The following is a 144,179-nucleotide window of genomic DNA, read 5'->3' on the forward strand; positions in this document are numbered from 1 at the left end:
TGGGCATATTAGAGGAAACATATGTATCTTCTTCTTCTGTGCTTGGCTGATCTCACTTAACATAATGTTCTCCAGGGCTTTCCATCTTCTTGCAAATGATATAATTTTGTTCTTCTTTATGGCTGAATAGAATTCCATTGTGTGTATTTCCCACAGTTTTGCTATCCATTCATCTGTTGATGGTGATCTGGGTTGGTTCCATATTTTGGCTATTACAAATTGTGCTGCTATGAACATAGGTATGCATATGTTGCTGTAGTTCTCTGAATTCAACCCCTTTGGAAAGATACCCAGGAGTGGTATAGCTGGATCATATGGTGGATCTATTCCCACCTTTCTTAGGAATCTCCACACAGATCTCCATAGTGGTTGAACTAGTTTGCATTCCCACCAAAGTGTAAAAGAGTTCCTCTTTCCCTACATCCTCGCCAGCATTTGTTATTGTTTGATTTCTTTATGCTTGCTACTCTGACTGGGGTTAGATGGAATCTCAGTGTAGTTTTGATTTGCATCTCCCTCATGGCCAGTGATGAATAACATCTTTTCATGTATCTATTAGCCCTTTGTATCTCTTCTTTTGTGAAGTGTCTATTTAGTTCATTTGCCCATTTCTTGATTGGGTTTTTTGTTTTGCTAATGTAGAGTCTTTTGAGCTCTTTGTATACTCTGGATATTAGCCCCCTATCAGAATCGTGGCTGGTAAAGATCCTTTCCCATTCTGTAGGCTTCCTCTTTAGGTTATTGATAGTTTCCTTTGATGAGAAGAAACTTTTTAGTTTGATGTTATCCCACTTGTTTATTCTTGCTTTAATTTCCTGAGCTTTGGGGGTTTTGTTGAGAAAGTTACTGCCTGTGTCAATATGTTGTAGTGTTGAACCTATGCTCTCCTCTACTAACTTCATAGTCTCAGGTCTAATTTCTAAGTCTTTGATCCATCTTGAGTTGATTCCTGTGTTTGGTGAGATATAGGGGTTTAGATTCATCTTTTTACAAATGGTTAGCCAGTTCTCCCAGCACCACTTGTTGAAAAGGCTGTCTTTTCTCCAGCGTATGTGTTTGGCCCCTTTGTCAAAGATTAATTGACTAAAGATGTGTGGGTTTGTTTCTGTATCTTCTATTCTAATCCACTGGTCAGTATATCTGTTTTTGTGCCAGTACCATGCTGTTTTTACTACTATTGCTCTATAGTATAGTTTGAAGTCTGGGATTGTAATGCCTCCTGCGTGTTTCTTGTTATTGAGAATTGCTTTGGCTATTCTAGGTCTTTTCTTTCTCCATATGAAGTTCATAATTGATTTTTCTAGGTCTCTGAAGAACGTCACTGGTATTTTAATGGGAATTGCATTGAACCTATAGATCAGTTTTGGCAGGATGGCCATTTTGATGATATTTATTCTGCCTATCCATGAGCACGGGAGATCTTTCCATCTTCCAAGGTCTTCTTCAATTTCTTTCTTTAATGTTTTATAGTTTTTGTTGTAGAGGTCTTTTACATCTTGGGTTAGGTTTATTCCTAGGTATTTTATTGGTTTTGAGGTTATAGTGAATGGAATTGTTGTTTTTGTTTCTTTCATTGTGGATTCGTTGTTGGCATAAAGAAAAGCCACTGATTTCTTTAGGTTGATTTTGTAACCTGAGACTTTGCTGAATTTGTCAATCAGGTCCAGAAGTCTTTTGGTTGAGTTCTTTGGGTCTTCCAGATAAAGAATCATGTCATCTGCGAATAAGGATAATTTTAATTCCTCTCTTCCTATGTGAATTCCTTTGATTTCCTTCTCTTGTCTGATTGCTGCAACAAGAGTCTCAAGGACTATATTGAAAAGGAGTGGTGATAGTGGGCATCCTTGTCTTGTTCCTGACTGTAGCGGAAATTCTTGCAGTTTTTCCCCATTCAATATAATGTTGGCTTTGGGTTTGCAGTATATTGCCTTGATGATGTTAAAGTACTTTCCTTCTATCTCAATTTTTTTCAGTGTTTTTAACATAAATGGGTGTTGGATTTTGTCGAATGCTTTTTCAGCATCTATTGCTATGATGATGTGGTTTTTGTTCTTGGTTCTATTTATGTGGTGAATAACATGTATTAATTTGCGTATGTTGAACCAGCCTTGTTTTTCTGGGATGAAACCGACTTGGTCATGGTGTATTATTCTCTTGATATAGTTTTGAATGCGTATAGCTAGTATTTTGTTTAGAATTTTTGCATCTATGTTCATTAAGGATATTGGTCTGTAGTTTTCCTTTCTTGAGGTATCTTTATTTGGTTTGGGGATTAATGTGATACTGGCCTCATAGAAAGAATTTGGAAGAGTTCCATCTCTTTCAATTTCCCGGAACATGTTATGAAGTATTGGTATTAGTTGTTCACTGAAGGTTTTGTAGAATTCAGCTGGGAACCCATCTGGGCCTGGGCTTTTCTTTGGTGGAAGAATTTTTATTGCCATTTCTATTTCTTTGGTTGCTATTGGTTGGTTTAGGCTTGCTATGTCCTCTTGGTTGAGTGTAGGAAGGTTAACTGTGCTTAGAAATCTGTCAATTTCTTCCAGGTTTTCAAATCTCTTGGAGTATAAATTTTTAAAGTAGTTTCTGATAATATTTTGAATTTCTTCCCTATCTGTGGTGATATCTCCTTTGTCATTTCTAATTTTGATAATTTGAGTTGATTCTCTTTTTCTTTTGGTTAGGTTGGCCAGGGGTTTATCAATTCTATTAATCTTTTCAAAGAACCAACTTTTTGTTTTATTGATTCTTTGAATTGTTTTTTTGTTCTCTATTTCATTTATTTCTGCTCTAATTTTGATGATTTCTTGTCTTCTGCTGGCTTTGGGAATAGACTGTTGCAGAATTTCTAGATACTTGAGTTGTGTCATTAGGTTCTTTACTTGGTGGTTCTCCGTCCTTTTTATGTGGGCACTCAATGCAATAAACTTTCCTCTTAGTACTGCCTTCATGGTGTCCCATAGGTTTTGGTAGGTTGTGTCTCTGTTTTCGTTTGTTTCCATAAATTTCTTTATTTCTTCCCTAATTTCTGCTCTTACCCATTCGTCATTCAATAGTGTATCATTCATTCTTCATGAATTTGAATACTTTCTTTCGAGTTTCCTGTTGTTGATTTCTACTTTTATTCCATTGTGATCTGAAAAGATGCATGGAATTATATTACATTTTTTGAATTTACTGGTATTTTCTTTGTGTCCCAGGATGTGATCTCTTTTGGAGAAGGTTCCATGGGCTGCTGAGAAGAAAGTGTATTCTGTAGTTCCTGGTTGAAATACTCTGAAAACATCTATTAGGTCCATTTGGTTTATGGTTTCCTTTAGTTCTAAAGCATCTTTACTCATCTTTTGCCTTGAAGATCGATCCAGTGGTGTGAGAGGCATATTAAAGTCTCCCAGAATTATTGTATTTGGGTCTACTTGGGATCTTATGTCCAGAGGATTTGTTTTACAAATGTGGTTGCACCCATATTTGGGGCATAAATATTTACTATCATTATATCTTCTTGGTGTATTGTTCCTTTTAATAAAAGGAAGTGCCCTGATTTGTCTCTTTTGATGTGTTTTAGTTTAAAGTCTGTTTTGTTGGATATCAGGGTTGCTACCCCTGCTCTTTTTTGGTCACTGGTGGCATGGTATATCTTTTTCCATCCTTTCACGTTCAGCCTGTGAATGTCTTTGGCTGTGAGGTGAGTTTCTTCCAGATAGCATATATTTGGATTATGTTTCCTAATCCACATTGCCAGTCTATGTCTTTTGATTGGTGAGTTAAGTCCTTTGACATTAAGAGATATTATTGAAATATGATTTTTGTTTTCTGTCATTTTGTGTTCTGTCTACTCTTGGGTGGTGTGATCTTTCTTCTTTACTTAAATGGCCCACTTATTAACTTCCTCTCTTCTCTGATTCTGAAGTTTGCTTCTTTTTTCTTCCTTATGATTTATTTCTTTAAGAATTTTCTCTAGTGTTGTCTTTGAATTCATGAATTTTTTGAGATTCTGTTTATCCTGGAAGACTTTGACTTCCCCATTGATCTTGAATAATAGTTTTGCTGGATAGATGAGCCTTGGCTGGAAGTTATTTTCTTCCAGGGTCTGAATCACGTCGTACCAGTCTCTCCTAGCATTCCTGACCTGGGTTGTATAGTCCGGGGTGATTCTTATTGTTTTGCCTCTATATGTCACCCGTCCTTTTGTTCTCACTGCTTTTAAGATTCCTTCCTTAGCCTCTATGTTGGTCAATTTGGTTATTATGTGGCGTGGAGTGGTTTTTCTTTGGTCCTGTCTCAGTGGAGTTCTGTATGCCTCCTGGACTTGAAGATTCAAGTCTCTTTCCATATTTGGAAAATTCTCTGAGATTATTTCCTTGAAGATATTAAAGATGCCCTTGGTCTGTACCTCTATCCCTTCCTCAATGCCTATTATCCATAAATTAGGGCGCTTCATATTATCCCATAATTGTTGGATGTTTAGGTTTTGTTGCTGTAAAGACTTCTGTATATCGCTGACTGTGTTTTCGGTTTGGGATGTACTGTCTTCTAATATTGATATTCTGTTTTCCATTTCATCTAATCTTCCAGAATTTCTTTCTATTGCTGTCTTCATTTCACTTATTGCCTCTTTCATTTCATTCCAGACCTCTTTCTGATTCTTTTTTAGTGTTTCTAATTCACCTCTAACCTCCTCTATACTTGTTTTAAATCCTTTATCATATTGAACATCAAAATTCTGAACTCCCCTTCTTGCATTTCTAGTAGGTCAGTATTCGTGATTTCTGCTGTCTCTTCATAATTCCTGGTTCTCATATTTATAGCGTTCTTGTCCTGTTTTTCTGATTTCTACCCATCGTTCGTGAGTATTATGCTTAGTCAAATCTTAATATTAGGAGTTTAGGGGTATCGGCTAGTCAGCAGAGCCTTTCCAGTATTGAGGGTGGGTGATGTGTGAGGAGCTGGGGTGATTGGTAAAGGAGTTGGATTAGGTAGAGGATATGTTTAGGTTGAGAAAGACTTTAAGTATGATAAGGTAATATCTTGCTAGGAATGAGAGAGAGCTAACTACTAGGACTCTTGTCGTTAGTAGAGTAATTATGGATATAAGAAATACTTTGAGTATTAAACCAGGAGGTATATTATGGGGAAAAGTTTTGGGGGAGAAAAGTATGTAGGTTAGTGTGGGAAGGTTTGTAAATAGGGGTGATGGAAGGAGCAGACAGACATAAAAAAAATCCACACAAGATACCAAGACTATCATGTAATCCAAGAAAAAGGAAGGAAAACCAATCAAAGGAGGAGAATGAAAAAAAAGGAAGGAAAGAGGAAGAAAGAGGAAAAAAGAACAAGAATAAAATAAAAGTAACTAGCAGCTGTGTGAAATAAAAAAATAAGGCAAACTATTATATATATATATATATATATATATATATATATATAACAAATATATAACAAGTTAAAGTAAAAGAAGTGTGGGTTAAAAGAAAAAAAATAAAACAGCAATAACCATACCAAAACAAAAGCACTATAAAAACAAAATAAAACAAAACATCCATATTAAAAGTAAAACAAACAGTCCTCCTTATTTACGCATATGGGGTCAGGTCCATATAATATGTGCGTATCTGATTGCTTTGGTAGCTTTCAGAATACCATCCAATGTCTCTTAGTTTTCTTTGTACTCTATTTTTATCTTCTTAGGTCACTCTGGGTGTTTGGACACCTTTCTCTCCTTTAGCTGCTTTAGGTTTATGTGTCCAGATGTCTGGTTTCACTTTTATTTGATTCTGTACAATTCACAGGTTCTGCGAAATTCTAACCTGTGGTTAGCACCTCTGCACTCACCACCCTAGACTCCAGCCTGTGCTTCCCTACAGCAGGGGTGGAGAATGACCAAAGTATAATTAGAACCTCCCCCTGAGGTCCTGTGCAGATATTGTGGCCCGATGGATTTTCCTGTGTCTCTGGAAATTCCAGCTGGGCTAGCCGGTGTGGTCCCAAGATGTACCCTGGGCAAATGGATGCTGCTTTCTGGATGCCTACACTTACTGCCAGAGCTCTGCCTATTCTGAGAGTGCAGGCTGGGTGCGCTGCTATTACTGGACCCAGGTGTGAGTGGATGCAGCTATCTATTGCTGCTGGTATGCTCTTCCAAGGTGTATTGAGCTGTGTTCTCGCTTAGAACTAAGCATCTGGCTACCAGGAGGGTGGGAACACCCAGCAGTGGGCCAGGGGTGCAGGATAGGTGCTCAAAGATCCAGTGCACTGTGTCCAGCAATGGTCTCTGCCTCCCGCGGGACGTAGAAGGTGACTTGGTTCAGGATTCCATGGGAGTCTCTATGCAGTTGTGATCCAGTCGCTGGTGAGCACACAGAATTCTGATGTGGGTTGTGCTCACTGTTTAAGATGAGGTCCTAAGTCCGTTTTCAGTCCCGGATTATCTTGCCACGGTAATATCGTGCAGGCAGCTCCGTGGGCAGCCGCGAAAGCAGCCCGCCGATTGGTGTTTCGATTGTATCTGCAGCAGGTCCGGTGTCAGATCTTTGTTCTTCTTCTTCAAGTTCAGGGTTCCGCCGAGGTACCTGGATGTGTTTTGGTTCCTGGTATGTATTTATTTTGTTGATTAAGACACTGCTTTCTAAGTATTTGAACTTTATTTGCTTCAGCTACTGAGAAGTGCTATGTCCCTCAGTCGCCATTTTGAAAAAAAAAAACTATTTATTTATTTTTTTTAATGTGGAAACAGAGTCTCTTAAGCCAGTGCGGCTGGCTTCGAACCTGTGCGATCCTCCTTGTCTCCGCCTCCCAAGAGCAGGGATTACAAGCGTGCACCACCGCGCCCGGTTTTGATAGCATATACTTTTGCCTAGCATCAATCACTGTTGTCAGAGAGCACTAATAAACTGCACGAAACTTTCACCCACTAGCTAGGAAGCAATGCCTACACTCCAAACAAGGCTTGCTTTGCCCCATACCCAGTCTCATCAAGTACAACCTAAGCTAACATAGGAGAAACCTAAACCCTAAAGTCTAAAAATAAAGAGGAAAGCCACCTAAGGGATTCTGTTGTGTAGCCAGGATCTGGAATTATAATCTCCAATTCACAAATAATGAAATTTAACTCGGAGAATTACAGAAGTTGCCAAGGGTTATATGGTTAGACAAGAAGGAATCCGAGTTATATGGACCTTCAAACCCTTTTAAAAGAGCGAGGCTGTGCTCTTCAAGGACAGGAATTAACTACAAAACCTCACTTTTCTTTTTTTTTTTTTTTTCTATTTTTGCAGTACCGGGAGGATGGAACCCAGGGGCACTGTACCTCCGAGCTACGTCCCCAGCTCTATTTTTTAGTCTTTTTATCTTTGTTTTTTTTTTTTTTTGGTTCTTTTTTTTTTTTTTTGGTGGTACTGGGGTTCCTGGAAGCCCTTCTACCTCCGGGATACACTCCCACGGGCTACACTCCCAGACCTATTTTTTAACATTTTTATGTGGAAACAGAGTCTCTTAATCCAGCGAGGTTGGCTCCGAACCAGCGCGATCCTCCTGTCTCCGCCTCCCAAGCGCGGGGATTACAAGCTTCCGCCACCACACCCGGCCTAGTCTTTTTATCTTTGATTACAAGGTCTCACTGAGTTGCGAAGGGCCTCGCTAAGTAGCTGAGGCTGTCCCTGAACTGCGATCTTCCAGTTTCCGCCTTCCAAATGCTGGGATTACAAGTGTGTGCCACCACACCCAGCCCAAACCTCACTTTCTTAATGCTTTTTTCTTTTCTATTTGTTTTTACCTTCTTTTTAAATGGGGGAGGATTCGATACCTCAAAGGCCCTATGTATTCATTTGGTTTTGGGAAGAGATGGTGGTTGTATGTTTGACTCCAAGATACATTGCTTGGGAACCTGAGAATTTCTGGTCAAACTCAGAGAACTGTGATATCGCGCTCTCTCTCTCTCTCTCTCTCTCTCTCTCTCATTAGTGCTACTCTGGTCTTTACTACCTATTCCTCCTTTCACATTTCTCAACATATTTGCTCTTCTAGGACTTTTCTGGGTGGTATTTATTGTACAACCGACCATGTGATATTGACAAGACACCTTTGACGATTGTGAACTGTAAGACCATGACTAAAGTTAGAGAAATCCAAGGGCCCAGCATAAAGGAGACACTGACAATGACCAGGAGGTGGCTGAGGGCAGCAGGTCAGAGTTGGAGTTGGAATGCCCCAGGTGAATACCTCATCTCTACCCTGTCTGGTGGGTGTCACTAAATATGGTACTTGTCTCACGGGATTGTGAGAATTAAATGAGTTAGCAAAAGGGAAATACATCACACAATGGCAGTCAACAGACAGTAGCCGATGCTGACAGCAGTAGTAGTGATAGCAGCAGCAGGCTGATCTGAACCTGCGAGGACTAGAGAAGAAACCAAATACCATCAATAGAAATGTGGCTCAGGACGAAGACTATGGGCAGCCTGAGGCAGCACAGGCTGGAGGAGGCCTCTTGTTGGAAATAGAGTGAAAGGCAAGGACTTGCTAAAGGAGCTAAAACAAGCCAGACAGCCCATTCACTCAACTCTTCCATGTGCCATTATTGGCTACTTATTCAGTGGGTTCTATCACACAGAGATGTGTAATGTGACTCCAAAATCCAAGCTTCTGATTGCTTGGCAAGCACTCAACTTCGGTTAACACATTCATACCGAACATCTCTCCTGCTCCTAAGCAGTACAAGCACAGAGGTGCTCCAGCCCCCCGAAAAAACAAATTACACTAGATAAGAGGAAGACACATGCATGGCAGCCACTAGAAAACTCAGAGAAACAAACATCTGGGAAGAGAAAGACATTTTTTTGTGTGTATGGTACTGGGAATGGAACCCAAGGGCATTCTACCTCCAAGCTACACCCCAGCCCTATTTTTTTTTCTATATTTTATTTATTATTATTATTATTTTGGTGGTACTGGGGTTCCTGGAAACCCTTCTACCTCTGGGATACACTCCCAGACACCTATTTTTTATATTTTTATTTAAAAACAGGGTCTCTTAAGCCAGAGTGTCTGGCTTTGAACCTGCGCAATCCTTCCGTCTCTGCCTCCCAAGCGCGGGGATTACAAGCATGCGCCACCGCACCTGGCTGAGAGACAGTTTTTTAAGGGAGTTTATTCCACCCCAATATTCCTAAACATACTTGCTCTGTCAAATATTATACTTTCCCCAGATTTTTTTTTTTTTTTTTTTTGCGGGTCAGGGGATGGAAGCCAGGAGCATTCGACCTCTGAGCTACACGCCCTGCCCTATTTTTTATTCTTTATTTTGAGACAGGGTCTCACTAAGTTGTGGAGGGCCTCACTAAGTAGCTGAGGCTGTCCCCGAACCGCCATCCTCCAGTCTCAGCATTCTGAATGCTGGGATTACAAGCGTGCGCCACCACGCCCGGCTCTTTACCCAGTTTTCAAAGCTGCCTCTACAATGGGACAAGTGTGGAATGGGGCTAAACTCACCTGATAGTTATATCTGGAACTTTCTTAACTTTGTGACATTTGTTAAAGGAATTCACTGAGAAGCTTTGATTGAAATTGTTTCCAGGTTTTTTTAGTTTATATGTCATTAAATCTCTAATTTTTAAGTGATCAAAAAATAATTTTATTATAAAGACACAGATCATGTATGACCTCACACCTTTTCTTCTAAAATCAGGTTGTTCTCTCATATTTACCCTTTTGGATATTATGACAGGAACTAAAAGTTTAAATTGCTAAATGGAACACTTAAAAAGGAACAGTGCATTCACCTAATGTTGAGGTTTTGCTTGACTGAATAAACTAATTTAGGAATTGAGGCTAAAAGTTGTAAAATTAGATTCATAATTTTACACCATGCATCATAATATGTTTAATTCTTGCTACTGAAAATTCATAATATGTAGGCTTATTTTTCCAATTTGATCCAGTGCCTTCTGTAATAAGTCACACATAAGACCTTCCTCCAGAGCAACTTTTCTCCTCTGTGTTAGATGCATCACCCAGAACATCCTCACTTCAAATTAACTGATATACGGAGACAAAGATAAAATTGGTGCATGGTTAAAACTGCCACTCTTTAACAAATTTAAGAGCTAACTTTTTATAAAAAAAAATTAAAGTTTTTTTTTCAATTTTCAATGGAATTCTTTTGTTGTTTTTGTTGTTCGTGTGGTACTGGGGATGGAACCCAGGAACATTCTACCTCCAAGCAAAACCTCCAGCCCTATTTTATTCTTTTATTTTGAAACAGGTTCTAACTAAGTTGCAGAGGGCCTCACTAAGTTGCTGAGGCTGGCCATGAACCTGCAATCCTCCTGTCTCAGCCTCCCAAGTACTGGGATTACAAGCGTGTGCCACCACGCCTGACTTTCAATGGGATTCTGAATAAATAGTAAAATAAACATTTGTGTTGCCAAACAAGAAGTAATTCCCATTCAAAAACAGTAATGACAACAATCTAAAATTCTGAGTTCATGACTGAGTCACAAGAGATGACAAATATACAGGCTATCATTCCATAGCAATCTGCTTTTAGCAAGGATTGCACATATAGATTTGTGAGAATATTGTTATCCCAAGAGTCTAGATTTATAGTAAGAAATTATAAAAGATATTTGTACTACCAAATCACAGTATTATTTTTGTATGTGTGTGATACTGGGGATTGACTCCAGGGGAAGTTCTTCCTCTGAGCTATACCCCAAGATCTATTTTTTATTTTAACAGGAGCCAGGCGTGGTGGCGCACGCTTGTAATCCCAGCATTTGGGATGCTGAGACCGGAGGATCGCGGTTTGCAGACAGCCTTAGTGAGGCACTTTGCAACTCAGTAAGACCCTGTTTCAAAATAAAGAATAAAAAATAGGGCAGAGGATAGAGCTCAGAGGTCAAATGCCCCTATGTTCCATCCCCATGCCCGCAAAAAAACCCAAAAAACCAGTGGTCCCTCTAAGTTACCAGAAGCTGGCCACTGGCCTTGAGCCTATGATACTCCTGTCTCAGCCTTCCAAGTACTGGGATTACAGGCTTACCGGCATGCACTACCATTCCCAGCCACAGTATTAATTATTATTCAAGGAAAAAAAAAAGTCATATGAGGCAAAACAGTATGTAAAGAACTTTAAAGACAGAGCTACAATAGCCAAATAATTTCACTTTTAAAATGCTTTTTTGCCTTATGATTATGCAATTTGGAAACAGATACATCCATTTTCCTATACCTAAATAACTTTCCCAACATCAGATTATTACCTTTATGGTAACTAAATATTTTTATCTTCAAGGACCAACAATTTTTGTTTTTCTACTTGAGGGATGGCACATAAAAAAAAATCTGGCCGGGCGTGGTGTTGCACGCTTGTAATCCCCGCGCTAAGGAGGCAGAGACAGGAGGATCGCGCAGCTTCGAAGCCAGCCGCGCGCGCTGGCTTAGGAGACCCTGTTTCCAAATAAAAATGTAAAAATAGGTCTGGGAGTGTAGCCCGGAGGTAGAAGGGCTTCCAGGAATCCCAGTACCACAAAAAATAAATAAATAAATAAATAAAAATAAAAATCTGTATGCTAGAAAATCTGGCCAAATTTTCAAAATAAAAATCAACGTAAGATATTCTACAAAAAGCTATGGGTTTTTTTGAGATATTAATACAAATTATAGTTCTATATTAATTCTGGAAGTTATACTGAACAAGAGGTTAAAAAAATCACCTTTTAGCCAATTGGCTAAATGATCGTTTACCCGTTTCCCCTGATGTGTTATGAAATGTTCCACACAGGGGGCATGTGTCATTATGACCCACTAACAGTTTCACAGCTCAGAATTTGACTTCATTTGTTAAGTATCAGCTGCCCTATCACTTGTATAGAGCTGGAAAGTTGTTATGGCTCATAATGTAAAACTCACAAAAGTATACAGATGTTGTTCATATTCTCAAAGAAGTGTGTTATAATGATGATGTCACGGAAAAAGGCTGGAATCTATTACATGTCCCAGACAATCGAGCCCTTCAATCTCTCCAGTCAGTGACGGTATACAGGTTTTACCATAAATGTTATAGTAGCTTTACAATAAGGCAATAAGTTCATTTAAAAAGAAATCACCGAAGGCAGGTAATTAGGTCCTCTCCAGAGTTCTGCCTTTAGTAAGCCTCCTAACTACTGAAACTGCCCCCAAAGTACAATCAGCTTCATTCCACTATTTGAGGCTTTACTGTGACCAGAGCTTTGCAAAAACTGCATATAAATCACCAGGCCATAGTGATTTGTAGTTTTGCAAATCAAAATTATGCTGAGATTTCATATTACTCCAGAAGACTGGACAAGGTCATCTCAACAAATAAAACCATTTTCTTTATCTATATTTATCCACAGAGTATGCATAATAAATTGAATCCTGATCTCCAGAAAAATGCAAGGCAATCATGTCTCACTAACTTTAAGAGGTTACACCTATGTATTAAAAACCTGCTACCACTTTTCATGGCATTGAATACTAAATGGTTTCATCATGGGTCAGATGCCAAAGTAGAAGAGGCTGGTCTCCTCATTTTAGATCCTTTTATAACAAAACATACAAATCACTGTCCAAGTGATAATTTTAAAATGACTTTTAAAATACAAACATATTAAGTATTTTCTACTGTATCAATTTTCAGCATTTTAATGGTCTTAGATTCCAATTAAAAAAATTTTGAAAATCCAACATGTAAGTTACTGAAATATTTTAGATTATAAACAGAATAGTCAGTATACTAAAAAAGGCCCATGATTCATGACCAAATCTGCCACTAACTAGTTGTTTAATTTTGAGAAAATTATGTGTGATATTCCATTTTAATTTCCTTAACTTCACAGTGAAAGGCATGAACAACAATACTATACAGAGTCCTGTTTTACAATTAGGGATATGTAAATAAAAACCACACTAAGATTTCATCTTACCCCAGAAAAAATAGCAGTCATCGAGAATACAAATAATAAATGCCGACAAGAATGTGAGAAAAAAAAAGAATACTTATGCGCTGTTGGTGAGATTGTAAATTAGTACAAACACTATGGTCAGTGTGGTGGTTCCTCAAAGACTAGGAATAGAACTTCCATATGACCCAGCTATACCACTCCTCGGTATTTATTCACAAGAATCTGATTGAGAGTCATGCATCATATGTTTATAGCAGCACAATTCACAAGAGTGAAACTATTGAATTAGTCTAGGTGCCCATCAACAGGTGAATGGACAAAGAAAATGAGGTATATACACACAGTGGAGTTTTACTCAGCCATTAAGAAGAAATTATTTCATTTGCAGGAAAAATGGATGGAACAGAAGAACATCATTCTAAGTGAGATCCAGCAGACTCAGAAAAACAAGAGTTGCATGCTTCTTTCCTATGTGGAATCTAGAGAGAATAAAGGAAAGGAAGGAATGAAAATAAGAATTTCCCCAGGAGAGGTTAGGCTGGTGTCGGGGCCAGCAAGACCAGAATTGGGGCCTCCCATGAGGCAAGGCCGCTGCTTGAGCCAGCGAGGTCTGGATCAGTCCACCGGGTAGCCAGGCCACTACTGGGGCCGTCAAGAATGGGATTGGTACTTGCAACGCGGCATGCACAGTGAAATATCGCAGAAAATATAAATCAGATGCTTCCCCTAATCAACAGGAAGAGGTTGAGCTATAGAAAGGGCCCTATAGTGAAGCAACTAATGTGACCAATCAGAGGGTATGGAATAGCGGGGAGGAAGGAGCCTCTTTAAACATTTGATACATTTGTACATAAACAAATGTATCAAAGTTAATCACCAAACAAGCATAGGATCAAGGGAGGGGTAGGGAATGGGATGGGGGCTGGATGAGGGCAAATTGGATGATGTGTGCTTGTATATCCTCTCAAGTCTTGTACTCCAATGTGATTGATATATGACTACAATGCACCAATTAAAAATAAATAAATAAAAATGTTAATACCCAATTATGATGTACGACTACAATGCACCAATAAAATTTTTTTAAATGTTAAAAAAAAAAAGAATTACCCCAGGAGAGTTAGTGAGGGGATGGGGGTGGGGGAGAAAGGGGAGCTTGGTGAAGGAAACAGTCCAAGTAATGCTATGTGCATATGAATGTATCACTAGGAATCTCAGTACTGTGTGCAATTACAATGCATTAATTAAAAAAATAAAGCCCCAATCTCTCACAATAATAATTCTCAAGATACAGTGATCTTGTATAGGAGGACCAGAAGTCAGAATGGTCCAGCTCAGACTCACTTGTCCAATGCGGGGCACCGATCTAAGCATGGCACACATATTAACTCAGTTGGCCTTCAACCGCATGCAGTATTAGCACTCTCATTTAGAACCCGACACGCAGAGGAATAAATATGTTAAGTTCACTTACCCAATGTCACAAAGTACAGAGTAAAAGAGCCTGACTCCAAGACTCACTTGTTGAACACTTCACTAGATTTTATGTACAGGTTAAGTGTTTTTTTTTTATATCTAAAGTGCTTCAGACTAGAAGTATGTCCAATTTAGAAAGTTTTCTGATTCTGAATCTGCATAGACTTTACCCAGCAATGATGCTCAAAAGGTTTAATATTTGGGGGCTGGGCTGTAGATCAATGATAGACTGACTACCTAGCATATGCAAGGTCCTAGGCTTGATCCGTAGCACCACAAGCCAACAAAAATCTTTTGGACTTTGAATTTTCAGATTGGGCATAATCAACCTCTCCTGGGATATTCTTAGAATGAAGAGAGGTCTAATTGCTTTAATTTTCTAGTTAAAGGGAAAGGTCAAAAGTTAATGATGGAAGGTTGATGGCTAAGGATACTGCAGGGATCATTGCCATGAACAGTAGTTCTGCAGCATAGTCTAGATGTACATACATAGTACAGTGTATAGACATACAGATGTAGAGAATATTTTGGATGGTCCATAGGTACCAAAGTAGTTTTATTCTGTCCAAAAAAAAAAATGCAAACATATTCGCAATGCTGCAAACTAGATCACATCTATCTATGTAAATATATCCTTTGCCTAAAACCCAAAGGTAATATTTCTTAATATCTGCTTTTATTTGGAATTGTACCATAAGGCTAAAATTCAGACCAGTAGTGGAATGGCCTACTGATAGTGACAGTTACATCTGATGTCAGCTACAAGGTGATATTTCAACATGGTATCTCTTACCCATGTTTAACTGTAGTTTGAATATGAGAGGTTTCAACCATGATTATTTATAGCCTAAGGCAAACCCTTCTTATCAGCATGAGAAACTACTTTGTTTAATTTACTGCCTATTGAGTCTTGTTTATTTGGTTGACTAATAACAAGCAAACAAAGAACAGTTTAATCTAGCAGCATGAAACATATAAATATCCAGAAGTTCTAAAGTTTGCTTTATCTTGACAAAAAAGGGTGATATGTTCATAAAACCTTCTAACTGCTCCCAGTCACTTAGGATCAAGAATCATATAATCTTATGGAGAGAAAATACATTCCATGTTGCTTACTTCTTCATCAAAGGTGAAGTAAGAGATATTTTCCTCCATTTTAATAGACGACAGAGTTCTAAAATTTCTGTGAATTCAAAGCGTCTTTCATTGTATCTTCATGCAGCTGTGAAAATAAAGTTATTCTGACTCCATTTAAATTCTTCCTTGCCACAACATAAATACACATGCCAAAATACACAAGATTAAAAGAAGTCCATTTATCAGCGCCAGCACTATACACAAAGCAATCCTAGCGTTCCCACTTCTTCCTTCTTCCAAAGCAGTAACAATATGCAGGTAAACCTCAAATGAGATTCACTCTTCTGTTTTCTAGTCTTTGTCCTGTGCCAAAGAACTATGTAACCAGAGAAGCCCTTTTACAGTAAATAGCCACAATACAAGGTAAGTGTGGAAACAGATTCTAAATCTTTGAAAACATTTGGACACAGCTGGCAGGACACCTGTTGGAAATGGATGAGTGATGCTTGAGACAGAAAAAGCAATAAAAGGGAGTGCTCACATGACTTTTACTACATATGTTTCTGTATCAAAACCTTTATAAAAAGACTGATGAAAAAGCAAAAAATGAGAATTAGATTTGCATTTTACTTTTCTTCTTAAAACCACAGAGCCAGCCCATTGAAGGTAAGCCCAGAAAAGAGAATCATTTACCAATTCAAGAATCCCACTGATTTGTGAAAATGTCCTGTAAAAATGCTTAATTTCTTTCACTTATTTATGTTGCCCATACCGCCTGTTAATATTGCGTCCTAATTTTTCTCTATAAAGAAAATATTAACATTATCTTTAGCTACTACATGTTTATTCATGCAAAGTAAGTAACCAGCACTTTTATCACTTATAAGAGACCCAGGGTATAAGCTTTATACCTATAATACAGAAAGTAGGTGGAAAAAGAACCTAGTAGATTTTCATAGGATTTTCTCCAAATATGAAAAAAAAAATGTAAATTCATCATTAAGATTTTCAACATCGATAAATAGACTTCCGGGAAGATGGCGACCGAGAAGAGCGGGGCTTAAGAGCCCCGCTAACAACCAATCTCCATTACCACAAAATTAGTGCCTTTCATAGCCAGAAAACACCATCACCAGAGAAACAAAAAAAATCACCAGGCTCCAGAGAGAAAGCGGACTGAGAACAGAGCTCAGAGCCACAGAGGAGATACACCGGCCTCACGCCCAAGGACGCGGCAGCAATGCCATACTGCCGGCAGCAGTGGCGAGTTCATCAGACAGCTACAGCGAGCCAAGGTGAGCCGCTATGGAACAGCCAAGCGGGATTTTTCAACGCAGGGAGCATCTAAAGCTCCCAGTGGCTGAGCTCAGCACACGCTGCAGGGACTCAGAGTAGAACTCAAAACCAAGAAGAAATAAGCCAGCCTCACGGCCGAGAGCGTGGCAGCGGCACCATATTGCCACCGGCGGCAGCAGCAGCGAATTCACTGAGTCCAGTAAAGCTACATCTGCGAACTCAAGAACAGTGAGTCAAATTGAGGGCCCCAGAGGAGAAATCCCAGTACTGTACTCCCTGGGACTTGACCCAGTGGGGGAGTGGCGGTGGCAGAGATATCACACCATAGGAGAACATGCAACCTGGCACCCCCCATTTTCTAAAGCAGCCTCTATCAACTCCCTGGGTCGGAGACTCTGTGATACAACCCAGTAAAGGAGTAGTGGGGTCAGAGATACTACAGACTCAAGATCCAGAGCACCTTAAGCGAAGTCATAGTGACCCAAGGGAAGAACCCAGAGAAGGCACAAACTTCCGAAATCATGGGAAAGAGGAATAACACTGGAGCAATGAATGCCCACAACCCCACAACATCAGAACCCAATAAAACAGAAAATCAGAGATTTCTAGAAGATCAAATCAGGAAAATAACTGTAGAAATAATAGAGGTGCTTCGAAAAGAACTCAGAGAGAGCCAAAAAGAGATAAAGGATGCAATTAATGAAGTAAAGGCCTCAATTCAAAGCACAAACAACAGATTAGAACACATGGAGAACAGAATCTCGCTCTTAGAAGATGATCATTCCAAAAATGAACGCATAGTTTCTAATCTAGAAAAAAATATCCAACAGCAGGAATCTGACATTGAAGAAATATGGGCCCATTTTAAGAGAGCTAACCTAAGAATAATTGGAATAGAGGAGGGAAAAGAAAGTGAAACCAAAGGGATCAACAATCTCTTCAAGGACGTAATAGCAGAAAATTTTCCAAACATAGAGCAAGAGGTTGATACACAGGTCCAGGAAACTTATAGAACTCCCTTTAGACAGGATCGGAGAAGAGGATCCCCACGCCACATAATTGTCAAAATGACCAATGTGGAAGCCAAGAAGAGAATCTTAAAGGCAACAAAAACAAAGGACAAAGTGACATTCAGAGGCAAACCAATTAGAATCACTCCAGACTTCCCAAACCAAGTCATGAGAGCCAGAAGGGCTTGGAGTAACATATTCCAAACTCTGAAAGAAAACAACTTCCAGCCAAAAATTTCCTACCCAGCAAAACTTTCTATCAAATTAGATGGAGAAATAAGAAGCTTCCATGACAAACAGAAACTGAAGGAATTTATATCTTCAAAACCAGCACTAGAGAAAATACTCAAAGAGATTAACTACAAAGAAGAAATAGGTAACACACACCAGAACCAGAGAAACAAGATTTTCCATCCAATAGACAACTAAGATTGGTTATCTGTGGAGATTCATTATTTATGTTAGTCTTTTACCTATCTCTAAAATTGTATTGTTTGCCTTTATTGTTGTTAATTTTTAGGATTTCTAGTTGGAATATTAATATACCTTCAGATATAGCATTTGGAAATATTTTATCCAATTCTATTAGTAACTTTTAACTCTGTTTACATTGTCTTTGGATATACAATATTTTTTTTTATTTTTTAGGGAGTTTGTATACTCTTCTGTTGCCTGTGCCATTGAAATCATATCCAAGAAATCACTGCCAGTTTCAATGTTGTGAGGTTTTATGACTCAGATTTTCTTCTAAAAGTTTAGAGTCTTGAGATTTATATTTAGGTCTTTTATCTATTTTGGGTTAATACTTGTATATGGGATTAGGTAAGGGTCCAATTTTATTCTTTTCCATGTAATTATTATTTTTCAACAATATTTAGTTAAAAGATTATTATTTCCACCACCAAATGTTCATGGAAACCTTGTCAAAAATAACTTGACACTATAGGGAAGAGTTTAGCTCTAGGCTTGTATTTAACTCCAATGGTTTATATATCTGCCTTTAGAACAGTACTACACTGTTTCAATTATTGTAGCTTTATATGGTTTGAAATCAGAAAATATATATCTTCTAGCTTTGTTCTCTTTCAAGATCATTTTGGGTATCTAGAATCCATATTCCATATTAGGATAGATTTTTTTCTGAAAAATAAATATATAAATATATGATAGTTTCACCTAAAAAATAGAAAAAAATATTCTCTGGTAAGAAAGAAAGCAAAAAGAAATATTGAAATATTATCTTTTAGTCATCAAAAGCTTGGTATCAGACAAATGAAACTGTTATGTGAGATTATCATTTTTAATTTTGGATAAATTGCTATAATACTAGATGTCAACCACTAAGCCAAACATAGGAAGGAGGAATGGGGAGAGAATGGGGTGGGGATCGGGTGGGGGCTGACTGGGTGATGTGTGCATGTTTGTCTACAAAAGTTTGTATCCCACTATGATGTATGAATACAGTGCACCAATAAAAAATAAAATTAAAAAAAAAAAGATTCTCAACATCCTGAAGTATTTGACTTTCTCACTCTGAAAACTAATTTCTAGCCACTTGATATGCATGTACTTTATCCTTATAATTTACTCACTACCATATACTTCAAAATCCAGAGCAACTTTTCTGCAGGGGGTTAAAAAGACCAGACACAGAGAAATCAGTTAAAAGTCTGAGCCAAACCCCAGCCATTCAAGGATGAGAGCCTTGAAGAGGATTGTGAAAGTGAGAATGAGCTTCAGGAATGAATTCTGGAGACTAAAAGAGAAAAATAATGGAGGTTCGTAATCTATTCAATTCACCATAAAGATGAGGAGCAAATTCAGTGCAGTTAAAATGGCTTTAGAGCATAGCTAAGAATAATAAACACTTAATTGAATAATGATCTACATCTTAATTAGCAACCTAGTTGTCTCATGAATGCAGCCTTTATGTACTGTAGAACCCAGTGAACACTACTTCACATGTTCAACAATCATGACAAAGACACACACACACACACACACACACACACACACACCTCTTCAATTACTTAAAGTTCTCAGATTATAGAAATTTTTAACCCCAAGGACCAGGACATATTTAAAATCTCATACACAATATTGGAAAAGCCTCAAATTTGTAAAAAGTCAGATGAGAAACCAACCAGACCTAGTGTCCAATTGCCTTCTGCCAACCAATTCTTGTTATTTCACACATATTTGATATTTATAATATAATAAAAATTAATAATCACCCCCAAAGGCATCACTGATGCTAATATAGTTTCTAGATGGAAAAAAAGAAAAAATGGAGAGAGTATCAAATTAACTTGTGACACTTTTTTTTTTTTTGCGGGTCTGGGGATGGAACCCAGGGGCATTCAACCTCCGAGCTATACCCCCTGCCCTATTTTTTAATCTTTATTTTGAAACCGGGTCTCACTGAGTTGCAGAGGGCCTCACTAAGTAGCTGAGGCTGCTGTCCGCACACCCCGATCCTTCAGTCTCAGCCTCCCAAATGCTGGGATTACAAGCATGCACCACCATGCCAGGCTTAACTTGTGACACTTTTTAATAAAAAAAAAAAAGTCAAGTTAATGTACTAACCATAGTGACTGACAAGAACACTGTTAAAGTTCACCAGGTAACTTCATGAGTGTTGGATTCCTTTGATTGTGGAAAAGATGTCCTAGAATGGCTTTGGGTGTAAAACATGTCACACTAAAACAGGAAATTTCCCCTTGTTAGTATCTAGAGAAAATTTTAATCAAATCACAAAAATCAGAAAATGTAATCAATCAGTAAAAACAAATGAGGGGTTTTGCTACATATTACTAAGTTGTGGTAGTAATATGCCATCTCTACTTGATTGTTTCTATAAAGGGTTTAGCAGAAAATGAGAAAACTGTAGGGAAACCTCAAAGGTGAGTTAGTTATCAGAGCCAGGGGTGGTGCATACCTGTAACCCCAGAACTTGGGAGGCTGAGACAGGAGGATTCAAGGCCACTACACTGTAGCTTGGTGAGATTCTGTTTCAAAATAAAAAAATTAAAAGGGCTGGGGTAAAACTCATTGGTAGAAGGCCCCTGAGTTCCAGTCCTAGTATCTCTCTCTCTCTCTCTCTCTCTCTCTCTCTCTCTCTCTCTCTCTCTCACACACACACACACACACACACACACACACACACACACACACACAGAATTAGTTATCATTTTGCTTTAGGCCTATATTTAATTCATAAAGTTTATTTCACGAACTAATAACAGATAAGCCCACTAAAATTTACAAATACACACATACAAGAGACTTCTCAAACTGAAGTCTTTAAAACTTCACGACAAATTATGGACATCACACACTACCATATTGTGAAGAACTATTAATTCTATAAACACTATAAATATTAGTGTTGAGAGTTTAGTTATTACCCCATCTCTAACTAATAGTGCTAGATACTCCTTGATAATAAAAACTGTAAAATTAATTCTAGAACAAAGAAGAAGTGGGAGGAATAACTTAAATTTGTAGTTATATCTCTTTAAATCACATACAGCATTTCTTAAGATTATATTAATTTAAGCATCTAGTTCCATCATCAGTCTCTATAACTTTGCTCAAAGTTGGTAATTTCAGTTTAATATGCCAGAGCCCTAAAACATGTTTTATTTTTCACATAGCAGAAGAAACACGGTGACTCCAAGTCCAGATTATGGAATCAGATTGGGATTTTAGGCAAAGCTCCCAGTCCTTTCTTTGTCCTTAATAGGGTAATTGTAGAAATAGAGTATTATGAAAATTATAACCAGTTTTTAAAGAGAATTTGGTATATATTAAAAGCAAACTACTATTGTTATAGTTGTCTTCTGTGTCTTAGAATCCAAGGCATCATGAAACTACTATTTCCCTATTTATGAAAAGCTATCACTTCAATATGTTTCAGTAACAAATTTCAAGAACCAAATAGGACTTCAAAAAAAAAATCTAAGCAATAGCTGGGCGTGGTGGCGCACACTTGTAATCCCAACATTTAGGAAGCTGAGACTGAAGCATCGTGGTTCGTGGACAGCCTCAGCTACTTAGTGAGGCCCTTTGAAACTCAGTGAGACCCTGTCTCAAAATAAAGGACAAAAAATAGGGCTGGGGGTATAGCTTGAAGGTATAATGTCCCTGGGTTCCATCCTAAGTACCACCCGCTCCCCCAAAACAGAAAAAACGATCTAAATGATTCTAGACCAACCTGAATATAAGTACAAGCTCTTCCTCCTGGTCCTTCAACCACTACTAATAAAAACCCTTGAGGTTGTACACAAAACACATACAAGAAAACAATAAAAAGTAGAAAGAAGTTGACCAGATAGAGAGCTCAGGACCCAATCGGAACAACATGGCTATGAATTCCCGAAATTTTCTCTGTCTCATGTATCCATGACTGAACCAACCCAATGCTCCAAGAGAACTAATATGCAAGTGAGAATGTTATAGTTGAATATTGCGGCTATAGATTTCAGCCTTTGAAGATTTACTTACTCACGTGGTCAGTTTGCAATCCTTCTGCATACCCCACTGCTCCTCTCTTTCAATTCCCCAGGGAGATGGCTCTGTTTCCAACCTACAGTCACGCGCCATTCAGTTTAAACTGTCTTCACTGTTCTCCTGAAACCCAGTAAGCCTGGCTTTTTGTTTATATGCTTTCATTTCACAAGGATGAACAATAGCATCTCTGATCTCAATAAATATTGTTCTCAAATACTGCTTGGAACCCAAAGAGTAGTACTGTGTCACCTAAGATTCTTCTACTTGCCAATCATTCCACTTTCTACTTGGCATTTGCACTTAGTACTTAACCATCATCATAGCACTTAGTATTTAATCATAGGATTAATCTATTTTTAGTACTTAGTACTTAATCATAGGATTAATCTCTCTTTATACTAAGTGTCTACCTCCACCGGATTCATTCACTATTCTATTTTCCTGATTTATCCCCTTATAAATTAACATAATCAACATTTGTTTATACATTAAAATTACATAAAATATCAAAGGCTTATTAAACATAAGATAAGCAAAACATACATTAACTAAGACACAACTTTGCTCATTTCTTAGCCTTTGGTGTCACCTCCAGGATCATCTCCCACTGTGTCCCATATGAACTGTTTTCTGGTCCAGAGAGTCAATCTGATAATATGATCTTAACATTTGCCCTTCCATGATCCACAGTGCGTATAGGTATATATGTGTATAAATGTACATATAATCTTTTAAAATGCAAATAAATCACTTATATACTATGCCCTGTGTGGTCCCTAAACATTTCTTGTGTTTAAGTCCTGTATGCTAAATGAAATCACCAGATTACTGAGGGCAGAAACTAACTGATATTTTTATAATTTCCCTTCTGCACTCTAAGTTGCATGGTGCTAAACACGCAGAACAGATTGTTTATTCATTCAGGGCATGCAATGAACTCCCTGCCAGTTAACATGCTGAGGGCTGAAGGTGGAGAGAAAGATGGAAGGCATTGTCTGTCCAGAAGAGTGAGAAGGAGAGGGATGTGAAAACAAATATTCTAAGATATTTATGGAGAATCCAAACAGAGCAGTATCCCAGGCATTACAGGAGGACAGAGGAAAAGCCTAACTGTGCCAGGGAAGATATTTCAAGAATAGATTTAAACAGAATTAAAATGATAAATAAAAATTTGCCAAGTAAAGAAGAGAAAAGGTAGAAATGACATTCAAGAAAGTGGGAAGAGCGCATGCAAAACAACAGCAGGCAGACGTACTGAGGAACTATACAAGAATAAATAGGCTCTAAATGTAGGTAGAGAAAAGCCAGTTCCAAGCAATATGGTGAGAAGGGCAGCCAAGGATCTGATGAAGCAGAAGGGCTCCAAGTCCACAGGACACATTCCCCCAGCCCTGAAGGCACCTGGGGCCACTTTCTTGAGGGTGAAAGGATCAGATGTCCATTCTGCCAGTGTATGGTAGGCAGTTTGGAAAGAAAAAAATGGATAGACACTAAGAAATGACTTTAAGTTTCCAAAGAGAAATAAGAAGCTGAGCAAAGGGAAGCAGGGAGTAGAGTTATGGTCATTTGAGGGATAAATGTGCAGCTGGGCATGGTGGCACACATTTGTAATCCCAGTACTTGGGAGGTTGAAACAGGAAGATCGCAGGTTTGAGTTCAAAGCCAAGCTCAGCAACTTAGTGAGACCCTGTTTTATAAATAAATAAATAAAATGGTGAGGGATGTAGCTTAGAGGCAGAATGCCCCTGAGTTCAATCCCCAGTACCATAACAATAAAAAATAAAACATAGGTGTGATTGACTTTGATATGTTTATGAATATACATCATGTACATTATGGAATTTCCCTCTTATCTCCTTCCATCCCCCTCAGTTAGGTCACTTTATTTGCTCATCTATAATTTTCCTTCATCATCTAGAGTTCCTCCTATAACTCTTTTTCTCCCTAGCTTCCGCATATTAGGGAGATGGTCCAATTTCTTACATTTTGCAACTAACTACATGTCAAAGTCAATCACTAAGCAAAACATGAGAAAGAGGGAAGGGAGAAGGAATGAGGTGGGAATTGGGGAAGGGCTAAATGAGTGGTGTGTACATGTACACCTCTACCATCTCGTACTCCATTAAGATGTATGACTACAATGCACCAATAAAAACATTTAATAAAAAACATAGGTGTGGATGAAAACAACAGCATGAGAGAAAGTCAAGGAAAGGAGCAATATTTAACAGAAATCTTCAGTAAAAGTCAAATCCACCCTTAGCTCAGGAACAAATTCCCCTATCTTTAAAACTGGATTTCTCAATGTATAAACAAGAAGAAACAGGTCAAGATTCATGTTTTAAGGCCTAAACTAGAAACGTTTATCTACCTACAGATCTTGGAATGTCTCTCAAACAGCAAAAGCTCAGCGATAACAGAATTCCACCTCTCCTGCCCCCTCATTGCTCCAAAGAACCTGTCAAACTGATATGGCGGCAAACACTCCCATTCATCAAGCTTTCTTATTAAAACAGATAACAAAAAATTCATCTGAAATCAGATGGAATAAGCAAGTCTATAGTCACTCATTCCGTTGTCCTCTTATGCCTTTTGACTTCCTCCCGGCATTAGGAAGCCATCAGCCCCCAGAATCCAAACTACTGCTGTAATACCCTAACTTATCTGACCTGGTTAGCTATATGGCAAATTGTCTCAGTGAAGGGAGAAAAGTCATAAAAGGATTGTGTGTGCCACCATTAGTTATTTTATTTCTATGAGGCAAACCATCATGACAAATCTTACTTCATTTAGAATATCAACCAGATTAAGCATGCCATTGATATTTGTAGCATAAAATATAAAAATGTTATAATACAGGCAGCCTTTTCTTATCTGATTACTTAGACAAGTGTACTCAGGTACATTCACACTCTTGACCACTTTGAAACCTGTAAGATAAAAGAGAGAATAAATCCCTGCAAGTAAAAAAAAATCTAACGTGAGGTTGACATCACATTTTCATAACAACTTAAAATATATATAAAATTGAAATCTTTCAGCCAGGTGAGGTTGTGTACACCCATAATCCCAGTACTTTGGATACTGAGACAGGAGGATCACAGGTTTGAAGCCAGCCTCAACAATTCAGTGAGACCCTCAGCAATTTAGCAAAGATCCTTTATTTATTTATAAAATAAATAAATAAGGCTTAGAGGTATGGCTCAGAGACAGAAGGACCCTGGGGTCAGTCATAAGTACAAAAAAAAAATCTTTCACTCAGTTAAACAGGTGGTAATATTATAATTTTAGAAAGGTAAAGTAAAACTTCCTGAGATCATACTCTCATATTTCCATATTTACCTATTTTGTTCATCCCGCTAACATTCTGTGAGCATCTCTGTGCTGGAGGCATCATGCCTGTACTGAGAAGCATATGAAATCTTGAATACTCCTCCAGGAAAAGTCACTGCCGATAACTGAATGAAATCAGCATACACCCAAAGGCTACCACTCTGTGCCTAGTTCCTAGCTCTGTGTCGCCTCCCTGAAGCCGTCCCCTAAGTGCTTTGGCTAGTATAGCAACACACACACACACACACACACACACACACACACACACACCCCACTCTATCCTTTGACTCCTTTTCATTTCTTCACCACAGTCATGTCATAAATTCTGTAATTACTTCCTGAGCTTACTTTGTATGGTTTCTGTTGTTGTGCAAGCAGCAGAGCTGGGACAGGCCAGGCTCATGAGCCCCTTTGTCAGCAGCGCCTAGGAGAGTGCACGGTGTGAGCTAACTCTGTATATGGTGGTCTGATGAATGTGTCCACATCCATGAGCAACCACAATATTAAAATTTATTCTAAGTTAAAATCCTGATAGGAAAGAGTTTATCTGGTACCTCTGTGAGTACACAGATCCAGAGAGATCCAGATCCCATAGATCGACAGGCCAATATGAGTACATTTATCCAATTCAGCTTCAACCCAGTGCCATGAATCCAGTGACAGTAATATGTTAACTGGCCCTGAATTATATTTAAGCTATCTCTAAAATTGAGAAGTGAGAAAAGGAAAATAAAAAGAAACAAAACTAATCATCTTGCCGAAAGAAGCATGAATACCATGGTGAGGAATTCACAGCATAAATGCTTTTCAAAATGCCATTGAAGCTTCAGGTTCATATTTTTTTCTAAGCATTGCTGGATCTATTATGAGAACATGCTATGATAGAAGAGATGTTACAGAAACCGCGGTCCTCTACAGAATTGTGCTCCTCTGGAGGTCAGCAGTATATTCATATTTGGATCAAATTAATGTGAGGGTTGTATTTAGTAATACTATAAAATCTAAAAGAAAACTGAAAACAAAAAAAGCACACAGAATCTTACAGTATCAAACTTGCAAAAACATGCAATGGAATTAGGTTCCACTTTCAAAACCTCTTTTTGTAAGGAACCCAGTATTTATCGCATGCTGGTGTATAGAGCACACAAAAGTCGCCTTTTCTCTCCTCTGGATCCCAGGCCCTCAATTCCCAATGTACAGCCATTGTATGTAATTCCCAGGTCAGGGTTCAGTAGACAAATTAATTAGTCTATTAAGTCTCAGTCGTATCCTGGCACTGATGTTTAGGTTAGCACCTTCAGCAACAAGTTTCTAATGCTTAACTATGCAGCCGTTTGTTCCTGAGAGAAATTAGGAATGAGGGGAAAAAAGAAAACATGGCTGGGAAAAGTTCCCACTGACCTAAAGGCAGAAACATGCACGTGAGTCAGAGGTAGACTGGCATATTCACGAAAGGGAGAAAAACTCCAGTTGATTAGCTCATGCTATTTTAAGTGATTAGGAGAAAAATAAATGGCTTCATATCTAAAGGAAATTTAAATAGCATTTAACACTCTACAAAATCAACCTAAAAAAGATGATAATTTGCTATGACTTAGCACTAAAGAGAAACCGGTGATTTCATATGACGAACGTGGGGGCCTATCACAGGAACACGAAACACTTGACTAAATATTTGTGGGTCCTACAAATTATTGAAATGAACCAAATTGCACATTTGGAAAAAAAAAAGACACGCATGTGCACAGGCATGCATACACATAGGCACACATGTGGAAAGGCAGAAAGAGACAGAGAGGAGAGAGGGAAGAAGAGAGGGGACAATTAGTTATCTTTTACCTAATAGCCATTAGCTACAACAGAGTATATCTGAAAGAGCCAAGTAACATACATTGTTCAAAATTCAATAAAAGCAGCCTGTTGCTATCATATAACACAAAACACCCATGCACTGCATTGGAATTTTATATTTTCTTCCTTTTTTTTCTTTTCTTTTCTTAAAGGAAGTCATGGTAAGTGAAATGTTTCTCCAGCATCATTGACCCAGAAGTATGCAAAGGATTAAGCTCTAGAAGCTGTTTTACACATACAATTTGGGTGTTGAGAGGGCCTCAGGGATCTCTGAGAACAGAAATGAGATATAACAGATTAAAGAATAATCTGTTACGCTGGACGTGATGGCTCACGCTTGTAATCCCCGCGCTTGGGAAGCGGAGACAGGAGGATCGCGCAGGTTCGAAGCCAGCTTCCCTGGCTTAAGAGACCCTGTTTCCAAATTAAAAAAAAAATAATAATAATCTGTTACAATGGTGTTACAATGGCACCATTTTTCACAAGTATCTGTCATATATCGGGCAATCACACAATGCTGGAACACTGATATGTCTATTATAGAATGAGGTTAAAAATAAAATCATTTAAAATTCACCCAAGGATGCCAGGTTATTGAAATCAGTTGTAGTAACAACATCTAACATTTTCTCCAATAATTGCTTATGTTCATCTAATTTTTCCCCAAACTGAGTACCATTAAATTGTAAATTATGAAAATGTAATTACATTTACTGAAAAATTTTCTTCAGAAAATAGTCAGAAATACTAAAACAGAAACAAATGGAAGTATGAAAAGATAATAATATAACATTAATTATAACAGCAAAAGCCTGACATGAGGTACATACCCAGCAATAAAGAACAAGTTCAATAAATTCTAAGACAAAATATTAAATGCCAAGCTCTGAAGAATATGTAATGGGATATAAAATCCCACATTATAAAAGGCATGCAATGAAAAATTATCAAATGAGTGAAATAAAAATGCAGCTTATGAAACTGCATATATATTTTGGTTCCAAATTAGTACATATAAACATTATACGTTTTTGTATATAATCTGTGCTCATACACACAAAATAGAAATACTGCAAGTGTTCACAGAGGTTATCTTTGGATAAGAGAATGAAACACAATGGTTACTATGAATGCATATTGCCTTCAGAGTTGGCAATGAAGGTTTCTAGTCACTACTCTACTTTGAACCAAATGAGGCTGTCATTATTGATTATGCTTCTTGTACAATCATTGACAGAAAAAGAGACGACCTTCACACCAACAACTTAATAAAACCCCTAAACCTAACCAAGTCCAGCCCATCTGGACTCTCCAGTACTACCCTTCCCCCAGATAGAATTAATCCCTTTCCTTAAGCTACTGATTCTTTTACTAGTATGTATATTGACAATACCTACTAATGTGTGAGTTATGCTGTAAAAAAAAAACAATATTTCTTTACCTGTGGCTCTGGAATTTTCTCTCTAAGGCCAAAAAAGGGTGTGTGTGTGTGTGTGTGTGTGTGTGTGTGTGCGTGTGAGAGAGAGAGAGAGAGAGAGAGAGAGAGAGAGAGAGAGAGAGAGAGAAATTCACTTATTTATGACAAACTGCCCTAAACCTGTTTCGCATATGGCCATGGATATTTTTACAAGCCCTGCTGAAGAGAATCCCATCCTTCAAAATGACAGTTATGGTTTCTCTAAAAAATGTTATTTTGAAAAGTATGTTATTTTTTTAAAATAGCACTTTAAATCAACATTTCTAACTTTTTAAAGCGCTTCAAGAGGTGCAATTACTCCTTGGGTCAAGAATCATTTTATCTGATTTTTAAATTCTAATTATTTCTGTTCCAGCCTATCTCTTAGAGACACTTTAGTGTCTCATCATCTATGCCACCTTTAAGTATCTCCACCTGGAGTTTTCCTTCCATCTTCAAGAAATCAAAGCCAGCAACACTCCTTTGTGTTCTATTTGTGTGTTTCCTATGCCAGTGCCTGGATTTTGCATTTAGGATAAGCTTATTTGGGGCAGGAGAGAAAACTAAGGGACCAAAAGAATGGAGAGAAAGTTAGGGCAATGGTCAGCACTTTTACACATTTATTTTTCATCTGAAACAGACTTCGGCCAAAATCTATAAAATTCTTGACCTATAAAATTCTGACCTTGGCTTCCTGGCATGAAAGCCCATAGTATGTGAGATGATCACCATGACACTGGCAAGATGGCCCACCTTCCCCCGGACTCTTAAAAAGCATTAAATTTCTGCTTCTCACCATTCCCCAAATCGCTACCTCATATTCCCTCCTCTTAGGGCCCTAGTTCGCAGATTCTATTAGCAGACAATGGAAGCATCATGTGAGGACTGAAAGTATTTGATGGGAAACAGATGAGATCGTAGACTCTGCCTGCCTAAGACGCAGATGCCTCCAGCATCCCTCCACTGTCCTTGAGGCTGCCACTGCAGGTGACATGCGCAAAGAGGCCTGAGTGGAAGAAAATACCGCACATTTTCTATTTTCATGGGTTTTCTCGACTGTCAACAAGGCAATTTCCTTGAGTATCCTCACTGAGTAGACTAATGATTTTCAAAATATTTTCCCCTAAAACGATTAAAAGAACAACAATTCTAGTTGGTCACAGATAAAAGCAGCTGATATGAGCCAAAAGTGGGAGACGATGCCAGATGCCAGGGCTGCAGAGCTCCACCAGCAGCCTGCCCGCCTCCTCCTTACCTTCCCCGCAAAGCTCCTGAGACTACCCAGAATGATACAGCCCTGAGGGTCGTGACTTGAAACCCAGTTTAAGAGATCCTACCTCACCAGTCACAGAGTTAAAATTCACTGTGTAGATTATTTTCAATAAGATCAAGCCCATAACACATATTCACTTGTAAATTTAAGAATTAGAAGGAGTCACTGTTTTTAATACTATTTTGCATTATTTTTAATGGTAGTTTTTAATTGTGAATGAACCTGGGGATTCTACCTCTGAGGTACATCCCAGCCCTAATTTACTGTTTCTCCTGCTATTTCTCCTGTTTCTCTCTCTCTCCCTCTCTCTCTTCTTTTTTTTTTCTTCTTTTTTTTCACAGTACTGAAGATGGAACCCATGGGCATTCTACCTCTGAGCTATACCCCCTGCCCTATTTTATATTCTTTACTTTGAAACAAGGTCTCACTAAATTGCAGAAAGCCTCACTAAGTAGCTGAGGCTGTCTGCAAACCACAATCCTCCTGTCTCAGCCTCCCAAGTACTAGTCTTACAAGCGTATGCCACCATGGCCAGCTTACTGTTTCTTTTGAAACAAGGTCTCACTAAGTTGTTGAGACTGGTTTCAAATCTGCAATCCTCTTGTCTCAGCCTCCCTAAGTACTAGGGTTACAGGCATGTGCCACTATACTCGGCTTATTTTGCACTATTTTTATGAGGAAAATTGTGTTACAATAGCATTTAAAATCTTGGGGTTCAGATAGTCCCAAGTTATTAGAAATGCATTATGTCCTCTTAAATTTTTTTTAGATAGAGGTTGAAAAAAACCCATTTTCTTGTAATTCACTACCAGTGAGTAAAGAGAAAGAGTGGAATCATTCAAAACTGTGTTAGACATCAGAAAATGTTATTTTCTTTTCAGAAAGGAGTGGAAAAAAAAAGCAATGGTCCTCATCCCTTTTAGCCAACCAAATAGATGTCCAGAAACTTAATACATCCGCCTCACTTTTTTTTTGAGCCCTCATAAAACTGACAAATCAAAAGATGGGATAAAGTTTTAAAGAGTCAATAAAATATTCTTTAAAAAACTGTGAATATCTTGATTGTCACAATAAAGACTCATTTTAAAGAACCATGGTTGGATGCCATGACAATTTATATGCCCTTGTAATGTACATATTCAAGACATAGTCCTTTGAGATACTAGCTTTTAATCACCACCTACTTGCAGACCTGAGTTTTAACAGCTAACACAATACTATAATACAATTCTTTAATTATGGCATTTTTTGAAGATTTAAAGAAGTTTATTAAAAGATAGAAATACGGAGGATAGGTACAGCTCCATACCAGCCTGGCATGGAGGGGTGACTCGAATGAATACACCCTAATCATGGCATTTTAAAGTTATTTGCACTTGTAAACTTTCTCACTAGGCAATGATTTCCTTGGAAGCAGGATGTATGCTTACTGAGCTTAGTTTTGCTACTCATTAATTCATTGACCATTCCATATATACAAGCCCTCTGCTAAATATTTACAAGTAATAAGTATAAATGGCAAATAAAGTCACAGCCCCATCCATAAGAGTGTCACAGAGAATAAGAAAACAAATGATTGCAACACAGTTCAACGCAGTGGACCACAGCACAGAGAAGTGACAGAGAGCACCCACGGGAGAGCTGGGAAGAGAGAGAATCGGTGCTACTCTGGAAGGTTCCATGAGGTTCAGAGTTAATCATGAAACGTGATGAAATATACAATCAAAAGATTCAAGTAATCTGGGCCTGCTGGTGCATGCCTGTAATCCCAGTAATAGGGAGGCTGAGACAGGAGAATCACAGGTTCAAAGCCAGCCTCAGTAACTTAGGGAGGCTTTCAGCAACTTAGTGAGACTCTGTTTTCAAATTAAACGAATAATAATAAAAATAGTTCTGGGGTTGTAGGTAGAATGCCCCTGAGTTCAATCACCAGAACAAAAAAATAAGAAAGAATCAAATAGTGTGATATATTGATATATTCAAGAGTATGATATGCTATCCTGATGGATTGATAGATTTTGCATTTTTGAGCATAACATCTAGACATTTTAATAGGTTTTCTTTCTTCTTTTTTATTGGTGTATTGTAATCATACATCTTAATGGGTACAAGATGGTAGAGGCATACAGGACACATCATTCATTTAGCCATTCCCCAATTCCCACCCCATTTCCTCTCCCCCTCCTTCTCCTGTTTGGCTGAGTGATTGACTTTGATAGGATTGTGAATGTACATCATGGACATTAGAGAATTTCTCTCTTTTCTCCTCTTGTCCCCCCAGTTAGGTCACCTTATTTGCTCCTCTATAGTTTCTCCTTCTTCATCTAGAGTTCCTCCTATGACCCATTTTCTCCCCAGCTTCTGGATATTAGAAAAAGCATCCAGTTGTGGTTTTTGCATTTGATTCTGAAAAATCGTTCAAGAATGAGTTTTGGAAAAATCAATTTCACTATAAAATAGAGAATAGAATAAAAAGAGCAAAAGTGCCTGAAGGAGACCAGTTAGGAGGTAGTCTAAATCAGCTTTATGGAGAATAGAGCATGGTGGACTTCTTGAGACACAAGCAGGAATAAGAATGGACAAGTCCTAGAAATGGAGCTATGGAGACAGCTCACAGTCAAGGTCTCATGGACAGTTCAGGTTTCTGGTTTTGGCAACAGAGAGGATGATGATACAGTTTTAGTCATTAGGAAACATAGGAGGAGAAGAAAACCAGAGCAGGGGATGAGTTTAGTTTGGGATATATCAAGCTTGAAGCTCCCATTTTTTTCAAAGTTGAGAGATATCCAAAAATCTTAGGATCTGGAATGAAAGAGTGACCAGTTCTGGAATACAAAGTATGAGAGCCATCAGCATTTAATACCGCTTATTGAAGTCATGGAAGTGGGGAGTGAGCCGGGAAAGGGCCCAGAGAAGAGAGCCTCGGCCTGAACTGTTGAGAGCACCAACTAGGAAGCAGAGAAAAACACAAGGGTGAAGACGACACTGCAGCACAGTGGTCAGCAGTGGGCCAGGAGAGTGCAGAGAACAGAGTTGTGAGAAAGAAGTTCCTAAGTGTCAAATGATGGTGAGGAATAGCAAAAGGACTAAAAAGACACTTCACAAAAGAAGAGATACAAATGGCCAATAGATACATGAAAAAATGTTCAACATCATTAGCAATCAGGGAGATGCAAATCAAAACTACACTGAGATTCCATCTAACCCCAGAGTGGCAAGCATAAAGAAGTCAAATAACTAGATGAAAAAGGAAATCCTATAGAGGAACAAACAAGATAACCTAAATGAGGGGATAGGAGAAAGGAAGAAGGAAATTCTTTAAAACAAACAATGTCCTTAAACATATCGAAGTCAACCACTAAGCCAAGTATGGGAAGGAGGGATGGGGAGGGAATTGGGTGAGAATTGGGTAGGGGCTAAATGGGTGATGTGTACATGTATGTTCACACAAGTTTTTTACCCCAATATGATGTATGAATATAATGCACCAATAAAAAAAGAAGTCAAATAACAAGGCAAGGATGTGGGGAAATAGGGAAATAGAAACTCTTTTACACTGTTGGTGGGAGTGCACACTAGTTCAGCCACTATGGAGATCAGTGTGGAGATTCCTTAGAAAACTGGGAATAGATCCACCATATAATCTGGCTATACCACACCTAGGTATCTTTCCAAAGGGACTGAAATCAGAGAACTACAGTAACATATGCATACCCATGCTCAGAGCAGCACAATTTATAATAGCCAAAGTGTGGAACCAATCCAGGTGTCCATCAACAGATGAATGGATTGCAAAATTATGGGAAATACACACAATTGAATTCTATTCAGAAATAAAGAACAAAATTATGTGATTTATGAGAAGACGGAAAGACCTGGAAAACATTATGTTAAGCAATATTAGCCAAGCACAGAAAGAGAAAGGTCATATGTTTTCTCTAATATGCTCAAGCTAGGGAGTATTAGGAATACCAGAGGGACTCCAGATAATGGAGGGGAAACCTCAGCAAAGCCAGGGAGAAAGGATAGAGGAGGAATAAGGCTGAGGTTTACTAATGGTAAAGCTACGTGCGACTATGTGATGAGAATATAACATTGTTAACCTGGACATTCAGTATGAGGAGGGAGGGAAAAGGAAAAGCAGGAACGGGAAACAAGTACTGGGTAAATATATGCCATTGTCAACATGATCCACGTTGTGATGACAGACTATAGTGCACCAATAAAAATAAATAAAAAGGACTAAAAAGAAGCCAACAGATATTTCAACCAGAAAAGGAATTCATGACCTTTGCAAAAAATTTCAGTGAAGAGGTGATAACAGAAGTGATACAAAAGTCAACGAGAACAGTATACTATGAGGACATAAAGTGGTTCTTGCAGGTCCCTGGCACACATTAAATGTCTAGCGGATTCCAACTTACTTTCTTCACTGCCAGTCACCTGGGTCCATGGTTTTAAGAGAGGCCGCAGTCCTCCAAAGTAACACCAAACATGTAATAATGGCTTTGACTACAATTGAAGCCTTCGCAGAAAGTAAAAGAGCTCTGGGACAGATAGTGGATTAAAGCATGCAGGAATCTTTTCAACTACTATCTTAGCCAAGGTTCCTGAACCATTGTCTGAAAAGATGGAATTGTTGGAGTCACTGGCTTTGGTTTTAAGCATATGTGTTATGAAAACTATTCAGAGGGTTGTCTCCCAAATCATTTTGTTTTTTATAAAATCTTATGAGAAAAATAAAATCAATTTAACTTCTACCTAAAATATTTGAAAATTGTATCTTGAGTATAAAATTTATACAATGCAAATAAAACACAAAAATAGATTACATCATAGATTTTGTATGATATAAATGATTAGTTATCAAAATTTATTGTTCAATTACTATTAAATATTCATTGCAGTATAAAATGTAATTGTTATGAGTTTATTTTAAACTCCTTATACTTCTGTCATGCATTTCAATAAGATACAGCTAGGGACTTATAAGAATTAAAGAATTTATGTCCTCATTTGTAGAGAACACTGATAGATAATTGTGTATAAAAAGATAAAAACAGGTAAAATAGGTCAAAACCCAAAAAGAAAGACAGGACCGTGATTTATACATCTTCCTAAACAGGCTAAGAAGCAGTTGTCCCAAACATCTGTTTATTTACACTTGTATCTATCCAAACAAGAATATTTTGAATAGTTTCATCTTGTCTAAACCAGGACTCTAGGGAAAAACTCACATCTTTCACTGCATTTTCGTGATTGCACAAATCTGTGTTGTCTCAAAAGAGGCAAATCAGAAATTAGAATGAGGGTACATGTATGTCACTGTCAACATGTTTTACATTATGATGTGAGAATATAATGCACCAATAAAAGCACATTATTAATGAAAAGAAATTAGGATAAGATCTCAACTCTCTTTAAATTATTTTTAGTTTATCAAGATTAAACTGTCATGCACAGTAACACAGGTTTCATAGCACTCTAAGAAATCTACAAAGAACTTCACATATTCATTAGAAAGATTTGCTGATATTGATATTACATTCACACACTTAGTCATCAGATGAGACATTCACCCACTAGAGCTATGAGTAAAAAGAGACTTTTAAAGTCAATTTTATCAAATTCTTTTATTTTCTCTCAAAAATAGCTCCTTCGTCTGATATCCCAGTTTCTGTTTAAATTCCAGAGAAAACCTCAAAACTTGGGAGTTGTCCTTAACTCCAGTCTCCCTCATCTTCTATATCTACTTAGCTGCCAAAATCAGTGAATTCCACATCCTTACTGTTCCAGGATTTGTCTCGTTCTTTCCATCACCTTTGCCATGATGCAGTTGGGCTCTTTATTATCTATCAGTACAAATTCTAAGTGCATTCCAGGTCTTCCCAAGCAGAGTACCAGCTGCTCTCCATAAAGCTTACTACCAGATTACTGCTTTTCTCCCTGCCTGGCAAACTAAGGAAACACTCTTGGCCTGGCATTTAAGACCCATTACATGGCAATTTTCTTCATGCACAACTATTTCAAGATTGCTGTTCTGGAACTTCATTTCTCTACTATTTCCCAGTTCCTGACCTCCATAACTTAACTCACATGACCTCATGTCCTTTCCCTCCAGCTTTTCTCACCCAAAGGCTGATTCTTCAATAATAATTTCAAACATGGAATCCTTCAGAATCTGATTCCTTTAGAATGATTTTATTTTTCCCCTTCCATCTCTGACCCTGTCCTTCTCTTAACCATCAGAGAATGCCTGTGCTTTGCATAGTCCCTATGTTATTATCTTGAATGTTATTAATTTGGGGTTTTGCTTCATGCATGTGTAGCCCATTGGCTCTATGAGGAAAGAAAATATTCCATCCACTATTTCTCAGTTAGGAAAGCTTAATGACTAAATCATAGTAAAACTGTCAGTATTTGCTGAGTTTAATTGAAAATGTTAATACATTAGTGCAGGTTTAGAGTCAGGTTAATTCATCAGTTACCCACAAGAAATAAACAAATTGGTTTGTCCACCAGAGATTTTATTGTCCTTTCCTTGAACCTGTGATGTGTAGTTGTATCCAGATTATCTGAGTTCACCAGTTACTATGAGTGAAATTTAAAATTTTTGGAAGAATAAGCCAGGTATGGTGGTGCACACTTGTTATCCCAATACTTGGGAGGCTGAGATAGGAGGATCACAGCCTTAGCAAGTAGTGAGACTCTCACTAACCTAGGGAGACCCTGTTTCAAAACAAAAATAAAATAGGGGTGGAGGTGTGGCCTGGAGGTAGAATGCCCCAGGATTCAACCCCCAGTACCACATACACACAAAAAAAAATTTTGGAAGAATAAATAACATACAAATAACTTTCAAAACAAAGGAAATCTATTTTGCGAAAGAAATTTATTTTTAAAGTAACTCCTACTATTCTACCAAAGACATATCTTTGATAAAGGTAAAAATCTCCTTTAATTAAGTTTCAAAGTAAAATCATATGGTCTAAATTGCACTTAAAATCAACACATAAGTTAATCTGAGGTCATCTGTTTTCTAAGTGTTATCTATGAGATTTTCACCTATGAACAAGATTAAGTTACTATTTTTAACTATTTTTTAAACTGCAGAAACCAAAAGTGACCATTTACAATTCACACATACAGAGACACTACATAAATCAATATAACACTATAAGATTCAATGAAAATTGTGACAGCTTTGAAAAATGCAACCTAATATAGCCAAATAACTCACAAAACTCAGCATGTATTGCTGACTTTGGACATGATCACCAAAGTTAACAAGGTGTTCTTGATAGAAACAAAATAAGACAGGTCCCTGGAGCATCCATTCAAAATGGCAGATGCATCTGAACTCCAGGGCAAACTCCTCTAGGCTAATATTGTGGTTGGCTTTAAATAAAGTTTGTAAAACATAACATCTTTAATTTAAGTAATACTTCAGATTATAGAAAAACACTTTGCAAAGCACTGGATATCAAACATAACTGAAAAACCATATGAATCTAATATGATTGTGTAGTATTTCTTTATGCATAAAACTGATTATTCTGTAAAAATTGTATAACCTGTAAAACATCCATGTAAAAGAAAAACCACCAAGTATCCTGCAATACAATCTAAAGAAACACACAATTTTTCACAAATAATATTTCCCATCCATTCATCATTGAGTCACACATATTCAAACTACTATTCTCAGAATGAGAGAGAAAAGAAATTTGTGTCTTGAAAGTAATTTTTGCTATCTAAAACTGGATTCCTAATACATTCACTGAATTCTTATAAAGTCCTGATTGCTGCCAATCTCCATCTGGCACAAACCAATAAAACTCATTTTCCACCAAAACCCCAGCACCATCACCACACATTTTGCTTTGAAAAGCAACCTGATACTTTGCCTTATCATTTTACTGTCTTTACTTTGCCTTATCTTTTGACTGATTTACTATCAAAAGGAGAACCCCCAAGCTCTATTTCTAATTAAGGTAATAATCACTATTGGATCTTTTATTGGATTATCAAATCTTCACTATCTTCACCAAGTTTTCTAATACTGAAAAAAGTATAATACAAAAAAGTTATTAATAATATTTTACTCTAATTTAAGAGCAGAGTAAGTTTTTTCTAGAAATATAAGGACGAGAAGTCACTACACAGGAAATAATTAAGCTGATTGGATGGTTCCAGTAATTTTGAAGCTCCAACTTTACCTTGCTTATCCCAGAAAAAAGTGAAGAAAAGCAACTTTGGTTGCCAAGCAGAAGTAATACAGATTTGTCAAGTAAATGTTTTTAATGCCTAAGGGCAGAGAGGGAAAGAAAATTTTTTCTCAGAAAGACCAGGGATTCTTCCAAAAATGAAAGTGAGCACTGTGGTCCCCAAAACAATATATGTTAGTCAAGATATAACATCCTTAAATTGAACGCCCTAATAATTGAAAGCAACCCAGTGCCAAAAGCTGTGCCTCTGGAGTAGTTTACTCACCTGTTATTTAGTTCCAAACTGTAGGTTTTCCTAAGGTCAGCTCCAAGCATGAGCCGGACCTTTCAGAAGATCACAAAGATACCCAGAACCCAAATTATCTTTGAGCTGAAAGATCATCTAATCTACTGCCCTTTGAACAGTGCCTAGGGGTAGGGACAAATCCAGCAGAGAAAGTTTAAGAACCATCCCTCCTCCTACTATTTCAGCTCCTATAGGAGCACATCTGATTCTACCTTCTCAATGAAAATAGCTGCTGAAAGTGGCTTCATTTCAACAATGAGCTCTATGGCTAAAAGAATAGTCTACACTCATTATTATTCAATCCAAGAAAGTGAAGTTCAAGAAGCTTCAAACGTTTATCCCGTGGAAATGCAAGGACGAACCCAGGCATGTGGAATCCACTGATAACTACTATGCACCTGCTGTTAGTAGTTGCCTAGTGTGGCCTCTGTACCTTAGACACCAATTACCGAGTGAGTCCAAATCTGAATAGTACCGTGAATGTTAATACTTCCTTTCTCAAACAAAAAATTTCAGAATATAGAAGCCTGTTACATTCATATCCCAACTTTCTGTGTAGGACACGTACCAAATTCTCTTAAAACTATTTGCTCATCTGCAAGTAGGAATACCATTATGCTACCTCTAAAGGATTAACAGAGATAAAAATGTATAAAGTAGCAGGGAGTGGTGGCACACACCTGAAATTCAATTAACTGGGAGGCTGAGACCCGAGAACCAAAAGCTTCAAGGCCAGCTTTAGCAACTTAGGGAGAACCTGTTTCATAACAAAAAATAAGGGCTGAGAGGGTATATCTCAGAGGTAGAATGAAACCTGGGCCAAAAAATGTTATGGTGTTACTTAATAAATGTATAAAGTTACTGTGTACATGCATACATAATAATGTACACAATAATGAGAAAATATATGCTAATTGACCATGTTAATTGAAAATAACTCAGAAAACTACTATGCAGTGTATTACTGAGGCTACAGTTTTTTCTCATCATATACATAAAAAAGGCATAGAAGCCGCTCATGGTGGCACATCATTGTAATCCCAGCACTCGCGAGGCTGAGACAGGAGAATTATGGTTCTCAGACAGCATCAGCTACTTAGACCCTTTGCAACTCAGTGAGACCCTGTTTCAAAATAAAGAATAAAAAATTAGGGCTGAGGGTGTCACTTGGAGGTAGAATGCCCCTGGCTTCCATCTCCAGTACCACACACTCATAAAAAAGCATAGAAAACTATTCAATAGAATAATTATAAGCAAATCATAAATAATAACCATAAAGAAAGAAACTATAATTATGAGGAAATTACAAGAATTATAATTATGAAGAAATTGTAAGGATTATGAAGCAAAATAAGTTATATAAAGATTAATTATACACAAGGGTAAGTTGCATGGCAATAGCATTTCAGACTCCAAGCAGACTCACTTTGATGTGAGTTCCATTGGGGTATTTGGACCCACTAACAGCATGGCATAGAAGTTGTGTTAAGATCTATTCAACTGGTCCTTCACAGACCAAAATAGGGAGGAAAATACAGTCAAGAGAAGAAATGTTGACAATAGTGAAAATGTTTACAATGTTTAACCATCATTTGTGGCTTGAATAATTATATTCAAAGTTTACAGAATTATATATTATATTATATTATATTATATTATATTATATTATATTATATTATATTCAAGTTCACAGAATTTGTAAAGGATAGCTTAAAACTTATCCTTAATGGGCATGATGTCACTAGCTAGTAATCCCAGTATTTGAGATGCTGAGACAGGAAGATCACAGGTTCAAAGCCTCAACAACTTAGGGAATCTCAGCAATTTCATGAGACCCAGTTCCCAAATAAAAAATTAAAAAAATAGGATTGGGAATGCAGCTTGAAGGTAGAATGCCCCTGGGTTTAATACCCAGCACACACACACACACACACACACACACACACACACACACACACACATCTTTAGTAGAGAGTATTAAGGTTGATTTTTCACGTTCAGACTGGTAAAGTGATTCTTCTTCAAAATAAAGACATATTAGGAAGCCATCCAGAGAAAGTCTGTCTTTCAGGAGTAATTTTCCATACAGTAAATAATAGCATGCTGTCTAAAAGTATATATGATGGGTAATTACAATTGAGGTGAAAATTTCTTGACATTATAGTGATAAAAAAATTACCATCAAGTTTTCCTCTCTGCCTTAGATTTTGCAATCTTGTAACTTTGCAAGAACAAAAATAGTTCTATTAATAAAATATTAACAGACTATTGAAATTACTTTCTGTAGTCTGCAATACTGAACTAATTTTATACTTAATATACATCATTTTTCATTTGTGGTTTGCTTGCTACATTACATATTGCTCTTGTATTAATAGTGTAACAGAATTGCATATAGGCATATCACACACACATCCCAAAAGAAATATTATACACACATATAATAAACATATCAACAAAATGTGAATTATAAATACATATCATAAAGAATTATTAATCCAATTTTACTAGAATTATTAAAATCTTTCTAAAATTAGAACATTTAGGTTACTAAAAACTCTTACTTTTCTACTTTAAAAACTTCCTGAAAAATAAAGTCAAAATTTATGAAAATATTACTGTGTCATTCAGTGTGTAGGTTATCAGCATGCAAGGACAGGTGACACTCACTTTCCTACCAAATATAACATTACTATCCCAGGTCAACTCAAGTGTGGCTGATTCTGGTCACATTTCAACATGAACCAAGTCAACAGCACTCTCTAAAGTCATACCATACCTCAAAAATGCCCAGCTTCAGTCTCTAGAGGAGACAGGTTCAACATGCAGAGTCCTTGGGGCAGAGAAGAAGCAATATCAAGCCTGATGAAGGAGTAGAACTCTTTTAAGGTTCAGAAAGTTACTCTGTTAGTGTAGATATATGCAATTTAATGGTTACTGAGGGTAAAAACCTACTTCCTTAACCTTTTCAGAGAAAAAATACCTAACAGAGCACAACTTTGAACACATTTTCCCAGGACTAAATGTTCACAGATAATCACGATGACTTATCTCTTCAAAAGAATACAGAAAAATACTTACCCAGTTGATGCACCCCCCCCAACTTGGAAAACAATAATTTACCAGTGCCAAACCTTAAAGACAGCACTCAAATTAACTATAAAGCTATTTGTGATTTGAACTTCTCTCCCAAAGCTAATTAAGTAAGTATTCTCTGACATAGGGGTCACTATTTAAAATCAGTTAGCATTTGGCATGTTTTGTGGCTCTGCTTATGCTCTGTGGCAACAGCATCGTGGTTCACCAGGATCTTTTTATTTATTTACTTATTTTAGTGTTCGCTCTTGGTGTGCTTGACAATCCTCATGCCCATAGTCCCCTAACTTGGGGCTCTCCAGTCAGAGATGCAAGTCCCACACTGAGCCCATAAAACAATTAGTGGGAGGCCTTGGCAAATGCATTCAAAGACCTTCATAAAAAAAATAAAAAACAGTATAACTGGCTGTGTGAAATTTGACATGTGGGGAGCCCCCATAAAACTCTTTAATGGAAACTGGGGGCTTCTTTTGGAAAAGGTTGAGCAACTGGGCACAGGTTGTATAATTAATATACTTAGTTAACAAGAGACAATAAGCATTTCAATTAAAAAATCAGAAAGCAGCAAAAAAAAAAAAACCCTTAAAATGGCAATACTGTATGTTTGTAAAAGAAGCTAAATTAATTTCTTTTTATAGAGAGGTTTTCCTTGTGTACTGGCATAGGTAGTTTTGTTTATTGTTTGCATTTAGAAGCATTTTTCAGAATGTCATAAAGTAGTATAGAAAACAAAATCCCTTTTCTTCTTTTTTCAGTACCTATCATATATGGGTTTTTGTGGGGTTTTTTGTTTTTTTGTTTTTTGTTTTTTTGTTTTGTTGTTGTTTGGGGAGGTACTGGGGATTGAACCCAGGGACACTCTACCTCTGCGTTACACCTTCGGCCTTTTTTATTTTTATTTTGAAACAGAGTCTTGCTAGAGAGTCTCACTACATTGCTGAAGTTATCCTCAAACCTGAGGTCCTCCTGTCTCAGCCTTTCATGTGCCACCACACTTACAGGCATGTGCCACCACACTTGGTTTATATCTATTTTAAATCTCATATAAAATAGTATCTGAAAAATCTTCTAGAAATTACAAACCCAGGCAGGGAAAATTTGCAAGAACGCACTTTTTCCTTTAAAGGTACCATATTCCAACACAGCCCAACAGTTAAAAGGGAAAACTGTTATTACCTGTAAATGAGTAAAAGACTAAGAAAAATGACAGTACTATTTTACTTTTATTCACACAGCTTTTTCCAGAGTAGAAAAATGACCCAGACAATCTCCTAATATCACAATCCTAACCATTGCTTGGGGATGACAGTTTTAGAAAAATAAAATAACTTGTGTTTTTTGGTAGCCTTTTCCCATATCAAGAAGTAAGACACCTGCATCATAGAACTTACCCATAACATTGACAGTGCTCAGCCAATGATAAAAAGGAAAGCTCTGATTTGTAGGAAGAAAAAAAGGCCTGCTCCTTTTGGCAATGGGAGACTATGAGAAGAAAAGATAGAGAACCAAGAGGTCAAATTTAAGTGTCCTCATAAAATCCTAGCATCCAGCCTGAACCTTTGTGGAGGAGACAACAGAGTATATCTCAAATTACTAGTTTGGGTTTTCTTTTTGTTTTTAATTTACCAGAGTAGCATAGAAACTATTAAGTTGTAATCTCAAGTAGCATAGGTAAGTATTGGTTTATAAAACAATAGTTTTGTCAGGTCTATGTACAAGAACATTCATACTGGATAATTATTTAAAATTTATTTCTCACTATAGTTCACAGTCAATTTTAAAGCAATACTCAATCCGGTGTGGTGGCACATGCTTCTAATCCCAGTACTTGTAATGTTGAGACAGGAGGATTGCAGGTTCACAGGCAGCCTCAGCAACTTAATGAGATTCTCTGCAATTTAATGGGACTCTGTTTCAAAATAAAAAATAAGGCTGAGGGTATAGCTTAGAGGTAAAATGCCCCTGAGTCCAATCTCCAGTACCAATAAAAACTTAAAACAATAGCTGAGAATGCTGGTAGGTACCAAAGGCCTAAGAGCAAGAAGGGTGGATATATTATTTGATGTCTTCAAAACTAAAGATAAAGGCCAGGCGTGGTGGCATATGCTTGTAATCCCAGCACTTGGGAGGCTGAGACCTGAGGATCACGGTTCAGTTACTTACTGAGGCCCTCCATAACTTAGTGAGACCCTGTTTCAAAATAAAGAATAAAAAATAGGGCAGGGGTATAGCTCAGAAATTGAATGCCCCGGGTTCCATCTCCAGACCCCCCCACCCAAAAAAAGAAAAAAAAAACCTAAAGATAAACAGTTTGGATTGTGGCCTTCAGTGTGAGATACCTTTAGAATAACCTAGAAGACCAGAATGAACCAGTCACCCTTCCTCAACTGACAAAAATAAGCTCATATCAAACCAGACTCCCAGTGGCAAAGAACCCACAGTAACTGAAAAAACACTGATTGGACCCATTGCCACAGGTGAAGTCTCAGAGGATGGTTAGAGAATTATGAAAAGGGCTAAAAGAGATTAAAAGATTGAGTATTTATACCAAGATAATTTGCTAACCAATATGGATTAATCCCAAAAAAGCTGAAATACTGTTAACTGGGAGTTATCTTTTTAATAACTAGGAAGTCAGCAGAATGAGCTCAGAAGGAAGTTTAAATCCATTCAAGATAGTTTTATTTCTTTATAATAATAATTAATAAAACTACCCTCTTGCTATATTTTTCATTTAAAATGAAGTTATGCATAAGAATGAAAATTTTATTTCATAATTCTGATATATATATATATATATATGCAACTTTAATAAAATTTCTTTAAGAATTAAGTCTAAGGAAAGATTAGAAAATAAGAACTTTCAATCCAGAATAATTTAATTGAAAAAACCTTTTAGTTATTGTTATTTGTGGAGTGACTGCTTAGATGATCAAATGCTATTATGTACCGTGATGGCTTCGATCTGGAACCTCCCCACAAAAGCTCATGTGTTGGAAGCATGTCCCAAAGGCAGCAGGGTTCAGAGGCAAAGCATAGCTGGAAGAGGTGGCCTTAAGGACTATATCTCCCTGGCCACTCTCTCTCTGTTTCTCTGCTTCCAGCAGTGATAAATTGAGGAGCTGCTTCTGATGTGCCACGTTTACACCATAATGTTTTTCCCTTGGAGTCTGCCAACTATGGACTAAACCTCTGAAACCATGAGCTAAAATAACCTCTTCCTGCTGGGCGTGGTGGCGCACACTTGTAATCCCCAGCTTGGGAGGCAGAGACAGGAGGATCGTGCAGATTCGAAGCCAGCCGCGCTGGTTTAAGAGACCCTGTTTCCAAATAAAAAAGTATAAAAATAGGTCTGGGAGTGTAGCCCGGAGATAGAAGGGTTTCCATGGAACCCCAGTACCACCAAAATATAAATAAATAAAAAATAACCTTTTCCTCTTCTAAGTTGATTTTGTCAGGTATTTTGTTCACAGCAATGTAAACGCTGACCAATACATGCACGTGCTAGAATTTTTATTAAAAATCATACCTAAAAATTGGTATTTTACATTGTATCATTCATTTAAGCTCATATCTTCATTATATTAATTAAACATCCTGATTTCAAAAGCAGTTTTTAAGAAAAAATAAAAGCAGTTTTATTAACATTTGTGAAATTGAATAGTTATATTCCAGTTATTTTTTAAGTTTAGAATTATGTTTTACAACTTGTCTAAAACCAGAAAGGTCAACTTATGTGTGTTTTTATGTAACAACCAAAGGAGAGTTGAGAGTAAGTTAACAGAGAGTGAGCCAAAATGGTTTTGATAGCTATCTATTTCCCTGCAGGTATTAAAACTTCAATGATTTTTCAGAACAAGATTCAAATAACTCGTGTTCTTTCCAGGTTATGGTTTTAGTTAATTATAAAAAGAAAGAAAGAATGTAAGGGCAGCTAGAAACAGTCAATGGTAATGAAAGATGAGAAATCAAATACTATTTTAAAGATTTCAAAGCATAGACAGGTGATTAATTTTCAATAATGACTTCTAAGCTACAAATATCAAATTCAAGGCACTTTACTCTTGGTAACTGCCAAGGTTTTGGAGGTCACATACATTTTAAAAATAATGGTATAAATCTTCTTTAATCATTTTCAAATGACCTTATATAGCAAACCTTCCAAATCTAAATGATAGAAACCTTTCGAAGGAATATTTTGTGACAATTAGTCTTATTATATTTCATAACAATTGAGTTTCATATAATGTGTTAGGATTACTTAAATATATGCACATTATGAAATACATTTGAGCACCTTAAAATTCTAATGGTAGATGATAGTGATTGGCAGCTCTTTTAGTCAAAATGAGATTATATATATATATTTTAACTTGAATCAGTCTGTGTGGTTCTACAGTCCCTTAATCTCCATGAGTACATTTTTTACTTTATTTTGGTCACTCATTCACATAATCAATCCTGAATATTATCATCACCCCTAAATGATTCATCTTTTGAAGGAAACAAAATTTACCTGATGTCTTAAAGAAACTATCACCTTCTCTCCTCCCAGCATACATCTTCCACTGTATCTACTGAGCCCACTCTTTAACTTCACTTGAACCTCAAAGTTCACTGACTCCACAACCTTCTCACAGTCCATAATTTGTATTCTCTCTGCAGGCCTACCCACTACTGAGCACTAGAGTTTCTCTGCTCATCACTAGGCCCTCTGACCAACTCAATTTATGCCCTCTAAGTAAGCATGTCCTGACTCAGAGCCTCAATGACCAAGTGTTCATGTCTGACCCACACGTCCCGTCTGAGTTGTAGGCCTGTACATTCTTAACCAGCGTGACAAAACTACAACTATTTGATTTATTTATTTTGTTTTGCTTTGGTAGAGGAGAAGATCGTGCTAGTCTTTTCTTTTGTTCATACCTGTCAATAAGCTTCCTTTATATTTTAAAATACAGTTCAGCTGTTGCCTCCTCTAAGTAAACGCCTCCCCACCCTCTTCCCTAGATCAAGTTAATTTCTTTATCTTGCCCTTTATATACTAGACTTTAACTTAATGGTTTACATGTCAATTTCCTCTTCCAGATTTACTAAGCAAAGGTTCAGGTCCCATTCATCTCTCTAACCTCAAAGTTTAGCACTAAACCAGTAATATATGTACTCTAAACTCCAATGAAGAAACATGTCTATTCTGAATACACTAGTATATAGAAAATATCAAAGAAATGGATCAATGAGGTAAAATCCAGATACAGTATATATAGTTAACATAAGTACTGAGAATGAGTCAATTTGGTAAGTACTGTTTCTATTAATAAAAATGTTAAGGAATGTGCTCATTTTAATATCAGTTTAATTTCATAGTATACTAGCAATAAGCAATTATATCTAAAAATGCATGTTTATAAATTATACTGAGTATCAAAACTTACATATATAAATTCCTTAGCTTGGTTGGATCATGCTTTTTGCCATTGGTGTCTAATAGCAGGAAAGGATGCAAAAGACTTCAATTTGCTTCCATAAATATATCTGGCATCACAAAGTAAGCACACAACACTATCACCTGATATACTTTACAGTATTTTTTTTTCTTGAAGAAAAAAAAAATGCTACAGAGAATAATATACAATGAGGCATACTTAAGCACAATAACTTATAATGAAGCCAGGAGGGTCTCCGAGGTAAAATGAGATTATGTTCCCTACTCAGTGTTCCTCTGTTTTGATCAATCTACCTAACTATTACTGTGAAACACACAATCTAAAAATAATCCAGAAGCATGCCTAGAATACTAGTCCTTGGGAGGCTGAACAGGAGGCTTACAAGTTTAAGAGCCTCCTCAGCAACTAGGCAAGACCTTGAGCAACCTAGGAAGACCTTGTTTCAAAACAAAACAAACAAACAAAAAAATAAGCTGAGGGTATAGTTTGGAAGTAGCATTTCTCTGGATTCAATCCCTAATACAAAAAAAAAAAAAAAAAATCCCAGAATCTTTAGTGTGAAGATGTTACCAAAAGCTGCAGTGCAAGACCTAGGAGCAGATTTTAAAACAGCTTCACCAACAAGTTGCAATGCATTTGAAAGGCTCCTAAAAATTACAAGAAAACTTTAAGGATAACCTCTTGTAAGAGTGTTAGTGAACAAAAAGACACTTGGGGACTTAACTCAGAAATTCTTTGTTTGAGCCAAAAAAAAAAAGAAACTTGAAGAGAAATATGAAAATTAATTAACATTCCAAGGATCCCAGGTAACCACAGGCACCTGGAGCCTCAAAAGGCCCCACAATCTGCAGCCACTCAGCCGTGCAGAGATTTCTGAGGGGGTTGATCCAGAAATGACCTCGGAGATGTGCAAAGGCCATTTGCTTTACCACTGCCCACCCCTTACAACTCCCCAGCAGTGATGATAGTGAGGGACACATATGGAGACAATTTTCAGAAAAGCATCTTCATAAGCCTGAAAAACAAAGACTAGTTTTGATACCAGTTACCAACTAACATGCCACTTTTTGCTGGGCATTGTTCTATGCACTTTATATGAAATCTTTTAATCTTTACGACAGTTCCATGAGATGAGCTGGCATCATTATCTTTCCCATTTTATACATGAGAAAGCGAAGGCACAGAGCAGTAAGTAATCTGCCCCAGGCCATCCACCCACAGGTAGCAGAGTTTGGAAGCTGTTTTTCCAGATTCTACACTGGGCACTACAGTGACCTTGAACACTGAGCATTTTGCATAGAGAGGTAGTGGGTGAGTGTTCTCCAAAGTTCATGTCCCCCCAGAACACTGGAAATAGGGTCTTTCACAGATAAAATTAGTTAAGAGGAGGTCACTCCATAAAGGATAAGCCTTAAATCCAATGATATGGTCTGAGTTACACATAGAGAAGGCTGACTGAAGATGTAGCTACAAAGCTACAAAGAAAACCAGGACTGGTAAGGAGCCCCCAGAAGCCAGAAAAAGATAAGATGGGCATCTCTCTCTCCTAGGGTCCTTGGAGGGAGCACGGCCCTGCTGCCATCTTCCTTTCACACTTCACAACTGTGAGAAACTTCGTTTTTGTTATGGTAATTTCTTATTGCAGCCCTAGGACACTAAGGGTACAGATAGTAAAATCAAGCTGAGTGGGGTGGAACACATTTCTAATCCCAGTATTTAGAAGGCTAGGACAGGAGGATTGTAGGTTCAAGCACAGCCTCAGAAAATTAGCAAGACCCTCAGCCTAGTGAAACTGTTTCAAAACAACAACAACAAAAATTTTTCAAAAGGGGACTGGGAGTGTATCTCAGAGGTAGAATGCCCCTAGGTTAAATCCTCAGTTCCATACACAAAATCAGATGGTAAAATTGTAAGGAATAGATAAGAACTATAAAAATGAATGATTTAATAAAATAAAAATATCAGTTGTTCAATTTTTTTAAAAAAAGATACCTGATAAGAATATATTAATGAAGCATCATTAGATTTGATAAAAAGTCCTGTCTTCAGCTACAGATATCTATCAGTCTATTCTTTACTCATGACTAAGCTTTTTAAATGAATTACTACCTATAATAAAAGTATTGAAGCAGAAGAAAAAATGATAGGAGCATCAGCATGCAGATGATACAGAGGCCCTTCAAAGTGGTGATATTATTACAGATAGAGGTGTAGGAAAAGAGGACAGGTTGATCTGAAAAAAAGAAAAAACCTTAAGGAAGCTCTATCATTAAGAAGGTTGAACATAAAAGGCCACCAAAAGAGACTGGAGCATTGAGACTGAAGGGTAATAAAAAAGAAGGTATCACAGAGACTATGAAAAAATAAGGTATTAAGAAAGACAGACTTGAGTTGGGCATGGAGGCACGTTTGTCATCTCAGTGCTCGGGAGGCTGAGATAGGATGGCAGGTTTTTGGACAGACTCATCAAGTACTGATATTGTCCTCAACCCAGTGAGATTCTGTTTCAAAATAAAATAAAATAGAACTTATGGTGTAGCGACAGAGATAGAATGCTCCTGAGTTTGATCCCTAGTAATACACACACACACACACACACACACACACACACACACACCCCACAAAATAGATTCAAATTATGCTTGTTGAATGACTTAATAAGGAACCAAAAAAGTCAACTTCAAGTGTAGTATGAAATATCAGATATATACACTAGGTAATGTAGGTAATGTTTTTACTGTTTATACTTCTAATTCAGTGTAGAAAGTATACTTCTTATGAAAAATGTCTTCTTGCTTCCTGTTGAAGAGTTACAGGTGAGTTTCCCCATATTTATTTAGAATAGACCCTCTGCAAGACCTTTTAACTTTTAAAGACTGCAGACACATGCATTCTGATTAATTCTACTAATGGATGGAAAATTAGTACATAAGGCGCTGAAGACATGAGTTTTCCAGGCTAGCATGCAAGTCACCATCTTTTCCCTGAATTAATCCCGAGGCTAAAACAAGACATGCAAGGAGCCCACCATAAGTGTGAGAGCAGTTATAAACGATGAGACACAGACAAGAGCAACGCGACATAGATTCTAGAGTATTCCAGAGTTGGCCTCCAGTACTATCTAGAGGTTCTGGTTAGGATATTACTGATACATATGGCATTGCCTGATTGACATCTTAAAAGACAGTTATTTAGGCAAAGCAGAAATGGAGAGGAGAGGAACTTGGGAGAGAAAAGACTAAGTGTCTGCACAGGCCAGTACCTTGTTAGTGGCCTGAATGCTGAGTCTTCAGTGTTCCTGATATACAACCAGCACCCAAATAAATATTTCCTGAGTGAATGAATTAATGACAGATGAATAATTTAATGTTCTGTTAACATAGCAATATTCTCTTTCACCAGTTATAGGCAATGCCATCCTATGTCAGAATGCTTCTTCTCATTTGAAACAGGGATAACTGCCAAATGACATATCTCCAGGGCTCCTGGTATGCTCAGGTAGTTTAGTGATTGCCTTTTCATCAGGGGAGTCTTTCAAAACATACTGAGAGGCTGTTCTAAAATGTCCTTATCCAGCTTCACCTCTGGATGTACCCAGGCTAATGCACAGCCATGGGCATTCTGAAAAAAAAAAAAAAAAAACAACTCCCAAATGAATGACTTCCACACACCCCAAAGCTGCCCATCTGAAGAGGAGGTGTGCAGTGTAAACAGTATGCTGAGAGATACTGGGAAGTGAAGGCTGTGGGACAATCTGAAATATCTGCCTGGAGAGGTGGAATGAGCCTGACGGAGACCCCAAGATAAGAATTGCTCTGCAAACACACAGGCTGCCCAAATGACCATAGGCACGGGGTATTCATGCTACAGACAAAAATGAAGCTAACCCATAAATGAAGATAAAGAATATATGACTGCCCTCGTGTGTTTCCTGCAACATTAACACATCAGGCCAAGCAAATATAAAACAAAAGGAAGTGTCTTTGTCAGATGAATAGTCAGGAATACAACTAGGACTTTATATAAAGTTTCTGCTTTAGGGCCTTTGCCTCTGAAAAGTGAATATTTTCTATAATTTTTATCCATGTAAGACATAAATGAATTTCTGATCTGAAATGTACCAATATTTGGACTGGGCTTTATGACATAAAAGAAATAATAAATAGCAAACGAAAAAAGTTTTCATTTTAATTTGGTCACCAAAAGCATCTTGTTGGGTTTACAAATCATTTGGGTTTTCAAATCAACTAGACTAGACTCTAAACTGATTGATTTATCGAAACATCTACCGAAGAAAATCTCAACCTAAGAGTTATTTAACTTTTGCAGCCAGGAAAAAGTAGAGTCACTAGAGATACTATGGATTACACCCAAACACATTTCAGCGAAGAAAAATCCTGGATGAACAAAAACTAGGTTTCCTTGACAGGAACAAAACTTCACTGTGAAATGCTTCTAAAAATCACAAAAACCACTTTGTTCATCCTGTTATCCATTAACTATTTTTTTGTAGTTTGATTTTTCTCAAAGTAAAATAGATTTATATTTTTAAAAAGGAAGGATGAACTGGGGAAATATGATGCCACTACTTAAATTATAAAACATGACTTCCAGGAAGATGGCGACCAAGGAAAGCAGCACATATCAGTCCTACTGACATTTGATCTCTTTGCCCTGAAAACAGCATATTGACAAATGAGAGTGACCAGTGTAAATTTGAACAGAGCATCTAGACTTGAAAGACAGGTGAAAACAAAGCAAGAAGGCAGAAGAGAAAGCAGAAAAGTACCCATCTGCCTCTGGCTGTGGCCTTGGGGGTCACAGCAGCACCATCTTACCTCACTACACCAAGACTGCTGGCATTGCACACCCAGAGACCCCAGAATAAAATCCCAATGACTTGAAACAAAGTAAGCAGCTGTAGCTTATCAGAATTATAAGCAGTCAGCTCCACCTTTGCAGACCCAGACAACAATCTGCAGCACTGGTAGCTGAGCTCACCACATCCTCCAGAGATCCAGAGCAGCACTCAACAAAACTGTAAATGAACCTGCCATCCCCTCAGGAGACCACGCAGCATGGCCAGAGGGACTCCCACAGCAAGTGATAGGCTCTCAGGGTCTGAGACTTGGTGGTTTGCCCTGGTGAAGGTGAGAGTGGGCCTGCTATGGATACAGCAAAGGCACAAATTAGCAGATAGCCCTTAAGGCTGATCAGGCAAAAAGGCCTACAGTCCCCAGGGTTCAGAGCCCTAGGAGGGCATTGGGAAATTGCCACATCCCACCCAATTGTGGTGATCAGGGAGAAGTCTGACCAATCTAACCCGATCTGTGAAGAATGCAGAATACTGCATATACACTGGGTCTGGTCCCAGAGACACCCACCACCTACATAAGTGGGAAGATATGCAGGCTCAGAGTCAGTGGAAAACATGGAAACCTGTACTTAATACTAGATTCAGCTGCAGTGATACCAGCTGCCTATGTACACTGAGAAATTCTCAGAGACAGATCCTTTTTGAGAGCTCAGAGACACAGAAAAGCAGCCAGAAGGGTGCTGGTGCAGTGGCTGCAGAGAAGACACCAGACCAGGGTCCCAATCATTGGAGGAGACCAAAATGTGGGGCTATAAACTGACATTACAGAGCAAATGAGAGTGCTTAGAATATACTTGAGAACCCATTATAGAATGTGAACTTTAAACAGCTCAAATAATCCACATATACCCAGGAGGACTGCAGGGGCTGGTATGGAAGATCCTCAGAAGAATGTGAAGAAACCTACTATATGATCCAGCAATATCACTCACATTTTGGTATCTATCCAAAAGAATGCAAACCAAACTACCAAACTAATGCATGTGTATCTATGTTCACAGCTGCACAATTCACAATTGCCAAACTATGGAACCAACCAATATGTTCATCAACAGATGAATGGACAAAACTATAGTATATAGTATATGGAATTTTACTCAGCTATAAAAAAGAATAAAATTATGTTAATTACAAGAAAATGGATGGAACTAGAAAACATTATGCTAAGTAAGATTAGTCAGTCATAAAAAGTAAGAAATCAGATGTTCTCTCTAATATGTGGAAGCCAGGGAGAAAATAGGTCAAAGGAGGAATTCTGGATGAGGAAGGAGGAAACCATAGATTATAGCAGATATGTTGACCTAAGTGAGGGGGATTGGTTGGGGGAAGAGGGAAATTTCCTAATGTACATGATGTACATTCTTAAACTGAATATCAAAGTCAATCACTAAGCCAAACATGAGAGGCTATTCAGAGGGGGAGCATGGTGGGAATTGGGGAAGGGCTAAATGAGTGATATGTGCATGTATGCCTCTACCATCTTGTAGATGTATTACCCCATTAAGATGTATGACTACAATGCACCAATAAAAAAATTTCAGAGAGAGGGAGGGACATCCTTTTCAGGGAGCTCTGAGCATTCAGCCTGCCAAGCCATGCAAAAAAACAATGTGAAACACGATCACAATGAGTATATTCTAGGTACAATAAATAATAGAGTTAATTATCCGGGCATGGTGGCGCATGCTTGTAATCCCCGCGCTTGGGAGGCAAAGACAACAGGATCACACAGGTTCAAAGCAAGCTTCGCTGGTAGAAGGGTTCCACCAAAATAATAATAATAATAATAATAATAATAATAATAATAACAATAATGGAGTTAATTAAAAAAGAGAATTTTTTTTTCAGAGACAAAGACAGAGATTTATTTAGGAAAGTATGGGATACATGTCCAAGGAAGAATGCAAGCGATCTCAAAAGGGAGAGAGCAACTTTGGGGTCCATAGTTCTTGTATAGGAGATCCTGTGAGGGGGTGAGTAGGGACACACACCAGAAATGGAGGTCTATATTTTCCCCAGAATTCTCCGGTTCCAAGCACTGATGGCTTGGGTGGCACCTCAGTTTGACCTTCCTGATGGATCCTTTGTTTACTAAGCATCTCAGGAGTCTCAGGTGTGAAGAGGAACCATTGTGATTAAGGGTATAGGCCTATTGAGGCTTCTGCCCAGGATAGAATAGACCTTGTAGGATGGAGTTAAAGATGACGAAGTTTCTAGATTTAAAAATACATGTTCCCGCCGGGCGTGGTGGCGCACGCTTGTAATCCCCGTGCTTGGGAGGCGGAGACAGGAGGATCGCGCAGGTTCGAAGCCAGCCGCGCTGGCGTAAGAGACCCTGTTTCAAAAAAATATAAAATAGGTCTGGGAGTGTAGCCCGGAGGTAGAAGGGCTTCCAGGAACCCCAGTACCACCAAAAAAAAAAAAAAAAAAATACATGTTCCCTCTTTTCCCCCTGTTTGTCTCCTTTCTACCTAACTGTAATTGCAGTACCAATGAAAATTAGATGGATGGTTTGTTGACCGGATAACCAGGCTTATGAACACCAACTCAGCAGTTCTGACTGCAGGCTTGGCATGATGGACACACAAAAAAATTTCAGGCTATAAGAAAAAGACCTCTTACTGATCCTCATATTGCTGGGCCAGTGTCCTTCAGGGATGTTAGCTTTTGGCTTGACTCCAAAATATCCAACTTAATAACTTAGGCCAGTTTCTGTCTATCTCCTTCAGGTCAGTTAGGATGAAACTTCTGGTCCCTGAGTAAATGGAACCTTCACCCCTTGTCAGCATTGAAGAATCTATAGAATATGGACCTTCATCCTTCATCAATCCTTAAGATTAAGGAATGAGGTAGGATAGGAAAATGTGAAGGAAGGGTATGTAAATTTAAGAGCTGATTGATGAAAGGTCTAATTTTTTTAAAGTTCAGTCAACAGAAAATAGAGTTAATTTTTATTGATTAAGCTATAAAACAATATTTACAGTTATCACAAATTTCTAAACTACAAGATGATTATAAGAACTATAATTTTCAAATGCTTAACCCATTACTCTGTTAGTAGTCAGTTGTCTTCTCTATGAAAGCAGTACTGAGTGGAAATAAAGTCTAAACAAAATTACAATAGACAACTGTCCAAAGCAGGCCAATGGAAAATGAAACATAATTTGATACATAATGAGTAAAGAATTGAAAACATCATTTAGGTTTACTCATTCCATTAGATCAGGTGAGAAAATCAAGACTCTTTTAACAATCACAATCATCTTAAACTAAAGGAAAAACTTTACCATCTTTTAACAATGTGTGTAAAGGAATTCCCAAATAGAACATAACTTAAATGAAGAAATCTATTTTAAAATAATTCATTCAAAATAGCTCTCATGGTATCTTCCCCAAATATGAATTACTTAAAGATTCCAAAACTTTTAAAGCTCAGAGTTACTTTTTAAATAAAGTACTGAAAATTTAGGGTGAACTGTTTCACATAAAACACTGCTTTTATTTTCTCGTAGCATTTACACACAAAATTCTGAGAGATGATGAAGAAAAACAAGAGGAATAAAGGAATGAAATCATCCAAAGTATCATTTAATAACCATTTACTGTGTTGTAGAAAAAAGCAAGCCAATGCTAAAAAGTAAATTCAAACCAACCTCTTAAGCTTTGATACTTAAGCTTTTCAAGATCGAACCCATTTTAAAGCCTCAGAGAAACTGCCTTGTTACCAGAGAAAATGATGCTCTGCCTTATCACCACATCATTCATTACAAAACAAGCAAAAGAGTACTTCATAGCTGGTCAAAGTTTTATAGTCTTTGATTTCTTATTAGTAATTTACACATCACTTAAACTGGCTGAACTAAAATCAGAAAAGCTAGTTCCTACAAAGACAATACAGTAAATAATACCGAACAATAACTTGGGGAAAGAAAAAGAAATTTGAGCTAATTTGATATTCAGAATCACTGTTTGCTGCCATACAACTTCATAAAATATTAGATTAAAATTAATATTAAATTTTAATGAAAAGCTGGGTGTGGTGGCGCATGCCTGTAATCCCTGCGCTTGGGAGGCAGAGACAAGAGGATCACGCAGGTTTGAAGCCAGCCACGCGCGCTGGCTTAGGACACCCTGTATCCAAATAAAAAATATATATAAAATCGGTCTGGGAGTGTAGCCCGGAGGTAGAAGGGCTTCCAGAAACCGCAGTACCACTAAAAAAAAAAAAAAAAAAAAAAAAAAAAAAAATTTAATTAAGGATTAAGTGCCTGGAAGGTACTAAATCTTCAAAGTCACTATTTTAGACACAGATTATTAGTAGTTGTAGTAGTAGTAAGTCATATGTAATCTAACATTCTTATGTATTAGAGGGATGTTTATTTATTTATTTAGGTACTAGAGATTGCAAGGGGTGTCCTACATCCAATCTACACCCCAAGTTCTATTTTATTTTTATTTTGAAATAAGGTTTAGCTAAGTTGTAGAAATCTTACCATCCTTCTTTCTCAGCCTCTAAGTACTTGGATTACAAGTGTGTGATACTACACCGGGCATTTTTAGTACAAACCATTAATGTCAGATTGCTTCCTAATAGCAAGTTTGTCATAATTATTTAAAGTATAAAAACTACATAAATGTAAATATTTCTGGTTTGGCATACACAAATTAAAAAGTTTAATTTTTTAATACAAATATTCCACAAGATATAAATGGCAGGCTACTGTCAATTAAAATTTAGATCTTTGAAAGATTTACTAGTACAAATTACTTTCTTATAAGATTATATGCCAGTAGAGTTTTACACTGCTCAGTTAGGAAAAAATAATAATTCAGGGCTTTTGGCACGAGCATCCAAAGCCCTGCAGCAGAGATGGCGCTGCTGTAGCTGCTTCTTGGGTCTTGTGTACTGAGTAGGGCACAGCGGGAAGAAGCCTGAGGGGTCTAGTTTGCGATCTTGGCTTACCAAGCATTGGAGTATTGTAGAGAAAAATGCCTATTGGATCCACAGAGAGGCCAACTTTTGTCGAAATTTTTAAGACATGATCCAGCACAGCAGATTTAGGACCAGTAAGCCTTAATTGGTTTGAAGAACTTTCTTCAGAAGCTCCACCCTATAATTTTGAACCTACAAAAGAATCTGAATATAAAAATCCACAGTTATAAACCAAACCTATTTAAAACACCACAAAGGAAATCCTCTTATCATCAATTGGCTCAACTCCTAAAATATTCAAAGAACAAGGCCAAACTCTTCCACTTTACCAATCTCCTTTAAGAATTGGGAAAGGATATTGCCAGTAGGGCACATAAAAGCCATCTCAGAGTGAAGGATAAAGTGAACCAAATAAATGATGTTACCAGGAAAAAAATAATTTAAGATGTGCCTGGAATCAAATATTTTAAATAGAATTCAGCTACGAATTGTGTAAAGCTAATGTGTTTTGTAGGGAAATGTTTGTCCTAAGTTTTTAAAAACTCCCTTTGAAGCAGTTTATATGGTTATCAAATATAGTAATAAAAGAGAACAGCATCAAGAACAAAAGCCAACAGGAACTCAGAAGCCATCAGACTCTCTGGAGATACAGGTATATACAAATTCATTCCACTGTGTCTATCTGGGCACTCAATTCAACTCTGATCCAACTGAAAACCAAGGTGTACATGAGGGAAGAAGGGATGGGGGTGAACAGAGTCCTTATCTTTCAGGTAGGGTACAAGGTCATCCAGAGAAAGAAACTTTGCCCCAGTATATAAGTTCCAGAGGCAAAATACGGAACAAATTAGCAGAGTAGCACCTACATTGTCTTTTGCCATAACTTTAATTTGCAGGTAAGATGTCATAGTCATGCTACATGCATAAACTAACAGGCTGTGAGAAAGCATGCAGAGATAGAGATTCATTCTTTATTTATTCTTTTACTTGGCAAACATTTGCAAATAGTACTACATACCAGGAATTTACTGCTCTGCACACTAATAAAAAAAAGAGATCAAACTTCCCACCCTCTGGGAGCTTCTATTCTACTACTATACATGGAAAATAGTAATTAAAATTTAGCAATTTAAAGAAATTGCATTGAATATAGGAAAAACAAAGAATCAAAGCATTTCAGGTTACCAATGTTGGGATATCAGATTTTTTTTTTTTTTTTTTTTGCCAATGTGATAGGTATAAAGTGGAACTCTGTTGTTGTTTATTTACTGTTTTTTTTAGGTTATAGACAAACTTTAGAAATAAAATTGAGTTGGCAACTTCAAGGAAATAAAGAGTTGAAGAAACTTCTCAGCCATGTTTTGTGTCGAAATCTCTAGGTAACTGCTCCCCCTGTGCTCACCTGCAGCAGTAATAACCACCTCAGTCCTCCCACGGCCTCACACAAAAACCTAATACTGTACAAGGCACTCTTTCCCCAATAATGAGATAAGTTTAGGGATAGTCTGCTATATCTTACATTATATTGCAGATTATAAACAAAAATATTCACAAAATAATTATTATCCTATGTATGTGGAATTCTAATATTTTCTATTTTATTTCTCCCTATTGAAGTTGTTAAATGAGACCAATTAAATTGATGTTATGGGCGCTGGGCGTGGTGGCGCACACTTGTAATCCCCATGCTTGGGAGGCAGAGACAGGAGGATCGCACAAGTTCGAAGACGGCCGCTGGCTTAAGAGACCCTGTTTCCAAATAAAAACATGTAAAAATAGGTCTGGGAGTGTAGCCCGGAGGTAGAAGGGTTTCCAGGAACCCCAGTACCACCCAAAAAAAAAAAAATGATTTTATGGTTCCTCTAATGGATAGCAACACTCAGTTTGGAAAGCATTGGCAGTCTTCTGTGATTAATGTGCTTAGGAAGATAAGAACACTAATTTGTTTCTCAACCTGTGAGCTGAGGGCCCCTATTCAGACTACAGGGTTTTGGCCACAAGGTATATCGCGATTGTCCTCTGCCCAAGAGGTTCCAGGCTCTCAGTTTATTTTTCATATAGATATGCAACAGTATAAAAATTATGGGAGGCTGGCACTCTAGGTATATCTTTAAGGGTTATTTTAGTTATTTGAAGAGGGTTTTTTTTAAGTTCTTTTGTTTGATAAACTACCTCTCAGATTTCAGGTATGTGTGGGCCAGGAGGATATTTTGAATATACCTAGAAGTATACCTTGTTTTGTTAAGTCATTTGAATTCCCAAGATTTGCCATAGCAAGTTATTTCCATCCCCTAAGAAGTAATCAAATAACTTATTATTTGATATTCCTACTAGTGAAATAATAGACAGCTTCTCTGGTGTCCCAACTCTTGTCTCAAATAATATAGATATTTGTATTTTGGAAAAAAAAATAATCAGGCTTAGTTCATTGAATTTATTGTAAATTGCTTTTGCAATTTCAATTTTTTGAAACCTATATTCTTGTTTTTAACATGCTTCCATTGAATTCAGTTGCACTGAAAATATATGACATCATATTTGTATATATATATATGAAAAGTTAAATTATACCTCTACAATTTTGTATTTATAAATATAGTAATTAACATTCTGAATAACATGTAAAATGTTCTTAAAACTTATTACTTCTCTGCTAACTGATTTTTACTGGCTATTTTATCCTTTCTTTCCATTTTACTGGATGCAATATAAAAATACACCATCCAGCCAACTGACGTCTTGAGTTCAACCTATACACAAAGCCAGTACTGAAGTAGATTGGGGACCTAGAGCGTTACACTGTGGTGTCTTTCTAAAAGTGTGCATGCACTCAGTATGGAATGTTATGATTGGATAAGTTACAGGTTTCTAAATTTAAAAAAACTGTTTTCATTCCAATCTTGTTTATGCAAAGGTTCTGAAGATTAGAGCTGGCAGGTTATTTCTAACCCTTGCCTTTTCTCCCACCTTCCCTGAGCGCCCATCTCGCTGGGAGTCCAGAAGTGACAACCTGCTATTGCTGGAACTGTACAGTAGCAATTTGAATGGCAAACTCTGTGACTGGTATAGATTGTCAGAAATATATACCTGAAACTACAACCATACCATGCGTGGTGAGCAGGCATACTCAGTTGACATCAAGAGTATTTATAGAAAGAAAACGTGCTCCATTTAACTCTGATATGGATATTCCCATTTCAAAAGGAAGAGTTTTACTATCTTGCTTAACTTTGAGAGTGACTATAGTAAATTTTCTCAACTTTCCATGATTTGACTTAGAAAATTTTATATTTCTAATAAAAAGTTTTTAAACATTGATTGTAAACTCAAATTCTGTGAATGTGTATGTGAGTGTGTGTGTGTATGTGTGTGTGTGTGTGTGTGTGTGTGTGCATGCTAAATATAAGTATGCCATATTTAACAGGTGTTTACATAATACTTGTAAGGGCTAATATGACTGGAGTTTTTACATCCTCATGTTCCTATTCCTACATCGTATTCAATTGCATCAGGCCTCAGTAATATGAGTTATTTTGCTCTCAAGTATACATAGGATTTAAAGAAAAATTCAAAGTACTTTACTCATATTAGTAAATATACATTCTGTCTCTTATCGTGGCCTGAAGGGTGGTCCCCAAAGGTTCTGATTCCTGGAATCTGTAATTGGAAACTTATATGGAAGAAGTATCTGTGCAGGTGTAATTAGACTACAGATTTTGTGACAGGAAGCATTTTGAATTATCCAGGTACTCCCTAAAAGGCATCCCAAGTATCCTTATGAGATGAAGACACAAGTGAATACAAAGAGGGCAGGAGGAGGTAAGGACCAGAGAGGCAAAGACTGGAGTGACGGAGCCACAAGCCAAGCAACACCAGCAACTACTATGAACTGGATAAGGGAAAGGATACATTCTGTCTTAGAATAAACTCTCTCTTAGAGCACTAAAGGAGGCACATCCCTGCTGGCACCTGGATTTCAACTCAGGGATACTGATTTCAAAGTTCTGTTCTCCCAAAATGTGAGAGAACCATTTTTATAGTATTAATCTAATAAATGTGTGGCAATTTGTTATAGCAGGCTCAGAAAACTCATACACTATAATTGTTATAATCTTGAATAATGTACTGACTTTTCTAGTTAAATTAATAAATTAGGAATGGAGAGAGACAAACACTTAAGAAAAATGAATGATCCTATTTAAATGTGCTAGGGAGTCTGAGAAGTATTTTTGAAAGAATTAGGCTTAGGAAAAGGAAGAGTATTTAAAGTGTGAAAGCCAAGAAAATGTCTCACCTAAAGAGTGCATTCAAAGTACCTCTAAAATCCTTCAGAAAATAATTTGTCAGTAATTATCAAGAGCATTAAAATATTCCCACTTCTGATTCAGTAATTCCATTAATAAGAATCAATACTAAGAAGATATGCCAAAATTATATCAATTTTATAAAGTAGGATGTTTCCTCATGGAATCTGCATGTAATATAAAAAACTAAAAACAATCTAAACCTCCAAGTATAAAAGAAGCAATGTGTTTTCTTGGCTGAAGGTCTTAAATACCTATCAAAAATAATATTTCAAAAAACTTTGACCAAAATTAAAACCCTTGTGTTATGAAGTAACCTATAAAGAAGAAATATGGCTGGTCATGGTAGGAAACAATTGTAATCTCTGTACTTGGGAGGCTGAGACAGGAGAATCACAAGAGTGAGGCAAGTGTAGGGTAATTTAACAAAACCCTATTTAAAAATAAAAAATAAAAAGGAGTTGGGGAGTCGGGCGTGGTAGCACACATTTGCAATCCCATCGCTTAGAAAGCTGAGACAGAAGGATCGCACAGGTTCAAAGCCAGCCTCAGCTACTTAGTGAGGCTCTCAGCAACTTAGTGAGACCCTGTTTCCAAATAAAGTATAAAATAGGTCTGGAAGTATGCCCGAAGGTAAAAAGCCTCCAGGTTCCACCCCCAGTACCACCAAAAAAAAAAAAAAAAAAAAAAAGAAAGTGGGGGAGGGGGTTGGAGGATCAGAGGTAGAACACCATTGGTTCAGTCCCCAGTAACACACAAACACACACATACACACACACAAATACATCACTGTCTTTCTTATTAATTGTCTAAAAAATAAAAGGCCAGAAAGACACACACAGCATTTTAGTTGAGTTTTTCTTTCTTTCAATCCTTTGAACAGTTTTTCTAAAATACAACAGATACTCTGAGCAGAGGTAGAGGGGTACTATGAAAGGGGTAGTTTGCAGGCACACACACTCTACTTTCTGGGTGATTGGAAGACATAAGAATAACATCTAACCCGCCAAAACTTCCAAATGCTTTCTGGGCACATTATCTGCAACAACTCTGAATATCCATGAGTCATGCAGGAATAGATATTATTATCACTTATTTACACTGGGAGCACCCACAACACAAGAAGTGTTGGAGTCCACTCAAGGTCATCCCACACAAGCAGGAATAGCAAGGACAGCAGCCAAGTCAGGTTATCCAGGTCTGGGGCTTTAATTCCCCTTCCTGATGGTGATGCCTCAGGAGGAGAGGCAGGCTTAGCTGGGGAAGGGCAGCTCCTCTTATCAGCATGCCTCAGAAATACAAGGCCAGGCCTCAAACCCATTCTGACTGGCTGATGTTTAAGCATGCAAAGCCTTTCTGGTAAAACTGTCTCTGGCTTTCCTACAATCCTTTCAGATTCATAAAGAAGCCAAAGTATAAAATAAATTAGACTCATAAATATCGCCTACTATTAAAATCATAAACTTTCAAATCACTGCCTTCTTTTTCATTTTAATGAAAAATGTATTATGATTATGTTGTATTTTTATAAAGTATTTATATTTGCATTTAATGTAAGTTTTTATATATAATGTAAGAATCATATCGAGTATTTCATTTAATGTATCATAGGACCAATTCTTAGGCATCTTATATTTCTAAGTATACTTAAAGAAGCTCTATTTTTCTAAGTAATTTTTAGGTCAAGAAGTCCCTAGTATTAGAATATAACCAAAGAAATTGCATAATTAGATTGTGAAAAATAAATGAATCATGGTCAAATTAAACAATTTTCAGCTTTCACATACAGCAAAATTCAGGGCATCAAAAGATTAATCACATAAAATCACCTTTCAAATGTTAATTAAAAACTCCTTTCCAAAACTTTTCTTTACTAGAACAGATGTTTTGATAATCAAGCCTAGATTTAACTGTCAAAAATAGTATATATATTCAAGGGCTATATTCATGCACAGATGTATATATCACTCACTTGAAAAGTTACATTGATTTCAACAAAGCAAGAAGAGAATAAACATTTGTTTCAAACCCCTAAAGAAAGATATTATTCATTTTTATCCTTTGAGTTAGTATTAAGAAAACATATTTTTATAAATCCCCAAAGAGCTTTTAACCAGGACTACGTCACTGAGTTAAATATCTGTAGAAGTAAAAACTTTTTACTTCTATCCTTGCTAAAAGATTGCCAGTTAGATATAAAAATTCATACTGGTAAGAGTGGCCACAAAAAAGTATACTGAAAAAGATATTTGGTCCCCAATAAAATGCAATTCAAATACCAACCAGAAGCTCTCTAGAGATATCATACAGATAGCTTTAGCTATTCTTTCTTCTATGATTTGTGTTTGTATAACATTTTAGCATTAAATAAGGCATATGGTTCAACTACTTATGCATATTTTATAATGCTCACAGGATAACCCCAATAATCAAATGCAAAAATGTCATAAAGATAAAGCTTAGAAAAATTTCGATTGCCTTATGTAATAATTGTGTTCCATATATGGTGTATTTTTATAACACTTCAAAAAAGACAAATTTCACACATTTCATAAACACAAAGGTGTTTCTTAATGATTACTTTCAAGTGATATATATTTAAATTTAACTGATGGCCTCTGACATCCCAAAATTAAAATAACTGTCCTTGACCTAACTTCCCAATGGAGCAATTCTTAAAAGAACTTGGGTAGATAATTTAATAACATAGCTGACATGCAACAGGTCAAAGTCATTTTCGAGAATTGATTTTGGAATTAATGAATATATTGGTCTAGAATCTTTGTTTTGCATCCATTTATAACATAGAGACAAAACATTTCAATTTTTTCTTAGATTATAAATCAAAGAAAATTGAAGGCAGCTACATAAACAGCTCACTAACTGCATCTGTTGCGTATGACACAGTGGTCCCTAACATTCAGCATTTAGCCTGTTCACCTCTTTGCTGCCATCTTTGAATAAACATGTTTTAAAGCACCATTAATCTAAGGAAGCAGGACATTTTTCTTTCAAGAACAAACACATTTTCAACTTTTCACTAGCTATACAACTATAAAACCAAGCAGGAAAAAAAAAGGAATTTTGTGATACTTGTTTACATTAAAAGTTGAACATGATACCACCAAGTTTCTCTGGCGAGGAAGTACATTTAAGAACATAGAACAATCATATTCACTATTTTCTTCTATTATTCTTTTGTATTATGGTACTTCAAGAATAAGTTTTTGACTAATACTGAGAACCCAAAGAATTCTCTGTGTATTAGTAGTTTTATCATCAATTTAAAACAACTTTAAAACTCCAATATGAGCAAATAAATTTTACTTACACAACCATTTTAAAGAATGTGCTAAAATGTAAAAGAAAAACAAGAAAGAAACATACCGAACATAGAATACAGGCTCTCTCAGTGCTGTGACCAAGATTTACCAGGTTTTAAGAACTATAACAAGTTTACTTTCTTCAAATACTTCAAGAATACCAAAAGCCAAATAAACAACTCTCTTTCTTAGAAAAAAAAAGATCAAAAGATAAATAAAAATATATATCTAGCTTTTTAATTCCTTTTAAATTGTTCTAGTTACAGAAAATATGCAAAATACAATAATATCAAAAGGAAATCTTTAGTTTGTCCTATAAAAAAAGACAAACGTGGATCCATACTAGATATTGTAACATTGCTCATAGACAATATGGATACATCTACATAACTGGCAATTAGTGTGTGCTGGTGTCCTCTCTCTCTCTCTCTCTCTCTCTCTCTCTCTCTCTCTCTCTCTCTCTCTCTCTCTCTCTCTCTCTCTCTCTCTGTTTTTTTGAGAAAAATAGGTGGGGAAAGAAGGTATAAATGCTTACTGTTTAAGAAAAGCTAGATAGTGCCAATACATTGGAAAAACTGTCCAAGAACAGTTGATCTATGCAACCCCTGAAATGTTGCCAAGGTCACAGAGACCCAGAGCAATCTCCAATACACAGTGAATACCATTTGCGTACTTGTTAAAAGAACAGGTACTGGGTTGTTTTTACATTATGTATCTCATTGCAAACAAGCTGGGAAAAGGTAACACAGGTTAGTTGTGCTTTTTTCCCAGTATTTCATTTCACTGTCCGTTTTATGGTATTACTAAATTATTAGCAGTGTCCCGCTCATGAGATATAAGTGATCTCTTTCAAGGTGGGAGTTTATAGCACTGTGTTCAAGTGAAATATGAGAGCAACATTATAATTTCCAAACTCAATTTCAGTAACTACATTAACATGACAAGGTTCTCAAGAACTGCCAAAGACAACAGAAGTGAACTGTTTACCCTGAGTAGCACATTTCACTGTGGGACTCCAATGCTGTACCTCAGCTTGATGTTGTTATCCACCCCAGACTCTGCCACCCAGCAGTAGGTTTCTCTACCACCCTAACCTTGTTTGGGATTAAGGTCTCCCGTTACATCTTGCCTTCTACTGGTGGTTCCCAGAACACCATTTTACAAGAATGGAAAGGCACCAAGAAATTTTGCCTCCAGTCATGTCAGACTCCAGCTGTAAAAGGAGTGAACCCAGTTCCTGAGCACAGAACAAAGAACAGTGCTCACAGATTAGAGAAATTAAATTTCAATTTCTGTTTATATGAGAAAGACTCAGCTGTTCTCTATTAGCATGATACTGAAAAATGTTTCCTGGATTTAGAAAATAATTTTAAAAATAAGAACACGAGAAGTCATATTTTTTCTAAGAACATATATGGGCTTATTTCTTCTTAGGAATACAACATGAAATGTGGTGTCCACTTCACACATATTTCCTATTCAAATACTTTAAAAGCCTGAGGTAAAGCCTCATTAGGAAGAACTGAAATGGCCCATTACTATAGACAGAGAGAGTTTGTCCTGGGATTGACTACAAACATGAAGCGCAACGTCTACAGCCAAAAGAGAAAGTTAAGTTTTCAAATTTTCCTCTTTTGAGAAGGCAAAAATATTTTTTTCAGTCTGTGGACACTATGACTCATCTTGTTTCAGCCTTTTATTTTTAAATTATTTAGATTCATTTTTTCTATCTTTACAATTTTATTGGTGCATTATAGTGTTACATCATAATGTAGTTCATGGTGATATTGACATACATGCACACAGCAGTTGGTGTTGATTCATTTAGATTATGGATGAAGATTTTTGTTTTAAGCACATCACATTGTTGTATTTTCCTTTTGCCAAATCAGAAATATAATAGGGAATAAATTAAAATAATCTCCATATTCATTAATAAGATTTAAAAATTATTTGACTCTGTAGTGTTGGGTTCTTTTTTCCTGTCATCTGCATTTTGCAGGACTCACATTCCTACTTTACAGATGAAGAAACTGAGGCTCGGAACATAGAACCACTTGTACTGAACTCCGAAGTTCATTATCCCATACTTCCTTAACAAACATTATGCTCTTATTGACAAAATGCACCAAAATACAGAAAACTTGACTAACAATTTTTAAGACTTTTAAAAGTCTATCTCTACTAATTCACATATTCAAAAGTAGACAGACAAATAAAATTGAGATAAGAATCTGAGGCATTTCTCTTCCTTTCCCCGTGAACAAATCCTTGTTCAAGTTCCAGTTCAAGAGTAACGTCTTTTTTCCATACTGATAAAATTACTTCTTTACTGTGTTGTAAAATTTATTTCACTGTAATTTACGACTAAGGGTTATCTTTTCATTCTGTCCTTGGCTCCCAGAACAGTAGCTGGTACATGCTCAATAAATCCTTGTATTTAATAAAAGCTTGTTCAAGGAATACATATGCAAATAAAACATCCCAATTCTGAGAGCAGATAAAAATCTCCTGTTATGAATACACGTCAAACCTTGTATTAAAGTTCTTCAAACTTTACATGAATCCTATGAACCTCTTATTAAAAGGTGGACTAGATTGAGTAGGTCTGAGGTGGACCTGAGATTCTACATTTTCTAAGCTCTATGGTTATTTGGAATTGGTGCCTAAACCACATCTTGAGTAGCAAGGACTTAACCTGCTAGGATACACATACTGAACGTGGTGAGTTATCTAGAAAGGTGTATGTTCCTCTTGAATGTTAACCTCCATTTAGACCTGGCACCAAACCTCAAGTTATTAAATTTAATAACTAAGAAAAATTGTGTGTTTATGTGAATTTCCCTAAATGAGACATAGCTTTTTTGTAAAAGACCATGTTTAATTATGTTTGTATATTTCATCCAAAGAGGCAGGATGGTGCTTTATATGTACGAGAAGCTCAATTTAATATCAGCCAAATAAAAATTAAGTACTTGAAGACAAAATCTGTCACCGATTTGTCTATCTCTTTGTCAAAGTGCTTGGCATGCTGCCTCAAACCCTGAAGAGGCTGAGTAAATAAATGCTGAATGTACGAACAAACACACCACTTTCTCTGGAAAGCATCCGGTTCCAATCACTTTGATCAATGCCACTCTCTGGTACTTGCTCACAACTCTAGATATTAATGAATCTGCAGTGTTGCCGAGGTCATCAATGACCTCTTTGATATTCTAATTTTGAATGTTACCTTGTTCTCCCCCCGCCTCCATACTATATACTCTTTCATACCAACATTTCTGTTTGCTGTGACAGGATGGACATTTGTGGTCACTGCTGCTTTATTTCAAGCTTAGGACGACTGCTTCTTCAAAAACAATTAGTACCAGAAATATCAGTGTTAAATGTCTGACAGGAGCCACTATAGAAATTCTCTCTCCCCACTTGCTTTCCCCCTCCCTGGGACTGAGGATTGAACTCAGGGCATTCTACCTCAGAGCTACACCCCCAGCCCTATTTTTTTATTTTGAAATAGGGTCTCACTAAGTTGCGGAGGGTCTCACTAAGTTGCGGAGGGCCTCACTAGTCGCTAGGGCTGGCCATGAACCTGCAATCCTCCTGTCTCAACCTCCCAGGTACTAGGATTACAAGCACGCACCACCACACCCGGTTCCCACTTGCTTTTAAGTATCAGGATCTTAGCTGTACATGTACAATAAAATTACCAAACTTGGTAATATACATATACATATATGTATATGTGTGTGTGTGTGTGTGTGTGTTTGTGTGTGTGTGTGTGTGTGATACTGGGGATGGAACCCAGGGGCATTCTACTTCCGAGCTACACCCCCAGCCCTATTTTTTATTCTTTATTTTGAAACGGAGTCTCATGGATTGTAAATGGCCTAAGTAGCTGAGGCTGTTCACAAACTGAGATGCCTCCCAAATGCTGGGATTACAAGTGTGTGCCACCATACCTGGCTTCAAACTTGGAAACTATCGATGAAACCTTGCATTTATTTTCTTAAAGTGCCATGTTAACAGGCTTTTTTTTTTACCATAATACAATCATACTATCTACAATATCAAAAAAGATATGGCAGCTGGGCGAGGTGGCGCATGCTTGTAATCCTCGCGCTTGGGAGGCGGAAACAGGAGGATTGCACAGGTTCAAAGCCAGCTGCGCTGGCTTAAGAGACCTGTTTCCAAAAATGAAATAGGTCCGGGAGTGTATCCCAGAGGTAGAAGGGCTTCAAGGAACCTCAATACCACCAAAAAAAGAAAAAAGCTATGGCTGTTCCATACTGTTTTAACTCTGCACAGTTCAGTAATACAATGTAAGTGGTATGTAGACTGGAAAAGTGTTAACAGTGCTTAAGTTACCAACCATGTTAAGCAATTACGAGCTTAATAAACAATAATTAAGTACCTACTACAAACAATGTATACATTAGTGTACTGTGAAGAATATATAGATGGATATTGTAATAAAGCTCTGAAAAAATTCAGACAAAAAATTACACTCAAATATTAGAAAATAAAAAGTCCAATTTTTACTTTTAAACTGTGTGTGTGTGTGTGTGTGTGTGTGTGTGTGTGTGTGTGTGTGTAACTGAGGTTTGAACCCAGGGATATTCTACCTCTGAACAATACTCCCAGCTATTTTTATTTTGAAACAAGGTCTTGCCAAGTTTCTGAGGATCTAAGTTGCCGAGTCTGTCCCCTAACCTGTGATCCTCCTGTCTCAGCCTCCCAAGTACTGAGATTACAGATGTGTGCCACTGCACTCAGTTTAAACTTACTTTTAAGTAAAGTTTTAAGGACATCGAGTAGACTTAAAAAGATGCAATGTTTGGCTTTTCATTTAAAAATTTCTGCTATAGATTAAATTCTACCTTCCTGCAATTCATATGTTGAAGCTCTAACCACAGGGCCACCACAATGGTACCTAGAAACAGAATCTTTGCACAGCAGTTAGGTTGGATGGGGTCAGGAGGATGACACTGGCACCCTTTATAAAAAATAACACCAGAGAGCATGCTCAGCCAGTCAACCATGACAGGGCATAGGAAGTAGGTCACAGTCTGCAAGCCAGGAAGAGATTCTTCACCAGAACCAAACCACAGTGCACTGATATTGGATCTCCAACTTCCAGAACCGTGAGAATGTAATTTTCTCTACTCTAAACAACCCAGTCAATGACCTTTTGCTATAGAAACCTAAAATGATCAGTATGACTTCTCTTTTCTACTCATATATATACTGTCATAATTATGCTCATGTACCTTAAACTGCCAAAAATGAACTTTTATGATACAGTAAGAGATTTAGAAGTGGAATTAGTAAATAACTCTTTGTCCTTCAATTGCCAGTTATTCATACAAATGCTAAGAGAGAGAAAGAGAGAAGAAAACTCTACATTTATTTGAACAAGGAACTTAGAAATATACTTTGGGGTGGGGGGGCTACCTCATTAGCAATAAGTGCAGACATGCAGACATTCCCTACACAAAACCTCTTTCAGCAGCATCAGAAAGAGAATGCTTTTCGCATGTGTCACTTCTCAGGTCCAAGCCTCTAGCACGCTTCTTGTTATATGCAATTAGCTCCATGCCAAGATTTAGTGCATTTCATAATAAATCCCTTGACCGCATTAACTGTAGGCTTGGCAAAGCTGGAAAGGCTCTATTCACGAAGGCAGAAAACAAGCCACAGGACTTATCCCACAGCAAAACGCACTTGCTGGATGCCAGCACACTCCAGATCTCAACAGCCTGCCTTGCTCTCCCCATGTCCCTCCCTGTCTATTTGGGGTGGAGCAGGGGGCAGAAAAATACAACCTGTCATGTGATTGTGATTAAAGAGCATACGGGGAAGAAAAAAAGCTACAGACATTTGCCTTGTTTACTTCATCTTCCTCCTCCTGCTAAATCTTGTGACTTGCTTACTCCTTTGACCTAACCTCCAAACCCACCAGCCCCACAAAAAACTAAAAGGCACTTCATAGAAAAGGACAGAGTCTACCCTCCTTTAAACAGTAACCATCTGCTGCTTGCGGGAAGGCTGGGGCTCCTTCTCAGGCCTCCTGTTTGGGAACAGGAAGGCTGTGATACATTACGGTGATGCTGCGTGGGAAAGATCTCTGCAGGGCAGCAGGCACCAGAAGGAAAGGGGCAGCACAGAGCACAGGAGCCCTTCCTCCGTCCATGGCATGACAAAGGACCGAACCTTAGAGTTGTTTCAGTGACCATTATTAGTGGGGGGAAAAATAAAGATGACCATAACACTGCAGAGTAGAATACACAGGAGCTTTGGCGTTGCACAAACCTGGATTTCAATCTTGTTTTCACTGTGCTAGTTAGAACTTCTATTTCTTCATCTAGGAAATGGGGATAATACAGAGGTCTTAGTAATGTTTGGCTCAGAAAATGCCTATCACAGTGCTTGGGAAAGGGGTGGGAGAAACACCTGTAATCCCAGTACTTGGGAGGCTGAGGCAGGAGGATAAAAGCCTTAGCAACTTAGCAAGGTCCTCAGCAACATAGGAAAACCCTGTTTTAAAATTAAAAAGAAAAAGGGCTGGGGATGTTCCACTCCCAGTTTCACAAATAACAACAAAAATTAAAACAAAAATACCTATCAAAAGCCGGGCATGGTGGTATATGGTTGTAATCCCAGTCCTTGGGATGCTGAGACAGGATGATCACAGGTTCAAGGACAGTCTCAGCAAGTAGTAATATTCTCATCAACCCAGTGAGAACCTGTTTCCAAATAAAAATAAATTAGGGCTAGGGGTGTAGCCCAGAGGTAGAATGTCGCTGAGTTCAATCCCCAGTACCATACATACACACAAAATATCACAACATGCCAAATTCATTCTAAGTATGTTAAATTATGATATATTATTGATATAAAACCCCACCCCAATTTAATCACAAGTAAGTTGAAATAAAAATACAAAGAGAAATAAAATATCTTTACTAAGACTCCATTCGGTAAATTCCCTTTTGAATAATACATTTTGCACATGATCATTGTACTCTTTACAGTAAAAATTCATTAGGAGGAAGTCTCTCTTGGATCCAACACAAGAGACTTCTGGTACTGACATACAAAAAAAATCATTATAAATTGCTTTCTGGTTCTTTGAGACTCTAGTATACATTTAAATGAAGAAAAATAAGACTCCTGAAGCTGGTATTTTATTTATAAAAAGAAAACCTATTCCCATTTCAATTGACTGTTATATACCACTGTATTAGCTTCTTGTCCCTATGATAAAGCTCCCCCTCCCAGAAAAAAAAAAAAAAACTTCAAAGAGGAAAGTCTTACTTTGACTCTCAGTTTCTAAGGCTTCATTCCTTGTTTGGCTGGCTCCCTCACTTTTAGGCCTGTAGCAAGGCAGAAACATCACAGCAGTGGAATAGCGTGGCAAAGGAAAGCTGTTCAGCTCATGACATCCAAGAAGCAGAGAGGAATTGAGACGGAAGAGGCTGAGAGAGGAGGTGGCTGGGACAAGATCTACCCTTCCAGGACACCACGACGTCCTCTAACTAGGCCCTACTGCCTACAGTTCCTACTACCAACAATAGAGCCATCATACTATGAATCCCTCAATGAATTAATTCACCGATGGGATGGGGTCAGGGCCCAGGTGATCCAATCACTTCCCAAGATCCACCTCTGAACACTGTTGCTTTGGGGACTGAGCCTTCAACGTGTGAGCCCTGGGGGACAATCCAAATTCAAACTGTAACAGCAGTGATGTTGTAAACGTCTCAATCCTGGCAAAACCTTTTGGATTTTCAGTGTAAGAAACAATGACTTCCTTAGAAATATAGTTTCCTTAAAGATAGATCATTAAGATACATAGATATATGTCATTATTGGATATTCAAACAATAAAGTCTAATAACATATTTCATTCTCATGTAAATAATCTTAGAACAAAATGTTTGAAATTGGAACTAGTCTAGGAAATTTGGTCGGTGGGCCACTTAACTTATGAGCACAAGCAAAGATTTAGTCAGTCTTCTTCTGCCTGAATCTCAGTTTCACCACGTACCAAATTTGGACCAGTCACTTTTTAATTTCTCTGTACTTTAGCTTCATTATCTGTAACATAACTAGTATAGATCCTGTCACGATTGTTTGAAAGACTTGAATAACTTTTATAAGGTATTTAGTGCCTGGTACATTGAAAGTACAATCATTACTACTGCTATTATTCATGATATGATAAACAATCTTATATTCCTTTACCGCTACCTATTCTGTTGTCCTCAGAAAGGTTCCTCAGAAAGTCCTTTAGCAGGTTCCTCAGAAAGTACAGGTGGGTATCAAATTACCCTGTTAAATACTGCTTTTATAAAGTCATGATATTGGAAGAATAGTTTGGATATAGAATCCTTGGTTTACACTCTCACTAGGAAGAATAACAATGATACTAAAACTATTTCATTGGTGCCCTGCTTTGAATGTTAGTTTGAAAATATGATGATAGTTTCTGTTTTGCCTTCCTTCGTGACTTTTATTTTTTGCTTCTTGGCCTTGAGGATTTTATCATTACCTCTGAAATAGGCTAAACCTCCAAAGTTGATTACACGGGACTAATTTTTCTATGTAAGTACCATCAGTGTGCAGAGACTCAGGTGTTTTGTTTTGTTTCTTTTCTATTCCTGAAAAGTTTTGTTGGATTATTATTTCAATTATTGGGTCCATGAATTATTGATTTTGTTTTCCAGAAACAAATAATACAAATATTATTCCTCCATTGCCTGTCTTCCATTTCTCTTACTTTTTCTATGACCTATTTTATTCCTTTCTGTCACTGATATTCTCTTGGTAAGTTTCTTTGTCTTTCTGTAGTGTCCTTTAATAGTTTTCATTTGAGTTAATACTCCCTAAAGTGTCTTCTATTTTGTCTTCATCTATTAAATAATTTTGTATTTTTCTTTCATTTATTTGCTAGGATCTATATACTATTTTTTCATTTCTCATTTTTTTCTTTATTTTTGGTTTTTCAATTCTGGATCGAATGTGGTTTTCTTATACGTAAGTGTTCATTTAAGTATTTGATTATGTTAACAGTATATAGTTTTCTCCTGTTTCCTAGTTATTTTTCAAAGTGGAGGTAGTATTTTCCTCAGTTGATGTATATGAAAATTATTTACCTAATTCAATGGATCTGCAAAATTTATGGTCTTTTTGTTCATTCTGTGATGTTGGGGTATTTTATAAAATTCTTAGTTTAAAGGCTCATCTTTTTGTCAGTCTTGCAGAGATCCTTCAGTGGTTTTGTCTGGCTTATATGTTTACTGATTTATTTTGATAGTGGGGGAAAAGGGGCATGAGTCCTCTTAGTTTGTGGATTTTGTTTTTGTTTTGTTTTACAGAACCCTAAATAAACTCAATTCCTGCTTTTCCCCTTTACCGTCTATGTTAGTCAGTTTTCTGTTACGATGAGCAAATATCTGAGACTATTCACTTAAAAAGAAGAAAGGTTTTGGGCTCACAGTTTTGAAGCTTTCAATCCTTGATCAAATAGCTCTGTTGCTCTTGGCTCTGTGATAATGCACTGAACTTCCTGGAACCAGCTGTTCACCTTATGGCAGACAGGAAGAAAAAAAAGAGAGGAAGGAGCTGGAGTCCCACCAGCCCCTTTGAGTGCCTGTTCTCAGTGATCAAAACCCTCCCACGAGTCCTCACCACCTCCCATAACACCACACCAGGGACCAAGCCTTTAACACATGGGCCTCTGGGGGACACTCCAGATGCAAACTAAAACAAAACTGTCAAAAAATTCTTCTTACTTCCCTTTTATCTTTTATTCTTCACTGAAAAGCTTTGCATTCGGAAGACTATCCTATCAAATTCTTGATCTGGACATTTAATTAGCTCATGCTTTGAAATCTTTTCCTCGTAGTCTCCACCCTAGTCTGCTCAGTTTTCTCTCTAGTGCTTCCAGATTTTGTTATATGTGACCTTTGTTATGGTCGCTCCAGTTCTTCCTCATGCCCCTTGCCGGGTCCCTCTTTGTCTTTCCAGCAGTGTTTAGTCTGTGAGTGCACACTGCAAAGCTCTGCAGAATGGGGAGGAGGCTGGCATCTGCAGGGCCGCAGGGCTCACAGGCAGTTTGCAGCCCTGGCACTCTCTGTCTTTAACTGATGTTGTTAGTGTATTTTTACAAGGAAATTTATTCAATGTACTTTATTACATGTAATTTGGGGAGATTACTTAATACAAACTCTCCACTTTCCTTGGCTATCTATAAAGTAGGTATTTGTTTTGTTTCCATTTGTTTGTTTGTTTTTTGTGGTATTAGGGATTAGGCCCAGGGACATTTTATCCCTGAGCTACACCCCGGCTGTATTTTTTATTTTTTATTTTGAAACAGAGTCTTGCTAAGTTGCTGAGGGCCTCACTAAATTGCTGAAGCTGGCCTCAAAACTTCAATCCTCCTTTCTCAGGCTTTCAAGTACTGGGATTACAGCCATGTACTACCATGCCAAGCATATGGCCATTTGTTAAAACAATTCCCATTACTTTGAAAAGAATATGCATTCAACAATTTCACGGTACAGTACAAAGCACAGAGCCATTATATCAAGTGCAGTGTTTCTGTTACTCAACTCTCCACTGACTTGGGACCCACTAGGTCAATCAGTGACAAAGACATTATGTTCAAGTCTACTACAAAAAGCCAATGTTAAATTCTCCTTGCAATTCTATCAATGTTAGCTTTATTAAAATTTTTAAAAGGCACATAGTTAGAAATTTTTGTATCTTTTAGGATATTTTAATCCTTTACCTTTTATCTGTAGTAATTCTTTTTCTTTTTAAAGTATTATTTCCTATGACACAGCTATCCATATTTACTTTTTTATGATTTGGCAGATAAATATATATAGACACACATAAATCACTCATTTGGCTGGTAGAATTTTTTTTACTTTTTATCTTAAGCCATTTCCTAACTTATATTTTATACATGGCATTTACAAACAGCATACAGCAGCTAGACTATTTTTTTTTCATTTTAGTGTAATAATCTTTGTCTTTGACCTAAAATAAAGCACAGTTCTTGTGATTGTAGTTGTGTTTGAACCTATTTCTGATGAATTATTTTGGCTCTTTATTTTTTCCACTTTTACTAGGCCTCCTCCCATAGGAACAGTTGCGTTGTATGTACATTCTTTCACTGTAAGAGCCATGTTCTCAGAGATATGTCATCAGCACTCCATCAGAAACGGAATTTTCTTGTTTTCCGAGACTAATGTTTTCTTATGTATCTCCCTAGATCATTATGGATTTAAAAATTAAATTTAATATTAGACTAAACTTTTTCTATCATATATTTTTAAATACCAGATAATTTTTAAAATATGCATTCTATTATAATGACAAAAATTGAAGTCATAGTTTTCAATATAATTTAACATTTCCTTCCAAATTCATGAGGCAGTCAGGCATTTTGGCAAAATATCTTTTGTACAAGTTTCTTCCTTGGTTATAAATTTGTTAGCTCCATTTAGAAACCACAGACACTTTGCACTCCCTCTTTATAGTTTTTTAAACAAATCAGAATATAATAATGTTCAAACTCCACTATTCTATACAAGTCTTAGCAATAGACATATGAATTTGTCCAATACCTTTAAACATTGATAATGATGATTTTCTAAATAAAAAGCAACATTTTCAATTCTCTCCTTTCTACTGAATCTTCTTAGTGATTAGATAGAAAAGGTATTACTAGCATCTGCATTTCTGTTAGTTCTTGCTTCAAAACTCAGCGACTCCAAGCAACATTAATTACTACTCATGTGTCTACAGCTTAGCTGGGAGGCCTTCAGTTCTCAGCTCGGTTCACTTAAGCAGGTGTGGACAGGTGCAGGTTAGATAGCTGACTGCTGATCTTGGCCAAGCCTTCTTACATGTTTTTGGGTCAGCTGGTTGGTGGCTGGTTCGGTAGGGCCAGCCTCAAGTAGAAGAACTTGGCTCTGGTCTACCTGGCTGCTCATTTTCCACATGGACAGCCTGTTCCTGTGCTCACGGCAATGGCAGAGTTCCAAAAGAGAACAGAGTAAGCAAAGGTAAGACACAGTCCAGGAACTGCCACACCCTTAATTCTACACAGCCTCCTGGATAAAACAAATCACAAGGCTAGCCCAGAAGCAAGAGATGAGGGAAAGATTCCATACCATAATAGAAGGAGCCATAAAGTCATATTGCAAAGAGTGTAGGTAGAAGGAGAAAGGAAGGCTGGGAGTGGTGGTGCACGCTTGTAATCCCAGCATTCAAGAGGCTAAGACCGGAGGATTGGTTGCGGTTCAGGACAGCCTCAGCTACTTAGTGAGGCCCTTTGCAACTTAGTGAGACCCTGTTTCAAATTAAAGAATAAAAAATAGGGTAGGAGGTATAGCTCGGAGGTGGAATTGCCCTGGGTTCAATCCCCAGACCCACAAAAATATTTAAAAATAAATAAATAAATAAATAAATAAATAAAGGAAAAAGGTTGTAGCCAATTTTGCAATTGATCAGCAACTATAAAGCTTATATTTGCACATAAAAATATCACAAAATATCATCTGATTTTCATCTGACATCTAAATAAGGTTATGTGACATCTCTTAAACTTTACTCAGATGGTTATAACTCTTATCCAATTGGAGGAGACTCTCCAGTTAACTTGAGGTCAATTTTTTTTAAAAAAGGAGAATAGTAGGCAGCTAGTTAAGACCTTACCCCAAGGACAATGGAAATCAATTAAAGGCTTTTAATTGAAACCTTTAGTATATCATTAGTTTTAGATCCTTGGAGGACCGCTCTGGCTTCAAGATAGACATTAGATAGGAACAGGCAAGACTAGAGTAAAAAAAAAATTTCAGTAAGTTATAAATTATAGCATCAGTTTAGGCAAAAGATAAAATGCCCTAGATCAGGGTAATGAGGGTAGAAATGCAAAAGAGCAGACTAACTCAAAGGATGTTTAGGGTATGGAATTGACTATACTATTAAAAGTGTTGGAAAACGTGCCAAATACTTTTGTAAGTTCAAAGAATTCAATAAGTATTAATAAATATTCAATAGTCATGAATATTTTAGTTTAATGAAGAATAGAGATATGGTTAAAAAAAAGAAATCACGTTTTCTTCAAAATGGACTAAAAGTCATTTTAAAACCTATCATTAAATGCAAATATATTCAAGTTTTTTACATTATCTTTAGTTCTGCAAATGGAGTAGAACAGAGTCACATATAACTGCCATCTCCCACGCTTATTAAGCTATCAGACATTTACCCTATGGTGTGAATATAAATATAAAGGCAGTTAGATTACCCTGTTTTGCCATGGTTCACACTAATCCTTACCATTTTACCCCTACCCACCCAATTCCATCAACCCTCTGTATTGCTGAGAGCCTCACTAAGTAGCTGAGGCTGGCTTTGAACCTGCATGATCCTCCTGTCTCAGCCTCCCAAGTGTGGGGATTACAAGCGTGGGCCACCACACCCGGCTTAGATTTTCATTTAAATTTGCAATATATGCACTAGAGAAACAGTCACAAATTTAGACTCTCCACAATCATAATAAAGCAGATAACTTCTACAGAACACATCAAGATAAATATGCATCCTATATTCTATGCCTTAAACTCTTCTGTAGTTCATGGATATTGAGCAGACTTCAATAGAAAATCCTCATCTTCTCTTCCTGTCTGAGGTGGAGGCCGGCCTCGCCTCCCCATCAGCTCCATTTTACCCTCTCCTCTGGCCTTCCCTGGTCCCTCGGGCCTGAGTTGGCCTGAGTACCTTCATGTCTCTTTAGGGAAGAGCCCACGTACATTCTCCATTCTCAGATATTCAGTCCTCACCCTGCTCTGCCTTGAATGAGGAGCACGACATGATCATGCTGGGCACTGGCCTGACGGAATGTATCCTGTCAGGTATAATGTCAGTGAATGGAAAGAAGGTTTTTCATATGGACTAAAATCCTTACTATGGAGGAGAAAGTGAATCTATAACACCACTGGAAGATTTATACAAAAGGTGTAAATTACCAGGAGCACCACCAGCATCAATGGGAAGAGGAAGAAACTGGAGTGTTTACTTAATTCCCAAGTTCCTCATGGCTAATGGTCAGCTGGTTAAGATGCTGCTATAATACAGAGGTCACTCACTACCTAGATTCAAAGTAACTGAAGGGGATTTCATTTATAAGGAAGGAAAAATCTATAAGGTTCCTTCCACTGAAGCAGAAGCCCTGGCATCTAGTTTAATGGACCTGTTTGAAAAACATTGCTTCAGAAAATTCCTGGTGTGACTTCCGGGAAGATGGCGACCGAGAAAAGCGGGGCTTAAGAGCCCCGCTAACAACCAATCTCCATTACCACAAAATCAGCACCTTTCATAGCCAGAAAACACCATCACCAGAGAAACAAAAAAATCACCAGGCTCCAGAGAGAAAGCAGACTGAGAACAGAGCTCAGAGCCACAGAGGAGATACACCAGCCTCACGCCCGAGGACGCTGCAGCAGCGCCATACTGCCGGCGGCAGCAGCAAATTCACCGGACGGCTACAGCAAGCTGAGGGACTCAGAGTGGAATTCAAAACCAGAGAAGAAAAAATACGCCAGCCTCACGGCCGAGGGCGTGGCAGCGGCACCATATTGCCACTGGCGGCAGCAGCAGTGAATTCACCGAGTCCAGTACAGCTACATTTGTGTACTCAAGAACAGTGAGTCAAATTGCGGGCCACAGAGGAGAAATCCCAGTACTGTACTCCCTGGGACTTGACCCAGTGGGGGAGTGGCGGTAGCAGAGATATCACACCATAGGAGAACGTGCAACCTGGCACCCCCCATAGATTAAGCAGCCTCTATCGACTCCCTGGGTCGGAGACTCTGTGATACAACCCAGTAAAGGAATAGTGGGGTCTGAGATACTACTGACTCGAGATCCAGAGCACCTTAAGCAAAGTCATAGTGACCCAAGGGAAGAACCCAGAGAAGGCACAAACTTCCGAAATCATGGGAAAGAGGAATAACACTGGAGCAATGAATGCCCACAACCCCACAACATCAGAACCCAATAAAACAGAAAATCAGAGATTTCTAGAAGATCAAATCAGGAAAATAACTGTAGAAATAATAGAGGTGCTTTGAAAAGAATTCAGAGAGAGCCAAAAAGAGATAAAGGATACAATTAATGAAGTAAAGGCCTCAATTCAAAGTACAAATAACCGATTAGACCACATGGAGAACAGAATCTCGCTCTTAGAAGATGATCATTCCAAAAATGAACGCATAGTTTCTAATCTAGAAAAAAATATCCAACAGCAGGAATCTGACATTGAAGAAATATGGGCCCATTTTAAGAGAGCTAACCTAAGAATAATTGGAATAGAGGAGGGAAAAGAAAGTGAAACCAAAGGGATCAACAATCTCTTCAAGGAAGTAATAGCAGACAATTTTCCAAACATAGAGCAAGAGGTTGATACACAGATCCAGGAAACTTATAGAACTCTCTTTAGACAAGATCGGAGAAGAGGATCCCCACGCCACATAATTGTCAAAATGACCAATGTGGAAGCCAAGCAGAGAATCTTAAAGGCAACAAAAACAAAGGGCCAACTGACATTCAGAGGCAAACCAATTAGAATCACTCCAGACTTCCCAAACCAAGTCATGAGAGCCAGAAGGGCTTGGAGTAACATATTCCAAACTCTGAAAGAAAACAACTTCCAGCCAAAAATTTCCTACCCAGCAAAACTTTCTATCAAATTAGATGGAGAAATAAGAAGCTTCCATGACAAACAGAAACTGAAGGAATTTATGTCTTCAAAACCAGCGCTAGAGAAAATACTCAAAGAGATTAACTACAAAGAAGAAATAGGTAACACACACCAGAACCAGAGAAACAAGATTTTCCATACAAGAGACAACTAAGATTGGTTATCTGTGGAGATTCATTATTTATGTTAGTCTTTTACCTATCTCTAAATGGTATTGTTTGCCTTTATTGTTGTTAATTTTTAGGATGTCTAGTTGGAATATTAATATACCTTCAGATATAGCATTTGGAAATATTTTATCCCATTCTATTAGTAACTTTTAACTCTGTTTACATTGTCTTTGGATATATAATATTTTTTTATTTTTTAGGGAGTTTGTATACTCTTCTGTTGCCTGTGCCATTGAAATCATATCCAAGAAATCACTGCCAGTTTCAATGTTGTGATGTTTTATGACCCATATTTTCTTCTAAAAGTTTATAGTCTTAAGATTTATATTTACGTTTTTTATCTATTTTGAGTTAATATTTGTTTATGGGATTAGTAAGGGTCCAATTTTATTCTTTTCCATGTAAGTATTATTTTTCAATAATATTTAGTTAAAAGATTATTATTTCCACCACCAAATGTTCATGGAAACCTTGTCAAAAATAACTTGACGATATATGAAAGAATTTAGCTCTAGGCTTTTATTTAACTCCAATGGTTTATATATCTGCCTTTAGAATAGTACTACACTGTTTCAATTATTGTAGCTTTATATGGTTTGAAATCAGAAAATATATATCTTCTAGCTTTGTTCTTTTTCAAGATCGTTTTGGGTATCTAGAGTCCATATTCCATATTAGGATAGATTTTTTTCTGAAAAATAAATATATAAATATATGATAGTTTCACCTAAAAAAATAGAAAAAAATATTCTCTGGTAAGAAAGAAAGCAAAAGAAATATTGAAATGTTATCTTTAAGTCATCAAAAGCTTGGTATCAGACAAATGAAACTGTTATGTGAGATTATCATTTTTAATTTTGGATAAATTGCTATAATACTAGATGTCAACCACTAAGCCAAGCATGGGAAGGAGGGATGGGGAGAGAATGGGGTGGGGATCGGGTGGGGGCTGACTGTGCGATGTGTGCATGTATGTCTACAAAAGTTTGTATCCCACTAAGATGTATGAATACAGTGCACCAATAAAAAAAATTAAAAAAAAGAAAATTCCTGGTGTATATTACCAGCTCTGATGAAAAAGATCCTAGAACTTTAGAGGGCATCGATCCTATGAAGACCACAATGATAGATATGTATAAGGAATTTGATTTGGGCTAAGATGTTATAGATTTTAATGGCCATGCCCTTGCACTTTAAGGAACTGATGACAACTTAGATCAACCATGTTGTGAAACCATTAATAGAATTAAACTTTACAGTTAATCTTTGGCAAAATATGGCAAAACCACTTATCTTTATCCCCTTTATGGTCTTGGAGAACTTTCACAAGGATTTTCAAGGCTAAGTGCTATCTATGAAGGTACCTACATGTTGAATAAACCAATGAAGAAATCATTGTGCAGAATGGAAAAGTCATTGGTGTAAAATCTGAAAGAGACTGCTTGCTGTAAGCAGCTCATCTGTGACCTCAGCTACGCAAACAATCGGGTAGAAAAAGTGGGCCAGTTGATCAGTTACATGCATCCTCAGCTATACCATCAAAATCACCAATGATGCCAACTTCTGCTAGATCATTACTCCACAGAACCAAGTCAATCGAAAGTCAGACATCTACGTCTGCATGATCTCTGCATATGTTGCAGCCCAAGGGAAGTACATCACCATTGTTAGCACAACCATGAAAACCAAGGAACCCGAGGAAGAAATCAGACCAGCACTGAAGCTCTTGGAGCCAATTGAACAGAAATTTGTTAGCAACTGTGACCTTCTTGTATCAAAAATTTTGGGAAAAGAGAGTCAGATCTTTACTTCCCGCACATATGATGCCACAACTCACTTTGAGACAAACTGTGATGACATTAGAAACATCTATAAAAGAATGACAGGGTCTGAGTTTGACTTTGAGGAAATGAAGCGCAAGAAAAATGACATCTATGGGGAAGACTAACAGTGATACATGTCTAATTAGGACAAATTTAAATTAGGCAAATAATGCATAGTGTATGAAATCAATATTGAAAGGCTTGCTTTTGTAATCAAAATGGAGAGATTGAAGGGCACCATAGCAGTAAATATTCCTCCCTTCATCATTCTAATATCATGTATTAACTTATTTTCATGCAATGGCTATTCAGAATTGGACAGTTACCACACTCTGTTCAATTCGACCTAGCTGGGTTTTTTCTAGCGAAGAATCAGTTTAAACAAACATTGTGATATCAATACAGAGAACTTGATACACTATTTGTATCTTTTAATCAGTGTAGACTTTGCAGTTGTGTGCTTCTACTGCTCAGGAGCTAGATTCATACAATTTCAGTGCCTTCTTGATGTTAAGGAGATTCTAAATTGAATATTCCATAGTTTGGGACAGCATCCTCCAGTTTTCCCAAATAATTTTATTTTGTGTTAAGTATTATGTCAGAATCCAAATAGCATAGTCACAAGTCTGGTTTATGTGGGCATCGCAGCCAAGCTCCAAACTTAGGGACTTGTTTGGAGGAAGCCTGTATGTGGTGTTTTAACCTAGTACGAATTATGAGAGAAGGGGAAAGGAGCCAATTGCAAAGCAGGTCAAATGTAGAAGCATCTTTTGTGTCCCAGGTTTGGCTTCTTCAATGGACCAAGCTGAAATGCAGTACTGATTTGATAGAGCTTCTACTTCAATGATGTCTGTCTCAAAATGGCTCCAAATGATTTCTGTACTGCAAAATAAAGCCAAATTCTGGGGGGAAAATCATCCATCTAGGAAGTACCTTTTTGAATAAATATACTAGATAAAATGCCTATTTAATGTATTAAAGAATATATTACATGATATAATCGAATTTTACTATAAGTAATTATATTAAATTTCATAATGTAACATTGAGAATATATTATATGTTATGACCATTACTATAGTATTTATGTTTATATGATATATTCCTTTATATATATAATATTATGTACCATATTCTCTTCATAAAAATAAATTAATAAGCCATTTGTTTTGCATGAAGAATCTTGTTTGTGAAAATAGAGGAAAAGTGTAAACAACAAATAAATAAGCATACATATCAGTTATGAATAAGAGCCCCTTGGGTAATGAGCTATACAGTATTATTTGATTAGTAACAGAGACAAAAAGTACAAAATAAGAATATCTACAATATCAACATGATGGGATGAAAACCTCCATTCCATCTTCTTGTTTGAACAAGGATGCTTCTGAGAGTCTGACAAAGTTATGGACCATAAAATGAACATATATATAAATAAGGCACATTGCTTCAGGTTCACAAACACACTCTTCCAAAAAGCTTTCTTGAGCAGAGTATGGTGACTCAAGCCTGTAATCCCAGTACTTGGGAGGCTGATACAGGAAGATCACAGGTTCAAGATCACCCTCAGCAACTTAGTGAGACTCTAATAAAAGAAAGTTCTCTGGCCTAGAATCCAGCTGATACAGTTCCCTCGCCAGTGGAATAAAGGAGATGGAATTGACTCAGTTACTTTTCCAGGTCTACTTTTCAGTGGTTCTAATGGGAGGCCACCAGGAGGGTAGAGAAGGAAAAAGAACCCTGTGTTGAGACTTGAAGGCAGCCTAAAAACACCTGAAAATTCTGAGAAGGAGGAAAGGAAAGGAGAGAGGAAAGACAGAAGGGGAGGGAGAGGAGGATCCCACTGTTCCTCATAATTCTGCCTGGGGCCAGTTCTTTACTGTCTATAAGCAACTCTGGAACTGATTTATCCATTTAATTTGCACTTCCTGGCAAATCACTAATTGATATAATATTTTAAACTATGAATTCATGATATAGGTAAATGTGTTTTGAAAATCCACTTGGATTTACCTCTGCCTCATGTTTCTGGAGGAAGTATGACAATCTCTTTTAAGAGCACTCTGAAACGGACAGACCCAAATTTGAGTCTCCATCCTACATTCTAGCTGGGTTATCCTGAACCAGGGAAATAAAGTCTGTGCTTCTGATTTTCCTCATCTATAAAGAAAATACTGTAAAACCTTCTCCCCTTTAAAAAGTTGTCAAGAGGATGGGATGAAACGATACCCACCAAGTGATTAGCAGTACCTGACAGGTAAAAAGCAATGCAACAAACAATAGTAAAGGAATGACAATGCAAAATGGCCATCCTCCAACTAAGTATTTGTATCTCTACTTCTCTATCCTATCCCAAGCTAAAGTTTGATAAGAAAAATAATGTGTTTTGTTTCCAAGATGAGACAGATCTATATCTATATCCATATGGAACATAAGATGTATCTGGGGAAAGAATAGTCCTTAAATCCTGAAACAGAAAAGACACAAATGCCTGTCATGTTTCTCTCTGTGTACTATTAAGAAAATCCTTCTTTATGGAATGGGAGACAACATGGGGGTGGGGGTGGAGGAGTTACTGACAAGTGAATCTGGGGACATTCCATCTCCAAGCTACCCGCCAGATTAAAAAAAAAAAAAAAAACAGGGTCTCGCTAAGTTGCTGAGGCTGACGTCAAACCTGCCATCCTCCTGTCTCAGCCTCCAGAGAACTGAGATTACAAGCATGTACCACTATGCCATGGTACTTTTTTTTTTAAATTAACAATCCATACAAAGAAGTCATCCTTCCCAGTAATTCATTGGAGAAAAAATAGTGAGGGATAGAAACACAAGAGCCTTTTTCTTACCATTAGTTCCAAACCTGACTATTATTATATTCATGAAACAGCTTTTCAATAGTACACAATCCTGAGTCTGGACTCACATAACTATCTTTTAGAGAAAAGAGTTGGTGCTGTCCACAGCTGCATGAGTTTATTGAGTACAGAAAGGGCTGGGACACTGTCTTAGTCTTAAACGTAAGACACCTACTTTCCTTTCACTTGTGAACTACTCCGGGTTATCTCAGTCTGTTTTACAAGGATTATTTTTAGAGCTGGAAGCCACCCTAGCTAACAGGTGAGGTGAAGTCAATAGTCTTACTGCTCTGTGGAAGGAAGCCTGCAGAGGTCACATGCTCACCCACGCCTGGACCCTGAACCCAGAGCCCTCACTGCCAAGCCCTCCCCATGCATGCATCTTTCCCCAAGCCTTCAAAGTGCAAAGCTGAGTTTTCTCTCTAAAAGTTTATTGAAATATAATTTTGGTTATTTGCTTAAAGGACAAATTAGGTGTTCTTTCTTGAATTTATACAGATAACCATGAGTTAGAAGAATTCTAAAATTCTGCCATTCTTAAATGAGAACCAAATTATAATATACAGTATACAACTACTTGAGAAAAATTTTCTTGTTAGAAAAATTTTAGTAAATAAATATATATATATATATGTTTTATATATATGTTTTTAAATAAACACATATTTATGTACTTAAGCCAAAATACCAAAAAATCATACAGATTATGATTCTGGTTTTGCCATTTCATATAAGATGATCCATAAAAAATTTGTTGTAATGTTCACTTTTATTAGTTCCTGAATGAAAACTACAAGAATTGAAAATCTAAAACTGCCGGGCGTGGTGGCGCACGCTTGTAATCCCCGTGCTTGGGAGGCGGAGACAGGAGAATCGCGCAAGTTTGAAGACCAGATGCACTTCCTTAAGAGACCCTGTTTCCAAATAAAAATATAAAGTAGGTCTGGGAGTGTAGCCAGAGGTAGAAGAGTTTCCAGAAACCCCAGTACCACAAAAAATAAAAAATCTAAAACTAGTAAAATTCAATATGATCTATGAAGTTTAAGTAATATATAATTGGTGTATGAAACACTTTCAGTGTATAGTTTTTAAGTATTAAATTTTGTATTAAAAACTAATTTTTCACTGTTTAATGTAGCCTTGTCGGTATGCCCACTGATTAAATGATATTGAGCTATATGTTGAGATATGAAAGCCAGGTGTGGTGGTACATGCCTGTAATCCCAATATGTGGGAAGCTAAGACAGGAGGATCACATGTTCATGGCCAGCCTCAGCAACTTAGCAAGATTCTATTTCAAGATAAAAAATAAAATGGAGATGGAGGTATAGCTCAGACGCAGAATTCTCCAATATGGATTCAATCCCTAATACCACACACAAAAAAAGAAAGTAAAGAAAGAGGAGGAGGAAGAAGAGGAGGAGAAAGAGATATAGGAAGGCAAAATAGCTTCCTAAGATGTTGGTCCAATTCCCTAAAAAGAAAAAAAATGATAAAAAAAATATTCTGGACCAATTAAAAGGACAAACATAATCACTGAAAAATAAGAACCAAATAACATACTAAATGAATCCAAATGTTTTCTGTGATGCTTTCCATTAATACCTTAATCATTACCTCATTGGTTCTGGTATAACAGGAAGTGTGGGATCCAGTGGAGGGGCTCTGCCTTTTACTTGCTGAGTGACCTTAGACAAGTTACCTTCATTTCTTCATCTGTTAAACAAGCTACCAGAAGCAATTCCTACCTAAGACTGTTATAAAGAGAAAATGACAGCGTAGGTCCAAGAACAAAGACTTTTGGGATTTCTTTCTTTCCTTCTTTGTCATACTGGGGATGGAACCCAGGGGACTTCTACCCTTCTTGCCCTATTTTATTATTGTTTTAAAATTTAGAAATAGGGTCTTATTAAGATGCTAAGGATGATGATAGGCATTGTGGTGCACACTTGTAATCACAGCATTTGGGAGGCTGAGACAGAAGGATCACGGTTCGTGGACAGCCTCAGCTATTTAGTGAGGCCCTTTGCAACTCAGTGAGACCCTGTTTCAAAATTAAGAATAAAAAGTAGGGCTGAGGTGTAGCTCAGAGGTAGAATACCCCTGGGTTCCACCCCCAGTACCGCAAAAAAAAAAAAAAAGGTGCTAAGAATGGCCTTAAACCTGAGCTCCTCATGTCTCAACCTTCCAAGTAGTAGGATTACAGGTGTGCTTCACCACACGTGGCTTCACTTTCAGCTTTCTAAATCTGAAAATTAGAATAAATTATATGGAAAAATTCACTGGACCTGAATATACAATATGAAACCTCTATACTTCAATACATTCATTAAATCTTAAACTAAATGCATTGAATATTTACATCTGTGTGTGCATGCCCACGCATATGACTAGGTATTGAACCCAGGAGTATTCTACCTCTAAGCTACACTCTCAGCTCTATTTTATTTTTTATTTTGAAAGAGGGTCTCAATAAGTTGCTGAGGCTGGCTAGAACTTGCAATCTTCCTGTTTTTAGCCTCCCAAGTACTGGGATTACCCAGATCATTGGAATTTAACAAGAAATCTTAGACCAAATCAAAGAATAGCCAGGCATCATGGTAAACACTTGTAATCCCAGTACTTGGGAGGCTGAGACAGGAGGATTTGGGTTTGAGGCCAGCCTCAGCTACTTAATGAGGCCCTCTACTACTTAGTGAGACCTTGTTTCAAAATAAGGAATAAAAAAATCAGGCTGGAGGTGTAGCTCTGGATTCAATCCCCAGTACCACAAAAAAAGGATGATATATTTAAAAATGAATACAAATCTCCCTCTAATTAGGAAATTATTAAATTTTAATAATAATGCTCCTCAGTGAAAGCTGTCCGCTCTGAGATCCTGAAATAAATACAAGTCACATAGCATTCTTTTTCTTTTTTTTTTTTAATATTCCCAGCACACAAATATGATAAATATTTGAGGTGATGGGCATATTAATTGCCCTGATCTATCACTATATACTATATACATGTATTGAAACATCACACTGTACCCCATAAATATGTATAATTTTGTGTCAGAATTTTCTAGGTCTAATTGGCTGATAACTGTGAGATTTAGATCTGGCATGAATCAGTAGAGTCTAAATAATAGAAAACTATAAAATGTAATAATTAAATGATTATAGGAATTTCTGAGCAATTATATAGAAATGCAATGTGTAATATGTTTGTAAGTGTCATTGCCCTTATGTGAAGGTTGCCAGACCTCTTTGGTCTCCTAAACTTTCCACTCAAATTTTTTTTGTTTGTTTGGTTCTGGGGATTAATCTCAGGGTCATTCTACTTCTGAACCATACCTCTAGTCCTTTTTCTTTTTGTGTTGAAACAGGATCTCACCAAGTTGATGAGATTGGTCTTGAACTTGCAATCATCCTGTCTCAGCCTCCCACGTACTGGGATTACAGGTATGAAGCACCACACTGGTCTCCTCTCAATATATTTTCTGAGCAATGTAAAGTGACCTGCTTCTATTTCTAGTCACCTTGTAAAAATGAACTTCTTCACTCCAGCAAGCATTTAATTCATGTCACTATATATTTCATTTTCAAAGCCATGTGCAGTGATTTCTTTCTATAAACTTAAATTAAATTTTAATATTCACCAAATATTTCAGAAACATGAAATAGTAAAGCAAATAATTCCCACAACCATTTTTAAGAAAATTAGAAAATAGTACAATCAGTTGCTGATCAAAAGGTAAAAATTATATAGGCTTATTTAATATTGCATTCCTCTCTCATTATAATGACAAGTCTTTAAAAACCATAAATAGAACTGTGGAGATTAAACTAGAAGAGAGACTGCATTAGCATGCTCATGAAAATTATTTTATACATTTGTTTTTTATGTAAAACCATCTAGGCCATCAAAATCTAGGAACTATTTATGAAATATAGAATTATACACAAAAGTAAGATTGGTACAAAGAATGTATATTTGTAGCTCAAGCTATGATATACCTTGTGGTAATGCAGGGTGTTCTGCTGCAGGGTCAGGGTTCAAAACCTGTGACAGGTTTTAGCATCGCATCAGCAGCAAAGAGCAGGACGGCTGGTTAAGCTCCAGTTCTTACTTACTGCTCACTTCCTGCCCTTGGAGTCTTAGGCAAATGTCTACTTCCCATGTGTATATGAAATGGGAATGGGGAAGGGACAGTCCTCACAGGCATGTTGTAAAGAATAAATAAACGTAAAGCATTCTTAATAGTCTAAGTGTTGTCGCAAACTCAAAAAAAAAAAAAAAATAGCTAGACCATAAGAGGAAATGGTTAAAAGAGTGCCTCCAAGAGAGTAGTCATTAGACAAAGGAAGGACGCCCTCAAAGTCCTTCCTTTGAGATCTCCATGACCCAGGTCACATTTGCCCTCTAATATCAGTGAAGCCAACTAGAACTATTAGCACAAAAGAGATAATGGATTAGATTTTCTTGAAAACAGTGTAACTGTCTAATCTAGTTTGTATTAACCTGAAAAATGTTATCATAATGATATCACCAATATCTGAGGAAAGTTTACTATCAAGTGTGTAAATGTTTAAGGAACAGGCTAAGTGTAGAAGCCAACATTTAAATGAAAGCCATAAGTCACTTGCTCATTCTAGAACAAATCCACATCCATCTTGTCATGTCGATTAACACCTGTTTCCTTATCTTATGTATTCTAGGTGATAACGAAAGAAACAACTGCACATTCCATTCACTATATAAAATGAATTATTTTCTTTTGATTTCAACTTGTCACAAAGTCAAAATGTCAGAAACTAGTAATGATGCCTACCAAACATCCCAAACTTCTTAATAATTACAATGACCTTACCTTTATCAGCAAGCATGAAATGACCTTTCCTTCCTTTCACATCCAAGAAAGACTATGTTGAACTCCACCCTGTCAACAAAGGGGAAAAAATTGAGTTGTTATTTGTTTTAAGCTATAGACTTGAGGAAAGTTTGGGTTATTATTCTCCAGTTCAAATGATGACATGCATAATTGAATTGAAAACATACACAAACAATAGGACCTCCATATTCTAACTTTTGAGCTCCTAGCTTATAAATAAGACAATATTTACAATCTAATATAGTATAATAGATACCATTTTAAATTTCTCTGACACCTTTCTTAAAAGAACACTAAATCTAAGCAGACTTTGTAGTTGTGAGATCTTAATGCAAGGATTTTACTTAAATAAAAGGATAGCCACACAATTTGGGAATAAATATGTAAACTAGATTTTTACCCAAAATATTTTTCTAATCCTGTTTATCTACTAAAAAGTAAAAGGCATATGTGTGTATACACATACTAGTTTCAACAGCTCTTTGTTCATACAACTAGTTCTCTATTCAAATATAAACTATAATTAGATATTAATAAGGTATGAAATATGTTTTTCTACATGTTTCAAAAATAAACGAGACATGAATAAAGTAGAAAAATAAAAGCAGTATAAGTATACACTGAAGTTGATGTCAAAATAAATCTAAAACAATCCTTTTCATTCTATTGTTATTAGAGTAAGTGTCAAACAAAGTAATAACTGAATTAAACTGATAAAGTGACATGGCTTCCAGAATTAGCAAAATAAAATTCCCATAATGCCAAAGCAATATCATGTACATTTTACATATATGGTTTAAAATTACTGTAAGATTTTACCAGAATATAATTTTGTTTAACCCAAAATAGGAAAAAATCTTGGATTCACAAAATAAAACATTTTAATATAAGAACACTCAAATTTGTATGCTAAATTCTGCCAAGTATGAAGTTAAATGATTTACTTTTTAACCTTGTAAAGAATATTACAAGTCTAAGAGCATTCAAATCATATGCAAAATACATTAATCATAAATGATGCGACCCCAGCAGTCTACAAGAGCATCGAGTTGAACTGCTTCATCATAGGCTCTCTTGCCTGGAATGCCTACATGAGACTGATTTATAAAATAAATGTCTCAGATATTTTGTGTGTTAATAAAAAGTTCACTTGCACACCAATCCTTAGAGAAATATAAATCAAAGCCACAGTGAGATATCACCTCACATCCAAGTACAATGGTTACTACCACAAAAAGATAGACGGAGACTGGTGGTGTTTGAGAGGTTGAGGAAGGTGGACAGACTCAGCAACTTAGCAAGATCATGTTTCAAAATAATAAATAAAGGAGAAATGGGAATCTAGTTCAAAGGAAGAATGCTCCAGGATTCAATCCTCAGTACCAAAAAAAGTGGGCTAGTAAAGTATTCTCTTAGCAAGTACAAGATTCCAGGTTTGATAGCTAGCGCCACAAAAAATATTGAAAAAAAAGAAAAAAAGAAAGAGAATAGCCGGGCGTGGTGGCGCACGCTTGTAATCCCTGCGCTTGGGAGGCTGAGACAGGAGGATTGCACTGGTTCGGAGCCAGCCTCGCTGGCTTCAGAGACCCTGTTTCCCCATTAAAAAAAAAAAAAAAGTAAAAAATAGGTCTGGGAGTGTATCCCGTGGGAGTGTATCCCGGAGGTAGAAGGGCTTCCAGGAACCCCAAAACCACCAAAAAAAAAAAAAAAGAAGAAAGAAAAAAAGAAAGAGAATGAACAGAAAATATCAACCCCTTATGAACTGTTGGTAAAAATGTAAAATAGTATAAACACTATAGAAAACAGTATAGTGGTTTCTCCAAAAGTTCAAAGTAGCTGGGCATGTTGGCACATGCTTGTAATCTCAGTATTTGAGAGGCTGAGACAGGAGCGTTGCTGTTTGTGGACAGTCTCAGCTACTTAGGCCCTTTGCAAGTCAGTGAGACCTTGTTCCAAAATAAAGAATCAAAAATAGGGCTGGGGTGTAGCTTGGAGGTAGAATGCCCATGGGTTCCATCTCCAGTACCACAGTAAACCAGGTATTGTGGCACATTTCTGTCATCCTAGTTCTTGGGAGGCTGAGAAAGGAGGACTACACGTTCAAGGTTAGCTTACAGGTAGAGTACCTCTAGGTTTAATTTTCAATATCAGAATAAAATAGTTCAAAGAAGAATTACCATATGATTCAGCAGCCTCATTTCTAATATATATTCCAGATTTCAAAGAACAATGTCCAAGGATTAAAAAATCTTAGAGGTATTTGCACACCCATGATCACAAGAGTATTATTCAAAATAGCCAAGAGGTGGAAGCAACCCAAATGTCTACTGAAGGATAAACAAAATGTGGTATATATAAACAATGGAATAATATTCAGCCTTGATAAAAGAAAGAAATCCTGTTACATGCTATGACACAAAACCTTGAAGACATGATGCTAGTGAAATAACCAAGTCTCAAAGACAAATGCTTTATATTCCCACTTAAATGACACAGATAGAGAAGTCAAGCTGATAGAAACAAACAGTAGAAAGTTGGTTGCCTAGAGCTAGGGATAGGAATTGAGCAGCTCTGGTTTGATATATATAGCATTTCAGGTCTGCAAAATGAAAAAGAGCCAGAGAACTATTGCATAGAAATGTGAATGCACTTAATACTATGGAACTCTGCAATTAAAAATGGTTAAGATGCTAAATTTTATGTCCTGTTTTTCTACCACTATTTTTAATAAAGTAAAAGTAATAAGTAATATACAGAAAGTTACAAAGTGAGAATCTATAGCCTTGAAGTATGGATAAATTTAGAAAAGGAGACTAGGAAATTCAGGTAGAAAACTTAATCTCCAAAAAGCCATTTGGAAGAAAAAAGCAGAATTTAAGCTAACAGACTAATAACTCAAGAGGTAGCTGAGCTTCACTGAGCTTCACTGGACATTGTGTTCAGTACCCAAGAAAGAGCCTCTAATCTGGCAGACCGTACTGGGGAGAGAAAGAAGCCAGGAACATCTGTTCCAAGCTCGCTCAACACTGGCCTGGGAAGTCAGAAATAAGGAAAACACTGAGGTGGGGCATTTCTAGGTATCTATCATTCAGGCACAGCAAGGGTTGCCTGAGGCCCCACGGGACCCTTGTCAACTCGATTGCTCATCAATGAAGACAAGTCCTGTAAAGCTCTCAAGCCCAGTGTGGACAGACACTCCCTTGAATCATATGAAATTGAAATTTCTTTCCCAAGCTTCTCAGAAGCAAAGTATCGCTGACACTCTATACATATAAGGGTTCGTTTCCTGCTCAGAGAAAGTAGTCTATAAATAATTGTCTAGGGAAACTGATGACCAGTTTCTATTGATGAATTTATGTGGACATATGCTAAACACATGCAATTGTCAATAAAAATAAATCTTCAACACCACAAGAAACAATACATTAATCGATTCATAATATTTACAAAACATGAAAGACTTCTAATTTTCTATCTTAGAAGGTTAGAAAAATTCATCTACTTGAGTCAAAGGATAGAACCTAAAATTGTACATTTTGAACAAATAGTTGTAACCATCACTAAATATGCACTATTGGAGAAATTTGAAACTGTATTGCTCCTGGGTTTAAACAGTAATTTTAAAAAGCATTTTTGTCCTTTTTTTTGGGGGGGTGGTATTGGGGTTCCTGGAAGCCCTTCTGCCTCCGGGGTACACTCCCACAGACTATACTCCCAGACCTATTTTTTAACTTTTTTATGTGGAAACAGGGTCTCTTAAGCCAGCGAGGCTGGCTCCGAACCAGTGCGATCCTCCTGTCTCTGCCTCCCAAGCACGGAAATTACAAGCGTGCGCCACCACACCCGGCCATTTTTGTACTTTTTAGAATCTCACTTAAGACTATTGTTCAAGTCAGGAATGGTGACAAATGCTTGTAATTCCAGTACTTGGGAGGCTGAGAACAGAGGATCTCAGCGATTTATCAAGGCTCTCCACAACTTAGTGAGACTCTGTCTCTACATCTATCAGATCTATGACAGCATTCTGAAAAATGAATAAACTGGTCCAGTGCCTACCAGCCATCCTGTGACTGGTGTAAGCTATGAACTCTTAACAGAAAGAAACTGTGCTACTCTGCAGAATCTGAACCAAAACACACTAAGGCCACCCACCAGGTAGTGACCAGTGTAACCTGTGCTAAGCGAGGACACAAGCTGTCAGAGAACATCTGCAACCGCTGCTGCTGCCACTTCCAGCCCCTTGCCACCTGCCACCTCGGTTCCCTGTCATAGCTTGCGGGCTTCTCCCCACGGGGCCAATGGCCGGCTTTTCTGCACCCTCTTCTGAGTGTAGTTTGTTATTTTGTAATCAGGAGCTCATTTCAAAAGTAGGAAAAGACAACAAATATTAAAACAAAGAAAAGTGTCACCGAAAAATTTTTTTAAAAAGAAAGAATTTTAAAAAATAGGGGCTGGGATTATAGCTCAGAAATATACCTGGGTTCAATCCCCAGTTCTGAATTTAAAAAGGGAGATTTGTTCAGATCTGAGAACTCTATCTACAGTACCCACTGTTGCTTAAATTATATTTATTAAGTTCCAAACTCTGTTGTAGAACTTTGCCTTCAAAGCTATTAAAGGAGAAAAGATGTACAAAGCACCCTCGTGAGGTTACAGAGGCTGCCACAGGGCCTCAGAAAGAGAGAGCAGACCTCACTGTCCAGATGTCAATCACCCAGCGCCTGGGCCAGCCTCACAGAGCCCCACAGCTTAGAATAATTAGAAAGATAGCATTAAGACAATTAAACAAATTACTTGGAATCAAGAGTACTTAAAACCTACTTCTAACCTGAATAAAAGGTGCCAGAGGACAACTTCAGAAATTGAGGTAAATTACAGAAAAGTGCTACAACGTGAGTAAGCATTCATTTGTTTTCTTTTTTTTCTTCTTCAAATAGTTTTTCTTTTATTATTGGTGCATTGTAGTCATACGTCTTAATGGGGTACAAGATGGTAGAGGCTTACATGCACACGTCACTCATTTAGTCCTTGCCCATCCCATTCCCTCCCTCCTTCTCTTTTTGGCTTAGTGATTGACTTTGATATTTATATTCTTCTTGAAACTTAAACTTTTTCATGCATTCTACAATCAGACCTTGGAGTATTTCAGCAATGCATACACACTAAAGAAGGCCTTAAAGTATTTCAATAATGCAGGAACACTCAAAATAGCTTGTGTATACAGGTAGTAAACCAAGTTTTAAAATTTTTGAATATTCAGTATCCTCGCTGAAGCAATCAATAAATACTTTTTCACATGTGCTTGCTTTGTTCCCTTGTTTAGATAATAGAATGTTAAAGATTCTATTCTTTTACAGAAAATTATAAGTAAACAATATAATCATCCAACTCTAGAGTCCAGAAAATCCAAATGAAGATTCTGAGGCAAAATTACTCAATTTTTTTCTTTTCAAAACAAAAATCCATGGAACATAGAGAGGGGAAGCTGACAGACCCTTTGTGTCTTAGTAAAGACTCAGAAGAAAGAAATAACATGTGAGTGCTTTGTTAATCAAGAAACATGGCAAAATAATAACAATCTTTAAGGTGTCTAATATTTATGTATAGAAATCACAAAGTAAATGTAAAGCCTTAAAATAGCAGAGGGGCTTGCTGGGTATGGTGGCGCACGCTTATAATCCCCACTCTTCGGAGGCAGAGACAGGAGGATCACATCACGCAGGTTTGAAGCCAGCCAAGCTGGCTTAAGAGACCCTGTTTCCAAATAAAAAAGTATAAAATAGGTCTGGGAACATAGCCCGGAGGTAGAAGAGTTTCCAGGAACCCCAGTACCACAAAAGAAAAAAAGAAGAAAGAAAGAAAGAAAGAAAGAAAGAAAGAAAGAAAGAAAGAAAGAAAGAAAGGAAGGAAGGAAGGAAGGAAGGAAGGAAGGAAGGAAGGAAGGAAGGAAGGAGGGAAGAAAGAAAGAAATGAAGGAAGGAGGGAAGAAAGGAAGGAGGGAGGGAGGGAGGGAAGGGAGGAAGAGGAAGGGAGGGATTAATAGCAATTCTAAATTATTTTGTGTGTGTGGTACTGGGGATCCTGGAAACCCTTCTATCTCCGAGCTACACTCCCAGACCTATTTTATACTTTTTTTATTTGGAAACAGGTTCTCTTAAGCCAGTGCAGCTGGCTTCAGACCTGTGCGATCCTCCTGTCTCTGCCTCCCAAGCACAGGGATTACAAGTGCGCGCCACCACACCCGGCAGTTCTAAATTTTAAACATTTTTACTGTATCAAGACTAACAGCTTACTTTATGAAGGATGTGCACATTTCCTACTCAATTCTCGCCATAAGCACACAGTACTTTATGTGCAGTGAAATGAACAGCAGTGAAGACTGAACCAGACAGCTCCTGGGTATGAGTCGCAGTTCTATTTGCTGACTGTTTGATATTGGATAAGCTATTTAACACCTCTAAGCCTTGGTTTCCTCATCTGGAAGATGGGAATAATGTCTATCTCAGATTTACTAGGAGGATCAAATAAAGAAATGCAGATGGAGAATTTAACATAATACTGTTCACCAAGAGAGGGAATCTTTACTTCCAGATAGGTGTCAGAAACTCATAGCAAGCAGCACAGCACACCTAAACTCTTATATTATTCAACTCCTCATCCAGTGCCATTTCCATGGCTCCATAAGTACTTTCTCTTTTTTAATTTAATTTTATTTGTGCAATATTGTCTCACACCATAATGTGGATCATGTTGACAATGGCATATATTCACACAGTACTTGGTGCCCTTACCCCCCACTTCTCCCTTTTCCCTCCCTCCCAATACTGAGTGTCCAGGTTAACTATGTTATATTCACATGTATACACATATTCAAATGTAGCTTTTCCATTAATTAAAATCAGTCTTCTACTTCCCCTACCCCTCCTTTCTGGCTTTGCTTTGCTGAGGTTTCCCCTCCATTATCTGGAGTCCCTCTGGTATTCCTAATACTCCCTAGCTTGAGCATATTAGAGAAAACATATGTCCTTTATCTTTCTGTGCTTGGCTGATCTCACTTATCATAATGTTCTTCAGGTCTTTCTAGCTTCTTATGAATGGCATGATTTTGTTCTTCTTTACTGTTAAGTAGAATTCCATTGTGTATATTTTTCATAATTTTGCAGTCCATTCATCTGTATGGAAACCTAGGTTGGTTCCATATTTTGGCTATTGTGAATTGTTCTGTTATGAACATGGGTATGCATATGTTACTGTAGTTCTCTGATTTCAACCCCTTTGGAAAGATACCCAGGAGTGGTATCGCTGGATCATATGGTAGATCCATTCCCAGTTTTCTAAGGATTTTCCACACTGATATCCATAGCTTTTACTCCCACTAACAATATAAAAGAGTTTCTATTTCCCCACATTCTCACCAGCATTTGTTGTTATTTGAATTCTTTATGATTGCCACTCTGATTGGGGTTAGATGGAATCTCAGCATAGTTTTGATTTGCATCTCCCTGGTGGCTAATGATGTTGAACATCTTTTCATGTATCTATTGGCCATTTGTATCTCTTCTTTTGTAAAATTTCTACTCTGAAATTCAGTTGCCCATTTCCTAATTGGGTTGTTTGTTTTGCTAGTATAGAGTCTTTCAAAACACCAACGACATCTTCATAGACCTAGAAAAATCAGTCTGAATTTCATATAAAGAAATAAATGACCCAGAATAGCCAAAGCAATTCTCAAAAATAAGAACATGCAGGAGGCATCACAATCCCTGACTTCAAATTATACTACAAAGTGACAGTAGTTAAAACAGCATGATATTGGCACAATAATAGGCACACAGACCAATGGAACAGAATAGAAGATACAGAAACAAACCCACACACTTACAGTCAAATGATCTTTGACAAAGGGGCCAAATTCATATGCTGGAGAAAAGACAGCTTTTTCAACAAATGGTGCTGGGAGAAGTGGCTATTTATTTATAAAAATTTGAAACTAAACCCTTACCTCTCACTGTACACAGGAATCAACTTGAGATGGATCAAAGACTTGGAAATCAGACCAGAGACTGTGAAGCTGTTAGAGGAAGGCATAGGCTCAACACTTCAATATAAAGACAGGTAGTTCCTTCCTCAACAAGATCTCCAAAGTGCAGGAAATTAAAGCAAGAATTAACAAGTGGAATGCCATCAAATTAAAAAGTTTCTGCTCATCAGAGGAAACCATCAATAATCTAAAGAGAAAGCATACAGAATGTGAGATCTTTACCAGCTACCACTCTGATAAAGGGCTAATATCCAGAATATACAAAGAGCTCAAAACACTCTATACTAGCAAAACAAACAACCATAAATACTTTCAAAGCACCTACCACAATGCACCTTCCACTGCTGATAGGGAAAATCCCAAACGTGACTCATGTTAACCTTATTTGTATCATCTTTGCTTCTAAGCTGAGGTCAGAATCTAACATAAGACTTTCAGTAATTGTGGGACAATTATCATTTCATGCTTCAAAAAGAGGACACTTTGTGCCAGAAAACAATCAAATCCACATATAATGCAAAAGCCTTCTGCAACCAAACTTCTTACATCCTCAAGAAAAATCAAATTAAATGATGAGGTACTAAATCATTTCTTATTACTCCCAACTCTCTATTCCCAAAGGTAAAATGAAATGTGCCAAAGGACTGCAGAAAAGAAAAGCTAAGGGTGCAGTTAATCTAAAACTTACACAGATAACTTAAGACTGACAGTTTCTATTATAGCAATAATTCCAAAACCATCACACAGCAAATAACATAACCAAGTAAAGATGTTCTCAACCACAAGCAGTAGAAATGTAGGGCGGTTTTTTTTTTTTTTTTGGAACATTTCAAAAGAATCTTGGCTAGAAATAGAAAAAAAAGGGAAATTAATTCACTGAAAGCTACATCACCAAGACACTTCACAGACACAGCGCTGAAGAACTGGTGTGTGGATACAGTGGCACTTGAGAGCCAAGTTACTTTTCAAAACTGCATTCCAAGCTTAGTGAAAGGAAAATCACAAAACAAACCCAAATACGGCACTAAATTCACACTGCAAGAATGCACATAATGTGAATTTTTAGATAGACCAGAGTTTTTTTAAAAAGAGTTTTAAAAGGCTGGTTAGAAAACCAAGATAACTTTATTTTCCTTTAAACCAAAACATTGTTTTATGCCCAGTGTGGTGGCGCATGCTTGTAATCCCCACGGTTGGGAGGCTGAGACAGGAGGATGGTGCAGGTTTGAAGCCAGCCGCGCTGGCGTAAGAGACCCTGTTTCAGAAATATAAAATAGGTCTGGGAGTGTAGCCTGGAGGTAGAAGGGCTTCCAGGAACCCCAGTACCACCAAAAAAAAAAAAAAAAACACATTGTTTTAAAACATTTTCACTAATAAATATTTCTAAACCTATAGATTACATGGATTTTCCTCTCCCATTAAGCCTGCTAAATATCCCTGGAAAGAACCACTTGATAACTTATTAAATCTGAAAGATATTTGTTACACTGTACACAAATATCAGTATATACTAGACCTCAAAGGAAGAAAATGCTGTTTTGGTTCTTACAACCATTCAACTGCAGAAAAAAGCAAGATTAAGCATACATGAAACACGAACCATTTTATAAAAATTAGCGTTTTAAAAGAACTGTTTACATGACCTCAGGGAAAATGTTATTAACTATGAAACTTATACATACTTAGGAATACAGTCACATTTTATTTTATAATAAATAGAAGTATTTCAAACTCAAGCATGTCTTTAAACCCTCCATAACACAGATATAACATACTTCTAATTCAGTCAAACCTTAAAGAAGAAGAAAAATAAATGCTACTTAGTTCAACTTTGGCACATATGCAAAGCTGAATATTGAAAATCCATGCTATCTGATAACATAAAATCAAACATTTATTCTCATCTTCAAAGGATATTTCACTCTGCTTCTTTTCGTGGTAGCAAACACTGGCTTTTGCCTTCCCTCTGTCTAATATGGCCTTTCCCTCAGGTCCAGTTGCCAGAGTCCTGCTCATCCTTCAACCGTCAGCACTGGAAACAAAACATGACCCCATCCAAGTAAATGTGACTCCATTTCATTTTGTCATCCCCCAAACCAGTGACTGTGAGGGGCCTCCCCCTCTTTTCTACCAAATAAGGAAATAAACTGCAATTTTAATATTCAGCTAAAACCAGTTTTAAGCCGGGCATGGTGGCGCACGCTTGTAATCCCTGCAGTTGGGAGGCGGAGACGCTGGCTTAAGAGAGCCTGTTTCCAAATTTTAAAAAGTATAAAAATAGGTCTGGGAGTGTAGACCAGAGGTAGAAGGGTTTCCAGTACCACCAAAATAATAATTAATAATAATAATAATAATAATAATAATAATAAATACCAGTTTCAACAACAATAATTATTTAAATCATAAAAATTTCTTGAGCAATATGAAATCACGTTTTGAGGGTTCTGAAAAGACAATGCTCTCCCAAAGGTTCACAGACCAGTATTTTTAATTTGCTCCAGGAAAATTTTTTTTCATGAATCCCAGAAAAGTTTTACAAAAGTAATTTTTTTAATGAAAAAGAGAAGAAAGCAACCAAAGATAGCCCAAGCCTAGAAGCAAGCAAAGAAACTAAACTGATGCCATTCCAGGTAAAAAGTTGAGATGGTATTGAACAGAGGGAATGGCGTAGGAATAAAAGGGAGAGGAAGAATCCAGATCTGAGATACTAGATGCGGCAAGAATTGAATTCATGTTCTGTCGCTAGATTTCTGATATAATTGTCTGTGTATCTAGTGATGTCACCAACAGAGATGTCACTAATAAAAGGACCAAGCTTTATGAGATTGGTGATGAGTTTTAAGTTGGATATGCTGACCTTGAGGTGTCTTTGGAACACTAAACCAGACTTAGGCCTCGTAATCAAGATTAAGACTTAGAAAAGAGATGTGTATCTTTTGGAGGTGTGCCTGTGAATGGAGTGTCTCTCCAGAGAGCAGTAAAACCTGCTAGAGTAAAAGATCATAAATATTTAGGAGGCATGTAGAAGAGCCAGTAAAAGAGCCAAGTGAAAGAAAGAAAGCGAGATATAGTAAGAGAGAAATGCCATTCACCTAACTAACATGTAGTGTGTGCTCAGTATGGGCCTCGTTTGGTTCAGAGGAGGCACAAGGCACAAAATAAATGTCCACAGGATCTGGTAAGGTGATGGGCATTAGTGACTTGGTAAAAGCATTTCCAACCACAGACTACAGTGAAATAAACAATTAATGGGTGGTAAGGAACACAGACAGCCTTTTTCCAGAGGGAGAGTTCGAGCAGCAGATAGAGACTGATGCTGGGCCAGGGAGCATTTTGCTAGGGGGGAAGAAAAAAAGATATTAAAGAAGGACCCAACAGAAAAGAAGAGAGGGAAGAACTTGGAGGAGAAATAAGAAGGGAGGGAAGAGAGAAAAAGTGATTGAATAAGGGTATTACTGGGATCGAGGGGCTAATCTTTACACCTTAAAAAGAGGGGGGCAGCATAATGTGTGAGAATCTAGGGGGATTCAGTAGGCAAGAAGGCTGGGGAGAGCATCTCTGGTGCCCTGTAGTTTCTCAGTCAGGGAAGAGAAATGATCATCCTCTAAAGGGTCAGGGAGAGACCTTAAGAAGGTGATAATGACATATATTCTACCAGGAATGGAGAGGAAACAGACTGGGGACAAACAGAAGCTTTGCTTAGCAACAATTAGTGCCTAGGAGGCTAGAGACCAGAAATTTAATGAGTCTCCAACACACAGGCTGGTAATCTATACATTCACCTCACTTCAAAAAATTTATATCTAAGCATACACTTCATGACATGTGATGAGTGATCATTTGACGTCATGCAATGTGGTCAGGCATGATGGCACATGTCTGTAATCCCAATACTTGGGAGTCTGAAACAGGAAGATCACAGGTTTGAGGTCAGCCTCAGCAACTTAGGCTTTCAGTAATTTACCAAGACCTTGTTTCAAACTAAAAAAATGAAATAGGTCCAGGCATGGTGGCACATGCTTGTAATCCCCGCACTTGGGAGGCGAAGAAAGGAGGATCGCGCAGGTTCCAAGCCAACCTCTCTGGCTTAAGAGACCCTATTTCCAAATTTAAAAAGTATAAAAAAATAGGTTTGGGAGTGTAGCCTGGAGGTAGAAGGGTTTTCAGGAACCTCAGTACCACCAATAATAATAATAATAATAATAATAATAATAATAATAATGAAATAGGGTTGGGGGTGTAGCTTGAGGGTAGAATGCCCTTGGGTTCAATTCCCAGTACCTTCCCCCAAAATCATGCTATACATTTGAAAATTCCCAACACAAATCAGAAAAAAATATACTTAATAAGACTATTACCCTTCTTCATTACTAACTCAAAAAATTTATTAGTAATTTAATGCAAGTTGTTCCTCTCTTTTAGAACATGAATAAATGAAAAAAAATGATGTCTTTGTGCTGAAAATGTTGGACTCCACCTTGAAGTCAATGGAACTGTTGAAAGATTATATAAAAAATTAGAAACAGATTTGCATTTAGAACTATAACATTTGTGCTATATTCTTCATATTTGTATTATATTCTTTGTTCTATATTCTTGTATACATTTTTACAAAAATAACTATATCCACATTCCTCTGAATTAATCTAGAATAAATCTAGGAAACTTGATAACAATTAAAATCTTATAAGTTACTGCATTGAAGCATACCATTTGTAAACAATAAAACCAAAGCTGGACATCGTGGTGCACACATGTAATCCCAGCATTTGGGAGGCTGAGACAGGAGGATCGTGATTCGAGCACAGCCTCAGCTAATTAGTGAGGCCCTCCACAACTCAGTGAGACCCTGTTTCAAAATAAAGAATAAAAACTAGCACTGGGACCTGGCATGGTGGCGCACACTTGTAATCCCGGCACTTGGGAGGTGGAGACAGGAGGATTGCACAGGTTCAAAGCCAGCCTCACTGGCTTAAGAGACCCTGTTTCCAAATATAAAATAGGTCTGGGAGTGTAGCCCAGAGGTAGAAGGGTTTCCAGGAACCCCAGTACCACACACACACACACAAAAAAAACTAGGGCTGGGGGTGTAGCTTAGAGGTAGAATGCCCCTGGGTTCCATTCCCAGTACTGCAAAAATAACAATAATAATAATATTAATATTAATATTAATATTAATAATACAAGCTTCCAAAACTAGACTATTAAATTTTTTTCATATGTAATGCAAAAATACATATTTGAGTAGAAAAAATAAGTTGAGGATATTCTCTATATTGGATTTATTTGCAGTTTTAAATAGAACTTAAACCAAACTAAAATACACTCAAGTAAGATAGACTTTTTGTTGACTTTCAGCCTCTATTCCTAATATTTCTATATCATAAATTAAATCCCTTGAGCTTCTACCCATTTATCAAATGCAATGACCTACTACAACTAAGTCACATTCCTAATCTACAGTCATAAAATTTTAAGAAACTATCACCTGAAGTACAATATACAAGTTTTAATAAATTCTTGGACCTTGTCAAAAGATTCTTTTGTTAAATAAATATTTTTAAATGGTATGTCTAAGAAATAGCAGTCAACAAACACTTCCTCCCTATGGGATTTAGGTCATCCTCACATTAAAACTGACTTCCCAATCCTCTCTGTATCCCCATCCCACCCCTCAGAGTCTTCTAAACATTACCCTTTGATGTTTTAAAAATTAGTGTTTTTTTTAATCCTGATTTTCCTTCACCTGCCACCAATAATCTTTTTGCTTACCATGAAGGAGATGGAACATGGGAAAAGTGATGATCCATTGGGGCTTTTGGCACACCCAGAGGGCCCTCTAAGGACTGGATTCCAGTAGTTACAGTGACAGGTGCTCCAGCCAAGGACCACTACTTCTTTGCAGTATATATTCCTGACATTTACCTACTCAAAATACTGATACTGATACTGATACTACTCAAGGTACTGATACCTGGAAACATACCCTAATAGAAAACCTTTTTTGTTGTTTGTTTTATAAATACCAATGGAATATCAACTAAAATATATGATAACTGAGGAAACTTAAATATTCAATTCATCTTTTATTATGGAATATATTTTCCATTATGTTTAACCTTGCTACCAGAAACTATCTACCAATGTACTGAATGCTGTCCTGTCTGACAACCACACATTATTCAGTAGTCAATTAAATATAACATCCAATGGGCAAGCCTACAAACCTCCTGCTTTAGAAGATGTGTGATTATTTAAATATGGCTTCAGGAATTTACCATGGGAGAAACCCTGAAATGTGCAGATGAATCAAAAAGATATCTGCTTCTTTATTTGTATAATTAACACTATTCCGGAGATAAGTTTGAGTCTGGTTCCCATCACAAATGATTCTAGTAAATAAAACACAGCCACATTGTCGCCTAGAACTTAAGAAAAGCATATCATAAAATTGTATCCACAAGAAAAGTCCATTTTAAAACATGCTATGTCAAAATGAAACATTAAAGGAAAATACACAACCTAAATTAGAAACCAAACAGCAGTTGCAAACTAAACAGGGTGCTACTATTTTCTTCACCTTTCATTTTCAACAGCCTGAAGATTTCCCTGAGATTGTAGAAAATCCTAGTACTCTGAGTTAGCATGCTGTGTTGCCACAGATAGTGTCCCCTGTCTCGCTTTAGTTCTTGTGCTGACCACCCTTGGTAGATATCTGCTGGAGCCATATCTAGCCTGGTGAACTTTCTAGAAGCACTATTTCTATTAAATACAAACTCTGTGAACTAAAATCTTAAAAAAAATTCCCAAAATTTATATGTGGGTTTGGAATCTCCCAAGTTATTTTTTATAATTTATTGGTACCATATGATTATATATCAAAGTGAAATTCAAAGTAATACATTCATATATGCATATAATATTTCTTGGTGTGGTTCTCTTTTAACCCCACCCTGCTACCCACTTCCTGGTACATGCTTAAGGTTCTTAGTGATATCTTCATATATAGACATAATATTATTTGGCCTATTTCCTTCATCAATCCTCTTTTTCCCTCTCTCCTTCTCCCTTTCCCATCCCCTTCTACCATTTTACTGGTCTCCTTTTATTATCATGAAGTTTCTTTTTATTTTATCTCTATCTTCAATAATTGAGAGAAAACATATGACCCTTTGCTCTCTGAGTCTGGATGATTTTACTTACCATAATCTTATCTAGTTTCATCCATTTTCCTGCAAATGACATAAATTTGTTCTTCTTAATGGCTGATTAAAACTCCATAGTGTATTCTATATATATAACACATTTTCTTTATCCATTCATCTGTTGATGGACACCTAAGTTGGTTTCATAATTTGAATATGGTGAATTGTGCTTCTATAAACATGACTATGCATTTATCCTCTGATACGGTATTAACTGAAATATATAAAGAACTCATAAACAATACAAAAATGACCTAATTTTTAAAAAAAACAGGCAACTGAACTGAGTAGAAACTTCTCAAAAAAAAAAAAAAGTACAAATGATCCGAGCGTCGTGGCGCACGCTTATAATCCCAGCGTTCGGGAGGCTGAAACTGAAGGATCGTGGTTCACGGACAGCCTCAGCTACTTAGTGAGGCCCTCAGCAACTTAGTGAGACCCTGTTTCAGAAAACAAAGAATAAAAATAGGGCAGGGGATGTTGCTCAGAGGTCAAATGCCCCTGGTTCCATCTCCAGACCTGAAAAAAAAAAAAAAGAAATACAAATGGACAATAAATATAAGAAAAAATGTTCATCATAAGCAATTTGGAAAATGCATATCAAAACTACATTATGATTCCATCTAAATCCAGTTAGAAGGCTAATCATCAAGAGTACAGGTGAGGACCAATGCTCGTGAGTAAGTGGGGGCTGGGGAAGGGACTCTTAGACACTGTTGGGATTCCAGATTGGTACAACCACCATGTAAATCAGTTTGTAATCTTAAAAGATTAAGAATATAACCACCTTATAACTCAGCTATCCTAACCATTATTTCATTATTTTTAAGGCTTTTCAGGCAAGACTAGGTATTAATATACAGGTACTACGTGACGCATAATAAACACTGTATAATGTTAGCTGTTATTGCTACTATTGTTATTTCCATTGAAATGCATGGTTTCCTCATAACTAAAGTCTGGTAAGCAGTAAATACAGATTATTCATCAACTAGATAAATTTCAGCCAGCCTCAGTACAACCCTAGTTTTTTCAAACAATGTTCAGGGAATACACAATGTGAAAGTAATATTTTATTGTTTGTAATCTATTAATTAAATATACAACTGAAATTGTAAATGGTATAATCCAATTTTGATATCAATTTCTCCTTGAAAAATTAATTAGCAACAAGCACAACTGCACAGTAAGCATGTGTTTCTTGAGTAAATCTTTTCCCTTAGTTCTAGGATAAAAGAATGTTTAGAGATGTCATAAAATAATATTTCTGTGTCTACAGTCAAAAAGCCTGCAATCTACTTTGATAATATTTGTTTATGTGTTTCCTAAAGAGCATGTCTTTACTGTGATTATAATAAAGGGTGGCCTAAGGACACTCAACCCGGACGCTCACCAATAGTACTTAGGCAGCCAGAGCAGAGACCAGGTTGCTCTCGGAAAGCAGAGAGAACGCATGGGCTATACCAAGAAAAGAGTCTATCTTTACTAGGCCAACAGAAATGCAAACATTATACTGAGTCAGGGAAAACCCTGGGTGAAACAGGAAATATCAAGCTCTAATCAGCCTTCTAAGACACGCAAAGGAGTTTAGATACGCACCGCACATTGCTGGAAGCAGGGTACGTGACTTACCATAGTTAACCCTCAATAACGGTTCTGGGAAGTACGTGATACTGTTATCCCAAGTTTGTGCCTCAGGAAACTGATACACAGGTGGATTATATAGTTTCCCATGAATCACCAGCTAGTCAGGAGAAAAACTGGGATTAAAACCCAGCTCAGCTTCAGCATCCTTTACCTTAATCACTGCAGTACCCTACCTTCAGCTCTCAAGACAGAGACAAAAATGTGTACGCATAAAAAGGACTGACGAACAAAATGGAATGGAATGGGATTGTATGAGAGAAACAAATAAAAGGTAACTTAAAGGAGGACTTAGTCTAAGAAATTCTTGTAACATGGAATGGCAGCAGAAAAGACTAAAATCAAGAAAATTCAGGCCAGCCAATCTCAAAGCTGGTTTTATTATTATAAAACATTATTTACTATACTACAACCTTAATGTTTATTGACAGAGGGACATACAAACTCTTATAGAAGCTAAAAATGTTTGTGTTTAGCAGAGATATCTTCATTAAAAATATCTTTAAAAGAAAAAGAACTTGTAATCCCAGTACCTGGGAGGCTGAGACAGGAGGATTGCAAGTTTGTCGTCAGCCTTAGCAATTTAGCAATACTCTCCACAAATTAGACCCTGTTTCAAAATAAAAAATAAAATAAGGTTGGGGGTGGAGTTCAGAGGTAGAATGCTCCTGGGTTCCATCCTCAGTACCACAAAAAAAGAAGGAAAAAGAATATACCTGGCTGTAGAGATTGAGATGTAACAAGTTTGATAAAAGCATAAAAAATGAATCTTTTTGTTTGAATATTTTTTATTTTCTTGATGGATCTTTAAGCAAGCCTATTATATGAAAACTGCGTTTTGAAGGTAAGAGTTAAAAAAAAGTAAGAACTAGGATGTTAAGGGCTTCTTTCTATAAGAGTTTATATATCTAATTCTATAACATCTGATGATGATTCTGGAAACAGTATTTACTCGACATCATGAAGATGCTTCTGAATATCTAAATGCTCCTAAATATTCCATATTTTCTCTTTAAGTTTATACCATATATCAACTAATTTTCAAACCTTATTTAATTTCCTACCTATCCAAGGGGGGAGAAATTGCCACTAGTACAAAAAATTCAGACACAAAAAAAGTAATCACGTCATTAACTTGTTAAATTCTTTCAACCTTTGACTTCTCCTTCATCTGCAATACTACCACACAATTTAGGGAGACATTAAGGAATCATTTGTGAACGAAAAACTGGGGCAGAAAAATGTGCTTCTCTTATTCCAATGAGGGATATTGGGGAGTAAGGGGTGAAATTTCAAATCAAATAACCAAGTTTTAACTAGTAACGGATGAAAGTCACCAAAGTTATGCCAGTCACTATGCAAATGATTAACTGAGCTCCTGGTGACCCAGGAACAAGATTTTTCATTGAATGAAACAAACGTGTTTTACTTTTGAAATATTTACCACATCACCCTGTAGTCATTGATATGCCATTAAGTAATTTACACAGAGTCTGAGCCAAAATAACTAAAACATATTTTTATTTGTTCTTATCATGGATTTCTCAAATATTAAGTATTGAATTAACCTTAAAAAAAAAAGCTTTGCCACCAAACTTTCTTGCTTTAAGGCTCATCATCTTTATGCCACCTGGTTTGAAATCTGGCTGCAAAACTGTCACAGTAGGCTGATCAAAGTGTTCAACAAATCTAAATGCAGCAGTTGACCATATGAGGCTTCTAGAACTTTCTATCTTTGTTCTAAAAATAAATATGCACGAGATTTCCTGAGGTCCTACCTAGTAAATTAATGTGCAGGAAAATGCTATGCTGCCCTCATGCACACTTAAGTACATTTTAAGGCTGATTTGTTTCTTCAGCATCCAACTATTCTCTCATGGGAAAGGGAGTAATGTCGTGTGCTGTAGTCTTCAGCCTAAATCACAAAATAAATTAACTTGGATAATTGAATAGATGGCAAGCTTTTTTTTTTAAAGAATTATTAATTAGAACATGCATGTCTTCCCATTTCACTTTATAGTTGACAGTGGATACTGCCCAGTCTAACATTAAAGCCAGCTTCTTGAAGCTTATTTCTCTCATCTCCCAATTTAACTTGCTCTAGACAGGCTGATGGGACCACAGTTCAAATTCTTCAGAAAGGCAAGGATCTAAATTACTTCCAGATCTGCCTATTAGTCTAAAATTCTTGCATTAATGAAATAACATGATTATGGCAACAGCAAGCTACGTTGACATGCTTATCTATTAACAGAGCAGCAAAAAGGAAGGCAGTTATAGCTAAAAAAGAGAGAAAAAATAAAACAACAACATGAACAAAAATCCTTTTAGACTTATCCTCATCTGTGAATAATTAAAAGAATTTAAGTTGATTTGGAAGGAGGAACAAAAACTCAAAAGATAGAATTACAGTGTCTTTCTCTTTGATGTATTAAAAAATGAAGAAAATGAAAAAGTTTCAAAGTTTAAAAATATGTGTGAGTACATGCCCCTCAACATTAACTAATACCCTATCCCATTTTTTTTTTTTTTATGTTTGGGGTTAGTAAAAATTTAGAAAGGTTGTATTCAGTTATCCAATTAAAGCAAAATTAAAAAATTATTCTACTCTGACTCAAGATAATACTTTCATTTTTTTTTTTTTTTGGACTGTTTAAAATCATTATTCGTAGCTGGGCGTGGTGGCGCACACTTGTTATCCCCGCCCTTGGGAGGCTGAGACAGGAGGATCATGCAGGTTTGAAGCCAGCCTCGACTGGCTTAAGAGACCCTGTTTCCAAGTAAAATATAAAATTGGTCTGGGAGTGTAGCCCGAGGTACAAGGCCCCAGGTTTCCATACCCAGTACCACCAAAAAATAAAAAGTAAAAATAAAATAAAATCATTATTCGCAGTTCATGAAAAACTAATTGTATGTGTATTGTTAAAGATTTAGTTAAAATATCTCTCAGCCAGGCGTGGCAGTGCAGGCTTGTAATACCAACATTCGGGAGGCTGAGACCGGAGGATCATGGTTCATGGACAGCCTTGGCTACTTAGTGAGGCCCTCCATAACTTAGTGAGACTCTATCTCAAAATAAAGAATAAAAAATAGTGTAGGGGATGTAGCTTAGAGGTCAAATGCTACTGGGTTCCATCCTCAGACCCACCAACACACACACACACACACACACACACACACACACACACACCTCATGGCATTTTAAAATAAATGTCTATGTCAAAATTATGTAATGGGAAATAATTATAATATAAATTCCATCAGGAAGATAGTTCCATTTTAAATCCTCTAAGGACTATTAAGTTGTATAGCCAAAGTTTCCCCAACTTCTATATATACATCTGTTGCATTTTTATAACAAAAGTATTGCATTCTTATTGAATAATTCTTGTTAAAGAAAATTGAGGAGTTCCGTACAAGTATAAAACAAATTTTCTATTCAGTAATAATTTTAAATTATTCAGTACATTTATTTACTTCCATTTTATCTCTGTGTGCTTTAAATCAACACTTTCTCAAATGGATACATTCTGGAAGAAATTAATACATTATTTTCTGTTGTACTCAAAAGAATGTTCTGTGGTTCAAAATGGTACAAAAAGGTTTAAGCAAAGTGAGCAGGTATTTTACAAGACATTTGAGAGCCTAAAATGTGCTACTCTTTATTATGATTTTTTTAATAAATGACATGGGAAGAAAGTCATAATAAATATGGGTAGCAAGCAGTTTCTCAAATTTACTTCCCAGTAAACTTATTTTCCTTGTTACTATCTTAGCATCCAGCTTGAAAAATGCAGAAACTACATATATTAGAAAGACATTTCTGTATCATTAAATATTTTCCAAATCATCATTTTTAAGGCTATAAACTATCATGACACTTAAATGTCTCATAGTTTGCTATATATTTTCCCAATTCTGCTATCATTATATATAGTTTTATATTGATATGGTTATTCATTTGGAATAAAGTGCTACTCTTTTGAAGAAAATGTTACCCAACTGCCTGAATAGCTATATATTTCCATCCTACTTTTTCACTGAACTCACATCAAAAGTGTGTTGTTGTTTGCTTAATATTTGCTAATTTGGCACAAGGTGAGAAATCACCTTTATTTTCATTTACAGTTCCCCGAAGAGGAGTAAAGCTATATTTTTTTCACAGTCTCAGATTGCACTTCTGTACTCTTTACTTGACATTCATTACCTTTTGTTCCATTCTTTTTATTTCTTAATTCTCCTCTATAATCTAAGAATGTCCCTCAAGTTTGTTCTTCATGTCATTGATTTTTTTTTTCAAAACATGAATTCTTTTTTCTTGCCTCCTCTGAAGGTTTGAATCCCACTGTCAGTCTTAGCATCCCTTACAATCTTTCGTAGCCTTAATTAGAATGTGAGTATGTTTTCTCCTGGAGCTCTGTGCTGCAGTTTCATACATCTCCTACCTTCTACCTTTTGCTATGTAAAATCATTTTCTAAATGTTCTTCTAATTATTGTAAACAACTTCAAATATATGCTTTTGCATTTTCTGGAGGATAGGCCCTTTCTCTGAAGTACAGTCCTTTTTAATTGGTCACAAGTTGGATGAGACCTTTCTATTGCTCTCTCTTGTAGCATCAATGTTGTCCACCATCAAACAGAAGCTTTAGCTTGGTCCATTATGCTTTGGATGGTTATAGAAATCTTTTTTTTTTTCAATTCTGTAGCAGAAATTCAAACAGATATTGCGGGCTGTAAGCCCAATCCTCAGTGCCTGTGTAGCATTAATTGAAACCTGGTCTTCTGCACTACAAAGGGACTTTCTCCATTTACATACTGCTGGGCAGAAAACCATCACCTGAAAACTGAAACACTGACCATGCAGTTCTTTGTCCCCACTTTTGAACCTTTTACTGAAGAGACCTCTCTTGTCCAGATGCAGGAGTCAGCTGCTCCACTCTCCAAGATGTTCAGAAGCTAGCTACTTTCTATGAGTTATAGCTGTTGGATGGATACAGGAAGATATAAGAAGAGAACAGAGGCATGTGGACCAACCAGGGGTCAGTAGAAGCCACAGTGTATACAGTACCTGGCTTCCTCAGAAACAGGCATCTCTGCAGCAGATGAAAGGCTGCCCGGTTCTCTAGCTATTTAAAAAACCACGGGACTCTAACAAGGGCAGATGTTCCAAAAGAAACAAACCGCATTTCCTATGCTGGACTATCTAGGTTATCTGTTTCCTGAGACGATCCATTTTTCCCAATCCAGCTCCCAAGAAGCAGAAGACACACATCAAAATGTTTGGCACTTAAATACTAGGTCCCCTCCCCGCATGCTATTACTGTGACTTTGGAGTTTTTATTTGGAGAGAGATATTCTAAGCTGTCACGGAACTTGTGGCAGAAAACTAGAAGACGCTGCAAACAAATGCTATTTTTAAATTTATTTAAATGACCCACAGTAACTCCATATACTAATGGGGCACGGTGTGATGTTTTCCACATGTATACATTGTAGAGAGATCAAATCAGGCCTCTCTAAATGTCTAATATAATATCTGATTATTTCTCTGTCAAGCACAAAAACTCATCTAAACTTTATTTATCTAAATAAACTTATTAATGTTGGAAAGAACAAACAGGAGACCAGAAGGCAGTGTTTATCTAGAAATCACAGTATTACCGGAGGCAGCAACGCAAACTCGTTTTCTTCGCTGGTAGCTGGCGCCAAGAGAACCGAGAAGCAGGCTTTCCCATTAGCTGAAGTGGGAAAGTAATTAACCAAAAATAAGCACTAGGCTCTGCCTTCTGAGTTTCATTATCCATACAGTTTCTGTTAAGTACATCCATGGCAGTGTTTTCATATCTGCTCTCCTTCTAGACCACACAGCAAGACAAAGCGTACTAGCTTATCACTGACGAGCATCACGATGCTGGCAAGTTCCAAGCACTCAGCCCCCATCAGTGTCTCTTAAATAACGCCAAGCGTATGCTGTGCATAATTCACTTTTATATCTCAAGCGTCTGGGTGGCTAACTCAAAAGAAGAAAAGGAAGTAGGAAGAATTCCTGATAAATATGTTTTAGAAAAGACATGGGGAGAGATTTTCTGAATGTGCTAGATCCATTTTGGCGACAGTCGGCTTTTGACTGAACCGCACCGCAGCTACAGAATGGCTGCAGAGTCAGAGAAAGATGAGAGTTAAGGCCTGCCTCTACTGCCTAGCAGTTGTGTGTCGCTGAGCAAGATAACCTATTATGGCTTGATTTCTCTTTTGTAAACTGAAGATACTAGTGGTGGCTGCTTCATCAGATGGGGATCAGGCTTGAAAATGAGACAGAAGGCAAGTAACATAGTAACTGGCAGCGACAGGTGCTATATAAATGTGTAGTGTTATCATCCCACACCTATTTTAAAATAAAACACTTTCCCTCAATATGAACTGGAATTCTGCCTAAAGATGAAAGATCCTGTTCCTCTCTAGTAACTCCCCACAATTAATTGTTAGCAACAGATGATTTGCGTACAAATTCATGTTCACACCTAGATTATTATAGTTTGCACACGCAATTTTTTTTTTCTTTTGCAGCACTGGGGATGTAACCCAGGGGCATTCTACCTCCAAGCTATACCCTCAGCCCTATTTTTTATTCTTTATTTTGAAACAGGATCTCACTGAATTGCAAAGGGCCTCACTAAGTAGCTGAGGCTGTGCTCGAACCGAGATCATATTCCAAGATTAAGGAATGTGAATCCTTTGTTCTTATTATCTACAATGAGAGGGGATGGATAGACTGTAAGAAGGAAAAGAAGATCTGATACTTTAGAAAATAAAGCCTGAGAATAAATGCTTATCCTGGAACAAAGGTTCTCAATGGGATCACCTAGAACTGACCTAGAGAAGAAGTTAGCACATTATGGCTTCCATGGTGACTTGGGAGCATCAGCTCCTTTTCATGGGCTAAGAACAGGCTTGCTGTGTTAACGACATCACGTGGTAGCATCCCAAGCAAAGAATTTTCTTGGTTCTCTCACAACTTTTGAATATGTTACTAGAGATTCATGAACAAAAGAACACATTTATATTTACCTACATCTAGACTTTTATTGCATTTTACAAATAAACATACATCATTTATCAAAGAGTTGAAATATACACTGAATTTTCCAAGAAGGCAACAACTATGTAAATCAAGGCATTTGTTTTGTTCAGCACCTAGCCGCTATATCAAAAATTTGCATTGAGAGCCGGGTGTGGTGGCACAGGCTTGTAATCCCCGCCCTTGGAAGGCTGAGACAGGAGGATCGCACAGGTTCGAAGCCAGTCTCAGCTACTTAGTGAGGCTCTCAGCAACTTAGTGAGACCCTGTTTCCAAATAAAGTATAAAATAGGCCTGGGAGTATAGCCCGGAGGTAGAAAGCCTCTGGGTTCCACCCCCAGTACCACAAAAAAAAAAAAAAAAAAAAAATTTGCATCGACAGTCTTATTATCACTTGTAGTTTCTGAGTCACTGATACAACAAACCATTTTTAGGCTCCATTTGTAACTAGGCTCTTCATAATAATGCTATGTATATGCACAGAAATCTAACTATATTACTCCTCATATAGTCATGCCCACACATTCAATATTAAAGTTTATTATTTTTGAAAAAATTAAGTGTTTGTATAAAAAATGTCTTTCACATAATTTCTTCTTTATATACACTAGGATTACAGTAGAGTATTATGTAAAATTCTTATCACTTCAGGATACTAAATTATTGTTATAAAATAACAATAATTTCCGGGTCAAGCTTGAGATGTGAAGAATGAGAGCTGGCCAAAAACAGAGAACTTCATAGTAGCCCTCAAATATGTGAAGGCAGCCCAGAGAAAAATGCAAATAACATAGTTATTTTTCTTCAATTACAGATGGAGCAAGAAATAGTAAGCTTAACTTTCAGTAGGAAGAATTTAGGTTAGGCACTTAGAATGCCATCCTGCAGAAAAAGAATGTTAATCGCAAGAGTTTTTAATTGACATTTCTAAGCCATTTAAGAATGAGATAAGCAAATCCTTCTCAAAAATTAAATTGAACTATAAATTGGGGGCAATTCTCTAATTACTCATTTAATGCTTATTTTAAACATTTAAATGCTTAATTCATTCACAATTCAATCCTCAGTCATCCATTTCATTGCTTTTACAATGATTTAGAGAATTGAGGATAGAGTTTAAAATATGTTCACAGAGTCTGACACTTGATGGTGGCATATGCTTCTAGTCTAACCATGACTTTATCCTCCTCTCCCAAAGAAACAGGGGGAGGGAGGAAGGGGGGGGGAGAGAGAGAGAGAGAGAGAGAGAGAGAGAGAGAGAGAGAGACTAAAAGAGAGATTGAAAGAGAAAAGGAAGAAGAGAAGAGATGAAATACACTGGCCTGAAAATAGTAAAGGTTATTTTGGGGATCTCTTAATTCAAGTACAATGAAAGTTGCTTTATTTTAAAACTATGGCTTTAGTGTAATACATTTCTCACATTAAGAAGTATATATGCAATGTAATAATATATAGTCTTCATGCATATTCTCACCACGGAAATATCATAAAACCACTTGCATCTTTCATCAAAATTTTAATGTAGGAGAAAAATAATTTAAACTTTGAGACCCACTGTAAAGTAAATTCTAGTTAAGTAGCCTTAAAATTGAATGTAGTAATTCAATAAATTAAAATCTCTGGAAGTAGCAGTCTCATATTGACAGCTCTACGGGTCAAGCTTTGAAGTAGCATGACTCTTTCCCAAGGGAACTTTTATTTTTATGCCATAAACTCTATGTTATAAAATTTTAGGAAACTAATAATTTTAAATAATGAACAACATTTGCTCATTTTAATAAATCAAGAACATACTACTACAAAAATCAATACTTTTGTCCACAATAGTATAATCAGTGGTATCAATCTAGGCTCACAGATTTCCCTAGGAATCTGGGAACTCCATACTGGGGACCATGAATCCATAATAGATTAGGTTCTAAAAACATAAAATATAGCTATTAAGAGCAAAACAATTTTTCACCAATGAACTTTCAATTTTAAGCCACCTAATATTTCTTTGTCTAAATCCCAGAATTATTCCTGTAGCTGAAATTCCACACATGGTCTCCATATCCCCCAAAGAAATGCCCTTTCCAGATGAGTTCCTAAGAACAGAACTATGTTTCTTCGAAGTCAGCAAGCTATTTATAAAATCTACAGTAGCCCCCAAGGGAAGATCAATTGGCAAGTACAAAATTACTTTGTATAAAGTCTAGTAGATGTTCTGCCTTTTGTTAAGGAAGAGAAATGAAACAATGATAATAAAAAACAAAGGTCCATGGAATGTGAACATTTTAATGTGGGTGCTTGCTATTAGGAAAACAAAATCCTGCTGATTGATTTTCATGACCTTGTAAAATATCTGAAACCCCTACTGAATTGGCAAGTACATAAATGTGAAAAAAAATAATGTACTCCTATTACCATGACTGCCAACTGGAACTAGAAAAAGCAACACTGTAAATATAATATCATCAAAATATATCATCCTAGTTTCAGTAATATTAAAATATAGCTAAACAATTTATATAGGTTCTTTAATATATAAATGGTTAATGATGAATATATGCTAAAATATCTATCATTGCTCAAAATTAAACATAATTTCCATATGTCCATATATATACATATATATTTTTCTAACTATATGGCTTAATTTAATAACTTTTTTGAAATATCTGTTTTAATTTCACATATTATATTCAAAATGCTGCTCAGCTGATGTGGCCTAATGAGCATCCAATAAAAATGAAGGTAGTAGCCGGGCGCGGTGGCACACGCTTGTAATCCCCGCACTTGGGAGGCAGAGACAGGAGGATCACGCAAGTTTTAAGCCAGCCACTATGGCTTAAGAGACCCGTTTCTAAATAAAAATATAAAAAATAGGTCTGGGAGTGTAGCCCAGAGGTGGAAGGGTTTCCAGGAACCCCAGTACCACCAAAAAAAAAAAAAAAAATTAAGGTAGGTCATAAAGAAATAAGATGGCCACACCGGCAATAACAATACTCAGTTTGTATCTATAAGAAACACTAATTGCACTTAAGTAGAAAAAAGGTAAGAGAGGGAAATGTGTCCATCTCCAGCAAAAGTTACCTGAATAGTCTCTTCTTTCTCTTTTTCCACTTTATAAGATCACCACTCCTTTACCTCATACAACAAACATTTACTGACGGCACACTATGAGCCAGACCCTACGCCAGGAACTGGGGATGAGGAGGTGCACAGAGTTAACAAGGTCCTCATGCTCACACGGTTTATAGACAGGCTTATAACTGGACAGGAATAAATGTTTGTGTGATATGTGTTTATAATTCCTTATTTTATTTGCATAGTGCTTTTTATGTACCAAGCACTAATAAAACAGCTTTACAATTACCTCAATAGGCTCATTTATGTTTGCATAAATACTTACATATAAAAATTCAAGTAACTATAGAATAAATATTAAAAGATAAAATAACATTAAAACCTCTATAAATCAGAGGATGTGCTCAAAGAATATCAGTTACTAGACTATGAGGAAAATAAATTAATCTAGTATATTATGATAGGATAAAAATAATTTCCTATCAAGGATAAAAGACATGTCCAACTACTAAGAGTGAATACTTCCCCAAAACTATATTTTATTGTCACTGCATTCTGCTCTTTCAGTTTAAGATCCAGCGTGTCTATTTATAATATTCTGCAAAATTTAAACCAGAGTATGTGACTTAAAGAAATTTAAGACTAATCATATTTTTTATTTCTAACATTTAGAAAAATATTTTGTTCCATTTTTATGACTCTAATTGAAATTAAACATTTCTTTTTTTTTTTTTTGGCAGATCTGGGGATGGAACCCAGGGGGCATTCAACCTCCGAGCTACACCCCCTGCCCTATATTTTATTCTTTATTTTGAAACAGGTTCTCACTGAGTTGCAGAGGGCCTCACTAAGTAGCCGAGGCTGTCCGTGAACCGCGATCCTCCTCCGGTGTCAGCCTCCCGAATGCTGGGATTACAAGCATGCACCACCACACCCGGCTCTTAACATTTCTTCTAATTACAAATATAGGCAACAAGTCACAGGATTATTATCAATACCACTGACTTTGTCACCAATGGGAATCACAGGCATTTTCATATCATACCTCAGCTATTATAGTATCTTGAAATATTAATTTACTAATCTGAAATTAAGATAGTCATGAGACCTGTCACTAGAATCTATAATACTCATGCATCATTACATCCCACTTGTGCATTGTATATTTTGAAAACTATATGTCAATAATTGGCTTCCTTTGCAGTGTTAGGACCTGGTTTTTGTTTTAAAATTATCTGAACCCCCTACTGGATTGGCAAGGAGATAGTCCCTAGGCTGTCCTTGACTGCCATGGCACAAAAAGGAAGAAGTTCTGCTATGAAGCATGAAAAAAGGATTTTAAAATGAAGGCAGGTCAGATTGTGTTGTAATTTCCTCACACGGTCTGGACTCTAAACTGTGCAGCCCCAGAGCCCTGGGTTCACAGTGCTACGGGAGAATGAAATAACAACATCAATAAAAACTAAGAAAGGGAATACACTCAGCAACGTGTGCCTGCATGCTCCTAACACTCTGAATCTCACTATGATGTACAATTACATTGCATCACTAGATGTGTGTGTGTACATATACACATACATACACATACACACACATGCATCCATACATACATACACAGACAAAGGGGCTGGAGCCATCAGAGGGCCAGCTTGTATGTGCTATAGGTTTTCACTAAGGGGTAAGAACAAACTGAGACAGAATACAACATAGCTTAGGACAGGCCACAGCTGTTCTAAATATCTACTGATCAGTAGCTTTCCACTTTCTTTGTAAGAGTGACTTTTCTCCTCAGCCCTTCCTTACTCTTGTTCCCACAACCTTCATTTAGCCCTCTGTATGGGATAGGTCACAGAAACTAAAAAAAAAAAAAAAAAAAAATGTACACCCCCCAAACACCTATGTTATTATACCCACCAAGCCCAATTACCAACCTGCATCTGTGCCCACACACAGAGGTCTTTGCTCCTCCCCAGACGCCTGAGCACCTGTGGAAGGCCTGCCTCCCCCAGGCCCCTTTTCTGCACTGGCTCCCTTCTCCTCCGGCCAATGCGAGCCCGGCACAGCAGCAGGCCCCCTCCCTAGAGTCTCTCTGCTAGATCATTCCCATGCTGGATTTACTCTCATTTAAAAAAAGAAAATCAAAACCAAAAATTTCTCTCGACCTCATTTCCTACTCCAGCTCCCACTCATTTCTCAGCTCATTTTTTCCTCAGGAGAACTGTCTATACTCGCTGCGGACAATCCCTTCCTCTACCTTGTCCTCGCCAGAAACCGCCCCAGTCAGGCCTCACTCAACACTGCTGCCTGCTCGTCAAGGATGCCAGGCACTGCTCCGTGGAGCTGAACCTGAAGCAGGATTTAGCCAGAGTTGTGGGTTCCTCCCCTTGGAATGCTTTCACACCCTGGCTGCCAACACACACCCAATTCCCCTTTTACCTCACTCCTTTCCTCCCGTGAGGGCAACTTCTCATCTGCCAATCCAAACCACGCAGTGCTCTGAGCTCAGTGTGCAGGGAGCTTTTCTACTCATACACACCTCCTAAGTGGTCTCATCCAGTCTAGTGGCATTAAGTAAGACCCTATAACTCACTGAAACGAGATCCCCATTTTTATCTCCAGGCAGGCTCTGCTCTGAACTCCAGCCTCACACATGCGTGGTAACCTCACTATGTCCGAGAATGAACCAATACAATACATTCACCTCTCAAGTCTTCCCTAGTCCCATAAAGGAGAACTGCACCCTTTCGTCTAGAAACATCTTGTGGTTACCCTTTTTTTTTTGGGGGGGTGGGGGGTTCTAGGGAATGAACCCAGGGGCATTCTACCTCTGAGCTACACCCCCAACTCCATCTGTTTTTTATTTTGAGACAGAGTCTCACTACGTCGTGGAGGTCCTTGCTATGTTGCTGAGTCTGGCCTGGAATCTGCGATCCTTCTCTCTCGGCCTCCCAAGCACTGGGATTTCAGGCATGAGCGACCACACCTGGCTCTACGATTACTCTGGGTGCCTCCCTCTCAGTCATTCTCACAAGCAGTTAAAATCGTGTTTGTCCTTTGAAATATATGCTGAATTTCACCTGTTCTCACCAGCCCCGTCCCTGCTCCGGGCCCCCCCTGGAACTGCTTCCATGGCCTCTCGCTGGTCTCTTCACCCCACACTCTGTCCTACCATTTCTTTCCCTGTGAAGCAGCCACAGTGATCTCTATAAAGCCAATGACAACTCGTGTGATGGATTAGAACACTCCAGTGACTTTTCATATCACTAAAAATAAAAATTTTACTCCTTCAAACTGCCTACAAGACCAACATGATCTAGTGCCCGGTGACCTCTCTGAACTCCCTTTTCTTCTCCTCCTGCTGGGTCCTTCCCTGCCAGGCCTCCTGGCCTCCTGGCTGGTCTTCAAGCACAGCAGCCGAGGCTGCCCAGGTCACCTGCACCCATGAGCTCTGCCAGGGAGGTTTCCCCGCAATGTAAAATACAATAGACTTTACTCCTAATACATAAAAACAAAAACTGCTCAATTCATTAACTTTCCCCCCCATTTATGCACTTCTGTGAATGGAAAGTACCCCAGTTGGATGCTTTGGGGGATTAATTATGAAGAACTATTATATATAGCAGTTTGAAGAGTTGTAATTCTAAAAAAGGTCTTCAAAAAGTCTGTGGGAGAGCTTAGCCAAAATATAGCTTCCCTTTATTTTTTATTTATTTTTTTTTTTTGCAGGTCTGGGGATGGAACCCAGGGGCATTCAACCTTCGAGCTATAACCCCTGCCCTATATTTTTTTATTCTTTATTTTGAAACAGGGTCTCACTAAGTTATGGAGGGCCTCACTATGCAGCTGAGGCTGTCGGCAAACCGCAATCCTCCAGTCTCAGCCTCCTGAATGCTGGGATTACAAGCATGCACCACCACACCCAATCATTCTTTCTATTTTGGAAACAGGGTCTTGCTCAGTTGTGAAGGGCCTCGCTTAGTAACTGAGGCGGTCTGCGAACCGTGATCCTCCAGTCTCAGCCTCCCAAATGCTAAGATTACAAGTGTGCGCCACCATGCCCTGCTTCCCTTTCTAATTCCTGATAGAATCCTAAGCTCATAGAATGCTAGACTTATGTTTATTTACCAATATTTCAACTCTTCTGAACCAAATATTTTTCATGGTTACTTCTACTGTGATTTGCAAGACATTTTTTTAGTATTACTGGTAAAGTAACACATATTAACACAGAGCTGGGGGAGGGATCTTCCAAATTCCTCACCCATACATCTTGATCCTCTGTGAAGCCAAAATACTAACACTTACTGACTTAATATTTCATCTTAAAGAATTACATGTAAATAGCCTAAATACCAATATTTGTACTTACACTTTAACAGAATTTTAATTAAAAACTTTTGTTTGCAAAATGTAAACAAAAGATACAAATAAAAAATAAAAACTCCATATTGTGATTGAAATAGAAGCTGCTCTTAGTTTTTGAAGTGATTTTTCTTAAAAAGAATCTTGGTCTTACCTTTCTAACATAACACTGTTTTGAACTATCTAAAACCTCAACTGACAATGAAATTATCTCTTCTATTTCATTTATTTATTTGGGTAATGGGGCTTAAACCAAGGGGTACTGTGCCTCTGAGAAACACTCCTAGTCATTTCTTATTTGCATTTGTTTGTTTTGAAACAGTTTCTTTAAGTTGCTGCGACTAGCCTCAAACTTATGATCTTCCTGCCTCATTCTCCCAAGTAATGAGATTACAAGCATGCACCCCCATCCTTTGCTGAATTTTTACTTTATTTATTTATTTATTTATTTATTTATTTATTTATTGCAGTACTGGGGAGTAGTAGCTGAGGCTATACACAAACCGCGATCCTCCAGTCTCAGCCTCCCAAATGCAGGGATTACAAGCATGTGTCACCACACCTGGCTTGAAAAAGGTTTCATTAAGTTAAGCACTGGCCTTGAACCTTAAATCCTTCTGCCTCAGCCTCCTAAGTGCTGAGATTACAGAAGTGTGTCTCTATGCCCAGTTGAAATTATTTCTGAAAATACAAATTGACCTTTAAAAAATAAAACTTCCTCACAAAACATTCCCAGTATTCATTCTTTAAATTAGATAATGAAACCCTCTATAAAATATGCCATCTGTAATGTGTTATTTTAGAAAATTCTAATTATTGATCTTCTATGATTATTTTTAATAATCTTTAGTTGACTTTTCAATTGGTAAATCGGAGAAATAAGAAGCTTGCCTAGAACAACCAGCCAAAGTACCAATTTAATTGCTCCTCCTCATTCCTCTCTGGCTTTTCCTTAAAGAAAGATACAGGTGAAAACATAATCCCAGCATTTGGGAGATTCACGGTTCACAGACAGCTTCAGCTACTTAGTGAGGCCCTTTGCAACTCAGTGAGACCCTCTTTCAAAAATAAAGAATTAAAAATAGGGCTGAGCGTTTAATTCAGAAGTAGAATGCCTTGGGTTCCATCCTAGTACCCCCCCCCCCCACACACACACACATATATGGCTGCTATCTTCTGGCCTTCTGGCCCACGATTATCCCCTTAGTCACATTCATCAATCTTATCAATTTGCAGCACTGATTAGTAAAAACCATGACATGGGAATTATCCAAAGATCAATGTGAAACTAATTTGGAAACCAGAGCCAGTGCTTCTTTCTTTTCTCAGAAAGTCCTTCTTCCCCAGAGCAAAATTCCTGTATCAAATTAGACTGCCTACATCCCAGACTGTGAAATGCAGAGGGAGAGACAAGGAGGACAGCAGAGGGGAGAGACCTGCCTGGCACTTGTGCCATCAGCATCAAGCTCAAGCATGCAGTGCCTCCCTTGGGCACAGAGATGAGCTTGGGTGGACAAGGGACTTGACTCTTCCCACCTGCTCCCACACCATGTCATCTTGAGCAGGGGAGATGACCAGCAGCAAACTGTCTATTTGTAGGATTTCCAGACACCCAGATGTACAGCCAGCTGGCTGCAATCCTAAAGCCTCACTGTTCAACTTCTCCTTTGAAGGACTCCGAAGCTTCCCAATCAATTCATTCCCCTTAACATTAGTTCTTGGTTTCTATGTCTATAATAAAGGGATGGAGGTTCAGGAGCAAGAAAGAGCAAACCACACAAGAATAGCATCAAAGTAGACAGCCCAAGACATGATCAAAATAGAAAGGTTACGTCGCTGTGACTTTTAGTATCCCTTTGTGTGGCAGAGAGACAAGAACACTTAGGATCTACTCTTAACAAATTTCAAACATGCAATACATTATTATTAACTATAGTTACTATGCCATCCATATGTTAGATCTTTAAAACTTATTTATCTTATAAATGGAAGTCTATTCCCTTCAAACGCTATTTCCCCAGTGACCCCACATCCTGGTAACCACCATCCTACTCTTTGTTTCTTTAAATTTGACTTAAGAGGTTATGCTTATATTTCTAGGTTTCCAGATTTCTAGTTTAGGGCAGAATTCCCACCTCATTTTTTACTATTTCTACACAACTGGAGAGCCTTCTAGAGCTGTCAAGAGCATGGAGTACATTTTCAAAATAAAGGAGGTGGAAGTGAGCTGCTCCTTGGTGAAGGGAAAGGAGATGGAGCGCAAAGCTTTGCACCAGCTATTGCTTCCCCAAAGAAAAGAGAAGCCCACTCAACCACTTGTGTCTTTTGAATACAGCAGGTAGTGTTTCCAAAAGGATTCTAACAATTTCTAATTGAATCTGCCACAGAATGGGCTAAACATATAAAATAACAGCCCAAAGAGAAATCTTAACACTCCCTATCCTGATTAGCTCAAATAAACCTCTAGAAATGCCACACTTCATGACCAACATAACAAGGATAAAAGAAGGCCCGTTCCATTATGTTATCGCGGAAGAATGGAACCATTACCATTCATTTGAAGTCAGACACCTGAAAGGAACCTGGGCAGAAGAAACATCAAAGAGCCAGTGAAGCATGACTTCAAAAGGTGCCGCACAGATGTGAGCTTCTGGGAACAGCTCCTTCCGATGTGAGGCCGAGTGGGCGCTGGCTTTCCACTTGCACACCAGGAATGGCTAGTAACATCAGCCGAGCAGTGCTGACAACATACTCCCAGAGATTTACGTGGAAAAGGCTTCCTTCTTATTAATAGAATACGTAGAAATCCACACAGTGTGAGATTTGAGTCAGGTGGACTGGGTTCTCCAATAACTATTTGCTAGCTATGTGATTCGGGGCAAGTTATTTAATCACACTGGATTTTTTTCTGGTTAATACTGGGTTAAAGTATTAAATATAATTATGTTTTAAAGATTAAATTTAATCATTAGGTTACTGCCTGGAAGAAAGAAAGTCCTATTCCTGCTTGAAAATAGCTAAGAGTTTTTCCTTAGGATCTATGTCTCAGATGACATCTGGGTATCAGTCTACTTCCTACAAACAGACAGACACACAGTATGGGTGTGTAAAGATGAATCTATCACTAGATTTAAAAGGTTCTGAACAGTATTGTAAGGCATTTTATTAAGGAAAATAAGTATATTTATTTTTCTCTTAGCTATTTTCATCCTGTAATTATCTCAGATGAAACCTGGATGTAAGAATTCAATTCTAGAGCTGGATGTGGTGGTGCATGCTTGTAATCCCAGTACTTGGCGGGGGGTGGGGGGCTGAGACAAGAGGATCGCACAGGTTTGATGCCAGCCTCAGCTACTTAATGAGGCTCTCAGCAACTTAGTGAGACCCTGTTTCCAAATCAAATATAAAAAAATAGGTCTGGAGTGTAGCCCAGAAGAAGAAAACCCCTGGGTTCCATCCCTAATACCACACACACAAAAAGAGTTCAATTCTAGTTTATAAATTGTCCCACAGCACAATTACTGCTCCTAAACCCACTCACCAAACTAAATTCAGTGAGCTTGGGTACAAAGCACATTACAAAGTTTTCTTAGATGTATTTACTATGGCTATTAATGTGTAAGAAAGGGTTAATAACAAAGACTACACAAAGCTGTAAATAAAAGTGGATTGTAGATAACTCACCTTTAAAATGGACAATATTTATGAAAATCATAGCTTTCTAGAAACTATATCTAGAATATAGGATTTGTAAAATTTTTTGAGTATTCTATTTATTTTATACATTAAAATATATTTTTGAGCCAGCTGTGGTGGTGCACGCTTGTAATCCCAGCGCTTGGGAAGCTTGAGATAGGAGGATCGCACAGGTTCGAAGCCAGCCTCAGCTACTTAAGTGAGGCTCTCAGCAACTTAGTGAGACCCTGTTTCCAAATAAAATATAAAAATAGGTCTGGGAGTATAACCCGGAGGTAGAAAGCCTCTGGGTTTCACCCCCAGTACCACCAAAAAAAATGTATTTTTGTATTAAAGAATTGACTTGGTTAAGATTAAGACATATGTTGAGCATGGTGACACATGGTAATTTCAGGGACTCAGGAGGCTGAGCCTAAAGGGTAAAAGATTCCAGGCCAGACTATCTAAAAAAAATATTAAAGAGTTGGGGATGTAGATCAGTAGTAGAGAATCCCTAGGTTCAATCCCTAGTAACAAATAAATAAATAAAAATTAAGACTTACTTGGGATATCTGAAATCACAGATTAAACAATAGCATTGAATCATCCATTTTACTTACATATTTGAAAGGAATCTATGATTTATACTAAGTGTATTCTGCAGTATAAGGTACATTGTAATTCATATTTAAAAATAAAACAAGAGATACACAAAAGCCAAAAGTGTTTACTTCTGGCCACTTGTGCAAGCCCTTGGGTAGTATGCCTACTCTCTTTCCTGTCAGTATTGCGGGAGACTCTTGATTGGATCAGCTCCATCTTCCTAACAGGCTAGCTCTTGTTTCCCCTGGTGAGTGTGTGCTGATGGTGGAGTGAAGGTAATTCAGAGCACCTGCATTCCTGACCCCAGCAACGGAGCCTGCCAGTCTGAGTCTCAGGACCCCAGCTAGACGTCCTGGGAGACGCACTTGGCTCTTTCTCTGGATAATGCATCGCGAGAGTGTGAGGTGGTGAGACTGTCCTGCGTGAGGGAGGTACAAACACCCAAAGCCAGGCAGAGTCCAGGTGACCACAGAGAACACGCTGCAGCCGGGGGCATCCTGAGCCTCCGGACCACATCTTGTCTAGTCTGATATTGCTGCTCTTTCTTTGTACATTGCTTTAAGAGAATCTGAAACCTAGTATGTTACTGCATGCTTGTAATCCCAGTTGAGAGGCTGAAACAGCCTCCGCAATTTAGTGGGACCCTGTTTTTAAAATAAAAATAAAGCCGGGCGTGGTGGCACACGCTTGTAATCCCCGCACTTGGAAGGCAGAGACAGGAGGATAGCGCAGGATCGAAGCCAGCCTCGCGCCGCTGGCTTAGGAGACCCTGTTTCCAAATAAAAATGTAAAAATAGGTCTGGGAGTGTAGCCCAGAGGTAGAAGGGCTTCCAGGAACCCCACTACCACCAAAAATAAATGAATAAATAAAATAAAATAAAATAAAATAAAATAAAAAGGGCTGGGTGTATAGCTCAGAGGTAGAATGCCCTTGGATCCAATTCCCAGGACCAGAGAGAGAAAGGGAGGGAGGGAGAGAGAAGTAGAATGAACAAACCTAGGATGTACTTTCTGTAATATGTAACAGACATTTTTGAGGAAAAAACATTAATGTGAGGCAAGGGAGCAAAGATATGGTTATGTACTGCTCTTTTCTGCCACTCAAGAGAGTGTTTCTTTATCTCCCAGCACACTATCCTCCTCCTCTTCTCCACCACTCGTTTGTGCTGACATCAAGAACATCCATCAATCGGCACTCATCTCTTTCTTTATGAACAAGCTTAAAACTTCCAAGACCTCTCTGTGGCCAAGTTGACCTTGGATCCTCCTATTGAAATCTGGCCAAAGTTGCGTTTGTCCCTTTGGTGACATTTCCTGTCAACTACTTTCTATAGTCCTCAGACTCACAGGCTATTTCTTCCGCATGAACTAACGTTATTGCCAAAGAGGAAACCCGAACACGTATAACATATGGGGTTCTGTTGTTTAATGAACAGCCTGGACATTTAAGAAGTTTCATTTTTCTTCATAAATGGCCACACTTGAAAACGCATCTTAAATTTTCCCTAAACTTCCAAAACCTACACTAAGAAGAAAATCTTCCTTTCTATCAGCCTTCCACTCCCTCTCCTAGTTTCAGAGGAAAATTTCTCCTTTCTGCCAAACGAAGCCAAGCTCTCTGTCTCCACTTACCCAGTTAGGCACCTATATTTAGAATTCTTTCATTCCTCTGAATCCCCTCTCATAGCTTAAAGCATTAGGTCTCTTCTTTCACAAACTGAAAGGAAAAAAAAAAACCTCACATGATATCATCTACCCCAATTCCCTCCACTTTTTCAGCTTGGATAACATAAATTATTAAAATTAATGTCACCTGTTTCTTTTTATGTTTTTAGAATGTGGCTGCTAAAATGTTAAATGACATATGTGACTTGTATTATAATTCTATTGCAAACACTCTCAAGGCAAACACTCTCAAGTCTAGACTGTCTTCTCTTCTTCGGACCCCTACAGACCCAAGAAAAAAGTCTCCCCTGTGCCCCTGCTGTCGGGACTGCTGCTTCCTCCTTTTTTTCCCCCCAAAGCTTAGTTTGGATGTCACCTCATCCACAAGCCTTTTCCTGCCCGTCCTTCTTTTCAAGACCTGTTAGAACTATCTCCTCGACTCTTTGAGACACAACTCAATTACTGATTTTAATCATAGACCTAACAAAACTTGACTTAGATAAGACTTTAAATTACACTTTTTTTAAGAAAACAATAAAAGCCGGGTGTGGTGGCGCACACTTGTAATCCCCACGCTTGGGAGGCGGAGACAGGAGGATCAGGGGATCGCGCAGGTTCGAAGCCAGCCAAGCTAGCTTAAGAGACCCTATTTCCAAATTTTATATATATAGGTCTGGGAGTGTAGGCCAGAGGTAGAAGGGCTTCCAGGAACCCCAGTACCACAAAGAAGAAGAAGAAGAAGAAGAAGAAGAAGAAGAAGAAGAAGAAGAAGAAGAAGAAGAAGAAGAGGAGGAGGAGGAGGAGGAGGAGGAGGAGGAGGAGGAGGAGGAGGAGGAGGAGGAGGAGGAGGAGGAGGAGGAGGAAGAGGAGGAGAAGGAGGGGAAGGAGGGGGAGGAGGAGGAGGAGGAGGAGGAGGAGGAGGAGGAGGAGGAGGAGGAGGAGGAGGAGAGGAAGAAAACAAACAAACAAAAAACTGCAAACATGAGCCAGGTGTGGTGGTATATACCTCTAATCCCGATACATGGGAACCTGAGACGGGAGAATCACAGGTTTGTGGCCAGCCTCAGCAACTTAGCAAGACTCTGTTTCAAAATAAAATAATACAGGGCCGGGGATGTGGTTTAGAAGTAAAATGCCCCTGGGTTCAACCCCCCAGTATTACAAAAAGTAGAAATTTTAGATTAGAAAAAACTGCAAACAAATAAGTAAAGTTTACTTTAATACAAGTTTTTTTTTCTTTTTTTTACACGAATGACAGAAAACAAACAACTACTCTCAATAGGTCTTGCTCAGTAATGGGCTATCCAAGTAATACGGATTTGAGGCATTGGACAGGTGCTGGCTTTTGGCCCAATTTTCCAAAGTCAGAAGCCTCATAAAAACATGATTCCACATCTATGTGCTGCATCCTGCCTTAGGGCACTAAGAGACCAAAAATATTCCTAACTAAAGTGCAACCATTAAAAAGGCATTCTTAGGTTTTTTTCAGGCAAAAAAAAAGATAACTCAAAATGTGCTGCTATTGATAAATACCACCTTTCAAGTATCAATTTCTTCCATACCTAAAGTGCCTTGCATCTTTTGTAAAAACCTGAGTATAAAAATGTTTTCCTGGCCATAAAATCCAATGGCTGTCAGTTTTATTCTGAAGTGAGTAGTAAATCACCTTCTGTTTTATAAAAATAAATAAACTAGGTACAGTGACACATGCTGGTAATCCCAGTACTTGGGAGGCTGAAACAGGAAGATCGCAGGTTCATGACCAGCCTTAGCAAGTAGCAAGACTCCCAGAAACCTAGCCAGATCATGTTTCAAAAATAAATAAATACATAAATAAATACATAAAAAAATAAATGGCTGGGGGTATAGCCCAGGAAGTAGAATGCCACTGGGTCCAGTCCTCAAGACCATCACCCCACCACCATAAAAAAGAAAGAAAAATGTATACCTGCTAACAAACATGGATACCACATTTGTTCATACTCAAAATATTATTACTATGACAGCATAAATGGTTTCGTCAACTGACAGAATTCAATTTTTAAAATTCATCCCTTTAAAAAATAATTTTAGAACCAGGTATGGTGGCACATGCCTATAATCCTACTACTTGGGAGGCTGAGAAAGGCAGTTCAAACCAGAATCAGCAACATAGCAATACCCGATTTCAAAACAAAATGTAAAAAGGGCTGGAGGTGTAGCTCTGAGGTAGAATCCCCTTGGGCTCAACCCTGAACACCACAAAACAATTGAAAAATAAATAACAATAATAATAATCAAAGTGCTAACATGTATAGGGAATGACTCTAGTTGAAGACTTGTGTTCAAAATGTTGCCCAAAAGGGTCAACAAGTTATAAAGATAACCTACATTTTTTATGGAAAATTAAAATATTCTATGACTATTCACACAAACAAAGAAGACTCAAACAACCAGTACAGTATGTATGTCTTATTTAAAGGGTCCAGAAGCTGCAAACATTGACTATCAAATGCCCCCTAATGAAAAGACCATCCTGTCTCTGAAAAACATGGTTAAAAAATAAAAACTGCACGCTATTCAGAATAGGGAGTAATTGGGATACAAGAGAGACTCCAGATGATGAGGAGAAAGCTCATGGTAGGGGAGGATAAAGACTTAGGTTTATTGATAGTAACACTACTATACACTATGTGTATACACGTGCACATACACCAATGTCAGTCTGGTTACTCCATATCGGGAGGGAGGGAAATGGGGGAGCAGCAAGAGCGTGTGCATGTATGTCATTGTCAACATAATTTACATTATGATCTGAGACTATAATGCACCAATAAAAGCACAAAAAATAAAAAATTTTTAAAAACTGAACACCATTGAGATTCCTCTGAGGTCTTAGCGATAGCCTCATCCCTAAGAACTGGGTTCAATCCAGGAGGAAAGAGTTACTCCCCTCTGTTATCTGGCACAGCCATTTCCCTCTCCGAGTAAGCTGCTACTGTCTGTTGGTGATGCTGAGCTCTCTGTGCTGGATAACCAGTGATCCAGAAAGTGTAAAACACTCCCACTCTGGTGAACCATTTTATTGGTTCTGGTTCATAAGGTCCCAACTATAGAATTTCATTTTCTACGCCAAACCTTAATCTTCCAGAGGAACAGAAGTTTAAAGTCTTTGAACACACTTAATCTCGATCAGTTTCTCACTGCCTAAGTCAACGGCACAGAAGGCTTCATGCAAAAATCTTAAAACACTGAGAAGGGGAAAAAATTCTCCATTGGATTTTTAAACCAAAGAGGAGGTAAATAGGAAAATAATGTTTTTAAGTGTGCAATGTTGGGGGGAAAAAAAGGAGAAAGGGGGAAACGTGAAGGGCTGGAAAGAAAGTGAAACAAATATAAGAAAGAAAAGGAACAGGAGAAAAGTAAGAAAGATAATAAGCATAAGATGAAAGTGAAAACTAAGAGAACTGATCGGTCCTCCCCAAAACTTTGTATTTATGATGGTCATCCAGGAGCCTTGGTGTAAGACTTGTCCCAGTCCTCCGTGGCTCCTGCGGGCAACCGCCCTGGGCTGACCACCTGCAGGTGTGGCTCCTGCAGCCCAAAAGCAGTGTGGGAAAGCCACACAAGCCTGGGATGTGTAGTCCCAGACACAATGGGAAGTGACTGGCAACATTCACACCGTGGTGAGCATATTTCAAGCACACTAACACTTCTAATCTGTTTAACGTGGTTTGCAAATATAAAAAATATTGACTCAACAAAACTGAACCTTGTATTTTATGTAAGTAATTCACAAGCATACATGCATTCAAGGAAGCATTTACCTTCTCAAGTTACAGGAACAACAACAACAACAAAAAAAAAAGTCTAACCTCCAGTGTCGGGATTATCTGGTACTTGTATTTACAATTCCTAAACATGCATGCCACCCAAGTGTGTGTAAGGACAATTCATTCATTCATTCATTCATTCATAATTCACTCTCCCCTTCAACTCATAAAACATTTATTCTGTGCCTCCACTATGCTGAGAAAACTCTGGGTCCATAAAACAGTCTGATGTGGAAAGAGCAGTGACCTAATTGTATCATTACAGTGCTAAAATTCTGCAAAGAACATAGACAATAACACAGAGAACGCACCTGGTTTGAGCAGGGAAGGGGGCTGTTGAGAGCTGGTGGGAATATCAGGAAAGGTTAGACTAAGGATGTGAATTTGAGCTCAAATGTGAAGTTTGTAAAAAGTCAGTTACTTGGCCAAGGAAGAATGAGAAAGTCAGCATTGCAGGGGAGATAGCAACAAGGAGGTACAAAATGAAGGAAAGGATTTCAAAGGGTTGGGGGTGGGGAAAATGTATGAAGAATGAGTAGTGGCTAGATAATGAAGCTATTTTATAGGCCATATTAAAATACATTATTCTTTACCCTAAGAATAATGAAAGGCTATTGACGGCCAAATGAAACATGGCAATTGCTAATATTTACAAATCAACTATTCTAGGCTCTTTGTAACTATTGACCTTTTTGATCATCATAACAACTCTATGAAGTAGCTACTACCTATAACTGCATTTTAAAGAGGAGGAGCCATGCATGGTGGGACATCCCTCAACTCCCAGGACTTGGGAGGCTGAAACGGGAAGATTGCAGGTTAGAGGTCAGCTTAAGCAATTTACTGAGACTGTCTTAAAATAAAAAGGGCTGGAAGTGTAGCTCAGAAGCAGGATGCTTATGGATTCAATCCCAAGCATCAAAACAAACAAAAAATAATAAAAATAAGGACAAGGAAACTCTGAAGGCATAGAAAAGCGCAATGACTTCTTCAATTTAAGTGCAGCTGGGATTTGACCCAAGCAGTATGACTTTTGCATCTATTCTCCCAACCATTACATGTACTGTCTTTCTACATGAGACCAATCTGATGGAACCAGCAGGTCAGCTGCTCCATGGTACAAATAAACTTTCCTCTATTAACCCTTTGGAATTCTAGTTAAATTCCAAGAATTATGGTGTCTGGAGTAGGTAATATACTTTTAGTAGTATATAAACTTTAAAAAGTAATACATAATTATTTTATTAAAATCCACCTCTATTTCAGACACTGTGGCAGTACACAGAGGCAAATTTTCCCAAGGGCATCCCCAGTATACAAATCCTGAAAGAGGCCAGGCATAGTGGCACATACTTGTAATGCCCATACTTGAGAAGAAGGACTGCAGGTTCACGACCAGCCTTGGCTACTTAGTGAGGTTCTCCGAAGTTTAGTGAGTCTCTACTTCAAAATAAAAAATAAAAAAATAGGGCTGGGGGTGTATCTCAGAGATAGAATGAATGCCCATGGGTTCAATCTCCAGTGCTGCAAAATAAATAAATAAATAAATAAATATCCTGAAAAAGAAAGGCAAAAGAATCTAATATTATATTACAGTGTCCGATCCTATCTATAATAATTAATGCATATTTAATGAAACCTAGTGACTCAATAATACTTTAAGTATGGAAATTTAAAAATAAAGATTCATTTTACTGACACAATATAAATGCTTTTCTTGATTAAAATTATACTCATGAATACAAATATCGTGAACAAAAAGGTACACATCTATATAAACAGAATTCTACAATTGTACATCATAGTAACACATTACCTGTCTTGGAGGCTTTAAGTTAAAAATATCCTAATAATATTTCTAATACTACTTTTTCTAAATTTAGAATGTTTCCCTTCGAAATTTTGCAAATTACGTTTCTAGAGAAATTCACTATAGCACATATATGCAAGAGTTATTTATTTAACAAACATTCCTATGATGACTCAAAACTATTATCAGAATGGGCTTGCATGCAAATATGTACTTTCCTAAGTTTCATTCTCTGTTTTTAAATTTTAGCTTAATTGTGGTCTTTGATTCTCTCAAACTCTGCTACAAAAAAATTGGATGCGCCGGGCGTGGTGGTGCACGCTTGTAATCCCCGCGCTTGGGAGGCAGAGACAGGAGGTTCGCACAGGTTCGAAGCCAGCCGCGTGAGCTGGCTTAGGAGACCCTGTTTCCAAATAAAAATGTAAAAATAGGTCTGGGAGTGTAGCCCGGAGGTAGAAGGGCTTCCAGGAACCCCAGTACCACCAAAAAAAAAAAAAAAATTGGATGCAGTGAATTTTATCGTACATAATGTCTATTGATTGTAGATGCCTCTTGACCAAGTACTTTCTTCTCGATTTAAGAAATGTTATAATATTTCTGCACTATTTTGAAGGCTGATCATTGTGTAGTATAATAAACTACCTTTCTCTCATGACAATATTTTATTCTACATGACCTCTGAGAAATCATCCATGAATTTCCAAGGTCTAGATTATTGGCCTCCTTTTCCTAGAATCTTGGGCTTCCTTATCAGAACATTTCTCTCTTTGGGAAATGCCCATTTCTTTGCCTCTACTGCCCTATACACTGTAGGTTGTGTGGCAACCAGCACCATCAGCACTGTGCTCTTCATGTTTCCCAGCGTATGTGCAGTGCTTAGCACAGTTCCTACCAAGCCCCTTCCAAGCAACAATAAACTGTTGAAAGAATTTCCTAAGAGCAACATCATAAAGAAATTAGGACCTACTGGAATAAGTTGAGAGAAAGCCTAAAGAAAAGGATAATTATATCTCTTTGTAAAAAATTAAATCCTGAGAAACTTTACTAACTCATCAATTGCAAGCATGTATTTCCTTAACTTAAGGAAGTATATATTTGAAGTAGGGTTGGAGTGTAATACGTAGGGTCACAATATAAATGACACAAATCTAAAGCTAATGTCACTCTACTTGTACTAGGTCCTGAATCATAAACTTTCAACACCTTTTAATTCTACCATACCTATTCTAATTGGTGAGGTGCATTTACTTTTCTCTGATTATTTCACACACACACACACACACACACACACACACACACACACACACACACACCTCGGCATAAAAACTTGAGACCTAAATATGTATCTCTACTCAGAATAGAATGGCTTTCTTTTAAAAATATCTGTATTTTATATTCATTAGTTCTTTATTTCCCCCCAACTATGTGCCAGCAAACCCTAGTTTAGTGTTTCTCACATGTATCAGAATCACCTGAAAGGCAAATTGATGGACCCACTTTCAGAGATTCTAACTCAGTAGGTCGGGACAGGGAAGGGGTCCAGCTGGTCAAGCAGCTGCTGGCCCTTAAGGCACAGTTTGAAGACAAGTGCCCTTCTGTGCTGTTCAGTGGAGGGGTGGAGGTAGGGGCAGGTATCCATTCCCAATTACTATGAAAATACTACATATACTGTATTCCCTTAAACTTTTACTGAACACATTAGCATATTAAATACTCTAAAAAGTTCATCAAAAAATTAACATGTTTTAAATTCTTCATCAAACAAAATTATTTGAGCCTGTGATCCTTTAATCAAAGTGTAATAAATAACAAGGTGTTACTGTGCTCTGTAGAATCCATTTGAAAAACATCCACATTTTACTTTCTTAAATGGGTTCCCCTAAAATGTACTTCAGCAGAAAATATGTCTATCCTTGAAAATAATCCAACTTCTCACCATTCTTGTCCAAACACAATAAAAGCACCTCAACTTCAGGCAGTTTACCCAGTCATGTTTACCTTTTCCTACAATGCTAAATTTTATAACTCTGGGTCTAAGGTAAATATCAAGATCACAAGGTGCATCAATCAGTAATCCAATTAGTTAGGAATTAAACATAATTTAACACCACATTGAATTTGAACTACTAGAAGCCACAAATTCACCTTTATTTGTTCACATTTACTAATTAAGATGCCAGAGGCAAGGGAATGAGATAGCATCAGTAAGGTGGGGCCACAACACTTTCTCACACATTATCTTATCTGATGTTTACAAACACCCAGTGTGAAACTGTCAAGGTAGCATTTCTATTATAACCTTGAGTGGGTTAACTGAGAAGAGGAACAGGAGGGTGAGTCCCGGGCTCCCTGGAAGGGCTGACATGTCTTTTGACTCACACTCTGGTCATCCCTGGCTCCATCCCACTGTCCTGCCTCAATGGCTCTATTCTTTATAATGTATCCCCTTTACTCTTTTTAACATACTCCCTCTTTACACTTGTCCTGCTGATTTTGTGCAGCAGCATTTATCTTTCTCCTCTCTTTGAATCACAAAGGTTTTCTGTGAAAATAAATGCTCTTTTCAGTACTCTGCATCACAGCGCAGAGAGATACTTTCAAATAGTACTATATTAGAAGCTGAGCCGTGCTAGTTGCCATAAGGGTATAGCAAAAGTGAAATTATGAGAGGAATAAAAAAAGAAAGAAGTTAATGCTGAAGAAAGGCATTCGTGAATATTTAACAGAATTTAACAAGTATGATCTCTGGGGAAAGTGAGGCTTTTTTCTGTCCAACTGCCACAGTGCAGGAGTCTACATTTTGTTGAATCTGTGAGAGCAAGACAGAGAGGCAATAATGTGAAAATGGCATAGAAACATAAGCGTGTTTGAGAACAGAGTTTAGTCCTTTATATACAATTTATTTTAAAAAGATTTAGATTTCCAAAGGGCAATAAGGACCGCATATCATAATCATCCTGTCTAATGTCAAAGACAGGGTAACTACCACTTAAAACTTTCACACAGAAGAGGGACATGCTTAGCTGCTCAAGTCTGAACTAACTCAACCCAAGAAACAGAGGCGGATTAGAAATAAAGAAAAGAGAACGACTATACACAGAATGCCATTTTAGGAGCAGCATCCCTTTAAAGAGCCAAATTAAACTATATTTCATATTAGAAAAGTTACATCCTTCCTTAGCATCCTATATATTTCATTCTGGAATTCAGTATTTGCCACTTATTTTTATAATATATCATTTTAAATGTAGTATTATGCTGCATTTTTAATCATATAAGTTTTAACATTTTTTTACATCTGGCAAAATCGCTATATTTTAATTTCTGCGTTTTATTGGCAAACTTGACACTATTGGAAATGTAAAACTTTTCACTGAAATAAATACGACCGATAGAAAACGGCTGATTTCAGTTTCAACAATTTAATATTTTAAGTACATATTTATCTTTTCTCGGGGGTAGGCAGAATGAAATTTTTCCTAAATTACTAATAACAGAGAGTGACAGGAGGAAGGGCAGCGATTATGCATCTGTTTCCATTTTTTATTATTGTAGAGAACTTTCCAGATGTTCCTCCTTTGTTGGTATTCTCTGAAGAATGCATTTCCCAGGTTCTCTTAAAAATCACCTTAAGAATGGTTAGAGTAATTGTATAGAAGAAAAAAAGAAAAAAAATTAATATGACTTTCCATGATCCCATACTTTTTACTTTACAAGGAAACCTAAAAATCTGCAAGAACAAATCCCTCTCTCCGAAAATGGTCTTAACAAATGAGGGCAAGGACACAGCAGAAAAGCAAAGTTGGAGAAAGAACAAAGTGGGCAGGAAGTCAGTCTGGAAGCAGTCTGGCCCCAAGTGAGCTTTTATGCAAGTTGAAAGAAGACCCCAGTGCTGCAGGTGTGCGAATGGCTACACTTGACAGAAGAATAACATCTGCAGTATCCCTTCAGCCCTTCCTGGACCCCAGCATTCTTCATAGAGGCTATCAACTCCACCACAGAGAACAGCCGACGCTTCTCATAAGAGCTGCAGCTAGTCCACATGCAAGGAACAAAGGTTTCATTAATGCTTTGCCATATATCTTCAAAAATCTAAATTCTGCCAACTCATTTATTGTTTGACTGCCTGTTATCAAATAAAAAAGAAAGACAATATGAATTCATGTTCTTTACATAAAATTACTATAAAATGATTTTTTGCCACAAATAAAAAAAAATTCAGATCTTGTTCTGCTAACCAATGGCATGGGGGAAAAGTAATATCCTTAGTGCAAATGCCTAAAATAAGAAATTTATTTCTTAAAAACCTGAAAATTATTTTTAAATCTCTGCAAACATATGATGTCTTGATGAGATATGCTTTTATTTTCCCATGAAATGATCTTCCTTCAGTGCAATAAAATCCATTTTGTGTCACGTGCTGTATAAAGTATATTGGTATCTACACATTGGCAGGATGCAGTCACCTACTGCAGTAACCACTCAGATGTTGGGGGAGAACTCAATTTTAACACATCTGATTAGTGTGAGCCAGTCACTGTCACCCGTTTCTCAGTGATACTTGGGGAAACCAAAGTGGCCCCGGTTCTTGCCAAGAAGACGAATCCACTGTTAAACTTTGAGGAAGGTTCCTTCGATCTGAAGAAAGATGTGTAATTTAAAAATGGCACTGTTCTCTCTCTAAAAATGTTCCCACATCTGAGGGCAGTGCCTGGTGCTAACACCCAAAAGATGGGGCCAAACAGAATGTTAGAGACAAAAACTGAATGCCCCACCCCAACACATACAGACACAGAAACACCCTGAGTCTGCAATGTTACTGAACCTCTTGTGTGTATCAGTCACTTCTGACACCCAAACTACCTGAACGCCCTTTTGAGAAGGGATTATACACTGTCTTCTTGTTTAAGTCAGTGTGACTAGAGTTTTCTGTTTATATCCAAAATCATTCTTCTTAATAACACCAGTGAAACAAAATGTCCATTTAAATTGGTTAATAAACTGACTCAAGGACTCCATTCACATCTACAACTTTTAGTAGCTACAATTTTGTAGAAAACAGAAACTGGATAGTAATTTAAACATTATATATAACTTTATTACATTCACGGACCAAAATAAAAATTAACTGAGCACAAAAATGTCTTTACTCCAAAATATACCACCAGGGTTTTCCCACTGACTACCACAATTAAGAGGAAAGTTTTTTTGTGATTTAAAAGTTTAAAATCAGGTTTTTGTTTTTCTTATTTCACAATTCAATGTTTTCATTGTCTCAAACTAGGTTCAGTGTCCAGATGCCAAGCAGAAAGTCAAAGAAAGAGAAGTTCTGATTTTATCATTTTGGTTTTGTGTGTATGTGTTCGTTTTGGTAGTAGAAATTGAGCCCAGGGACATTCTACCTCTGAGCTATACCTCCATCCCTGTTTTATTTTTTATGTTGAAACAGGGTCTACTAAATTGCTCAGGCTGGCCTTGAACCTATAATCCTGCTGTCTTGGTCTTCCAAGTACTAGGATGATAGAAATGTACCATCATGCCAGGCATGGTGATGCACGCTTGTAATCCCTGCACTTGGGAGGCAGAGACAGGAAGATCGCGCAGGTTCGAAGCCAGCCACGCATGCTGGCTTAGGAGACCCTGTTTCCAAATAAAAATGTAAAAATAGGTCTGGGAGTGTAGCCCGGAGGTAGAAGGGCTTCCAGGAACCCCAGTACCACCAAAAGAAAGAAAGAAAGAAAGAAAGAAAGAAAGAAAGAAAGAAAGAAAGAAAGAAAGAAAGAAAGAAACCATCATACCTGGCTTAATTTCTTTATTTTATTGAGATTTTGGAAAAATAACTGAGATGTTTAAAAATGTATCCATTCCAACATCATGTGTATGTACTATCATGGAGTCCATGGAGGAGTTTTATAGATGATCAGACATTGGAAAGACAGTCATCATACACTAAAACAAGTTCAATGTCCTTGTACATAGCACACAAGTTTATGTACCACTACAAAGGAGGAAGTATCTGATTAGCTGGGGATTTTGAGGTGAAAATTGTTGAGAAAACCCTTCCTATCCAGGCGTGGTGGTGCACGCTTGTAATCCCAGCATTCGGGAGATTGAGACTGGAGGATCACGGTTTGTGGTCAGCCTCAGCTATTTAGTGAGGCCCTCTGCAACTCAGTGAGACCCTGTTTCAAAATAAAGAATAAAAAATAGGGCAGTGGGTGTAGGTCGGAGGTCAAATGCCTCTGGGTTCCATCCCCAGACCTCCAAAAACAAAACAAAACAAAACAAAAAAAAAAAAACCCTTCCTAGTGAGGAAGATTTCCTTCCCTCCCTCCTGAGTAGATGCATGGAAAAGTGTTTGCAATGATCAAATCAATTCGAATTATGTGGCAAATTAACGCATTAAAATTCACACTAAAATGGTTTAAAGTTTTAAACACTGAATTATCAGTGCAATTAAACATTTAATTTTATTTCACTACAATTCTAAAGAAAATTTTAACACCAAATGAGGCTTTAAAATCCAAAATCTAAAAAGTTGCTAACATAAACTATTTTTAAATCTGTGGACTGATGAGACAAACACATCCAACCTTTTGTCCACACCATACCTCAGGCAGAAAATAGCCCTGGAAGTAAATGTCAGTGTTTAAAAATCTAGAAAGGATGGGCTGCGTGTACAGAATAGTATGTAATCCTGGTTCTCTTTATTTTTTAACTCACTTTGTGACCACTATTTCTTTTTCTTCTAGTTGTGTCCCAGAACCTCTTTCCAACCACTGGTTCCCCAAATGGGGGTAGAGCTCCCAAAAGCACAGAGCCCCAAATCAATGTTTACCCACAGCTCACACAGGTCTGCATGGAATCCGGCCACCCACCAGGAGAGAAATGAGTACGTGAAGGGAACCAAGCTAATTTTCCATGAAGTCAGTCTTCCCGCCAAACCTTCCACAGCAAAGGACCCTTCCCTTGGCTTGCTCCACTCTAGCTTGAACCAAACTTTTGAAAACCCACTTTGTCTCAGCATTCTTTAGGTACTTCTATTGCTCTTTGGTGAGGCTAATTTAGGATGTGAGCTGAGACAGGGAGCCATAACCTCAATAAATAATGATTTCAAAATATTTCAGCCAAGCATTTTAAAAAGGTCCTGGGTGCCAGGAAAACGTATACTATGGCATCAAGAATGGCCGCCTGTGGAAATGTCTGCAAACACAGATACCAAAAATTAAGCTGGAAGCATTTCTTTTTTGACATTGATACTTGTTTTATACTTTTATTGGTGCATTATGGTCTCACATCATACTGCAGTCTGTAGTGATAGCGGCACAGTGGCATACGTGCACACAGCACCTGGTGAGTTTTCCCCAGCCTCCCTCCTCACTCCCCCACACCTTCCTTATACAAAATATTGAGATTGGCATTGGTATTCCCACATATGACATCAATGCTTTTTAACCAGGAGTGAAAAATAAAATTCTATCCAAACCCCACATTTTAGGAATACTATCTCCCATTGACAGGCACTCATCACTTAAAGCCTGGCTGACAAAAACAAAACAAAAAAATCACCATAGCATTGTGAAAAGAACAGTAGTATTGCAATAAAAATGTCTCAGCAACCTTGGTCTGGCAGATAAGAGGTAACACTTCAGGTCAGGAAACTAAGTAGGGGCAGGCTGGTCCCCTGACACCTCAGTCGCAGTGCTCCCCAGAATGCACCCAAATGACTTATCCAGGGACTAAGCCTATGACAGTGATGTTGGAATAAGCCAGAGACTCATCTCAGGCCAAAGTCATTACTAATAGGGTATTTCTTTGTGTGTGTGTGTGTGTGTGTGTGTGTGTGTGTGTGTGTGTGTGTGTGAGAAACTGGGGTTCCTGGAAGCCCTTCTACCTCCGGGGTACACTCCCAGACCTATTTTTATACTTTTTTATTTGGAAACAGGGTCTCTTAAGCCAGCATGGCTGGCTTTGAACCTGCGTGATCCTCCTGTCTCCGCCTCCCAAGCGCGGGGATTACAAGTGTGTGCCGCCACGCCCAGCCTAATAGGGTATTTCTAATAGGGGACATCCAGAAGAATACAAAGGCTGACACTTCCCAGAGACCTGGGATATAAGGTCAACATCTGGTCTCACCTGAAAAGAATAACAGAAAGATCTGACTACCCATCTCCTATCTGCTCCTATATTTCCTCCTGCTCGCTCTACAGCCCAGTCCATCTTCCCCCTCATCCATTCTCTACTGTCCCTTTTTTCCACTGTCCCTTTTTTCTTTCAATGCACTAATTAATGCATGTCCAAGCAAAGTTAAATATGCTTAATGTGTTGGACTACGAATATAAAAGCCATCTCTGCTTTCTAGGAGCTTATGATCCAAGTTAAAAAAAAAAAAAAAACAGATGTAGTAAGTGCTATGGTTTCAGTATCTATCTCCTCCTAAATCCAGGCTGAAACTTATTTTCCATGATAGTGGTGCTGCGATGTGGGACCTTAGGGAGCTGAGAGATGCCATTAACCACGGGACAAGGGAAAAGGTTCTGGAAGATTCACTTCCTATGTTGACCAAAATTGATGTACAAGATATGTTCTTAGCAAAAGCAACCCAATTAAAAAACCAAAAATCTAGCTTCTGATACATAGTATACCCAGGCTTCAAAACAAGAAAAAGAAAGCAAAGCTTTTTCTTACTGCACTTACAATTTTTGCACTTGCACAAACCTAGACAAGAGTATTTATTCAAATGTTTTATGGAATTAAATTCAATACTTTACATGTTCTGCTGTTTTACTGAATTTTTATTAATTTTAATTTTTTAAGATTCTTACAAGTAGGAACCACTTTTAACATTATTTTAAACCAAACCTTAGAGATTAGGTTAAGTAAAAGTAAAATCAAGCCAGGCATGGTGGCACACGCTTGTATTCCCCGCGCTTGGGAGGCAGAGACAGGAGGATCACGCAGGTTCAAAGCCAGCTGCACTGGCTTAAGAGACCCTGTTTCCAAATATAAAAAAGTATAAAATAGGTCTGGGAGTATAGCCCCGAGGTAGAAGGGTTTCCAGGAACCCCAGTACCACCAAAATAAAATAAAATAAAATAAAATTTTAAAATAAGTAAAATCAAATATGTGTGTGTGTGTGTGTGTAACCACACACATATTCACTCTATATAAATCCCAACTAAAAGTATTTTCTGAGAAACTCTTGTTAATAATATCATTAGAGTTTTTTTAGTTAGTATTAAACTTTAAAAAAGCTAAATAAAACTCACCTCTTAAGTGCTCACTAATACATCCTAGTTATAGAATACATGCTTTCAATTAGTAGGTTGCAACACCTTCTGGCTTTATTTTCGCTACAATTTTCAGTGGCCATAAATTTAATTTCAAAAGAAAGTAGCTATAGATTATAGAACTGAGTATAGCTGTGTAACACATAAAGAAGTCCCAGCCAGCTTTAAAGCATATTAAAGAGAGTTGTGAAATATATGTGTAAACATGAAATTCTGAAGTGTTAATCCAGTGACACTTAAGTATTGGTTCCAGTTTATAAACAGATGCTTTTAAAGCTTCTAGGCAAAATCTGAGGAATAGGCATGCCATGCCCTGTCACAGCTGGTAAGCGTTAGGGAACATGGCGAGCTCTAATGATCTCTCCCAGAGTCCATTATTCCAATTATTGTAAATACCATATTTTTGAAAACTCTAATTTTAGCAGCATGTTATTTGGTTGAAATCAGTGCTAAAAGTAAAATGAATCAGGTTCTCGGTTTTTTTGTGACCAGTTTAAATTTACATTTGTAATTCATAAAGTTTCTGAGCATACACTAGATTGGTACCAATGTGGTTTTGTCAGCAACTGTAAGAACTGATAATATATCTACATTTCTAGCTTTATTATATTTATTTTGCAACCTAAGATAAAACTGCTTGAGAAGATATTAGAGTCCTTCTTAAAAGTTCTGATCTCTTTCAAGTCTCCAAAGAAAAGACTGCTACTGCCCTTTTTCTGTTTTAATCACAAGGCTTTAAGTAGTTTAAAAACTTTTTTTTTCCCATAGAACACACTACATGGTCTTGAGAATAAGCAGGGAGCCAAGCCCACTTCTTGTTTCCAAAGCCTACAGCCCCCAGAGAATACAGAGAAGCATTGGTTACACCAGTGGGTAAATTGCTTGGGAATCCTGAGCTATATAAGGCTAAGGAAATTAAGAGTTTTTGTGGATGGCTTTTATTCTGATGGGTTTTGGGTGAAGATAAACCATAAGCTTTGGAAACAGATCATGAAAGTAAAATTTCTGTTCCACACAATCAAGGTCTCTAGTACCCTAGAAAAATTTCTTATTAATTTTTTTTATTCCACGGGTATATAATGAATGTTTGGTTTTGTTTGTTTTGTTTTTGGTAGTAGGAATTGAATCCCAGGCATTCTGTCTCAAAACTACATACCAAACCCTTTTTATGTTGTTGTTGATTTGTTTTGTTTTGTTTTGTTTTTTGAAGCTTTTTTTTTTTTAAGGTGTTGCTGAGTTACGAGATCCTCCTGTCTCAGCTTTCCAAATACTAGGATTACAGGCATGGCATGAAGATTTTGATGGGCCCCATGGAGAGAGAGAGGGAAAAATACACTGAACAAGGTGCACTGCCAGATTTACCGGTTTTACAGTTTTATAGTCAACACTGATCATAAATCCAGGCAAATTCAAGTCATTCAGCCACTCACCAATCACGAAACAAACTGGAAAAGAGTCAGAAGAATGCGCAGTGCAGTGGAGCGGAGATATTCAGAAAGACAGACTGTGTCGGAAACTGTTCATTTGAGCAGAAAATTTCTCTTCTAACTACAAACGAGTAAAATGTTCTCAAACCCACACTTTCTAAAACATGTTGGGCAAATGCAGCTCCACTGTGAAGGTATTACCAACCACAAGGCGTGCTGGACAAGCTCCTTGCCAAAGGTTGGTTTCTTACCATTGAGCAGATACTTACACATTCTCACAAAACCCTGTCAGCATGCA

The 144,179-nt window shown here is 37.5% G+C and overlaps 1 pseudogene across 1 annotated transcript; it reads left to right on the top strand.

Annotated features, from left to right (window-relative positions):
- The first annotated feature begins 23,613 nt into the window (after positions 1-23,613).
- LOC308264053 (rab GDP dissociation inhibitor beta-like) lies at positions 23,614-82,593 on the top strand (annotated as a pseudogene). The gene is made up of 7 exons: positions 23,614-23,750; positions 50,020-50,077; positions 57,585-57,722; positions 59,985-60,133; positions 72,069-72,333; positions 78,511-79,001; positions 81,713-82,593. The product of its transcript is annotated as a rab GDP dissociation inhibitor beta-like (transcript).
- Positions 82,594-144,179: the final 61,586 nt, after the last annotated feature.

The sequence above is a fragment of the Muscardinus avellanarius genome (genome assembly GCF_963383645.1).
Source record: "Muscardinus avellanarius genome assembly, chromosome: 6".
Lineage (NCBI taxonomy): Eukaryota > Metazoa > Chordata > Mammalia > Rodentia > Gliridae > Muscardinus > Muscardinus avellanarius.